The 122,006-nt window shown below is 44.8% G+C and overlaps 5 protein-coding genes and 3 long non-coding RNA genes across 15 annotated transcripts in view; 4 read left to right on the top strand and 4 right to left on the bottom strand.

Moving 5' to 3' along the window:
• Window positions 1–9,103: 9,103 nt before the first annotated feature.
• LOC115252331 (uncharacterized) lies at window positions 9,104–28,429 on the top strand. The gene is made up of 4 exons (XR_003890756.1): window positions 9,104–9,291; window positions 17,024–17,093; window positions 27,586–27,811; window positions 28,301–28,429. It is a non-coding gene; the product is annotated as an uncharacterized lncRNA (long non-coding RNA).
• LOC115252332 (uncharacterized) lies at window positions 22,599–23,725 on the bottom strand. Its single transcript, XR_003890757.1, has 2 exons — window positions 23,286–23,725; window positions 22,599–22,971 (listed from the first exon to the last, which is right to left on the bottom strand). It is a non-coding gene; the product is annotated as an uncharacterized lncRNA (long non-coding RNA).
• Window positions 28,430–29,512: 1,083 nt separating the features above from the next.
• Window positions 29,513–102,326, bottom strand: LOC115252330 (uncharacterized). 5 transcript variants are annotated; one of them, XR_003890753.1, is made up of 4 exons: window positions 102,002–102,326; window positions 86,087–86,126; window positions 42,533–42,601; window positions 29,513–35,090 (listed from the first exon to the last, which is right to left on the bottom strand). It is a non-coding gene; the product is annotated as an uncharacterized lncRNA (long non-coding RNA). The 5 variants fall into 5 exon arrangements; XR_003890751.1 differs by lacking the exon at window positions 102,002–102,326 and adding an exon at window positions 90,834–91,229; XR_003890754.1 differs by lacking the exon at window positions 102,002–102,326 and adding an exon at window positions 90,657–90,826.
• Window positions 45,833–50,027, bottom strand: zic6 (zic family member 6). The gene is made up of 2 exons (XM_003970162.3): window positions 48,187–50,027; window positions 45,833–46,823 (listed from the first exon to the last, which is right to left on the bottom strand). Exons 1-2 carry the CDS (start codon window positions 49,142–49,144, stop codon window positions 46,213–46,215), a joined length of 1,569 nt encoding a protein of 522 aa, XP_003970211.1. The 5' UTR covers window positions 49,145–50,027; the 3' UTR covers window positions 45,833–46,212.
• Window positions 55,344–58,462, top strand: zic3 (zic family member 3 heterotaxy 1 (odd-paired homolog, Drosophila)). Its single transcript, XM_003978867.3, has 3 exons — window positions 55,344–56,620; window positions 57,284–57,447; window positions 57,750–58,462. The coding sequence occupies exons 1-3, from the start codon at window positions 55,630–55,632 to the stop codon at window positions 57,930–57,932; spliced, it is 1,338 nt and encodes a 445-aa protein (XP_003978916.1). The 5' UTR covers window positions 55,344–55,629; the 3' UTR covers window positions 57,933–58,462.
• Window positions 102,327–108,162: 5,836 nt separating the features above from the next.
• gpr101 (G protein-coupled receptor 101) lies at window positions 108,163–110,538 on the top strand. The gene has a single exon (XM_011610476.2). The coding sequence runs from the start codon at window positions 109,079–109,081 to the stop codon at window positions 110,375–110,377; it is 1,299 nt and encodes a 432-aa protein (XP_011608778.2). The 5' UTR covers window positions 108,163–109,078; the 3' UTR covers window positions 110,378–110,538.
• Window positions 110,539–111,616: 1,078 nt separating this feature from the next.
• On the bottom strand, window positions 111,617–120,861 carry tm9sf5 (transmembrane 9 superfamily protein member 5). 2 transcript variants are annotated; one of them, XM_003970161.3, is made up of 18 exons: window positions 120,574–120,861; window positions 120,193–120,260; window positions 120,011–120,104; window positions 119,767–119,894; window positions 119,485–119,614; window positions 119,254–119,381; window positions 118,903–119,011; window positions 117,857–117,936; window positions 117,647–117,752; window positions 117,304–117,354; window positions 116,838–116,970; window positions 116,519–116,638; window positions 116,382–116,439; window positions 115,627–115,786; window positions 115,384–115,535; window positions 115,191–115,302; window positions 114,483–114,654; window positions 111,617–112,543 (listed from the first exon to the last, which is right to left on the bottom strand). In XM_003970161.3, the coding sequence occupies exons 1-18, from the start codon at window positions 120,709–120,711 to the stop codon at window positions 112,476–112,478; spliced, it is 2,007 nt and encodes a 668-aa protein (XP_003970210.1). In that variant the 5' UTR covers window positions 120,712–120,861; the 3' UTR covers window positions 111,617–112,475. The 2 variants fall into 2 exon arrangements, with proteins under 2 accessions (XP_003970210.1, XP_011608746.1); XM_011610444.2 differs by lacking the exon at window positions 117,304–117,354.
• A 647-nt stretch (window positions 120,862–121,508) lies between these two features.
• rbmx (RNA binding motif protein X-linked) overlaps window positions 121,509–122,006 on the top strand; it is a 4,454-nt gene continuing 3,956 nt past the window's right edge. For 2 of the 3 annotated variants that reach the window (XM_029847009.1, XM_029847008.1), the window contains exons 1-2: window positions 121,561–121,850; window positions 121,964–122,006. The exon at window positions 121,964–122,006 is cut by the window's right edge and continues 67 nt beyond it. In XM_029847009.1, coding sequence (XP_029702869.1) covers window positions 121,965–122,006 — 42 coding nt within the window. In that variant the 5' untranslated portion in view covers window positions 121,561–121,850; window position 121,964. Of the gene's footprint in view, window positions 121,851–121,963 lie in introns of all 3 variants that reach the window. The other variant, XM_003970159.3, reaches the window with a different exon arrangement.

Below are 122,006 nucleotides of genomic sequence, written 5' to 3'. Positions count from 1 at the left end.
CTCCATCCCGCTCCTGTGGGTTACAGCGCTGTTTCATGGTCATTTCTTTTTGGGAAGGGAAAAAATTGTGGTGAGAAAATTAAAAAAACATTTTATTGTTGTTGTTCTTATTCACCAACACAGGCTAGGTTCTACCTACTGTGTAAGAACATATGTTATAAACAGATGTTACTATAGGCATAAAACTGCTATTAATAAAGTGGAGTTTCTTACGCCCCCCCTTCCCCAAAAACAAAGCAAGGGTCGGCGAATGGTGAACTTCTTAAACGGGCCTAAAGAGAGGCGTAGTCATCACCTCCCAACATTTGCAAATAACCTCTTAAATGAGGGAAAAGTCAAACGGAGATTCTAATCACTTGCCTTCACCTCCTGTTTTGTTGAGAGATAAAAAAAGAAGAGAACACGAGTTGAACCCAGGCCAAAGGCAGGGGAGGCACTTGAAGTATTGTTGGATGATCTCCACTCAGTGGAGGCAGGGGCTAAAAAGAGCGCTGTTTTGTTAGTCGGTGTGTAATGAACATCTTTCACAAGCCAGTTGGTCAATGGGAATCACAATGTTCCATTCTTCCCCTCTTAGAAATTCACATTGAAGATGGTTGGCACATAAGTGACTTTAAGCCTTAAAACAAATAACAAATGAATTAGTACTCACAGTATGATAAACAATTCATTTTCATCTTTATAGCTGTCGCATACTGGTCACCAGAGACCCGAGCTACGTCTTTCATGTAAGCTGGTTAAAAGGAAGTCAGCGTGGAGGCGTACAGGGCTAAAAATGCTGCCTCTGATTGGTAATCTTTCTCTCTCTATCTTTTCATATGACCAGACCTTTCATTCCATCCTTTTCACCACAAAAGGAAAAGAAAAAAAAGTTTGTCAGACCTCTGTTTCTTTTGTTGTGTGCTTTCTTCTCTGTGCTCTTTCTACTTTTATCCTAATCCCAGCCATGCATGAGCGATCAGTTGTGTCCTGTTGTTTCACTGTTCTGCTAGTTTTCAGTCAGTAGGGTTCCTCCTTTGTTCCTCTTCCTTGCCGAACACAGAAAAAGGTAAGGAGAGGAACAAGAAATGAAATCTCTTCTCTAGACCCAGGCTTTTGTGTCCTTCATCAGGATTTTTGGATGTAGCTCTGGCCATAATTAAAGGGGAGACATGAAAACAGACACGATGCTGTTTTCTGCTCCCTTTCCTGCTGCTCTACCAAGGGTGCTGCTTCAATACTAATATCTGGAGCCCAACGTTTGAATGTTTTAATGTGTGAAGCCAGTTGAGAAGATCTCCAGACGTCGTAACTGATGACAAACCAAAATTTGGACATCGGTGACAGCAAAAAAGAGCTGAAAAGGCTTCGTCCAATCTTTGTCGGACGAAATTTTAAACACTACTCTGGGCCAACAGTGCAGTAAAATATACTTCAAAGTACTAACAAAGTAAATCGAGAGACTTTTTCAAAATATTTTTTGTAATTTTCGCATTTACACGCAGTCAGACAACCAGACCTACAGAAGATGGGCTCCAGCGTGGAGACTACTGCTGTGTGCTATTACGGAGTTGATCATTATTAGCGTGATCATGGCGCTACGCTCTCCATATGGGCTCAGTTGGGACAGAGGCTGAGGCCCGTTCAAAGGGACGGTCATTGTTACAGGCTGATCTCTAATCTCTTTGGTTGTCTGTCCTAATTAAAAGTCTTGTGGGTGCGTAGTGCGGCTGGGCCTCTGTGCTGCAGGAAATTATGATCGCAAACGTCTTCCTGTCGAGTCCTGCCCTTGGCACTACAAAGTGACACGGGCCGCCGTTACCTGAATGGGCTGGAATCAGAGCAGACAGCCGCATCATCCCAGCTCTTAGTCTATCAGGCCGTGCACAAGTGGCCATTGTTGACGCCAAAAACGGGATTAAGGAGGGTCTTCAAGGGAATTGATTTTCATGTGAGAACAATGGTGGGGCGCAGAACACTGGGGCCTGGGTCTGAATCACACGGCCAAAGAGCTTTATGAAAAGGGGTGCGCCGCAAGCACTGAGATTAAAGCAATCAGGTTCTTTACCCCCACTCTTTTTTGGATAGCCCCCCCCCCCCCCCCCCCGCCTTGTCCCCATCCGCCGGGCACAGTAATTTAAGTCCAAATAATGACGCAGATAAAAGACCAAAGAGGGGAGAAAAGGGACACAAGTTGTTTACTTTTCCGCACGTTTCCTTTTCCACTTTGGTCTCACAAGTTTTGAAGAGCGGTCAATGGTTGTAGAGGTGTGTAAATCAGCACGTCGTGGCAGATCCCGTCCGGCACCGTTTACAGCCAGAGCGAGGGCTCATCTGTGTACAGAGAAAAGCTGAAGGGATTGGATATCTGTGGGGCGACATGGCTCTTTGGCGGGGGAGCAGTGTTGGTGTGAACATGACGTGTCATTGAGAGGAGATCAGGGGTTAAGGATGAAAGGGACGGCCGCCTTGTCCTCTGTCTTTGGCCGACTGCGTGCAGCTGTGGGCGCCATTGTGGACACGCTCATTTGCATACGTTTGGCAGGAGCTCTGGGAGGCAGTGCAGGCCAAGAGGAGTAGCCCCGTTTAAAACTGAGGCAAAAGGGCGGGCAAGTAGACACCCATTCTATGCAGATACATACCCATACATTATTTGAACTACCGTACACATTAGCCACCAGAGAAAGAGGCTTGTTAGTCCAGTGTCAACATGTAAATATAAACAGTGTGGCGCAGGAGTGCGAGTTGGATTTCAGCGGGTGATAAGGCCAGGTCAACCCTGATGTCATAATGACAGAGCGAGCGGCTGGAGGAGTGTGCTGTGTGGGGCTCTTGGCTGGTGGTGAAGGGGTGTGTCCTACCCTGACTAGAGACAGGTTTATTGGGCCTGATGAGTGCTAAGCTCCTGTGCCTAGCCACAATGGAGCCTGTGATCTCCCTTTGTGGCTCATTGGGAAGCACTGGTGCGCTCGGCAGCCCCCGCTCTGTCATTAGACAGATTGTGAACAGGCTGCACAGGGCCCAGCCAGGGATGACGGAGCCACCAGCCACTTCATTAGGGGCATTATGAAGAGGACTGAAGCTTTCTTCTCTCTGTCTGTGTCCAGAATTCACAGGTCTGTTTAATCACATAATTCTCCTCAAGTGCCCCAAGGAGGCCGCAGCACAGCAAGAGCCCTTTAGACCCATGACAACTTGGAGAGATTAATTATATTCATCTTTTTTGAGTATCAGCAGAAAAAGAGGGAATTTGATATTGGTTCACTTTTATTATTTTTTTCCTGTCTTTTTTTTCCTCTTGTCTTATTCCAACCAGCTCTTTGAAGTCCTCCTGTTATTGTTGGGAGACGTCTGTGCGACACTCTGCTGCCGGAGCTTTGATACGCTCCAGCAGGGGTTAAGGGTTGGCGTCCAAAGGTCCGGGGCCAGGACGGTCTAACTTCTGTCTTGGAGAAGGCTGACCTCTGGACCTGTGGGATGGTCATAGAGACTCCAAACGCAGCCTTCCTTTGATGCTCACTCTTTCACAGCACTTAATTAGCCGGGGTGGCTAAACGTTTAGCCTGGGCATGAAAGAGTCTGGGGATCGCATGTGTGTCCAAGACATTGCCTGCTTTTTTTGTGTGTGTCACAAGGTCTTTTGAAACAATGTGCTTCTTGTACAGCTTGTGTGCATAGGATAGTGGGTGAATGCTGCAGCCTTTTCACGAGAGTCCATTCAGTGATTTGAGGAGGCCATTCTGGTAATTAAGAGAAGTCCTTGACATTTCACTCGTTTCCTCCAATCAACAACACCATTTCCGTCCCATTCTGAGTCTTTGTTTGCTTTTTTTCCACTCAAAAAGAGAAAAAAATCCCCTCCAGTCCTGCAAGTAGATTTTACAGCGACGTGTTTCCCCCCAAATTCACATATATATCTTGAGGACATTAATTAGTGTCTGGTGTTTCCTGCAGCATCTTACTAAAGTTTATATGGAGGGAATCATTTCAGAACGACTGCGCTTATTGACTTCCAAAGTGGTTGGAACTCATGTTTCTAGTCATATAATGGGATAAAGCAGAAAAGTAATAGACCTCATCAAGACGCAGGGATGCATGTGATAAACACATCAGCTATCCCTACGTGCTACCTGGAAATACAATAGGTCATTAAGCACTGTTGGCATTTTTAAGTTTTATTTTCCTACCAAATCCTGTTCAGCCCTGGGCAACTTTCAATCATTGCCCACCGAGCAACATCAAATGAGATTTTATTTCATGTCGTTTGTGCTGCTGAGAGTCGGAGGCGGGAGGAACATTGGCTGAGGTTGATATTGTAGAGGTATTGATCTGCCATCGATTTCACACATGTGTCCAGACAGTTGCCCCTCTAGAGATCCAAACACTCAATCTACCCTCATTTTAACTTCAGATCCACCTTGAAGTCAAACACTCTCGTGTCTTCCACATTGCATCCGCGTTTTGTGCTGCAGCACCTTATACCGAGCCAAATTTGTCAGTGCAAACTGCAGTATGATCTTTAAAAGACACGTTTCCAGAGAGGAACATGTTCTCTTAACAAGCATGAAAGGATTTTAGGAGATTTTCACTCGACTTGTGATTTAAACATCAAGGCTTAACCCATTTCTTTATGGAAAACGGAGTTGCCAGGAATGAGCTTGCTCCTACTGTACAACCTGATGATTCAAGCACAGAAATAGACTCATTTTCTAATACCTACTTGTGTCATGTTGGTGATCAGTCACACTGTTTCTTTGCAGCACCACCTTTCATTCACACATTAACAAAGGCAATAGTGTTTTTGACACAGATCATCATCCATTACCTTTAAAATGAAATTCCCAGCATCTTGAAGATTATTTTGTGATTTAAAATGGTCAAATTGGAACTCGTCCTTTTAAGGATGATAACAGACACATCAATTCTCATGCACCCCTACGTCGTCCTTGCGCTGTCCGCTTGCTTAGTAGTCAGGACGGGTTGGTGAGTGCTGAGCGATCTTCTCCAGCTCTGCCACCTGCAGCTGGGGATCGATCGGCTCTTGGCGCCAGGCGACCAATTTGCTCCCACCTCCTCCACAACTCCACCCTAACACACTCGCTCTACAAGACTGCCTATAAAAAATACTTATGCATATGTGGATGGATGGTGTTTGGCAGTTTTCATATAGCAACACCACGTTTCGCACACTGAATATGTAACCATACTGTTCATCCACATTCAACTTTAGGGGGCAGACGGGCTTGGTGACAGCAGTGTTCTACGAGACAATTATGGCAGAGCATTCACTCATAGACAAGGATATTTGGATGGAGGCTTTATGGAAGCCTTCTCATCTTAGAACCCTCGCACCTCATCGGTCCTCATCTGGTCTGGTGGAGCTATTTGGATTAGACCAGACCAATGGTAAAACCAGAGGAAGCTTTTCCCTTTTTTTTAGAAGTCCAATCCCTGAAAGTAAACAACACAAACAAGTGTTTAATATTTTATGGACCACCTACAGGTGTGCAGGGAATAACAGCGGTTCTGTAGGTGGGTCTGATTAATCGCAGACTGTCCCTGCTAAAACCGGCCACATTTTCTGTGTGTATATGTGTGTGTGTGTGTGTTTACAGTACAGCCTGGTACATATTTGCTGTCTCAGTCCTTTTCTCTCCTCCCTCCTCTCTTGCATCTTCTCTCGGTGGTGATATATGCACCATATGGGAAATTATTGTGGGGTTGTAAAGAGCCGTTGACTTCAGTAGACATGCAATAAATTAAGCTGTTTGCGCAGGGGAGGGAAAAATACAAGCTCTTTAGAAACACTTGGTACAAATTTCCCGTACAGCCCCGACTATTTTTCTGGGTTTCTGCCTCTTGTCCATACTTACTCCTCCTCCTGCCCTCCAGCCCTCACTCTCTTCCTGACTCACTCTCGTCTATTGTAACATAGGCCACAGCACAATCTCATTCTAGGCTCCTAGTTGGTGGTAACACAGTGGGGTATATTCACACAAATTACACACATAAAACTCGTAAAGCCTGGAAAATATTTTAATAGTTTCCGCACCCCCTTAGTGGCAACAAGCTACATGTGCAGAGCTGGAGAGCACAAGCAAGATTATTGGTGCAATTAAATGTGAAACTCAGGAGAGGAACACAGGGGAGTAGGAGCCCAGAAAAGAGGCTGTAAACAAGGAAAATGACACTTGACAAGTTGTAAATTATGGAGGGTTTTTTTTCAAAGGGAAGAGACTCACCATTCCTGCACTGGAAGAGGAGGAAGATTGAGGAACAAGGATCCAGGAATTACTGTAACTGTGCACAGAGAGTTAGTGCATCAAAGTCAGAGAGAGACAGAAAAATGGGAAGAGAGAGCTGTGACTTCAAAGCCTGGAGAGTAATGCACAGAAAGGGAAAAGGAGGAGAGAGAGTATCAGGAAATGTGTGTCAGTGAGAGAGAGAGAGAGAGATTTGAAGGGTGATTATACCCAAAGCAAACAGATGATGGTGAGAGAAAAGCCCATAGAAACCAGCAGACACAAAGACACACACACACACACACACACACACACACACACACACACACACACACACACATGAAAAAGCCTTGACTAATGTAGGCAAAATAAAACTTGAGCACATTTTTCTGCATTAACATGATGAACGGATAGACACACCAATTTATGCTGTCAAGATGCGCGAAACAAATGGGTGGATTCAATTTGTTTGTTCCATAAATGTTATTAGATCATCGCGCGATAAACATCCCCAAAGCTGCTGCGTTTGAATCAATTTGCCTCGACATTTAAGGTTTATACCACAGAAGAAAAGAGTTCCTAAAAATTCACCCATCAGCCAATTTTCATCTACCTTCTTCATTATGATTGGGGCCCTTCTCCGGAGCGGCACTCAACCCAATTATTTTACCAGCCTCTGGTTTCCTGTCAGCTTTTTAAGAATTACATTTTTTTTTTAAAAAAAGAGTGAAGAAAAGGAATCTTGTGTATGAGGAGCACATCAAAGTTGTTAAACCTGCTAAAGGCACCGAGCAGTGGAAACTGTAAAAGTGTCTGAGTAAAATGCAGCCACGTCTCTCCAACCTGATCCGACACCCACCAAATTCCAAGGATGGATGATGATGGGCAGAGCATCTAAAATGTATTTAATGCAATTATGGGAGCTCTCTTGCCACATAAACTGCAGCAAAATATTTTGATAGCCTGTATTTGTCAATGACAAGATGCTCATCTGAGGTTCCCGCTTACCTCATCTACTCAGCCGGATGGGGGGGGGGAGAAGGGGAGCATTCCACAGGCACACAGAGAAACCTCTGTATTAAAATACTTCCATTTACTGGAAAAATAAATATCCAAAGTGTCTTTATTTAGGCTTAAATGTGAGATATGCCGTTGCTATGGTGATATGGTGGCTGGAGCCCTCCTCCCAGCTGTTAGTGGGGTTTTTTTGTGAGTGAGAGAGAAAAAGAAAGAGTGAGGCTGCATGAGTGCGTGTGTTTGCGTGCGTGCACGTTTGCATTGATGCTGCCTCTGTGCTGTGTTCCCCCTTTCAGTCTACAGAATAGTGTCTCTACTAATCCGTGAAAGTTGCGGCGCTCTGAACCAGCGGCCAAGCCTTTTCCCACTGAACCGGAGCCTGGGGTCTGCGCTCCGCTTTACACTTGATTGGTCCCTCCCGTGGCAGGACTCCCCTCCCTGCTGGGCGTGGGCCCGCCCCCCTCGCTGGGCCGCTCAGCACGGCCTAATCGCCTTCTCTCTACCATAATTACCAGCGCTGAGCCTCAGACTCACTAACACAACATTAAAGTCTGGCCGGCCAGTCCTCACCAACCCTCACATGTCTGTGCACTATGCACAGGCCCACGTGTAGGCCTTAAACCATTATCAGGCACCTGTTCCTGCCTGGGATGCCCCCCAACACTGTGGCGTTGGATTGCATTGCCAATGGTCAGGAAAACGAGCTGGGAGGGTGTGTGTGTGTGTGTGTGGCAGCTGTGGTGTTGTCCTCCTCTCCCTGCAGTGTAGGTGATGTGTTTATTTGGGTTGGGATGCTGCCGCGAGAGGCTGTGTGAAGTAACTATCTTCTTGTTGTGCTGTGCAGACGACCAGAGAATCCACCCTGCAGAGACAGGGCCTTTGATATGCGACCACTTCAAACCCCCACATACAATGAAAGCAGTCCGTTGTGGAAATAGCCATGGTGGATGTTGTGTGGGCAACGTGAGACAGATTTGTTTTACTCCAAACTAACACTGCGCTCAAATTTCCAAGCCCACCTTTCCTTTTTCCCACTACATATACAAGCAACATGCAAAATCAGTCATCGGCACAGTTTTGGGCGGCCCAAAAGAATTTAAATTTCAGACTATTGCTCCAGTGGAGCGAGCATATGGGACAGGCCAGGTGAAATGCAGTGACCTGGCAAAGAGTCCAAAGACTGATGAGAGCCGGGTACACGTCAGAAGGCGCTGGGTGTGCTGGCACTGGCAGTGCCCAGAATGAGGATCAGACGGACACCCAGCACTCGTTAGCTTATTACTCTCTTATTAGGAACATTTTTGCCTTGCATGGATTGGCAGAGTCCCACTAACCACCCTCTTCTCATGGCCCAGGCTCTGTCAGAGCTGATCAAAAGACATTTCTTCACATCTCCAGACGCCAGGAAAAAAAGGAGAAGAAAAGAGAGAGAGAAGAAAAGAGCCAGAAGGGGGCATACTGCTCTCTCTTTACCATGGTCTTTTGGTGAATAAGGACTTTTCACAATGCCCTCTCCTCTTTCTTTATCCTTTCATTCTTCTGCTGGTGGAAAAAGAAAAGAGAAAGGAGGGAAAGAACTGTATTTCCTCTCACGTTTTGTCAAATTGTTTTTGCCATATCAAAAACAATTGTCTTCAGGTGAAGAAAGCCCCTGCTGAATTACAACCATTCCAGCAGGAGAGAGGTCTTCCCAAATCTGAGTGGCTTCCAGGCAGCCAAGACCCCCTCGAAGTGGTAATGAAAAGTGTAACTTTAGCCTCCCAGCTGTACGTCTCAATCCATAATCCTTCCCCAAAAACCTCACCATAGTGCCGCCTACCACTCCCATGGCGTTCCCAGCCTGTGCCGGGCTGGGCCTGCACTGATTTATGTAGCCGGATTTGCTCTCTTATATTTACTAGGGTCGTCAGGGCAACTCTCTGAAAACACAGAAAGTCCCGTCTCAGGGCCTCACTCTCAAACAGTCCGTTTTACCCCTCTGTGCCAGTAACGTGGACGCTTCGGACCTCTCTGTACTCATGGAAGACGGTGGCCTGTTTCAGCGGCAAGCGAGGTGAGTGACGGGTGGGCGTGTGGATCTATGAGGGCATAGAAGCTGGGTCATATTGTTTGGTAGTGGCGGCTCGACCTTTAAACGGGAGAGGATGCTGCCCAGCATTACACTTCCTTCTGCAGTTTCTTTGTCATTTTCACACACTCACAATGATTAATGCCCGGTTTTCATCCCGGTGACCTCTAATTCTGGTTCTGGAAAGTGTTGGGCCACAGTGGTTCACCAGGATCTCCTGGTAGCCCACGTCATCCTCTACTGTGAAGTGCTGGATTAAAAATGGATTCAGTTGCGGTGAATTATTCTGGCACAGTTGCAAAAGGAAGATATTAATTGTAAATAAAAAAAATCTATGACTAATTAATGATTTGCGCTTAAATTACAGATTTTCAAAGAGTTTGAATGAGGGCTCTTCTGGACTCTTCTGTCCATCAGGGTTTCTTTCCTATGGGGCACCAGACTAAGATTAGAAAAAAGTGCTGCCCACCAAGATAGACTGGATAAGAGTTAAAAGCTTATTGATAAGTGAGCTGCTGTGGATAACGGTGTTCCGCTGTGCTTCCAATGCAGCCCAGTAAAATGCCAAGGTGACCTCCAGGTAGCAGGTTTATACATCCTGTGGTTGGTTGTCTACATAGTGTAGTGGTGAGAACAGTAGGTGGTGGATGCACACTCAAAGGAAGGGATCAGCTCATCCTATTTTGTGTGTGTGTGTGTGTGTGTGTGTGCGTGTGTGTGCATGTGTGTGGGTGTGTGGGTGGATGGGTGCGTGCGCATGAATGTTCATTTGTGATTGAGCAGAAAATGAAAGCATTACTTCTCTGAACATGTAGAATCGTACCTCTTATAGGTTCTTGGTTAAAGGTAAAATTTAAGGGATCTGAGAGACCCAGAATGTCCCGAAGTCAGTCAGACGTCTTCGCTGCCAGTTGGACAGAATTTCAAAAGGGGCTCGGGAAAGAATCGGACCAATGCAAATGCTGACAAAATGGCGGCTGTTGCTAAGCTAACTGGGAGAGAGGAAGATGGAGCTCATGCTGTTTGAGTGCCGTTTAAAAGAAGCAGCGATGATAAAGAAAAGAATAGAGAATCATTTAATCCTTCATTTTGTGAATTTCTATTTTGTAAATTACCTTTATAACACGTCCAATGTGCCTCACGATCTGTTCTCTCCAAGGTTTACTGACATCAGAGGTGCAGACAGGCTTTTAAAAATGTTCGAGTTTGTTTTCTCGACGCGACTTTATTTGCAGTTTACATGTTTTACGAGGTGGAAAAAGGGGGTAAATAAAAAAGCGGCGCAAACTTCAACAGAATCCGCCATGAAAATGACTCCGTAAATATTTTCATCCAGATTTTGGGGCTGTGAGCTGAGGAAAATGTGACAGGTTCATAGGATAGTCTGTTTGAGACTTGCACTTGAAAGCGTTATGTGATACAAGGAAAAACTTCAATTTTTTAAACGCTTTATCCCCCCTCCCCCACCACCAGCCCCCCTCCCCCAGCGTTAACTCTGGGAAATCATGTGAGAAATAGAAAAGACTGATAACTTTTTTTCTAACAACACTTTTCTACTGATGTCGTGTTTTTAGGAAGTGAATAGATTCCGGAGGATTTACAGCGCGTTCAAAAATAAAGTTTTTATTTTGTGATGGTTTGTTGTGCCAGAAAAGATACTATATTGGAAATGTAAAGACATGATATCAGTTCCAGCCAGTTCTACAGCAATTTTGGGGAAATAATTTGCTGTAATATCGCAGGACGGAAGTTTGTTGAATCTAAAACAATTGATATGAGTAAAATCTGTGATCCAAATGAAATACAAAAGATTTATTGGAATAGATGATAATTGTTGGGGGAAGTGTAAGAAGAAGGGAATCTGCTGACAGGAAAAATTTCCTACATGAATGCACAGAAACAGATGGTGGCCTCTCAGGCTGCAAACTGAGGGAAGTTTCACCTTCCAGTGGAAAGAAAAGCATCTAATCTAACAGAGTTTTTGATCAGAAACGCTGCTTCTTATTTATTACTATTACAGAGTCTCCAGATCCAGACAATGGCCCTTGAAGTAATGAAAAGACGAGAAATAAAAGAATCTTCTGGCCATTAGAAAACATCTTGAAACAGAGAACTAATGATTTTTTTTTTTTATCTTTTGATGCGATGCACAAAGTTTTATGGCTGTGAAAACAATTAAAAAAGGATTACAAAAGAATCTTATCAGACAGATGGCTCCTGCCACAAACAGCAAAAAGAAAACAATGTGAATAATCACTTCCAATTGTTGTTTGTCTGACAAAAGCTGGAAAAGTTGAAGAATTCCCAACTTTTTGTTCCTCCATCTGCTCATTTCATTTAAACTGAAGTTTACATTCACCACTGACTCTCTCACAGTTTTACAAATAATTCCTAGAAAAATAAACAGTTAACAATCTTACAAATAAATTATCTTTATCTTTATACAGCATGCAGCAAAACAATTGTGTTGCAATTTTATTTCTATTTACAAAGGCTAGAAGAGCAAATCGCAGTTTTTATCCTGTAACATTATGCATACAGAAAAATAATAAATTAAATTCAAAAGAAGGTAAATATGTTCCTTTTTAAATAAATTGTAGGAATCTATTATAATGAACCAGAATTAAATTGAATAAATAACTAAAAGGATTTTAAAATGATCATAGCTAAAAAATTGTATTTTTATGATGCGTCACACAAAAAAATAAAATGATAAAATCAAAACTTTATCAGCTTTGTTTACGATCGCAAGATAACATAATAAATCATCGCGTAGCTTCTGTGGCGTTTGACGGTTAATGTCGAAATTTATTTTTTAAAGTTTCACCTCAAATTATTTTCCATTTCACGCACTTTAACTGCGACCATATTTTAGTTTTCACTTATTTAAAAAAAATACACAATAAAAAGAAGCAGTTTAGAAGCAGCTTTAAGGGTGTTGAACTTGTAAACCTTTACTTTTGAGATAAATTCATGGTTAGAACCTGAGTTAGCAATGATGATGATGATGGTGATGATGATGGTGAAGGGATGATTGTGAGTGTTCACTGAGGGTTGTTGGAGGCCTGCTCACATCACGGAGGCCCCGCGTTTAATTTGCTGAGTTAAATGCTTCACCTGAAGCTTCTGGTCACACATTTGTTAAAATGGGCCTCAAATGAGCTCAAACATGCTTCCACGTGCATAAAGGGAAGCAGTCAGAGCCACAGCACTGGTGAGAAATAAATAGAGAGCAGATTTATGTGGAAGTTCTTCAAAGGCTCTTCGATTTCACACTGTCAAATTAAAACACCCATGCATTTTAATTCCATTTATTTTCTTATTCCCGCTAGTTGGTCTTCATGCTTATTTTTAACACACACTTTATAATTTAGGTAAGCCAAGACATCAGAGTTAAGAGTGGAATTCATCCCAAAGAATTTTCCAAACTGTAAATAATTTATTTTACAGTTTGGAGGTTGTCATTTTTGATGGATTGATAGTTTTCGATACTTTCCCCTCAGGCTTGGTGCCGCTTTATGAATTTGTAATATTATGGCTATATTTGGCTTATTTTGGGTATCTATTCTGACTAACAGTGTGTTTTTCCTATCTGTTGTGTTACCTGTCCTGTCATGGTGACACGTGCCATCAGTAAGCAGAGTGATGCCACGCTGCACGTTCACTTCCTCGAATATCTGCTGAGTGTCACTCAGTATTTCCAAAACTGACAAACAAGATAACATGTAACTTGCACTTATATTAAACTGAAGGTTACTAGAAGAACTCTGACTTGCCAAATCTGGAGATTTAGCACGTTTCAAAATGAATAAAGTGATTTAAAAAAAAAAAAAACAGGTTGCAAAAATATTAAATAAATGATGGAGTGTTGCTGCAAACTTTTCGTGAGTGTGGTAAACATATCTGACAAGGAATTGCTCTCCACCCCCAGTAAATAAAAATAGGTCAGCGTTATATAACCAGAAAGTTGACTGCCAACATCCTGCAGCTTGTTTATGGTGACATCTCACTGCCTGGTCGGCAGGGTCCTACCACTGTGCATCTTTATTAGTAGCCCTGGTGGCGTGGGCACCGCAGCAGTAGCAGCAGTGACAGCCCTCATCCCTCCGCTCTGCCCCACCTCACAACTAAGCTGTGGATTTGACAGACAGGCGGCTCAGGACAAGTTCACAACAGCCGCACCAAAAGCAAAATATGTAACGGTGCACAGCCACAAAGAAGCGTGTCTTCCTTGGAGAACAAATACAGTTACACAGCTTTACACAGAAATAAAGAAGTTTTAGGGTGAACATGAGAGGAAAGTTATCCTTTAAAGTAATTGACTTGTGAAGCAACATCCCAGCATAGCTTGACTTTATGTTTTATTTACTTACGAATGAGGCCGATGGTGAAAAGTATAGATATTAAATTCTGTGGGTTGGATTTTTTTTTTAAATTTTAAAATAGGGGGGAAATCCTCCTGAGGAGCACCAGGAGGTGCTGTAAAGCAGTTAGCCTTTGATAGCACAGCACCGGCAAAAACAAACATGGCTGATGAGAAAGGGGAGGTGGGGGGTATTTGACGCACTATTGCGATCGGAGGAGGTTTACGGACCTGGAACATCAATATTACCAAAGATCCCTCTCGCACATGCCCCCTACCTGGAGGAGAGGCACCCTGCCATGATGTCAATGTCAAAAAAAAAAAGAGGTCTTGTTAGCATTGATAGCATCGAAGCATTCAGCACCCACAACATGCTGTAATCACTGTGGAAATGTGATTTTATCCAGTAAAACATGGCCCGCCTGTGCTGTTTAATTGTTGCTTTTTCTCCTGGTACTTGACCAGGGTTGTAGTGTGAGGCCATTTCCGTATCGACCACTGTGTGCAGCTGTTAGCTAGTGATGGTAAAATTGGATTTAAGTAGATCATTTGATTGCTTGTTGTCACGTCTCAGATCAAGACTCAGAGAAAGTGATAAACAGAAAGTCAAGGCGAGGTGACCCGGTCCTCCGTCCTCCTCGTCTGAGGTGCTAAACCCCACTCTAACTCAGTACCACTGAACCTTGTGAGTCACAACTGCGAAGAAGTAATGTTATTTAAGTGCAATCTGTCACCAAATGGCCTGAAAGGAAAGTGCTTGCCAAGTGAACAAGTCTAACAGCAGCGTATATGGGACACGCGCGCACGTTAACGCGCACACATACACCTCCGCAGCTCACTGTCATAACACCAACAGGATGGCCAATTAATCAAAAGGGAATCCACGGAATTGTCATTAACGCCATGTCTGTCAAAGGTCAGATGTCAGGAAGCAAGTCTCAGCCAAATGAAGAGATTAGTTTTCCAGAAATACCAGGTCAATTGAGGCGGCAGTAAAAAAAAAAAAAAAAAAAAATACGAAAAAGTGTAAATATCATTTCGCTAAACTCTTGAGCTCTGGCTGTTGCTTCAGCTTGTGATCCGCCTTTAAGGAAAAGGAGAAATGTTGTTAAATTTGACAGCTCGGTTCACGAGATCCCAACCCTTAACAAGTCTGCCGCCGTCTGCAGCGGTACTGGTGACAGACAAGGAGCTCTGGTGCGATGGGGCGCTGATGGTGCCCAGGTGGTGCTGCCACACATCCATTATGGATGCATGAATGTTTGCACCTTCAGGCCGGGAAAGTTGAGTGACGCAAAATAACTGTGCAGGGACACTACAAACTGTATCCATTCCATGTTGTGAAGGGTCTAAAGAGGCTCCGCAACGGAGGGAAAAAAGAATATGCACAAGCATTCATGTTGGAAAAGTTCTGATCCAGTCACTCAGGAGGTTCCCGTGTTTGTTCCGATGACATCACTCATCACAATAATATCTAGTTTGCGCAGACGACAAAAATGACGCAATTATTCTCATCTTTCAAGAAAACATTAGTGGGATCCAAGAAAATGTCCCTTTAACCTCTAATATTTCAGCTTTTTTCCATTTATTTTCTCCCAATAACGATTTTAGCGCAATCTTGCACAGTTTGATGGAATTTCCTTTTCCCCGATGACCCCCGAACTAATATTCCTGACGATTACTTACACGTTTTGATAAATGCAGCAAATAGTTTGCTGACAAATTACAGTATAACATTTGTTGTTAGGAAGTTCAGGACACCCAGCGATACTATTCCTCCGGGATGGTGTTCTGGGATGGTGAACCCTAAAGCTGCTCCCCTGATTTGACTTTGTCTTTATGAAAGTCGAAGGATTCCGGTGAATTGCTTTGCGACCGTTTGCCTGAGTCAGCGGCTCTGTGGGATAATAGGACGGACTAACCTGCGTTCACTTCCCGGCCGTCATTTCTCTATATGAATTCAAACTGCTTCGCCAAGCGTTCTGCGTAACCCCCCCCCAGAACATTACCAATATGGCTGCTGGTCTCCGGGGGATAATAATAACCATCGTTTGAAAGAATAAATTATATATTGCCAAAATGAAGCTGGCATATAATGCAGACTGTGCATGTGGCGTTGGGCCTCTGTATAAAGACATGTGCTGATTGTTCAGTTTGGGGGGGCCTGGCAGTGAAGCGCGGAAAAGATCGAGACCACACGATGGAAAGGAGGCAGCCGCTGGAGAAAAGAAGACGTTAAGAAGGTTAACCCACTGAGAAGGCGGAGGGACGATATCAGGCCCCAAAAAACAGCCCGTGCTGGGCTACGACCTGCCTCGAGCACCAAAGAACAGGCTCAAAGGTTCTATTTGAGCCTATATGTTGCTGCAGCGTAGGGATACGTCGCCTCCGCAGCGCAGAGCCGGCTGCTGGTGACACACCTGCGTGCATCACTGCACGACACTGTGTCCGCGCCCACTGTGACAGGTGGAAAACACAGACCTGCTTCAGGTGGTCCATGTGATCGTAGAGAGGCTCCCAGGGGAGACGCCGGCGCGGCGCTGCGTGGCAGAAAGTCCAGAACCTTCCGCCTGACACCCGCAGCTTCTTGCCAGCGCTATTAGGTATGGTGTTGAATCAGCGCTGTAAACGGCGCCTCTGTGCTGGTGCTCATCAACACCGCCATGCAAATATGTCTCGGTGTGGAGTTCTCACCCAAGAATTGGGTTCAAAGAGCAGGTTTAATGGAATTTCCAAGGAAAATCGGTGCAACCATGAGTTACTGCAACCTGGCTTATCTGGGCTATTTTTTTTGGGAGCAACTGTACTCAAGGTTGTCTAAGAGGTGTGTCCATATATTTCTCTGGCCGAGCAGTTGACGGATCCAGAGAGAACAGGATGGAGGATGGAGTGGGGAGAGTGAACTATATGCTGTTTTATCTTTTGTCTTTTATCACATGTCCATAAATATTGGCTGCTACAGCCCCTCCTCAGTGGGCTTCAGGTACTTTTGTTCAGCGAGAGCGCTCATTACGACTGTTATTTTGAGAGCTGGCACTCTGGAAAAAGCTTTTAATTTGTTCATGGGCGAGTCTGAGTCTTTTGTTTTATCAGGAGATCACCAGACCAACAGAGTTGGGGACTCATTCATTTCGGCTTATTGCCTAAAATGTGCTCGGCTTCATGACGGCGAGACGTGTTTGCCTTGAGCTCATGTTTCATCGGGACTTCTGAGGGCATCTGGTTCTGCCTCAGTCGAGCCATATGTGTCTCTCTGATCATGTTGAGCCAGAGCATCCTCGGAGTGTTTTTCCTGCGCCTCCTCTCTTCTCCTGACCTCTCACCCAGGATCTCTCTCTCTGCTTTGTTGTGCAGGTCAGAGTCCCCGCACCCGCGCCTGCCGAGCCGTGCGGTCACATTTTGGTATGCAGATGCGCAGGCGCAGGTAAGGAGTTTCCAGGTGCACCCCACGGTGATGCTGACCCGCTCTGATTCCCCTCGCAGGGCTCGGGTCAGGCTCGGGGCCCAGCAGGCTCCCAGCACAGGTCACAGAGGGCGTCAACATCCCAAAGATGAGACTCCAGACTGGCATGAAGAGTAGCGTTTGATGTAGTCCTGAGCTGAGCTGCTTTTTCATGTTACTATGACTTTAATTAGCTCCAGCAGCTGCCGCTTTCCTGTTGACAGACCCTGGCAAACTTCGCTGTGTGTAATCTCTCACAGGTGACTGTCAGCTGCATGTCAACGCGCCGTATAGCAACGAGCTGCGTGTTCTCCTGTAAGTCCTGTCTTAGGGAGCGACGATGCTAATTAACTGTGACGCGACAAGATCCGATGGAAACAAAGCTCACGGCGTCTCAATGGCCGCCGCGTTTTGCCAGATATATGCAAATACACCCCACAGCACCAACGCTCTGCCCCTTGTTGTTCATTTATTTATTTCTTTTTTACAAGTTTCCTGTTTGTTCTCTCAGGATGCAATCAGAAATAAAGACACAACAAAGTTCTCTCGATGGCAATAAAGAGGCGCGAGGCGTTCTTTATCAGGATTCCCGGCTCGAACAAAGACATCTTAACCCCTGGAAATTGCCCTCTGAGGACTAACAGCTAGGAATTGATTTCAGATTAGCCGACTGCACCTCGCTCCACACTCTCCTTTGTTTCTCCCAAGTTGGTGGATTTCTCCTCAAAACTATACCAGAGATGAAAAAAGGGGAGACTTCACAGCTGGCTATGGCATACTAATACCCTGGACTCATTAAATTAATGGGGGGCAGATTCCCCTTACTGCATGTGCACTGATGCCCTTTGAGTTCACCGTGGCTAGAGGGTGTGCAGCACTTTGAAAGCCCTGACCGGCATATTGAACGTGTTTTATTAGAACTCTTTTGAGACTCTTGGCAGGATGCACACTAACTCCTCGCCTTTAAGTTCCTTGCACCTCTCCTTGTGATCTCATCAGATAGCCACTCTATCCTCGGATTCAGGCGCGGAGCGGGGGAGGGCGCGATGCACGCTAAATGAGGCCAGAGGTGTCCGCATCTCAGCAGAGGCCATTCTTTCCTGGAGATGTGGATCTTTGAGACGTGGTGCGCTGCGAGCTTTGATGTTGGAAAGGTGGTCGGCGTTGGAGTGAAACAGGCGGCTCACAGGCAGACATTCACAGGGATTCCCTTCAGGGAGGAGAGTCTGGCCTCTCCTTGGACAGCAGTCCATACAGTGTTGATTTAATTAATCTATTCAGCTATTCAGGAAGCCACTGAACCTGCACTATAAAACACATTCAGCCCTACAGACGGCCATTATGGGCGCCGCTGCCCATTTAATGTGAAGACACCACTGCAAATCACCGCATAATATAGGCAGGCCGCAGGAACGAGAGGTTCTCATCGGCCCTTTCAAAGGTAGCGGGAGCGGAATTTCAAGAGCTAAAGGACAAAGAAAAATATTGTTTTTTTATAAAAATATTGAATAACTCTTAAAATAATGGGGAGGGGGTTGAATATTAATATATGCTTTTTGCATATTTGCCCAACAGCAGCACAGGCAGGGTGATGAGAACGGGGGGGGGGGAAAGAATCTTTTAATGCTCCTAATCACCCTTAAGGTTAGTTGAACTACTGTAGATGATAAGAAGTACATATTGTCTATAGGCTGTAGCTCAAAGCCAATTTGATCCTCTCCTTTTGTCATCATCATCATTAGTTTTTCTGTGTAGTCATCTAGGCTGATGAGATTACACACAGTCAGCCATGAGCGAGCGGGACCCATCTGGGTGGGCCGAAACACCCAGTATACGCAGCTCAGTAAGAACCAGGAGCGTCTACGCTGGTTCAATGCAGCCCTGATGAGGCAGCCATTGTTGAAAGTGCAACTTCAGAGAGTAAAACGAAACCCCCTCGTAGTAAAAATGGCTGACTCAGTGTGGGGGTTCTTGGCTACTTCCTCTATTTGGCTTCGGCTTTGCACGTGGCGAAGTACGCAAATCCGCGTCGGGCAATCAGTTCATTTGTCGTGGCTTGTTTTGACAGCAGCGATTTTGCGAAGCCTTTGATTTCAGCTCGATTGCTGTGGCTTCGACATCGCTGGGCACGGCACCTCATTAGCGATTCCATAAGAAGAGAGCCATGTTCTGCTGTAAGCGGCCGGTATAGCGCCGTGATGCTACTCCAAAGTGTGCTGGGTAATTTATTCCCTCTGCGGTGCCCATCATCCTGATGCAACTCACACTGTGACAAGGCTCCATCTCTGGTACCTGGCAACAAAGTCGGTGGGGGTGGCGAAGGGGAGGGGATGGCGTATATTTTGTGATCGAAATCCGAAGGGTTGCGGGGCAGGTTTTCGACGGCCCGATAGCATATTACAGCAGCTCTTTCACCATTGAAATGAAAGATGGGGAAAAAGACAATTCAGAAAAATCTCATCCTATGCGATCCATTTTCTGCTGATAGTAGCGCCATTCTGCTCTTTTCTCAGAGCATGGCTTAAGCACTTCAAAGTTAGGCGCTAATGGAGAGTATGATTCATTTGGCAGCTCATATTGTCCCGCTTCAAAAAGCTAAAGCTAGCCAAAGACACACTGTGGGCTGTTTCCAGCTTCAGAGGAGAGAAAGAATTTGGCTTGAGCTTAGGCCGCCCATCCCCATCCAGAGATGGGCTCTTTTTCATCTTATCGTGGTCTTAGCGTGTTGGTGCCGCGACTATGTGCTTCACAGGTGGGAGTCTGCCTCTGTCAAATAAGCCAGTTCACTAAGGACGGGATTTGCCGCTGTTATTTTTCTATTAGAGAAGAATTATGCTAAGCCCTTAGAGGCCATCTTTGTGTTGCTATGGCAGCCCATATTTCCTACCGGGTTGAGACCTTGAATGACTACAGTGCAAAGCCAAGTAGCCCCAAAAACCCTTTGAGGATTAGACCCGGGGTCTCATAGTTATGCAAAACACCTCTGATATGATTCAACCTTGAATCGTCAAAGTTTATTACGAACGGTTGTCTTTCCATCAAATCATTGTCATTTTATTCATTTCAAAACCTTTAAAACCTTATCCTTCCATCTATCACGTGCATGAAAACAGCCATGCTTCGGTGCTAATGTGAATGTATGATATCAGCGTGTATGTTTTATTTAAAACAATCAATGCATTTCTTATTTTTGATGAGTTTGTACGTAGCCCAGTGAATTAGAGGTGTTACCCATGGAGTTCTACACAGCGTAAATCTTCTGGTCATGCATGAGTAAACTCACAGTCAGGGAGTGTCCTGCATATAACATCCACTGCATCTTTCAGCCTAACCAAGTGATGTTTCTGCGTTGTTTTATCCATCAAACGCAGCCCAGGCTCATGAAAGCCATTTTCACAAAACTCGGGTCAAATTCTACGCATAACCAAGTCGATAGAAATACTTCCCATCGCCTCCATCTCTAGGTGCAATACTCCAAAACTGTTTCCATGGGAGCCCTCAAAGCGGAGGGATGTATAGACAGCTCCTCAAAGCTGACACCCAGATCAGGCTTTCAATGTGCAAGACTGACACTGTTGTGGCCACAAAGCACAACAGGAAACTACTTTGAGGAGCCGAGGGCTTTGAGTGTCCGATTTCACAATCGAAATGGTGGCCGGAGATCCCCAGTAACAGATGAATGAGTCCACGTTGGACGACACATGTGCAACACGAGTGACGCCCAGTAACTTTGCTGCCGTAAAAGTTTTAAAAGCATCAGCTGAACGCCATAATTTGAAATCTGCGGCACACTTCTGTGTCCTGGGATGCTGCAGGCCTGTGCTGCAAACACAAAGTTGACAATATATCTAAACAGATCCAAACCAACTGTACTTGTTTTTTTTGTGTGTTTTTTTTTTTTTTAACTTCACAGAAAGCCACTATCAGAGCTATATCTCGCTGGCATTCTGGGAATTGATCAGCCTCGATCCCAAGCTGCATCCTTGTCAGCTGGCGCGTCTGCCGAAGATGACATGTTTTGTGACAGTGCCTCGTCAGTGACTGCTCTTGAGTGAAATCCCCAGCCATGTTCGCTGGTGCCAGCGTCACGTCCATCATCGCATTTTTGACAAATTCGTCACACCCATCTCTCAATCTAATTGGTCTTTGAAGCCCCTGTAAGACAAAGGCTGCTAATCTCGGTAGCGCCTGTTTGAACATCTCCTGCTTCTCGAAGTCTTTGAGTTTTTTGAGAAAAAAATAAAAAAATAAAAATACATGACAGTCACAGTTTAGGTGCTGTGATGTCACACCCTCTTTTCTGCCTTAAAAAGTTCACTTGATATAAGATTTGGTGTTCTTTCATGTGAGGACTGCAGTGATGTGATGTTAGCATGCGGTGTGCTGCTGCTGTTCTCTGTCACCTGCTCCTGCACAGACTGACATGAGAGCTACGCTTTTTATTCCGGTGACTACAAATTAAAGATCCTGGGGAAGCTAAATTCAAGCAACACACTGAGAAGCTGTGAGATGAGTGCATGCAAAAAAAATAAAAAAAATAAAAAAATTCCCTTATGAGAAGAGTTTAAAGTCAAGGGTCAAAATGCAGATTCCAGACATTTAATTTCTGATCGTTTTATTCAGAAAACGCGCTTGTTATGCAAGAATGTGAACGTCAGATGATGCAGTTGGGGTTCTGTGACGTATGAAAACGCGCTATCATCGGGATCTGGTAATCTGGTTTAATGCTTCTGACGGCGAGAGCAGATCCTCCGCCCCCCCCCCCCCCCCCCCCCCCCCCCGCGTCGCCGTGCTCACCTGCACGGGGCTGCAGACGGCTCCTCCGCCGCCGCCGCCGCCGCCGTGTCATGACAGCTGGGATTTAGGCGGGATTAAAGCAGAATAATTCAATTTAGCGCTGGAATTCACCTTGCTGCGCCGAGCGTGATTAAATACTGCTGCCGAACAAAATGCAATTATGGGCAGAGTTAAATCTACATCCAGACGCGAATCCTGTATCTGGAATGACAGAAACTCGAAAGTCGCGGCAACCACGATTGGATTTAGCCGGAAAGACAAAATATGAAGAGCGGAAGCGAATGTTGGAGATAATAAACACATGAGAATTCGTTTAGGCAAATTTTTAAATGGGTGAATTTAACCAGTAGTTCGGTGAATGTATGATATCAGCGTGAGAAATATCTAATTTATTTTAAATCACATAATAGTTAGGCTTTATTGGTTAATTTTCGACGCTCTGTACATAAGGAGGCCCAAACTATACTCTTTCCAGGACACAACACTGTATGTAAGGTTCTTCCTATTGTTTTTTTTTGTTGGTTTGTTGTTTTTTTTTAAATTTTCATTTCTTTCCCCCGGTTAATGCATTTGTGACACCAACTCCGTTAATGCGTTAAAATACTAAGTCTAAATAAAGCCTAAGAAATGTGGTAAAATACATTTTGCGTATTGGAGACTGGCAATTAAATCGTATTTTAACCAAATGACACATTTCCAATCATTTTATTAGTAATCGGTTCCGTTCAAAAACAGCAATACTGAAACATTTGGATGCGTCTTTAAAATGAAATATTCCCTCCTTTTAAGTCCTTCTTGCCAGTCCATTTCTGTTTTGTTGCGGGTTTTACAAATGTCCGCTTTAGTGTAATTGCCCTCGGACAGAGGCAGATTCGCGGGTGGTTGCCCGGGACGCAGGCAGGACCAGCCTGAGGCCCATTGTGGATGTCCCGGGTAAACTGGTCTTTGTAGAAACTGGCTGGAGCAGCCTCTGCTTTTGTCGGGCGTGCTGTTTACACTTGGACCGAAGTGGAGGAAGCCTCGGAGCGGAGCCTTGCTCTGAGATCCGCTTCTGTTTCAGGGACTAAAAATATGACAGGAAGAGTTGCTGCATGAATCCGATCATTTAACACAAAAATATTCGATTCTTTGTCCAAAAAATATTTACTGATCTTGATTGATCTCTCTCTGTCAATCAGTCTAATCAAGCTCTATATTGTAATTATAAACATCCCCACACATTGATAATAATAATAGTAATAATAATAATAGTAATAATAATAATTCTAGTTTAGGGTTGATTAAACCGCCTAATTTTGAATCGTTAGTTGCTGGTTGATTAAGTTCCCAAACAGATTTCAAACATATTTCGAAGAGGAAAATGCGGCTGGAGCTCACCTGGCAGGTGCGGGTTTCTTTCCTCTTGTTCTAAACTCTTTAGACTCTTCCTGTGTGGACACAGTTGATCCTTTTTCAAGCACTTTACATCTTCGGTGTGTCTACGTCTGAGTCAGCAAGTTTGATTTGGCGCTTTGAAAGTTTGGCGTGGTGTGTTGAGCAGACCTGAGAAAGTTCACGTCATCGTATTATTCAGATCAAATTCTGACGATTCCCCCACTTTCCTGCCTTTAATTAAAGCTGATTAGGTTGAAATAATATTGAAGTTCATTAAAGTGGCCATGAAAGGCCCTCGGGCCCTCGGCTTTTCCCCATTTCGCACCTGTAGCGTCGAAACCTTTGATTTATTTGGATCTTTTGCTTTATGCTTTCGTTCCAGTTATATGATCGATGTGTTGTTTACTGTACGTTAACAACAGATATCGTTTAGAAAATGCTTATCCTAAATTTCCATATCATTATTAATTAGGTTTCTTTGTGCAGGATCGTCATATATTAAAACAATCAAATATTTAATTTTTTTCTGGCGCCGTCTAAACTTTCTTTTTTGTAAACAACGTGATAACATACGTATATTCAACCACCATGAATCAGATTTTAGAATCAAATATCTGTGTATTTAGTATTATTGTGCACTTTTATTTGTGTTGTAGCTGTGATTTGTGTGTTTTCGTGTCAAAGTTGAAATAACTGCATCTCTTCTGTGTGTGTGTATGTGTGTATGTGTGTATGTATGTGTGTGTGTGTGTGTGTGCGTGTGTGTGTGTGTGTGTGCGTGTGTGTGTGTGTGATTTAATCCTTTTCTGCATATCAGAAGTCTAATCATTAATTTATCTTTTATTAAGTGCGATTTTGGTCAATGTTAATAGGAGGAGTTGCTGTGTTTACAAAGTGAAAGCAGCTGTTTAGCTGTTGGGAACCTTTTCTGATGATGATAAAGGTCAGTGTTTGTCTCCTTATAGGTTCTGTTCTGCAGTACAGCAGTGGGCTAATTAATGATGTTGTGGATTCAACAGTTGATGGCTAACGAAGGCTTGCCACATGTTCTCAGCAGAAGTATACTCCAGCAGTATCATGTCTTCCACCGTGCCTTCCATCTGAATCGCTTCTTTAAAATGAGAGCAGATCATTTCATTCATTGGCGTGGAGAATGGGTATTTTTACATGCCTAATTTTACAGCATGTCTGTGGAGTTAATTGTGCTTAATTGTGTGTCATGGAATGTGTGTTCATCTGTGCCTCCATGTGCTCGTGTGCCAGCGGGACCGTGTGCCCATATGTAGTGGTACGAAAGCTCCGCTGTTACTCTGGGCCATTGTCTCTGCCCATGTATATTGGCTGCAGTCTATTAGTGGAGTTCAACCCCCGTGTTCAGGGAGTCACATCCCCTATACGCCACTCTCCATTCTCAGAGCAGCACGTTAACATTTACTCTCTTCCCTCCCCACCCACCCCTTCACTTTTGTCCTAAGAGGGCAATTAAGGAAACAAACGTTTTCCCTAAGATAAGCTGGCTGCCAGCTTTGCATACTAATGCAATGCCAAGTGGTTACAAATAGTGAGTGCTCTAATTACCGGCACTGTTTTCAATCAGAAATTGCTCAATTTCCCAGGATGAGGTCTCCATTGCTGCAGGAAAAAACACACACAACTTGACAGATGCAGATGACAATCATCTCTGTGTGGAATGCGGCTGATTCCGTCCATGTGTGTCTGCGCACGTCGGTGTAAAAAGGGGGTGAGCTGCGGTAAACATGGCGGAACCCTCTCAGACAGGAAATGGATCCCGTCAGCCTGCGCTCCATTTGGCACCACAATTATCCCTTTTGCAGCTTCATTAATGTAAGTCACACCAGACAGTGCTCGTCGCTAACTGATGAGCACGATGTGGCGCAACGACTCCGGGAGCGCAATTTGATGCAATTGTGTAGCCGTGTGATCATCAGTGCAAATCAGGACCCACTCACTTATTAAGTAATTTCAGTTGAAGAAAATTAGAAGGCACGTCGTAATATGCTTAAAAGCAATAATAAAGCCTACTGCGGCTAGCATCAACAACAAGACGAAGTTACTTTTCAGTGTCGACCCGGGGAGGGACGCACAATACTGGGTGGCGGTTGCAGTGACAATGTCTGATTCCCCGCCTGGAAGAATGAGTCACTCTACAGGATGTGTGTGCAGGATCCATCCGTTGCCCTTAGCTAACCTTTAGCTCTGGTGGCGGCTAATGGAGGCCTGGCCCTCGATCAATGCGCTCGGTGGCTGTGCTCCCCATTCCTGCCCTTTCACCAGGCCAAGAAGGGAGGGGATGTTGCCAGAACCCACGGCGCGGAGTCATCGACCTCTCCACTTTGCCGTCCTGTGGGTGACAGCTGCAGTGCCAGCGAGCCTCGGGACAGCATGCTGTCCCCATCATGCAGGAAGGACAGCCAGCAAGTCCATTCTTACAGTGATATAAGAGAATGTCACCAAAGTTCCTCTGCACGGATGTCACATTCGTCTATATGACATATCGGTGTATAAAGAGACACTTGTTTACCATCATCCTCAATCAGCTCCTGTATTATTCAGGGAAAATAGGAGTTGGTATTGCAGACCACATTGAATAGCTTGTCAAGACACGTGTAAATACCGCTGGACTAAAAACAGGAAATCATATCTTTTTTATTAAAATAATAATATAATGAGAAGCCTTTCAATCATGAATCTGTTGTTCTCTGCAGATGATGTTGAGCTTGGTAGTGGACCCAAGCGGTGCAGCGTTCTACACCTTTTTACACCTTTTCTCCGTTGGTCAAAAGAAAAAAATGATCACTCAAAGGCTCAAACAACATTTACAATGCGTTTTAATTGCGCTGGCTTCAGTTGGAGCTTGGAAAGCCCTTAACGAACAACAGCAGATTAAACATTTATTCCATACGAGGCGAGAAGCAAACACGTACAAGAGGTTTAGAGCGGATTGTTCTTTTTATTATCATTAACAGTAATGTGATTCCAAGGCCCCCTGTGACCTCAGCACAGCGGTACCAGATCTCAGAAGTCATTCATTAGAACAACCACGCAACGCAGCGGCTGTCAAATAGACGGGGGAAAAAAGAGCTTTAAATAAATGAGATTGTTCATATAAGCCAGATGAAGATGCTGAGAGAACCCAGCAAATTCAAAGCGTAGCTGCTCCAGCAGCGTCGACTGAAGACGGCACAAAGAATCCCGTGATCCAGTTGTTGGTCTCGCACTATGTTTGTAATGACGCTCATGGCCCAGTTTGGATCGTAAAGGGTTTGAGCGCCGTGTGTTTGGACTGATACTGATGCAGCGTTCCCACGGACCGACTCAGGCTGGGCTGAAACGAATCTAAAAGCTCCTTAGGTCTTCCTTCCCAAATATAAATGGATTGAACCATTTTCCCCCTTGATTTAACCCAGATTTACTGAATAAGATTTTGTACAGTCAACACACAGCCAAGGCTGCATCTCTCAATTATGCCCCCCCAACATAAGAGCAGTCGAGCAGTGTTTCTTCATACCCGCGCCCCCTGGTGCTTCTTGTCTTAGCGGCCCTGCGAAAGCCCAAATCATCCACCTCCATACGTGCTAACGTGCGAACGTATACATACGTGCGCAGAAACACGATACGGGGTGGTCAGGGGCTCGCTCGGCCTGAGTGACAGAGGAGGAATTTGCTCCAGGAGGGGTTGTTATTGCGGTGGGGTGGAGGGGGTGGGCAGCCGTGTGGATCCTTGGAGTGGTGTGACAGACTCCCCAGCCTCCTGGTAGGATTTGTTGGAATGTGAGAGAGGAGGATTTTAGCACCAGGCGAACCACGCCAGAGTGCCGCAGACTTCATGCCATCTGTCTCAGCCTCCATCCTCCCTCTGCCAAACTCATCAGACCTTTATTTCCTCTCCCTCCATCTCCTTCTCATCCCTGTTCACAAGAGTAGCAGACATACTGAGATCCGCTAATGTACCGGAGGGAGGGGCGGGGGGATCCTGGGATTATTAAGCAGATTCAAAAAACAAAAAACTCCAATTGATGAACATGCATTTTGGATCTATGGCTAAAATGGGTTTGATCAGCAGAATAAGAGTGATTCTTACGGTTGTGAGTCTCCTGATGAGTTAATACAGACACAGGTTACCAATTAGAGCCAGCGAGCTCATTTAATTATCACGCCACTATGAAAAAGCTATTACTTTAATTAAATCACAAGTATTTGTTGATAGATGTACTGAAAACTGATTTATCATATAGCTGGTGTGATAGAGTGCGTTGCTGAGGACTCCCCTCTGTCCTTTCAGGGTAGAACACTGGCTGACAGGAAGTGGGTGAAGGTCTTTTGAAGCTGACCCCCGGTCCCGGCACAAGGTCGGCCTCAGCCGTTCGATCCAGCTAGAGCAGAGCCAGCAGCCTATGCGGGGCCTCCGGGTCCCCGTAGCAGAGGATGGGACCAGTTCAACTGCCAAAGGAGGAGTTTCCAGCTGACACCAGTTTGGTTCATGAAGCGCCAGATAAAACAATAACAAGGTTAAAAGCCTTTGCTGGTTTGACTCATCTATCCAGTTAGTAAATGCTTCAGTATCAGCAGGTTAAACCTTTCACTGCAGCAACAACTGATGCTATATGTGGGAGTATCAGGCTAGCATCCTGTCATCGGTAGTTCTCGGCAATAAGCAGATTTATTGGTTCTTAGAAAAAGGGGAACAACGTTTGGAAGTGGACAGACATCAGGATGTTGATGGTGTTACTGTAACCAAAAGCTGTGGAGAACAGGGGGAATTCATCATCCACACAAGGTTTTACGTGTCTATAAATCAGGTATCCCAGTTACGAGGTACCTGAAATATAAGAAGGCAGCATCTGTATTTTGCTCCATGTTTAACAGCTCATCCCCCCATATCTTGGAGATATTTACCAGGTAACAAGGCAGGCAAACACACAGGAGCAAACCAGTAAAATAGTAACTCTAATCCTGCCCCTCTCCCTCTCTCATCTATTCCCCGTTTCCCTCCTCAGGCGTGGAAATGAAAGCTGGCCACTTGCGGAGGATGACTGCATGAAATGAAGACGTGTCTGATTTGCACAGCAACCAATGATGATGCGGCGCTCCGCGCTCCCTGCTCTCTGATAGGCCTTTGTCACTCTCTTCATCTCGAGACTCGTGTCATTCCCCCCGGACCCCCATCCTTCCCCCCAACCACCCCGACAGCCCCGCCCCAACCCGACCCTCCAAAAACACAAACGGGCCAATCGAGAGACGAGGCTCAGGGGCTGGAGAGGGTTGGAGGAGCTCGGGCAAGGGAAGGGAGCGAGTGATGGGGCTCAGGAGGAGAGAAAAGGAGCACCAGAAGCTGATGTTGGTGAGGGCGCCAGCTGTGTTATTATTAATAAAGCATTAAAAAAAAAGTGTGCACATCAAAGCATACAGGGGCTATGCTATCATACATGAAAGTAATGCACTATGGCCTAATGTTTCCTAAGGCGTGTCATGGTGACGCCGCTTTGATTTGAAATGCATTGTGTGGAAAATGGATTTACAGGAGTGCGGCGAAAAAAGTCGGGCATGGGCGCAGACAATCATTTCTAACTTGACCTCGTGGGCTCTTCAAAGTCTCTGCCGGTGTGGATAGTTAGGACGGATGGGTGAGACACCCACACATGGAAAGACACACTGAATGGACGCGTAGATCCGTCCAAAAGTGGAATCAGCAACCGCCCCAACAGGAGAAATCAGAAAAGCAGGTTTTCACGTTTTGATCATTATAACAACGGGTGCTGCACCTGATTATATTGCACTTCTCCCGTGGAAGTGCGCAGGAAGACACCTTTCTCATCATTCCCCCTGTGGCCAGGTAATTATCCTAATCTACCTTCTTCCTGGGCTCCAGCTCCTGTTCTCAGACCACCTCTGTGGCTTCATTATCAGCGCTGGAGCTCTCTAATGGCTTGATGGCTTCACTGTGCAGGCAGGCTGGCAGAGACAGGCTGGGAGGAAGACTGACAAAAAAAAGGGAGAAGGAGGAGGAGGAGGAGTGCCAATATTAATCATTAAAAAACAAAATGTGCCCTGAAGGTTAACGTCTTCATCATAACAACGCTCTTGATTCTAACAAGGTTAGCGCCTTAAAATTAATAACTGTTCATCAGCAGAGGACGAGGCACTGGAGCCCAGCACTGTCAACAGTGTTGGAATGGAACAAAGTGCACCTATTCAAGCCTTCGCCTTTCAAGTAAAATTAGGATTTTTTGATTTTTTTGTTTTATTCTTTTATTCTGAATCTTGGTTTCTCTCAGACACAGTGGCAGACAAACTGTAGTCCTAATTGACAGAAAGTATTTAAAGCTTCATTAAACATCAGATACAAAATGATGCAGGTGTATGTAGGAGGAGATTGGCCACACGAGAAGGCTTTCTCTAGGATTTGGGATTTTTTATCCCCCGAAATGTCTTTGAAAATGTGAAAAAGAAAGAGTGCCTGAGAATTTGGATTTAGGTTTTAGCCAGCGGATCTTACAAAATAGTGCCAGTTTCGAACCAGGATCACGGATGATGGAGTCTATCCAAGCAGCAGGCGAGAGGAGGGAGCACACGCCGAAAATGTCAGCGGTGTTGGAAAGTCACCAGAATCTCCTTCCTAATTATGTTTCTATGAGTGAACGTGACAAAGTGCTAAAGATTGGCTCCTCCTGGTGCGCGCTACAGTGATCAACCCCTGCACGTCGTACGTCTAGCTATTCACTTTTAAAATGAACTTTTCATCGCCTTGTTTATACGTCTTACCGTCAGTAACTGAGCTAAACTAGGGCCATGAAGAAAAAGTCTTGTAGTTAACAGGTCGCCACGTCCACGTGTGTTTCCTGCACGCCCCCAACTTGCATGTTTCTAACCTCCCAACATACAGAAGGACTGGGGGTGGAGAGTCACTTTCAGCTTTTTTTTCTTTTTTTTTTCTGACAAATGACACCCTGACAGTTGGAATAAATGTTGGGGCCCCTGAACAGATTTCGCAGTCACAAAAATAAAATGTGTTGGATTAGACAAAGACAGACATTTACATTCTACTTTTGAACCCCAATGAGCGCGGTGACAAATGCCACCCCACCCCCACTCCGTCTGTGCCACGATTGTGTGTTTTCTTTTTTTTCTTTCCCTCTACTGAAACGTCATACACTCTAGGTGACAAATCTATATGGCAACTAGACAGAAGTTTATTCCAAGTGTACATCGCATATAGACTGACACAGATTGAGACGCTGTAATGTGTCTCTGTGTGCCTCTAAATAGCCCTACAGGATGAATCTATTATTTTTCTGCCGATTCCTTCAAAAACGGAGGAACTGGAATTAAATTAAATCCAAGTGTGAGCGAGAAAAAAGTCTTCAGAGCTGAAAGATAATGCACACCTCATAGATGTGTGAGAAATCTAGAGGGTTCGTATGTTTGTGGGGTAGATTCTTAGCAGAAATGAGCAAAACTGCTAGGAATTTGCAGCCTCCAGATCATATGCCGCGGAGCAAGCCCGAATGGCGTTTTCAGTAAATCAACAGGTGTTTTTATACTTCACGTTAATTTGATGCTGTCTGTGATGTAAATAAAAGGCATCAAGGTTAAACTCAAGGTGAAGGTGCCACTGCGGCGGCTGGCACCTGTGAGGAGTCTGTCAGCGCGTGATGTGTCTTTTAATGAACATCAGCCCTCCAATGAGGAAAAAAAATCTAATCCACAATATGAAGGAATAAGCAGACAAGATGCACGTATTCAACCAAGTGCTGAAATATCAGGAGGAACGTTTTCAAATTTCTAAGACGCTGCCTTTTGCTCCGCACGTGCAAATACTGTATCCTTATGCAATTGTCGACCTCCATTATTTAAATACAGATTTGCATTTGAAGGTATCAGCAAGGGAAACGTGCACAGCAACCATCGCGATCCAAACACAGCGCATTTCCCTTTGCAGGGCGATAAACCGGTCTAAAACGCAAAGCCCTCTGCAGGCGATATAAGTGTCCCCCCAAAATGAGGCCTTGCATGGAAGCCCACTGCGAGTAAGCTGCAGTAAGCATATAAACGGATGCATTAAGGTGACAGTAAATAAGCGCGCTCAGGGCGCAGGAGGATATTAATACACTCTCAGCTGCATCGTTGTTGTCAGATTCAGATGGCGCGTGCAGCTATCAGAGGGGTATCACTCTGCATGGGGTTCGGGGAGACAAGCACGGAGACATGCTCTCTGTTTTGTCAGGGGTAATGCGATGATACTTGACACCACGAATCAGAAACAAGCTATAAATGAATATGCTAAAATGGGGTCCAATGGGTTTTGGGGAGAAAAATACTTGTTGAAATGTGTTTTTTCTTTGTCTTTGTCTTTTTCTCAGAAAAAAAATGCAATTTGGCGGTGGTGGTGTTTACGGCAGCAGGGAGAAAAAAGAAATTCTATATTTGTCTTTCCAGGGGCACAAAGCTGCCTAAAAGGTGAGGGTCTGGGTGTCAGGGAAGGTCTCTGTAGTTCAGATCACAACCGTGTGTTTTCTCTGCTGCAGTGACTGCGTTCCATCCTGCTTCGGGTTAATGCTGAGCAATATAGCGTGAGCATCGCGAGCAAATGAAGCCGAGATGTGCACGGCAAACGCAAAGCAGGAAGCAGGCAGAGCTGGAATCTTTTTCTTTCCCCCCCCCCTCCTAGTATAACAACCTCGCCATGAAAGGATCACAAAAGAATGTAAAAACCTGCTTTTCTGCAGCTTTGCTTTGACATACCAAAATAACTGGGGCGCGTGAGCCTCACAAACAAGCCTCGGCTGCAGATGAAATGCGGGATTTCTGCTCTCCAAAGGCGGCTGACACAAATAGTGCACATGCGGAACAGAGTTATACAAAACACTGTCATTTAAGGTGTTATTTTGCACCATTGGGATTAATTGCTGTGCATATGTTTACACGCACCTTTACTGGAATATGATGGCGGCATTAAATTGAGGCTGACATTTTGCAGCAACAAGGAGGCAGCGGTGGTGTAAATGAGGGGAACACTACGCTCAAAGTAAAAATAAACAAAGCATTGAGAACCCTTTCCTGTGTTTTGGAGGTTTCATTAATTATATCCTACTTCAAGGTCAAAGTAACAGCTTTTCATGTGGCGTTTACAGGTATCAGCGCTCCGACGCCACACACCGATTATATCATTTCGTCTGTTTGGTATAATTAAGATGCGATGTAAATGGATGGGTGATCTATTTACTGACACCTCTGCACCACAAGTATGCAGGAAAATCAAATAGCGTCCCGCTGAATTTAACACATTCTCTCCTTTTTCTGCCTCTTTACATAGAACATCTATATTTTATATGTTTGCAGCAGCCCTGTGGGTCCTACATGCAGCTTCAATCCTCACTATTAAGGTCTTTTATATCATCTAAACCATCATCAGCAAATGTTTGCTGTGAAAGATAACTAACCGCCATAGCTGTGTTTGTCCTGCACTACCAGGCTGTTGCCGGGTTTATTTTAACATGTGATAGCAAGTTATTTACCTCAGGCGGTCGTACCTCAGGTTTTTACCTTTGACATGAGACTCTTTGCTGCTTCTCCTGCTGCTCATTGAACACAAAATAGTAATGAAGTTGCGTCAAATCAGAGCCAGTGCCCACGAGAGGCATAATCCGTGCATAACTTTTATGTAATCATTTTCCTTTTTATGCATTTTTCCCTATCTGATCCTTTCATGTGTGGGCCATGACTGCACTGGAATGGAACAGCTAATGGAAGATTCACAGCAACACTCGGCATTTCTTATCATAACGCTGATCTAATGCTACACTGTCTGTGTTTATCTCTTCAAGCAGGTGAGTAAATAAGCACCAAAAGAAAACTTGATTACTTTAGCTCATTGCTTCTGCAGGGGGACGTAGAGAGCAGGCAGGTGTGGTTTTAGCATAAGAGTAAAGTATGTTAGCCAGACAATGGGAGAGCATTAAAAGATGCCAATAGAGCATTATTAGTCAACAGCCCGAGTCGATACACCCCACTGGGCTGCATGTCTCCCTACAAACACAAGCAATTGCTGCAGAAGGCCTCAGCACCAGATAGAAACATCAATTACAGTAAATTACACCAAAACAGTGTGTAATTTGTTAGATATCCTGTGCTTTCTGAGCGCTTGGAGATGAAAGTGTAGAGCACTGCAGCAAGATAACGTTCAATAGCCTTAAGATACAGTGTCCCAGCCATCCACACTGGGTTGAAAACAACAATTATATAAGATATTTTTTGAATGCGCATATAAAATTAGCACCCAAATATCCAAATACCCCCAAAAAGAGAGCTACGCTGAGTTTTTCAGAGCTTCTAAAGAGTCAAAGTCTCTGTGTGTTGTGTTTATTTCCATCACTGAGACAAATCTAACGCATTCGGTACTGAGACAATTAGAGAAGAAGATGCAACACAAGCTTGTGCAAATGCAAAGAAAGCACAAAGACCCTGTTAAGGGTGGCAGCTCCACTACAAACCCCCCCCCACACACACACACCCACACCCCTTGAAAAAAAAAATGTCCCAACTTGGTCCTGATTGCTCCGGCGACTTCCCTTCGCTCCGCCTGATTATCCACCAGGGGTGTTGTTGGCGTCTGGGGACAGATGAAGATTTGGCTGTTTCTGGGGAACATTTGGGCGGAGGGGAGGAGGTGGCGGGGCCGGAGTAAATGAAAGACAAACGCCAGTAGTGCCCACTCAGCTATTTTCCCAGTCAAGTTCAAAGGCAAGCCTGACCAGCCGCTCCACGGGAAACTTGCGATGGCTCCTGCCTTTGTTTGCTGTTGCTAGGAGACTTGCAGAGGGCTGAAAGTGTTTGCAGTGGGGTACAACATCAAAACCATTTCCAATATAAATTTTTTAGACAGGCAAGCATTTGTGTCCTGGCCTTTACAGAGAACACTGAAAACACTAGCAAATAATGACTCACGTCTTTGTTAGTGAGCCGATGAATTCTCGCTGTTTGTTTTAAGTCTTTGCTCTAAAAACAATGAAAAAAAAAACCCTAGCCATGTGAGTCTGTACAGCATCAGTGCTGTGATTGTATATGAGCATTTTCATGCACTAACTTAACAGGCATAAGCTCCGGTTTGGCTTCCCAATGAAGCTAATTATGATGCTGTTATCTGTTAATGGGCCCCATGATAGAAGGGTGGCTAGACATGTGTCACAGAGAGCTCATTACATATCATTAGTTCAGCACTCCAATAATGTCTACACCTGCTGAGGAGAAGATAATGACTTGGCCCCCGATATTTGCAGGACTATTGTCTTCACGGGCGAAGCACCACCAGGAGGATAGGTCCACAGGAAGTAGAGCTGCGTGGAAACCAATAACGCTACAGTATATAACAGATAAAGCTGCAGCGGTCTGGAAGCTCACATCAAGAAGAGCTTCTGGAAGACAAAAAGAGAGAAGAAATAGGGAAAAATAGCCAATATGTAATTTCTGCTGCTATCGCTGGTTTTCATTTACGGCCAGCTCACTCGATAATATAGAAAATGTGCCTGAATACACTAAGAATATGGATTTTGTCTGGTGATTGAGGGGCCTCGGCGACCGCTGTGTCTGTGATAATAAGAACAGGATCGTTTCTGTAGCTGCCTTGTGTTTTCACCACTCCAGCCAGCAGGCACGGACGCGGCAACGACACAGGGTATAAAAAAAGACAAACCACAGCAACGGACATCACCAAAGTCCACGCTGCTCCCGCTAGGCGCTTTCCATCCGGCCCGGCAGCCTCCTCATCCGAGTTTGGAAACTCCGCAGCGTCTGAAAAGAAGAAACACAGATGTTATTCCCAACCTCTCCTTGACTGACAGGAACAGAACTTGACCTGCATATGTGCAGGAAGTGGAAGCAAGGTCAGGCTTCGCTCGATAAATGTGAAATCACTGTGCACAGGCGGGAGCAAAAAAGAAAGAAAGAACGAAAGAAAGAAAGAACGAAAGAAAGAAAGAAAGAAAGAAAGAAAGAAAGAAAGAAAGAAAGAAAGAAAGAAAGAAAGAAAGAAAGAAAGAAAGAAAGAAAGAAAGAAAGAAAGAAAATAATAAATGCAAACTTTTTGCTATTTCCCACTGTTCATTCATTGTCCGTCTCTCACCGTCATAAATAAAGCATCAAGGAATGAATTCATGAACAATGTAAACTTCATCAGACATTTGCATTTATAATATATTGATGAATAAGATGAAAATACAGTAGCCGAGCACTGAGGCGCCAACATGAAGAGAGTTACAGTTGCAGGACTCTGATTTGGTGCAGTTAAAAGCTCCCTTCAGATGGGATACTGAGGTTGCTCTCTCCATTGATTGAATATTATCTCTTCACTGAGGGCTACAAGCCTTGTAATTTATTCCCCCTTCAGTGGAAAATTCTCTTCCTGTGAACTTGAAAATCATCTATTTTTACAACCGAACGTCCACTTTCTGAGTGTTTTTCCCTTTTAAACTCCTGACAGCTCTAAATGATAAGTTAAGCAGAGTAACTGCTGCTCTTTCCCAAACGCCTCACCTCTGTTTGGAGGATGACTGCTGCCTGAACTCTGTACCCCCACTGTGACAATAAAACGGCTGGATGACTATCGGACAAGCAGAAAGGCTGACAGTTTATAATTCAACAGGGGGAAAGCTGTATACAGCCTGGGAGAAGATAAAGATTCACTAACAGTAAGACTTTGGAATTCTTTCAGCTCCAGGTCAAAGGGCCAAAGTTACCTTTTCCAAATTCCCTGAGGGTGTATGAAGAGGCCCTGGACAGAGGCCGGGGTGCACAGTTACAAAGTTACATCCCTTCAGCTACAGACAAAAGGAATTGTCTCAGTGGATCAGAGTTTGCATCATTCCAGGCAATACTTGCTAACTGGGTTTGAAAAAGGAATGTAGTATTTCAACTGGGAAGACGCTTATAGCTGGTTTTACAATGTAATAAAACGAGCCCCGGTGATGGGAATTAAAGAATAGCTCAGATCAATCATCATTAAAGTCCAAGTAAAGCTCAGTTTGGAGCTCTCAAACTGAATGCCTGACGTGACATTAAACTATCACTAGGTCAGAGATTGCACTTAAAAACATATTCCAAATTTTAAGTGATTCATTTTAGTTTTTTTTCACTGTATTTTGTGACTTATTAACAATAACAGCAATTTTTAAAAAAAACAACAACATATATTTAGAAGTATTTAAAAAAAACTTACAAAAAGTAATGATTAATAGCCACAAATTCATTTAGTTATCAGTCTGATAAAAAACTGAGACCTTTCAGAATTGAACATTTGTAGTTCTTTATATCAACAATTAGATTGTAAAATGTTGTAAATGCTCTTTAACCATTAAAGAGGTCAGCAGAAAGTCTTCACTTCTGTTTTTTTTTTTTTTGTTTAAAGCTGTAAACTTTGTCTGAAGCGAGCAAACTTTGAATCAACAGTCACTGGTACATCATGATACGAGAACGCTTTAAAAGTCTTGATCTTTTCACACTGGAAGAAAGAAGTGTTTTCGGAGAGGATTTGCAGTGAGATTCCCCTTTCAGTCTAACGGCATTAAAAAGCGTAAAGACCAGAAGACAGAGGAGAGAGGCTGACGTCACAGCCCAAGAGTCACCCGCCGTGTGTTCGGCGTCTCCGAGTAAAGACTTATCTGCAAAGAGGTTTGGGCGGACAATGAGGGCGGACAGGGCGTGAAACTACTATCATCATCACTTCTGAATGAAAAAAGAAAACATATCATCCACAAAAAGGAGGCTCATTCCAATTCAGCAGCGTTGTTAGGACAACGAGAACCATCCCTCAGATGATTAGTTCCACTTCAAAAGAATTTACTTTCCGCAGTGGAAACGTCCCCCTTTTGTGTCCTTACACAGGGTTTTCTCAGCCCAAAAGAAGAATCGTATGTTTAGTCAGCCTGTTTATTATTCCTTCTGTTCACACTACAATTGTATTAAATAAATAGACTACTGCTTACAAAGGCCTATTAGCCCATAAACATGTCCTGCTACAACCAAAAAAGGCTAAATCACAGCCAGTGCAGAAGAATTAAGATCCTACAAATGCTGTAAGCGCCAAGATTCTTAGTATATGTGTCAACTCAGAATGTCTGTTTCTGACATCATGAAAGATGCATGTTAAGTTGCACATATTGGGGATTTGCTCTGTGGCTTCAATTCAATTTTGAGGAACCCTTGAACATAAAGAAGTTGGTGCAATTCTCGGAGAGCATAGATGAAAGTCATTTTAGGAGTTTACTTGTGTTCTCATTATTGCCTGTCAATACATGGCAAATTAAACGTTTTGTGGTGGTATTTTAAGCCTCGAGGGTCTTTAAAGACTGTGCAGTTTGGAAGTTTCAGGTCCTGCCGAGCCCATGATGATCACACATGTGGTCGCTTTTTAGAAAAATGTGGTAGAAACTTAGCTTGACGACTCAGCTGACTACTAAGAGATGTTTAAGAGTGAATAATAATATTTTATTTAAAAAAAAACTGGTTAGGCCAACAGACAAAATGCCTAAATTACCATCCCAGCAGGCTGCCTGCGACAGGAAGCGGCAACCCGGTTGTGTTTTTTTTTTTTTCCAGTAGCTACTCTGTAACACAAATATGTTTGCAGGCCTGAAGGAAAATGTCCCTGGAATACATCAGCCCACTTTATTCCTGCATCGGGTCTCTTCAACTCGCACTACTTCAATAATTTCCAGTGGCCCACCGCTGCCGTGTCTTTGATGACTGCATCTATATGAATATTGAACACTGGAATCCTGCCAGTGTGACTGAGAAGTATCTAACATTCCCTTCACCAGCAGTGATGAGCCACCTTGTGACCTCTAGCATATTAAAATGCTCAGCAGAAAGAAGCCTCTCGGTCCAGGATACACCAGCGGTAGCCCTTTAATGTTAGCAACCGTCAAATCTTTGATTTCGGCGCAATCATGGAACCCCACCGCTGGTCGCCTGGACCCGCTTCTCCAGAGCAGCCGTTGCGCTTTACAGAGCAGATCTGCCTCTGTGACCGCAATGAAAACAGCATTTCAAATGAGAGAAACAGATATTTCAATTGGATATTAAAATAAATTGCATTTCCATTGCAGCGTTTCCCACTTTTTCGGTTATAATGAGCAGAACTTTACCCACGTGCAGCTAATTGCTTCTTTCTTCCATCCACTGGAAAACAAATTTTGAATTCTCGAGTTTCTTTTTTTGGATTCTTACTCTCCATTAAGTGCCACCCGTCTCTAATCACCATCCTGGAATGTGCAAATTACATATTAATCAGCAGTGGCGGATGAATTGGTATTTACACTTCTCATTTTCTGCCCCCTCTGGTGCCGAACGCACAGCAACTTGGCCTAATTGACCACGGTGGACGTGTTGGCAAATAGAGGCGCAAACTGCCAACATTTTCAGTCTATAGTCACTCAGGTGTGTGTGTGTAAGGGTGTGAGGAGGTTGTTAAAATGATGCTGGGGATCAATGGGACGCTGTTGTTAGCGAGAGACCGAGAGACCTTTAAAGAGAAACATCAGTGAGGTGGCATCACAAGTTGTCATGTGTGATGTTTACCAAATGTATAAGGAGTCAGCGGCGGCTCCTACCGCCTCTCCTCCCCCCCCCCCTTTCAGCTTGGATGCATGAGGTAATCTTGCCCCTACCCAAACGACACAGCGATGCCTTCGCTCGGGTAAATTTCGCAACGCACAGCAGCATCTAGAAGGAGGGAAGGCACCTCAAACGGGACTAATAATAGAGCCTCCGTTCCCCGAACATGGGATCCATATTACACGCTTCAAAAAAATGAGACCAACTATATGGGTCAGTGGGATTTCGGTGGGAGGAAAGAAAAAAAAAATAGAAGGGAGCAGCCCAAAGAAAATATGCTCAGCTGACAACAGATCTAAGGAATGCAGTGGCTAATAAGAATTTCTGTTGGGCAGAGTGTGGGCTCAGAACTTTAATTACAGAGCTGGTCTTAACTGATTGAAAGGGAATACATGTCCATACTTTATGCGCGCGCCTAATTATTTTCAAGCCCTTGATTGTCTAAATAGGCTTTATAAATAAAAGCAGAGTGGCATGAAATGTTCAAAGGAAATTATTTTAGAAATGAAAATGATCAAAGAGCGGCCTTTCGGAACTTCTGTGATCTGCGTGCAGGGATACGCGGGGACTGGAGTCCTCCACGCCGCCAAGGCTGGGGTTCCATTTTAACTTTTGGGAAGGGGGCACGCTCATTCTGCCCAAACAGCTGGCTTCCTCCTGGGACAAAGTGAGACATTAACCCCCACCTTTGCTCCTGCTGGCCGCAAATTAGCCAGAACTGATAATCAGAATTCAACGGCTTCGAATATCAGCCGGCGATCTGATCAGCGTGATCTGATCACAGCCCGGGTAATAACACAAGGGGCAATAAGAGCAAACATGCTGGTACTGGTGCCTCCGGCATCAGGGCCACATCTGAATTATAGCTGTTCTACTGTCTCTCCATGGAATTCTTTGCTTTTTCTATTAATTATGAACTGGCAATAATTTTCCAATAGAGAACCAGAATCTGAGTTTTCTACTTACTGCAGAGTCAGGCGGCAGCGAGCGGGGGGATGGGGACGCTCCATCGACGTGATCTCACTCGCATTCTGATTTATGTTACTGTGCAGGGAATAGTTACTGATGTGTTTGATCAGGTAATAACAAAAATCAAATATTCTTTAATAGTTGTACAGTTTTAAACAGGAGGGCTGCTGTTTTCCTTAATGAGCTAAATTCAGTTGTTTTTTCATCAGAATCTGCATTAATGCTGCATTTATATGTGGAGTAAACCAAGGTTATAAATAGTTATATAGCTTTTATTACCGATGATGTTTGAGTAGTTGTGCCTCAAGTAACTGATATAAAGTCAGATTTTCTGTTATGAGACTTGACAAGATGTAATTTTTTGATCAAATTAAAACGTGTGCTCTGATGTTGTTGAAGTAAATATCTGATGGATAGTTGCATTAGTAATGATTCTGAAGTATAAACCCAAACCAGCCATTAAAACGTCACCTTCAGAATAGCTCAACCTTCAGAGTTGTGCGCATTAATACCCGTCTTGATCCTGATCACAGCAAATGTTTATGACATAAAACATCTAAAAGACATAAATGCACAGATATCCTATTACCATATCAGAGAATGTTTCCAGTGTGCGGTTAGGCTGCTGTATTGATTGCATACAAAGAGAACGGGACTCTTCATCCCTCTACCTGAGCTCCTCAAAGCCACTTTGGTGGCTAATTACTCCCTCCCATGATCCCTGAGCTTCCTTTAGCCTGTGGCTAATGATAAACTTCTCTATCAATAACCCGTTAACTTCAAGAGGAGCTGTAATCGCACTGTAAATAAAGACTCGCCGCGTTCCGCTGCGTTTCCTTCTCTCGCCGCCACCCTACGAGCCCGCTCTTTAGGGTCAGTGTCACGCAAAATCTCATTTGTCCCCTCCATTAATGTCACAGCCTTAAAGTAACATATCATGGTGGTGTGGAGCTGGGCCTAACTGTAATTGAAAAGGCCCAAGGGGAATTCCTGGGTTGCATGTGGGCCCCCAGACTCCCGCCACACTGCACATCCATCATTGTAGAGTTAGGCCCTGGGGTGGGCTCTCAACGATGAAGGCTAACAGCCAGATCGGCGTGCAACCAGCATCTCTTGAGTGTGATGCAACAGACAGCCGTACGTGTCGAGCATCAGGTCAGTATACATTTATTTAATGTCGGCGCAATGAGGAGAGCGAAGTGTGTCCGCACGTCCGTGATACAGCCACTTCAGTAAGGACCTGATCAGAACCACAGTCCTCCCTTCAGATGTGGAGTTCACAGGCTTGATTACACAGTCGCCGGCGCTGCGACAGATAATATTAAACACTCACAACTGCTTTGAAACACCCTTGACCGCGATCAATGTGATCCCTGTTTTTTTTTTTTATTTAAAGCTCAACCTCAAACGACAGGGATTCACCAAAACATATAAGAAGCTTTCAGATACGGTATGTCGCAGCACAACGGAAGGGTTGCGAAGGACATTATTTTGAAACGGAGCACAAACAAGCATGTTGTGTCGGTGGGGGGGTTGGTAAAAATCTGTGGCATTGTACTCTTTCAGCGCGATCAAAGTCGTTTTGACACTTTCCTAACAAACGCTTCAAATGCATTCTGTAAAATGGAAATCGCTCAGCAAAGAGGGCTCTGAAGAGAAACGGATCATTTACAGCAGGACTGTTCATCGTAGTCTAGATGAAGGCGTCCGCTTCTGTTCAAACATGCAGATTTAGGCATTTTCTTCAGCCACCCCACGTACATGAAAGCTAGCAGCTGCCCTTGCCAGCGAACGGAGGACATTAAGGCTCAGCCCGGTTGATCTCTGATGACAAGGGTCTGGAGGAGGGATTAGAGGTGAGGGGACCGAAGTTATGGTCATTGCCTTAAAAGGATGGTGTTGCATGTCATAGGCCCCGAGCGTGGAGGGGTTGAAAGATCTTCAAAGGTCTGCTCACCTCACACAACCTACTATAATTCCCCAAAACTTGTAAGCGTGAATTCTAAAAGATGTGGACTGTAAATATTACTTAGTTTGTCCGTACATTGCAACAGGCTGCTCGACCACACTGCAGGCAGTATCTTAACATTTTGATGTGTTTTTTTTTGGTGGGGGGGGAGTTGTTCTGATTTAGAAGATGTGATATAAACAGTCTTGGCTAGCGGCTCATTATAAACTAAGAAAACGTTGACAATTAGGAGTTAAAATGGAGATCTGAAGGTAGCCAGAGCCTTTATCCTGCTTCATAATCAGTTTTTGGTGAATCCGACAACAATGCTCGGAAAAACCAGACATCCGAGGGGCTCCTGGTGGCGTACGTTGACAGAAGCGAGAGCTAGGGATTGAATAGAAGATTGGCCTAATGAGATCTGCTAGACAGTGGGTTGGCACTGCTAATCAGAAAGCTGTAGTGCAAATGAGGACAAGAGCGAGTCTCACTTGTCAGCCTGGTAAACTCATACGAGCGACGTGCTTATAAGCACAGTAAATGTGTCTGATTACCAAGACAAGGGTCGAGCAGTCAGAGCAGGAAAAGGGGGAAATGAATCATTAATGACCTCGTTTTCCTGAATTGTCACAGAAGTTTTGATGCTAGGCAATTTTCCATGTTACACAATACTGGTAAAAGGTGCACGTGGGGGCTACATGCTTACCGTGGGACTACATTAGCGGGAATTATGGGTCCTCATGAAGGAGTCGTAGAGGGTGAAGATAGCCAGGAGCTGCAAAGATAAAGACAGATGAGGTGGAGGAACAAGAGGACCTGGCTTTTTTTTTTGGGGGGGGGGGGGGGGGTTCAATAAAAGGGGAGGTGTGTTTACGTGTGTGTGTGGGGGGGGTTAGGGATGGATGAATTTGAGGAGCGCCGGCATCACTGGCTTAACCTGGGGAGGACGAGGGGAAAAGGCAGTGATCCAATTAAAATCACACTTGGTTGGTCAGAGTCAAGGCTGACACGGGCCACGTTGAGGGCTCAGAGAGGACTCGGGGAGAGTATAGAAGTGGCACAGAGCGAGTTACGCAAGATGTCATACGCGGTTATGATGATGCATAAAAACTAAAGGCCTGGTGTGACAAAGCAGCCCACCTCCTGGTACACAGCTGGGGCTCAACCTAAGTATGGCATAATACCCACACGGGGGGCAAAGATAGCAATTCAAAGGATCCCAAGGTGAATGCTTTTATTTACATTAAATTGGTGTTTACCCTGTGTATCCTGTCCAAAATGGCGCCCGTGCTTGTTGCTAGGCAGAGAGTGCAGGAGTAAAGATGGCGGCGGACAACTGGGAAAGTGGGAGGCGAAGGTCTAATCAGTTGTACATGCTGGGGGGGAGGGTGTGGAAGGGTTTGATGATCATGGAATATTACCAAGTGATGGTCAGAAGTTCTAACGCAAGACTTACACGCCACATTCACATTGCGGCTCAGGCTGCGGCCCTTCGACGCGATAAAAAAAGATTTCAAATGTAAAAAAGTTCATGTTTGATCGAGTCTGATACCATTTTAGGGGGGAGATTTACTATATTTGGAAAAAGGGGAGTGAAATGTGACAGTTCATTTGGTAGTTTGAGTTTCGCTTTGAAATCGTGGGTAGCGCGGCGACACCGAAAAACATTTGATGCCAAATGTTATTGATGAGGTTGCAGTATCAGAGCGAGCGATTTTTTTTCTTAAGTTCCAGTAATCGCATCATTAAAGCACCGATCAAAGCTCACCTAGTTCACCTCAATTTACATGAAGAAAGACGCTCTTCAAAATTGCAATATTTTCTAATATCAGCCACTTTAAATGAAAGTCATTCTTCTGAGCAAAAAATATCTTCAGGAAAATTATATCTTCAACAACCCGGGTAGCATTGGGAAGTTTTCAGGTTAACATTATCAAAGCATCGAGACGATATTTTTTTTAAAAAAAAGAGAGAGAGAGAAATGAATGAAAAAGCATTTGTTAAAGGAGAATGTAGGGAATGTGTCCCAGCAGGAGTGGCTCCTGAATACCGCCTAAAGAATTAGCAGGATTAGGTAAGACATGGATGGAGTGTGAAAATGAAAATCAAGACACTGAAACTTGTGGATGTTTTCTAAAAAGAAGCCTTGTGTAGGAAGGGGGGGAATTAACCAAATTTTAACCACGGTCAGGGATTTGCAAAAAATGCATCATCAAAAATATCTGACACTCCCAGAGTATCCCCAGGAGCCCTGGGTGGAATTTTAACCAATGCTCAGAATCAGGATGTGCTGCACATCTCTGCACCATCTTAGCAACAATTACACAGTAAGCACATAAAGTGTAGATGCTTAACTCTCACGCTCACTGAGGATTAGGAGGTTTAGTTCTCATTTCAATTGTAGAAGGATGAAAAATAACAATAATAACAGTAACTTGAGGAGTCTTCCAACATTTATTTTTTCTTACAAGTAACATTTAAGCACAGCAACATTATTTGTTAAACTTTCCAAGACTTTACGGTGTTAACATGGTCAACACTGAACATCTAACAAATCTGGGTAATCCACCTATTTATACTGGAATAATGAACAGCTTCATACTGCTGTATTTCAAAGAAATGTAAAACGAATGTACTTTTGACCTGATTTCCTTCTGGATACGTGTAAAGCAAGCAGGTATGGAGAGTGTGATGACAGTCATTGTCCCCACTGAGAATGGTGTAACAAGTTCTGACATCTGTATATGAATACGTGGTGAGGGACCCAAATAAACCTGCTCACGGTGTTTCCAGTCCCTCTCTTTAACATCACTCATCATTTCAACTTATACTGGGACACTGTAAACAAAGAAGAAATGATTATTTACTCCTGAAGACTTTAAGACAGGATGCAGATTTTAAAAAGAGAGAAAAAAACACATTTTTGAATAGTTTTTGTTGAAGTTTTGTGATCCAGATGGTACCAAACAAGAGTTAAATGTTAAAGAAAAAATGAGAGCAAATGAAGTTGGACTGGAATCAGAAAAAAGGAAAAGTTCACTCCATTAACTTTTGTTTTGCAATCAGATTTCAACTTATATCACACTTTGGTCTACGTTCAAAACCAGAGTAGCCTCCGCCCGAAAGGCTTGAAATGGATGAAGAAATAAAATATTTCATTTTTAGCGATGAATTAATTAGAATTATATAATGTTTAGGATCCAATATTTTTAAAGTTTTGCATGTGAGAGTTACAAATATGTGGAGGTTATATGGTCGTTTGTAGCACGCTTATGCCGTTAAACGCTTCAAGGTGCGTGTGTCCGTGCGTGAAGGCGTGTGGCACGTGAAGCATAAACACGCATATAGCCACGTCCAATCTCCAGTTATGCTACTGTAATAAATCCTGAAAAATAAAGACTGAAATTAAATGCAGACAACGCGAGGACCTACAAACGTTTGGAAGACGGTTCGCTATTTTTAGCCAATCGGTGTGTAAATCATGATTCATCACACGCAGAAACATCGTTATTTGGTAACTTTGTGCGGGAACGGTTCCACTCGTGATGCCAGTAAAGAGCGTTTACGCGTGTTCGTGAATTTTGCGTAGGAAAAGCAAAAGTTTGCTCTCAAATATCGAGCTGCGCATGGCGCGCAGAGAATTATACAATAAGAAGAGATTAAAGTTAAATTCCATGATAAAAAAGCATTGATCGGGTTTAGGCACACATGATCAAAGAGAATATAGACACTTTAATAAAATATAGTATCCATAATTAATTGTAGCTACAACGCGCGTATGTACAGTAATACTGTATGCTAATGATTTTTCTCACATTGTTCTTAATTTGCACTGAGGTCTGAAATATATAGAATACAAACAAGAATTTGTAATGAAAAGTGGGCTAAAAGTAGAACTTAATCAAGGGGGAAAGCACTGAGCTCCGCATTATCTTAATTATAGACAAATGGTGCTTCAGGGCGCAGCGCGCTGTCCCGTTATAACCGAAAATATAACTTCAGAAAAGAGCTTTTCGATATTTATTTCCACTTGACAGGATAAATGCTTCCAGTTATACATTAGAGCTTCGATTTACATTCAACAAAGACGGGGGGCTACATACATTCACAATTCGTTTCACTTTCTGTTAATTCATGGACCACAAAAATCTCATGTCAGTGTTTCTGGAACAATTGCGTAATACGGCAAAAGAATTGAGGCGTGTACAGCTTAATATAGTTCCGTGACCCACATGTGGGCCCTACAATCCAAAACAGGCCTCACAAAAGCGAATAAAGCTCTCCCCGTATCTCTGACACAACATTCACAAAAAACAAGAGCAATAAAGTTACAGCCTGTGTACCATAACACCGAAAAACACAGCCCCAAAAGGTCCCGAAAGAAACTTAAAGAGAGGGAATGTTGTTGCACTGCTTTGACGGGAACGAGTCCACGCCGCTGTGGCATGTGTACCATCCATTAACGATACTCTTTTGAAAGGGAGAAGTGGAGGGGAAAGTCCTTGAGGTCTGCGCAAACGTGTGACCTGTCTGGCCGCAGGGGTGCTGGGAGGACTGGGACCTGTAACTGCTTCTCTGGAGCAACAAAGGGTCTAACAGGGACTGTGACCTGTGCGCGCAGTAGTCCAAACTGCTGTCAAATGTGTGATGGAAGCGTGACCTCAGGGTCGACTCGTCTTGACCCTCCGGGGACATGGGGACATCTTGAGTGGAGGCGGAGGGCTGAGGGGAGCTGATCTGGGCCGCATCCGGGACTCGGGTTGACCTGGCGTCCGCCGGGTGGCCCTCGTCGCCGCTCTGGGCGTCGTGGGCCTTGGTGCTGTGCAGCTTCATGTGCTTCCGCAGGGAGCTGGGGTGGGTGTAACACTTATCGCAGCCCCTGACCTTGCACATGTAGGGTTTATCGCTGGAGTGGACGTGCGAGTGTTTCTTTCTGTCGCTGCTGTTCGCGAACCTCCGGCTGCAGCCCTCGAACTCACATTTAAAGGGTTTTTCACCTAAACGTGCAGAGAGAGAAATGCGGCGGGTTATGACATTGCGGTAAAAGGCCGGCGCGTGCTCGCTCTGGCCATAGTCATGTGGTGGGACTCGGTGCAGCTGCCCCACACTCCAATTGTGAGACACGGAGCTTTTGTACAATGGCTTCATTATACAAATCTCCACAAATCGGTTCACTAAACTGGACTGGGTCGTTAACGCTTTTATGGGTAAACTTTTTGTGCTCCGGTCGCAACAAGTAGGCACCAATTGCGCACTAAGGCAACATGGCTGCGGTCGAGCAGACATTGAATTATCAGAAGCCTGCGACAGCAAGCGCGAAGATTTATTTTAGTCGGTGCAATAAATAAAGTATCAAAAAGCTAATGGATGCTCTTAATGGCCCTCCCACCAGACCACCGATGTAGTGTTATTGAGACTCTGGAATAAAACTTTAATTGTATTTCTTCCGCTTACTAGGTGAGTGTGACGAATTGAAAAAGGTGTCAGGAACCTTGTTCTTTATTCCTCTAGTAAATTGCGTCTGAATATTATGCAACTGCAGAGGTATCTCTAAATCGTTTACGCTCATGGTTAAAGCACCCGAGAAAGTAATAAAGGCAGCCGAAATCAACAGCCTGGATTTGTCCATGTCTCCAACGTTTGTTAATGTTTTTAATTGAATTGTCTCGTTAAAAGTAGTGGCAACTGGTTGACTTTTTTATTCTGCTGCGGAAAATAGCTCAGAGAAACGATTCTGCATCAATTCAGGGTGGCGGGGGGGAAAACAGGGGGGAATCGAGAGAATAATTGGTGTTCCTTTAATAATTTCAGTGCGTAATGATAAAACCGGCCACCACATACATACAAATTTTGAATAATTTCCTTTATATTGATAATAATTCCACGCTCGAGTTAACCTCTTAGGTCAAATTCTTCCATTTGCTAGCAGCACGCTGTGTGTGATGTGCTCTGAGCACACAGGAGATGAGTCCCTGGGAGGCAGAGAACGCGTAACGGCTACGTCACAGCTCTCCGGTGTCCCGACATTTATTTAATAATTTCACTGAATGAGGTGGGAGAGGCACCCACAGCACCAGGCCTACAGACTGTGCTCGTTTCTAACCGGCTTACTACTGTTTATCTGGAGGTTCCTGCTGTTCTCCAAATCCAGGAAATTACACACACGGCGAGAAATAGCCGGAGATTATTTACATGACGCCGTTTACGTGTGTTGATTTAAACAGCACACATAATAATCCTCCAGGTTACAAGTATATTTCAAGTAAGACAAATACTCGACTACATAAATAAACGAGCCTGTAATAATAATAATAATAATAATAATAATAATAATAATAATAATAATAATAATAAACTGACCTGTGTGAGTCCTCTTGTGGATTTTCAGATTTTCTGATCTCGCAAAAACTTTCTCGCAGCCGTGAAAGGGGCAGGGGAAGGGCTTTTCCCCCGTGTGGACTCTGACGTGGTTCACCAGCTTGTATTTGGCTTTGAACGGCTTCTTGTCCCTTGCGCAGTTCTCCCAGTGGCAGACATAGTCGGAGTGTTCTGGTCCTCCGACATGCTCCACCGTCACATGGGTGACGAGTTCATACATGGTCCCGAAGGCTCTGGAGCAGGGCAGCTTCCCAGCCCCCTCTTGCTCGTCACTCCACTTGCACACCAGCTCGTGCTTCACAGTTTGCTTGGAGCACCTGAGGAAAGCGTCGCCACCTCCACGCTGAATTGCCATGTTAAGAGGTTTGTACAGACCCAGAAACTGCGTGACAAGCTGCTGGCTGTTTCCCTTGGGGTTGACAGCTTGGCCGTAAGGGTGACTCCGAGCTAGGAGGTCGCCGGGTATCCCCAACATCATGTGGCTGCCGAGATCTCGGGACGCGTCGGTTGAGGCGTGGGCCTGCTCCTGGTAACCTGTGAAAAAAGCGTGGCTTCTGTTGTCTCTGCAGCCAGAGAAGTCACGGTACCTTCCAATCCCGCCATGTTGGTTAGCTCTTGATGCCAGTTGATCAGTGATAGGTGGCATGCCGGCTCCAGAAAGATTGGCTCCAATGATAAAGCCCCTGGGGCTGTGCTCTAACCGGTGGCTGGGGTATCCAGAGTCTGAAAAACTGGGAACCGAGTGGTCAACATATGCACTGGACCTCGTCTCTGGGTAGTCTCGCAAATTGTGCGAGGGGCAGAGTTTTAAGGAACTGCCAGTGGGGTGTCCCATGTGCTCTCCTGCCAAAGGTGGCAGCACCACGCTGGGTTCAGCACTGCTCTCCCCGGGGTTGACGCAAGAGAGAGGGCAGCCACTATACCTCGAGAGGCTTGACATGTTTGGTTGGGAGTTTGGCTTTGAGTTTTGCAAAATCAAACCGAATCAGCACTCAGGACACACCAAGAAATTCAGTTTCCATTTCCCTTGTTTGTATATCATCTGCATGTAAAATTCTTGGCCGTGAACTTCGCAGAAGTAGGAACCAGATTCAGTTTCTTTAAAGTTGGTGTGAGTCCCATGCCGCTCACTTTGCCCTCTTGATTTGTGGCAATAACCGTGGTAGTAAAAATGCTTCGAAACAGGCCATGGTGCAATATAAAAGCACAGCAGGAAAACCCGCTTTTAAAAAGGCAGCTTTGGGATTGGTTGGAATGCGCCGTGATTGACAGGCGCTGGGTTTGTTTTAAAAGGGACACGCAGGCGTTCGCTGCACGACTCCGTTTTCAAATATCGCAGAGAAAATGCTTTGAAACGTGCCGCGATAGTCGCTAATATTGCTGCCTCTTTAACTTCAGGCGCCTTCTAAACTCATTTCTCCAAATCTCCCCGCACAAAAAGAATATTGCGTAACGGCGCATATCGTCGAAACGGTGATTAAAATCAACCACGCAGCAGAAGCACAAGTTCTGCTCACGATCCCGTTCCACCGTCTTTTGTTCGGCTGGAAATGTTGCCAAAGGAAAAGTCCCAGCCTGTCCTGCAGCAGGAGAAAGGAGCCCGGCTCTTGCGTGCCCAGTCTAATTATTTTCAAGACCTGCGTTTAGACTGGTGTGCCATATTTGAAAACACTGAATGGGGGCTGATGAGAAACTAATTATTGCAGAAGATTTATTTGGAATCCCCCAACAGACGCGACTCTTCGGTCCTGACTCACTTTAGGAATAATATTATTCATGTGATTTTTTGATTTGTTTATTTTCTGAACGGCGCGCCCGTGGGGGTGCGTTTGCGTTGCGCTTTATTCTACAGTAACTCACCTGCGCAGCTCTACCTGTCCACGGAAACTAAACCGTTCTGGAAAATCTGAGTCCATACACATTCCTGACTGCGCCTCTAGGGAACCCTGCAAAACACCATGTACAGTTTTACCTTTGAGCTCCGTGTGAACCATTTCTATGCGCGGATCTTCTCTCGTTGGGCCGAAATAAATTAATAATTGCGAGGGGCGCGCACTGCCTCTTGCAGGCAGATGCGGAGTGGTTACGTAAAATGTAAATCTAAAAAACGTGACAAACAGCAGCGGACCCGCTGTTCCCGAGAAACTCGGATAAACTTACTTTGGGGTGCTGTGAGGACAGCAGCTGTATGCGCTCCCCTCTGCTCTCCTTGCAGCATATTTTCCTGCACATTCCACACTTTTCCCCACTTCTTTACCTGCACTAGTCTCGCCTATTTCTGTCATGGACAATCTGTTGCTTTGATTTAAAGCGTTTTATTCCGCCTTCAGGTTATCCCTTTCAAAAAAATACATTTATTTCCACATTTTTCTTTTTATTTCGACATTGTCGTCGCTGACGTCACATGGAGAGACTAAATATTGGTTATTAAATGCACCAAAGCAGGCTAAAAAAAAGACCTACCTCCATTCCTGTTGTTGGTCAAACTTTAACCTTTCCGAAATTAAAAAAAAAAAGAGCTCAGTTTTCAATTTGTCAATGAACGGACGGACCTTCCTCTCAAGAATCTTGCGCTACTACATGTAAAAGGTGAGAGCAGGACAACAAGGCCAAAGGACACATCGAGATTTCAAAGAAAAAGCAGCCATTTTAGTGATTCAATATAATGCTTCCTACATTTGGGCTCCTACTCTTAATATTATATTCATGTAGGTTATATTGCTATTAGGGAGATTATCTGATTATCTACAATCTTATGACACGTGCTTAATTTTAAATAAATAATCATAATATGCTAAAAGCCTAATCCAATCACCTTTGCAAAACTAAAACAGTATAAAGGCCGCTTAATGAAAAGATGAGCGATAAGGAAATTTATCAATTTGTGTCTAATTTATTGGATGTAGATTTAAAGTATTTAACAAATCATGAGAACAGAAGATGATTCAGATTTTTCTTGCAGTCATGGTGAGGCCGACTGCACTCGGTTGTGTCACTGTAGCATCCAGTCAACAATGAAACCAGAGGTCAAAGTTTTCTTCTCTCTTTTATTTTAGGAATGCCCAAAAACCCACTTTCACACAGCCGGTCAGTTCTGTGGGCTGCTTGACAGAGCAGACAACATTTTAGCGACTGCTGCACAGGAAATATCACTTCCAACAATCAAAACATTCATGTCAGGGAATGAACTCTGAAATGTCAACAGCCTCGCTATTGTTACAGGGAATATGGACCACTGGGATGACAAGGCACATCTGACAGATGAATTTAAACAGAAAAATATTTTAATAGCTGTTGCTGGTTCAACGCTGCTCTGCAGACATGAGAAGAATTACATTTTCTGATTTTATGTGAGGAGACTCTTTTTAATGAGGGTAACAATAACTCAGAGGTGTTTAATTTTAATGGAGGAGGGATGTATCTTTTTATCTTATTCTATTTTATTTATTTGTTTATTTATTTTAGAAAAAAAAGCAATAGACCAATCTATTGACAGAGCTGAAATAAATGCAGCTTAGGTCATCCCGCCATGTCCATTCTCCATTTACCACATTTTGATAATAATAATAATAATAATAATAATTACAGAAAAAAATCAATCAGTTAATAAACAAATTAATTATTTAAGCCAAACACCATTTGACAAACACAAATACTATATGTGGAACTGTGATTTGTGTGTTTTCGTGTCAAAGTTGAAATAACTGCATCTCTTCTCTGTGTGTGTGTGTGTGTGTGTGTGTGTGTGTGTGTGTGTGTGTGTGTGTGTGTGTGTGTGTGTGTGTGTCTTCAGGACTTTATGAAATTCAGATGAAGGAACAGGTCTGAGCCGATTTGCAGACAGATGCTCCAGTAAATCACAGTGAGCAGTCAGCTGCTCCCCAGCAGCCATACGGAGGCAAACACGCAGCACTGTAACAGTCACTCAGGGCCAGGCTGACCACACAATCTACGAAACAAAGATCAGTTGTGCATGTGTCATAAACAGACGTGTATGCAGAATATCCCCAAAGCAAAACAGCACAAAACATGGGAGACATCGACAAACATTGAACCTTTGCAGGTGTGGTTGATACCCAGGATATGAAGCTAAGTGAGAGCCTATCAGTGCTGCACACTGACACACAGACACTAAAATACCAGCCATTTCTCCTGCTTTGTAGTTTACACGATATAACATGTGATTTAACAAAAAGACGTGCAGATGAAATCGTTGGAAAATTCATCTCATTGCAATTTCTCAATCCAGGAACCTGCAGCATTTGTACCAAATCAGCCGAATTCAACCTGTGTGTTAATGACGATTCAAGAGAATCCCCACAGGGAAAGGAATCAGGGCCCGAAGACTTTTGTAAAATGTGATTCAAAGGTTGCAGTTTTGAAGAATGCTAAGAATTTAAAGAACAACAAAAAAAAGTCTGTTAAGGTTTTATAGCTGTAATTATCGCACTGGTGAACATTCTGCCTGTGGAAAATGTAAAAACAGATCATGGCTACCGTGTTACAAGAATACTGAGCACTTTTTCCTGGCAGTGCTTTTTTTAAAGGTGAAAAAAAAAATTCCCTTTGGTCTGGCCATTACTGAGTTAATTTTAAGTCCACAAACCTGTCTGTAGCACCAGGCCTGAGCCAGCAAAGTATAGTGAGGCTACAGGCCAGACAATACGGACTGAAAACATGCTTAGCTGTGAGGAAAAATGAGCAAGACTGTGTTGTTGCTGCAGGCCTGTGTTTGTATAATAGAACCACGATGGCGCTTGCTATGTCAATGTCTGCACTGAATTAACGTATAAACGTGAGCTGTTTAGCATTAAAGCGGACGGTTATTGTCTGCACTTTTCCAGCAGCACTCTCACAAAGGTAAGCACCCCACAATACTGTGATATTTTAAGGTAACGCGCATGCTCAGTCGGGAGAAGATTATGTTATAACCAATGGGCCATCCCAACGCCCAATGAGGTAATCCCAACAGAGAAGACGGAATATTTGAATTATACATGTTCCTGCAGAATTCTCCCCTATAAAATGTGCAGGGATACACATTAATATGATTCATTAAATCAGAGTTATTCCAGCCAAAGACATCAAACACCTAAAATGCAACTTGTCCCCAAATACAAATGTGCAATTACATTTGAATTCCCCTGCACAATCTACAGCCTCAGGTTTAGGTAAAAGAGAGGAGGAGAGGAGAACATAAAATGAAGCTAATAAAGGTGCAGGGCTAAAAACACATGCGTGTAATTACATTTAGCTATAAGATCTGTCTCAATCCGCAAAGGAAGCAACAGCATCACGTCCTTGTCCTTTAGAAGGCGCTGAAACGTGAAGTAAACGAAATTCCACTTTGCTACAGCCCCTCGTTCAGAGTTGTAATATGCAGCATTAATTGCGTGATAAACACCAGAAGAAACCCGCAAATGAAACGCTCAAGCAACAGTTGCTTTACATTACAGGCCGAGCTGAAAGCAGCTCTTTTTTTCTCAGCAAGGGCTCTGTGGCTCTGTGGCACAAACATTTGTGACTCATCTAAACTCATAATTATTTAACATAGTGATCATATGGCCGCGGTGCGTGACCTTCAGTAGCGCGTGGGGGCGTTTTCTTCCCACAAACCCTTAAAATATAAAGGGAATTGTGGAAAAAGTCATAATAGGGAGACGGTTGAAAAATGTCACCATAAATGTCATATGGAAAAACTATTGAGGGATCTCTTTTTCTTTCTCTCCCAGTCCCCCTCTCTCTTTCTTTCCCTCTCTCTCTCTGTCTCTCTCTCATGCACGCATGTTTCTGTGTGAGAAAACGAGCGTGATGTGAGAGAGGGAGGAAAAGAGGGGGAGAGGGAGAAATAGAAAGACTCTGAGGGGAGAGGGAGGGAGAGACAGACCGAGTGGGAGAGGCGATGGAGTGATTTGTCGTTTTAAAATAAGCTGTCGAGGTTATGTAAAAAAAGTGTCGCAACAATGTGCCACAACGGTCATAAAACTGAAGGGCGCAGCTCCCCGCGTCTATTAAATTGGCATCAGAGGTTAACAGACCCAAATCCTGAGCAGGATGAGCAGAGCACACAGCCCCTACAAGCTCCATCTACAGAACTGCAGATTTGCGCACCGCCGTGGCGCACGATCCGCACAAACACACACAGTCTGCGTAAAAGTTCGGAAACTCACCTACATCTGTGTTCTGGGATGAATGTGATAGGATGTGGGCGAAAGCAGAATGAAGCACTGATTTGAAGATTTTTTTTAAGGCGGCGGTGTCTGGTGTGTGTGTGTGTGTGTGTGTGTTGGGGGGGGGGGCGGTGGGGGGGTCATGCAGATCCCCGAAAATAAAGAATGTGTGCTCCTTCCTGGGACAGATCGAGGGGGAAAGGGTGTGAAAGGCTCGGAGTTAAAAAGCGCCGCTTGAAGCATTCAGCGCGTCTCTGAACTTGATCAGATTTTATGTGTCCTGCAGCGAGTCAGCGGCAGCCCTGTGAAACTGGGCTCAATGGCACGAATTTTTGGCTAAGCGAGGGGGGGAAAAAATCTCAGGATATTATAATTACTGCCATCTTTCTTTCCGTCCTTTATTCGTTCGTCTTACACCCTATAGAGCTTTTGCAAAAGAGAGAGAGAGAAAAGTGAAGGGAGAAGAAACCCTCCCCTTTCAAGCGGCTTCAAGAAAGGCACATTTTGGAGCAGCGCCAAGTACATTCAAGTTTCCAGTTAATAAGAGAAAACCTCGTCATCTAAGACAAATTTATAGATAAAAACATAGATGTTCACGGACTTTAAAACTTTATTGCAGCATGTGCTCCTCTAAAAGTTGTCACACGCATGAAGTGTCGCATTGAGGGCTGAATTCGCTTGCAAAAGTCTCGTGGAGTTTCTCCAACTGAAAAATCGCGAAAAGCTGCACGCGACGTGCGCGACACGCACGCAGGATGCGCGAGAGCTTCGCTCTACCTGCAAAATAATGCCTGCGAGAGCCAATCACACGAACCCAATTGAGACGAGCTGCCATCTCCAATACCAAACGGTGCCAATCACCGCGGAGCCGACCAACCAGAGGCTGCCTGCGCGGTCACGTGATCGCCGGGTAGCTGGGCGCTGATTGGCTGTCGTAACACTGCCTCCCGAGTTCATTTATGTTCTGGGAGTGAGTGATTGACTTTATCAGTCCAAGGACATCATTCGCCTGGAAAGGGGGGGAAGTTTGATCCTCTTTCTCACGGATCGCAGTCAACGGGAGTCGTTTTCTCCCAACTCTTTACGCATCTAGGATTTTTCCCCTCTCTGGCTCGGTGTGGTTTTTTTTTTTTTAGGATTTTCTTTTTTCTTGCAGAACGTTGCAGCGCGGTGTCTTCATCTTGCGCTCCCCGCTAAACTGGATTTTATTTTTAATTTCTGTTTTCTTCCCCTCTCCTAAGTTCGCTGCAAGCTCATGACGATGCTTCTTGATAGCGGTCCGCAATTTGCATCGTTAGGAGTGGGGGGCTTCGGGACACCACGGCACCACGATATTGGGAGCAGAGACTCGGGTTTGGGACTGAATCCCTTCGCCGATTCCTCCCACTCCGCAGCTTTCAAAATCAGTCCAGTGGCGCACGATATCGCCTCCAGTCAGGCGTCAGCTTTCACCCCGCAAGCCACTGGATATGCAGCTGCCCTGGGACACTCGCATGGCGGGCAGGTGGGTTCGTACGGCGGCGGAGCGTTCAATTCAACACGGGACTTTCTCTTTCGGAACCGGGGTGTTGGAGAAACCCCGGCACCGAGCGCCCAGCATGGGATCTTTGCAGCTTCCGCGGGGAGCCTTCACGGGCCGCCCGGGATCGCCGATAACCCCGGACATCTGTTGTTTCCAGGACTTCACGACCAAGGGGTGAGCCACACTTCGCCGAGTGGACATGTGGTTAACAGCCAAATGCATCTTGGCTTACGCGGGGATATTTTCGGAAGACCTGATCCGTATCGCCCGGTCGCAAGCCCCCGGACAGACCCCTACGGGGCACAGCTCCACAACTACAGCCATCCTATCAACATGAACATGGGAATGAATGTGCCGACACACCACGGCCCGGGGGCCTTCTTTAGATACATGAGGCAGCCCATCAAACAAGAATTGTCCTGCAAATGGATAGACCAGAACCAGATGAACAGAGCCAAAAAGACTTGTGACAGGACTTTCAGCACCATGCACGAAATGGTCACTCATGTGTCCATGGACCACGTCGGCGGCCCCGAGCAAACTAACCACATTTGCTACTGGGAGGACTGTCCGAGAGAAGGGAAATCTTTTAAGGCCAAGTACAAACTAGTCAACCACATCCGTGTGCACACAGGCGAAAAACCATTCCCGTGCCCGTTCCCTGGATGTGGAAAGATATTCGCCAGGTCGGAAAATCTGAAAATTCACAAAAGAACGCATACAGGTAGGAACCCACACCATCGAGGCACTGCGTGCGTAAAACAACTCTTATAAACGGGGGTCATTTACAGGAGAAACCTTCTCTATTCGTCGTCTTACAGTGGGAAAAATGAGTAAATGGTTTTTTTCTGTGTCACCCTTGTTCAGCACCTTCCAACCTGTGGTCCTTGTAGTTTTAAAAGTGAGAAATGTGCTTAATTCTGGTTGGAAAACTGCACCCAAACAACAAATCGTGAACTCATTACTTTCGTGCCACAAGTTGTGAGCGATCTTATAGAAGTTAGGGCGCGTTGTGGGGAGGGCTGCTGTGCGTTCTGGGCGCATTGAGACGTCTTTCTTATTGTTCCCAAATCTCAACCTTGGTGCTAGCAGAGTTCCTCAGCAAAAAAATGCCCTGTTGATCCAGTGTTTACTACGTGCAGACGCACAGAGCAGACCAGTAGTAGCAGCATACAGGCCTCCTGAATAAATAAAGCCTGACAGAGCAATGTGGCGCGGTAGTAAACTGCATTCATGTCGCCCTCGAAATGTAGGTTACTCTGTTATATAACAGGCTGCAGACAATTTGCATCCCCGAGCTCCGACTTTACAGGTGCTGCTACAATGGCGGTTTGTTTGTGCGGGCTATTGGGGGCAATTCACGACGTGTGTGTGTTTAATTCTGCAGGTGAGAAGCCGTTTAAGTGCGAATTTGATGGCTGTGACAGACGCTTCGCCAACAGCAGCGACAGGAAAAAGCACATGCATGTGCACACGTCAGACAAGCCATACATCTGCAAAGTGTGCGACAAGTCCTACACACACCCCAGCTCTCTCAGGAAACATATGAAGGTAATTAATGTCTTCATTACTCCTTAAACACATTAACGCACGCGTTCTCTTTGTCAAACACGCACACCCACACACAGGTCTAAGCACACGCCTCCCTCTAGCACAGACACTGCCACAACTTTCTAACACCAACAAACGCAGAATTAGCAATTTAATTAATTTCTTTTTCATTTGTGAAGATTTCGAGTACAGTAAAACAAAAAAAGGAAATGATTTATTTATTAAATTCATTTACGACTATAATAGGGATTTCGAGTCTGTCTGCGGGTTTAACAGTTTTCTATTGTTGTTTTATTTTCTAGGTTCACGAGTCTCAAGGATCCGAATCCTCTCCAGCCGCCAGCTCTGGATACGAGTCGTCCACGCCGCCAGTGATGGTCTCAGCCAACACAGAAGATCCGACAAAAACGCCGCCGCTGGCCGTGCAAAACACGTCCGGACACAGCGAAGGACTGGCCCCCAACTTTAATGAATGGTACGTTTGAAGACAGAAGAATAATTTTAAAAAAAGAACATTCAAAATGTGGACCGCAGGGTTGAGGAAACATGTGGATAAACAGACCATAAAAACTATTCCTGTTCACTTACAACACGCGCGCGCACAGACACACACACACACGAAAACACACACACACAAGTTTGGGACAACAACTGGAGATGAGAGCAAACGCGAGCACCAAGCAGGCCACGTCCGTTCTCAGGAACACGAAATTGGACTTTTACTCCGCAGTTTCGAGGAAATCAAATACATCACGAATAAAATAAAACACAATACTTTCTCAGTATAAATAAATGTTTTTTTATCTTTTAGTTTACAGATTTCAGAAAAAAAATTGTTTTATTTTTCATTTTATGTATTTTCTCAAAATTTTATTTAAAAAAATAATAAAAAGGACGATTATTTCACGCTGTTTTATATAAAGGCGACGTCTGTTGTCGCCTTTTTCAATTGATTGTTGGAACTTCAAACAGTCTTAAGAAACGTGCCAAAGTCTTTGTCATGAACTTGAACACAGAAAAAAAAAATCCTAAATAAATATTATACTCGTGAATGTATTTCCTTGTTTGATGGGTTCGAATCTATTGTCAACGTCCGTTTTCAGGTGGAGAAATGTGGTATTAGGTTACGATTGTTACCGTTGAATAACGTTGCCTTTTGTTAATACCGTTGTAAATACATATCCATGATGCCATATTTATCAATTTGTAATTTAATTATGGGTATAAGTTCTGAAACTAAATGATATTTATGGAAATGTTTTCTAACAAGAACTGTACAGTTTTTGGTCATAACCAGCTTAACATTGAACAAATGATAAACTCTAAAGCTCCAACATCGCGATTGTATCCTTCTGTTTTGTTTCTTTTTAACCAATAGGCCTACATGTGTCTTATTTGGATCGAAGAAATCGTATATGAATATTATGGATTTGTCTATATATAAATATATATAAAATGCAGATATTTCCGACACTTTTTTTGTTTATGGGACCATTGACATGTAAAACAGTGACTCTTCAGAAGGGAGTTCAGTTGAGCTGAGAAGATATTAAATGCTTTTTTTCCTTTTTCGTTGATTTTAATCTTTGTGTATTTTACTTTGATAGGCTCAGATATAGATGTCAATTCGTAGCATAAACTGGAGGAAAAAAGAGAATAAACCCATCAGCTTATATTGCACTCGTATACAGAGTCTTAGAGTGTGCGAAGTTCATGATTTTTCCAAATGGAAGTGTCAGCATTTTTAGTATTTCAAAGTCGGGGTCAAACACCCAAATATATGCGCCAGTCAGGCACTCTTTATAGTTCCGGCAATGTCTTTGTGCAAGTATGTTTAAATGTGTGCATCGGCAACAATGGAACTGTCACAATACAGTATCTTCAAAAATAAAAAAAAAAGTTTTTTGTCTGTCAGCTTGCATTGTTTTAAATGTAATTCTGTGAAACTAAGTGTTATCTGTTGTGGTGTTGCGTGTAGAGGAGTTTGATTACACATTTGCTCGTTTTGTGTGAATAACTTGTCAGTATGACATTTTCTTTTTTGTGTTGAACTAAATTCAGTGGAAGAAATTTTAGATCTACTATGTGGGTTGTGGGCAAAAAGAGTTACAGCATTGCATTGTAACTTAATTCTCAAGAATTAAATATTATGCATACGCAAAGTATATTGTACTCATAAGAAAACAATTTCAGACCACCAGCACTACTTTTAAAATAAAACGTAGAAAAAAAGGTACCTCGTGACAGTGATATATGAAATGATTTTATTTAAATAATTTAAGGAATATATGTTTTATATGCTATTTTCTATACCTTAATTTAAATGAAATACCTTTTCTTATTCCACCACCTTTCTGCCCCACGTCCAGAGGTCAAAGAAGAAAAAAATTTGATGTATAAACACAGCTAGAATGTGATGTTGTAACACTTTCTGGGAGAAATGGTTCACCCCAAGTTATTCCTGAACAGCAAAAATGTTTTACTGATGAACTGTGTCACTGTGCCTCATGGAAGGCGAACCATGTTACAGCAGCAGGCCTATGCCTTAGCCTATATTTAGCTACGATAGAGGCGAAGGTCACTTGTACTTTTTAGGCTACTGTATGTTGGTTGATTTGTTTTACCAACTATTTATGATGAAATGTGAACGGAACATTTTGATTGAAATTAAAAAAAAACACATTCTGAAAAGTGGCTTTCGGACTGAGGAGTTGATTGTCATCACGGTGCCCCCACTCCCCCCAAACACACACACACACACACACACACACACCTCCTCTTCCCCCTGTTTTGCCATATCAGAAAAGTAAGAGTCACTTGAACTTGACACTGATTAGGGCGCCATCTTGGTTGTTTGTATGAGTGAGTGTGAGGAGCGGAGGGGAGGGAGTCAGGGAAACACTCCGTTGCAGAGAGTTCAGAGGAGGAGGGGGGGGAGTGTAGATGAAGATGCGGGTCATCTTCCTCCGCCGCGCCGGTCGTGTTAAGTTTGGATTTGGATTTATCGGGCGAGAAGAGGCAGTGGTGGTGGTGGTGGTGGTGAGGCAGACGAGTAGATGGCAACTGAGGACACTGTGTGACTGCGAATGTGGAGCGGGAGATGCTGCCAAAAGCGGCGCTGCCTCCGCGTCTTTACGGCACAAACGAGCGGGACCGCCTTATAAAAACAATCAAAGGAGATTCCACACATCTGCGGACCAAAAGGGGATCGCTTTCAATGGCTGGAAGGCGCGCGCTGTCCTGATATGTTTAAAATGAGCTTTAATGACGTGTCTTAATTACAATTCTTTGGGCAACATAACCAAGAGACAGCACAGCTAACGCAAGTTTTTTTTTTAGCTGTTTTTTCCCCTCCCCTTTTGGAGTCTGGAGCAAAGAAAGATTTTAACACCAACCCCCACACAGGGTCTCCCCCAAGCATCCCTCAACTATAAACAGATTTAGGAATACTGATTCAGATTCTTCTTCTGACTTTTGCGCAAGCGCACCCCGTGCGTTCCGTTTGATTTAATTTCTTTTCTCCCTCTCCTCCTCTATTTCTCTCCTCCCCCACCTCCCCATCCCACCCGCTCCCCCTCCGTCTCGTCGCACATTTCAAGCCCCCCCTCCCCCCTCCTCCCCTCTCTTCTCAGACACGGTGACGTAAAACAAACGGGACTCGGCTCTCTCTGAAACCCGGCGCGGGCTCTCACAGACTGCGTGCATCTGGGCTGTTTTATAAGGATGTTAACTATAAACGACACGGTGGCTTGATCGTTGTGGAAGTTCCAATAATCCTACACCGATATAAATAAACCTTTAACATTTAATACCGACGCGCTCCGGCTAACTGGCCAGATTACAAATGAAACTGCTAATAAAACAGCGGGTTTTCCCCCTTTCAGGTCTGCGCGTTATTGCCCATGAGCAGCTTTATTCTGATGCCCATTTCGACACGTCGTTTCCACAGTCTATAAGGAACCAGAGCGGGCGATTCAATCCAGAAGGAGGAAAAAAGAACATGAAAGGTTCCTTTCTGGTGGATTCTCAATGGATTAGAAAGCGGCGGCAGTCACGTGGACGCCGTGGTGTAAAGACTGGCGGCTGCGCCACAACAATGCCCCCCCCCCCCCCCCCCACTGGCTCTGAATTACGTTCGCGCTCATTCATCTCAAATTGTCTTTATGGATCGCCATACTTGGCCGAGGATGACTGTTGGCAGTGCGCACAGCACTAATCTCGAGGTTTGCTCGAGGTATCCGAGGGAGAGGGGGGTGGGGGGGAGTTGTACTTGTGGCTGAAGTTTTATATCGGATTGATTGGTCAGCCACCTCCCTTCTATCTTCCCCCTGTTTAGTCGCAGAGTATTTGCTGGCTGGAGCGCGCTCTAAGAGGATAAACCGACACAAGCAGGTCCACAAAGCCCTTTGTCACGCAAGGGAGGCTTTGATCTTAATAAACTCAAAGCTAATTTGTCATTTATCAGTGGTCATGTTCAGACGCAACATTGCGCACACGTCTTTCCATTCCTACAAAAGTGTACATGTGCGGAGCTCTGGCTCTATTGGCTCAGCTTAGGCTTGGTGGCGAAAGAGGCTGCGCAGAGTACAAGGTCTTGCCCAAGGGCGCTTCAGCCGGGCACTTGGCCTTTGAACTGAATCTGAGACTTTTTGGACAAGGCGCGGCGCCTGGAAGTGAACACATGGCCGAACTGCGCCGCTGTTTGCACAACACCAGGATACACGCCATCTCCCTCCGTCACTGCAAGTCATCTGAGGAATGTGTGTTAAACGCGGGCTTTACTTTCACGCAGCACAAGTTAAGAGGGATTAATTAGAGTCATTTCTTCAATCAAGATAATAAAGCGGCGACAGGAATGTGTGTCACCAAACGCGCCGCGATAATTAAACTGAATTGCGACTAATTTGTTTCTGCATTAAACGTAATAAAAATTAGTTATACAATAAATAAACTCCGTGCGCAAAATAATGATAGCACAAGTGTTAGCGTGCACTCAACAACAGCTTAACGCAAAGGCTTTAATTTCCAGGAAAGTTGATGTGTGCATGCCAATTATCGATGCTTATTCACCTCCAGCAGGGTTTTGAATATTCATTCACGAAGTACCTTAATCCACCACATGCCTTTATACCTTTTATGATGCAAACTGATAACACAATGGCTTTGTCTTCTGGTTCAATTATTCCTCAACTGATTCCTGAAAGACATTTACATAGTCCATCATAGGGCGAAGCACTGTAGCCTGCAGGCAGTGCTGATGAGGACATGAGTGAAAGTGCACGGCCAATTGTGGAGTATTACAATTTAAAGCGACTTCCTGAAGCGTTTCCATTCAGATTTATAGTCATTTTATAGATTTACGGCGCCGCTGTGGAATTATAATTCTATTACGCATGTTCTGAAAGATAAACGGAGGATGTCCAACAGGAGACAGCTCTAATTCTCCAACATCTGGCGACGTGTCAGACACTTGATGAATTCCTTATCAGTGCGGGCGCAGAAATGAACTGTAATAGGTCCCGAGTGAAGACTCCGGGAATAAGCGCGCATTCAGCGGAGCAGATGTTCGCCAATTGTGCTGTCGTGATTGTCTTCTGACAGATGTGTTTTTTCCCAACACTTTTGAGGAGTTGCAAACGAGCAATTGACATCGTTTTAATGGCTCGTTGATCTTTGGTGAATGTTGCGGCAGCCTTGCTTCCCTTCTGAAACTGGTGAAATAACAAGCAGTCTCCCCGAGGAGCGAGGCATTAATCACCGAAGGCGGCACCGTCAAAATTCCCACCATCTAATTAGTCCTTGAACTACACAACTGCTCGACTATTTTCATCTCTTGCAAAAGTCAACAAAAAGTCGATTTATTTAATAGACGTTGAGATACGTCACTTTCAACCGACCTTTCACCTGAGATGCGCCCCCAGTTTGCAGCTCACGGGGCGGGTTACCCCCCTGGAGGGAGTGGGGGGATAGAAGCTCTCACATATTCATCAGCCTCTCTAAATAAAGAGGACAATACCCGCTAATATCCCCCACTTTGAGGAGACAATAAGTAAGAATCGGAGAGTGCTTTCGTCATCATTAAAGGCTCCATTCATCCCCCTCTCTCGCAATGATTTCCCGCGCTTGGGCAGTGCTCTGATTGGAGGAGCATCTCACAGGAAGCGCTGTCGCACGCGCGTTTGCTGCAGGTGAAGCGCGGAGAGATGAACGAGCGGGTGGATTGGCCATGAAATGAATCAATTAAAGGAACGTCTGGCAGTCTCACAACAAGAAAACATCCGCCTCGATAAAGATCTGTGTCCCAGAAATGCCAATCAGCGGGGGGGAGGGGGGCAAGATCTTTAATCCGTTATGGATATGCATGAGGAAGGGATAGCACCATGGAGAAAAATTGTGCTGATTATATCACAGCCTCAGCACACGAACGCCTGCGCGAGTTTCCTGCTGTCATATAGAGCCTACTGAGATAGAACCATACTCATAAAAACAGTTTAATGGAATTAGCATCATCTCCCATGAAAAGTCTTTATTAAGTAATCACGGAGCATCGTAATTATCATTATGTGTAATTAATTTAACGTTTGACACGCAAACTTGGATTATTTCTTTATTTATTTTTTCATTCTTTTGAGCAGCCTCGTCTCTGAGAGCAGACCTGGCTACCATGGTGACCAAGGGCTCCTCATCAACTTTACCGAGTGCTGCGGAGCATTTGTTGCTGACACACTCCTGCACAGCATGGCCACCGCTCATCAGAACAGAAATATATTCTGATGCTTTTTCACTTCTTTGGGGTGAAAAGGGGAGCAGAAATAATGAGCAGTGTATGTTCCAGCAGCTTTTACCTTGCAGAGGTCACCGGTGTTTAAGGCATTTATGGATCTCTGATTAAAACTGGGCCGTATGAAGAATAACAGTGATGCAACACTTTCAACGGTTTTGTTTTTGATGCATTTCTTTAGGGATATTTTGCGTGTTTTTGTCGAATCGGAACCCCCCGGGGACATTTTTGCTAACATCCGTGTGTCTCCGCGGGACGACTGAGAAGCAGAGCCGAGGAATCTGGTTCCATTTTGACCCAGATTTTCGGCATTTCCCAGATCCGTCCTGTGGATTCAGAGATTCGGGTGACCTTTCTCTGTTTTGGATAGCTAGGTCTTACCAGGGGAAGAGAAGGTTTGAGGGTGAGGGGGGTTCTCCAGCTGGAGGGGGGTGATTTTCAACAGCTCTGTTCTACAGGTTTTCAACAGCCACAGTAAAAAGTGTTAGACATAGCACCACTTATTTTCATGCCGCTTTGCCAGTAATCTAAAGTCCCCTTTCTCACTGTGCCTTTTGGCTCCAGCATTACACATCAGGTTCAAACTTTCACAGCATTAGTCATAATGTTAGTCTGGAGCCGTTCACAGGTCTAAATAAATCAGCGGTGCCAAAGTCAGAGGCGTTTCTCCCCTTGAAGTATCAACAATCAGTTCCAGTTTGATGGAAAACATTGCATGATTGCACACCTTCAACTTTGCGACTCTGGACCGAACAGATTGCTTTGTATTTTTTCACCCCCCCTCCTTCTGTTAATGGTCAGCATCCTGGGACATTAAGAGGTGGGTATGGGGAGGTAGGAGGCAAAAAAGGAGCCAGGTAGGAGGGCCTAGAGGAAGGGAGGGGGATGGTAAAGCCAGGTGTTGGTGGAAATTGGCAGGCGATTGCCAAAGCGACCTCATGCCAGGATAATGCATGGGGCCATAGGTGTCCCCCAATCCCAACCCTCATGCTGATAGCTTTTCAATGCCTGTGGGACAATCTCTCCAATAATTGCTTTTCCTGTGTCAATTCTGGTCTGTGGGCCGCTAACAAAAGAGAAGGGACTTTGTTTCTCACAATCACTGCAAAACTGCTGCATTGTATCCACAGCTTTTTGTGCCCACTTTGTTTATTTATCCATGGAAAAGCGCCACCAATGCTGGTCCTCTGTTTTAAAGAAATAATAGCAGGACGGCACCTTCTGCAAGTGTCCAGAGGCAGCTGTGTGATTGGCAGGCCGCTGCTTCACACACGGCCCCTTTTCTCTGAGAAGCGCTGTGGAAGTTGTAACCAATCTCCTGTTTTTAAAAAGTCAAAGAGGCAAATATTTTCATTTACATATCTGAAGCAGCCTTTTCATCCTCTGTTATGATGACCGATGACATATTTCTCTCCTCATGGAGCCAGCAGAGTTCAGCAAGCTTGGTGAAACCCAAAACCCCTCTCCACAGCCCCCCCGAGTTAACGGAAAGTTGGAGTTGTGCTCACAACAACATTCTTTTTTTTTAAGTTTTAGTTAAATCTCTAAACATCTTTATATATATCTAACAACTTTATTTAAAAACTTGATGTAATCCATAAAATAAATTAGAGTTTACCACAAACCCTCTCTGTTAAGAACAACAGTCACAATAATAAAATAATAATAATAATAAAATTACAGGCAACGTCTATAAATCCTGATGATGTCAAGTTAAAATGATTCAACCCTAAATTTGTTAATAAATAAAATATTTCTTTCATTTTGACGCACTGACCAACGTCCACAACTCAAAATAATCTCAAAATAAAATGTGCACACTGGCCACCCGGAACTAAAGGGAACTCACGCCGTTGAAAGGAGTTCAGAGGCAAAAAAGTTCTTTCTTTCTTTCTTTCTTTCTTTCTTTCTTTCTTTCTTTCTTTGCAGTGATAAAACAGTCTTTTATTACAAAGAACTGGGGGAATAATAATTAAACACACACCGTTTTTGCGTCGGCAAAAGCGAGAATGTCTTTATATATATATATTGATATATATTTAAATGAATTTGATATCTGAGGTAATTTACTGTTTTTATATTTTTTTTTTCCTCCCCAGATAAATTCCTCCAGCAAAGCAAACGTACGCACGCACACACCCAGCGCGACAGCAAAACTGTGGCTGTGCGTCAGGACACAGACGCGTCAACACGTCAAGCAGTTTGTTTCCACGTCTCCCCGAATGAATAATATATAACATGTCCTTTCCGTCGATGCCGTCGTTCATGCATTAGAAATGATGCTGGTGGAGCTGCGGCGAAGGCTGATCTCATAAGACGCGACAATGGCTCAAAGTTCACACCTATGAACTAGAACGTGAATAAATGAAGGATTAACTCACTCGGCAGAACCTTTGAGGGGAGACGATTTTAGAACGGGTCGATTTCAGTAGTAAAACTAAAATTAGCCGCTTAATGAAGTGGAGTAAAAGCTGTGTGGAGCTCAATTTCAGTTCCAGTGTTTTATAGCCAACATTATGTGCTACTCTGGTATTTGTTATTCTGTTCAAACCAGTGTGCCAGTCCAGAAGCCAGTTTAATTTACCTTGTCTTGGGAATGATTTGTCCGTATTATCTAAATAAGGTGAAATCTGGGACATGCAGACTCTGTGCTGCTTGTCGGAATCAGTGGACTGTGAAATTGCAACACCAGACAGCAAGGATAATAGCTCAGAAGGGGGCTAATGTCCCTGCTACATTCACAGAACATTTTTATAATGACTGAATTAAACGGAAAAAATATAGATTCAAGCTATATTCAGCGTTCCCCCCCCTTATAGTTGTTTTGATCTGTGGTTTAGCTTTCACCCGTGCATTTCTCCAGTTAAACATTTAAAACAGATTTATCTCTTCTTTAAGAGAGACATGTCATATCAAGTCAGGCCTTTTCTTGTCCTCATTTTCCCCTTTTAGGACAATTGTCTCTCTTACTTCCTACAGTGCTGCACTGAGTTGAGCTCTGTCTCTGCTCATCACACACCTTTTACTGCACAGAAGCACATATGGCATCCATATACTTATAAAGTTTTTATAACGCACGCAAATGTGGGCAACCAGACACACATGATGGGGGTTGGGGGTGGGGGGGATTATTGAGACATGGTTCTGTCCTGTAAGGGATGTCCGCAACGCCTGATTTGTCAGGCTTTACTATACCCAAATTCAGCTGGTAATACGCCTGCTTTTAGATCATTCCAAAAAGCCCCCCCCCCCAAATCCCTGCGACTCACCCTTTAACACTCCGACTGGTGCTAAAACTAATCTTTCATCTGACTGGGGTCACCATACTGGTGGTCTGAGCTTTCCAGCCACCGGTCCAACTCCGACCGACTCAGTCCACACCCATCGTGAAAGCCGTGTTCTTATTGCACATGTTTACGAAGTAGCATGAATAGCTCAGAGTTTTCATCTTAAACATAAAGCATAAGAAGAGGTGCTGGAAGACTCCTGTGTTAGGAGTTAGGTTTACTTAATTTAACGCCGGACAGTTCGTTAAAAAGTTGTGCTACTTCTGGGTAAACAGCACCTAATGGAGTTTTCAAGAAGGTTCCTGTGATGTCGACATGATCACGATAATCCCAGCTGGTTCTCAGACTGAGAACATGAAATCTGTTTAAATAAGCATGTTTTCATGTACTCAAGCCTGTAAACCAAAGCCAGCCCTCTTCATTAGGAAGATATAGTGTTTTTAGATTGTTTTGATGTGGTCAGGGAGCAGACGGACCACTGGCTAAGCATTGGAAAGAGCAGACAGACAGACAGTCCAAGCGGTTTAGCCTTGTTTAAAATTATTAATCCACTTCTAATTCCAGCTGGCCCCCTGGCAGCATAGGACCCTATCAAAAAAATCAGCGCCTCCATTGTGAGGCCTGGCAGAAGGGGACTGGGCGTATTTTTGCTGGTCCAATCATTTTCTAGAGGTTGGGCGATTAAAAAAGAATCCCCGACCCCCCTCCTTCCTCGCACAGCAGGGGAATAACGGAATCATTAATTCCCCATTAATTTTATAAAAAAACTAAATGTCTCGACTTGACGCGGCCCCTTACGGCGGTGACAGAGGAGCGACAAGTGCTTTGGTAGAGTTGGAACATTCCACAATGTTCCACTTGAAGTTCTATTAAAGTGTAATTAAATATGTCAGTGATGGATGTATACCAACGTGATTGCAAGATATATATGTTATTTGGGGGGGGGGGGGGGCGTAATACATTTTTAAGTATTTTTCTGTCAAGTTAGCTCGTTTGATATTCAAAGTATCACAGTTTGACAAAACTGTCCAAATCCTTAATTGAAATTTGATCTAAATTAGTGTTTAAGTGTATACAGATGATCGAAGCGATCTGTCCACACTTTGAAGTCTTGATGATGCTAATGAGCTGCTCCGTTAGCCAGCTGCTAACGTGATAGATGCTGGGACAATTCACCTGAAAGGACACGCTGCAATTACGTTATTTTAATAGTTGGTCAGTCATCTGTGATGTTATTTTTTACAGCTTCTACACAAGCTGTTCATTTAAATACAAGCATGTTCCGTGCTTCTACTCACACGCTCAGCCTGGTGGCAGGCGGGGGGGGGGACATGTGCACCGTGTATGTGTGTGTGTGTTGGGGGGATGTCAAACCTCTGAGGGCACAAAGAGGAGGTGCTGCTCCATCCCTCCCAATGTAAACACCATACTGCAAGCACACTGATGCGCGAGCACTAAGCAAGCGATGGGTCTTGATGAGGAAGCACGGCCAAGTGCAGGCCCCTATCATCACCCTAGCATGAACACACACATACAGTACACACACTTACACACACTCTCTCAGGGCCATTATAGCTGTCTCTGCACAGAGTGACAGCCTTTCATATTTGTCTTAATGCCAAGTGGTTATCATGTATGCACCCAGCCATTAGGAAATGTCACAAACACACAAGTGGAGAGACACAAGTGCGTGTACAGACACACACACACACACATATATTTCTTTCCTCAGGAAATGAGGTCCAATTAGATATAATCAATGACAGATAAGTAAAATGCATTTCCAGAAATTCAATGCTTTTAATTTTTTTTAAATTGATTTTTCCACTAATTTCTCTCCCTCGCTCATTTGTTCTGCCCCCAGTCTCTCCCTCTGTCTCTCGGGGTGACTTTTGAGAGATTGACAGAACAAAAGGAGATTGTTGTGGAGATACTAATTATTTAATGAATTCTTTATTTATTTTAAAAGTTCCCTGGGTGGCAATGTGCCTGGGCTTTTACAGTAGATGGAAAATTACAAGCTAGGAGACAGTGAGTGACACATGAACAGAGGAAGAGGGGCAGGGGGTGGGCCGTGCCATCCAAACATGCCCATGCCCTTAAAAGCCATGGCAACATCCCCCCACCCAGCACCACCGCTACCACCCACAGTCCCTGTCAGCCCCCTTCCACCTCACATTCCATTTCCAAACCTGCCTTATTAATCATGTGCGCTCACTTCATCGCAGCTCACAATCAAAGTTCCGCTTATTCAGAAATAAATAAAAAAAACTGCAATAACTAATCGGGACTTGAACTTAACGAGGGGCTTTGTGCACGTCGCAATGACCCTGCATCTCCAAAATATCAAAATAATGTCCCCCTCTCCCCCAAAACCAATAAGTAGGGCATGGGGAGAGTAGGCCAGTAAAGACCGGGTCATTATTGATTTGACAAGCGAGTGAATAATTCATCTCTAGTGGCAGGCATCAGCTGGGCCAAGCGTTTACAACTACTACTGTATCCCAAATTTGACCTTTCCTCCAGCTCTCCCACTGCTCTGATGCGGCGCAGCTCATCCTGCGCTCCTCTGTCAGCAGTCATCACTTACGGCGACTCTTACGGTCTGTCCTAATCCTTCCGAACGGCCTTTTCAATCCCAGATTTTGTACTACTTCCTCCGCCAAGTGCTGCTTAATTTATGATCATTTCCAGCTTCCCCGCAGCTCTTGGCGAGCGGGACACAGGCGCAGCTTTATGCACGGGTGTAATTCACACACTTATTGGCAGCGGCCCCGGCAACACAGAAATCCTGATGTACGTATTACCTGGGGAAGATATTTGAAAACAACTTTGGCTGGCGGAGTCGGGCCAGGAACTGCCGCCTTATAAACCTGCGCTAAACGCTGCTGCTCAGCTGTTGATGTGAATCAGGCTGCAGCAGCTAGCAGCGAGCCAGGCTGTGGTTACACCAGGCAGAAGAGCAAATCCCCTACTAGACAATCTTGTTAGTACTAACAAAAACACTCCGGACATGAAAAACAGCCCTGGCGGTGGTAACCTCACCGAGAGGTCGTCAGCTGATTCCAGGATTTAACCCATTAATGCCCGGTGGCTGTCTGAGACGGCCCAGACGTGACATCAGCTGTCCCTCTGGCTCCTTTCCGGGTCCCTGGTTTATCGGAAATCCACAAATTTGGGGCGAAGGAGCAGCTCGATCCTGACGTGTTGCTATCAGCAATCAAACCGGGGATGGGACTAATCAGGGAAAGCACACACAACAATGTTGAACCTTCCTGCAATGAGGCAACGGCGTTAACGGCGGTACCACTGTGCCACCCCCGTCAACAGTCGTGCTCCTGAATAGAAGAGTTACTTTCGCTCTGTAATTGGACAACCTGCTGAGTTACCAGATCCTCAGGAGGGTGTGAACTGAAGCAGACTGCTCCTCTGACTCAGGCCGCCTGCCACCACCTCCGCACGGTTCATGAATAATACTGTGAAGGCTCCGCGTTCGGACCGGAACGCCAAGATGTGTTCTGATTACCTGGGAGACGTTCGGGCCTTCGCACCGGCGGCCGCTGCTTGGAAAGTCTGTTTCGACGAAGGTTTGGCTACATTATCGACTAAAAGAAAAACACTTGTGCGGCGCACAAACAGTCTTTCAACTAGAAGCCGAATGTGTGTGACCTTTGACCTTTGTCCATGGGATATCACTGAGACCTGCTGGTTGGCCCAGTCCCTGTCCAGCCTGCGTGTCAGTCGCCATCTGCTTTCAGGCTGCTTCTGTCTATAGTTCTCCAGTCACTACGTTTTTTCACACACACACGCACACACACACACACACACACACCCATCACAGGGCCTAGAGGGAGCTCCAAGTTTCCATTCACGCTTCTCATTATCGGGGCATGTTGGTATTTTATGAGGCCATGTAAACTGCTGAATTACTGCACTTTAAAATGCGTCCCGACACCGTTACGTGACCGCGTTGATGGATGGGCTTTTCACTGCCGGACCGGGGGCCGAAAAAGTTGGACGACAAAAGAGCATGACTCGTTAATTATTTTTAACTGCCGGATAAAAATGGTTATGAAGTAAAGCAGGATACACAAACGGACAAGCCTGGATCATAAAGTGCCCTCCTGTGTATGAATAAAACTGTTTTTTTTCTCTCTGTCTGATCGTCTTTTGCAGAGTTTACGTCTTTTTTGATAAGAGGGCATAAAAGGGAGAAAATAAATCTTATAAATGAAAAGGATCTACATAAACACTCATGTGGCGAGGATGAATATCTGACACAGAATTATTTATTCCTTTCCTTTGCACTTCAGTGGACAAGAATTAAATGAGATTGCTCTCATGCAGACAGTGTTTCTAAAATGTGTGTCCATGCCAGAAATATTAACTGTGACCATTTTATTGCCTCATTAAAAATTCAGATAGTCATTTGCATCACTTTAACGTAGTAATCGCTCGCTATCAGTGTGAAGTGCTAAAGATTTGCAAAGATGTATCCCCTGCATTCAATATTGCCAACATATTTGTCACTTATTAAGAGTAGTACATCACAAACAAATAATTAGAGGTGATACGCCGATGGGACTTCTTTTGTTTCCCCTGGTGATGTCGTCGAGGTTTCAAGGCGGATTCGCCTGTTTTTCAGACACTCCTTCCGGTGCCGTCGCGCTTTATTTGACCGGTGTTATCTTCAAAGCCGATCCTGATCTTTCCAATCTCATCAGCGCGCCCCGAGGGCCTCGGAGCCGGGGCAGGAGCAAGCTGTCGGCCGGCAGAGCTAGCGACAATAAAAGGTGGCAGATCAGTCAAAACAAGCCCGTTCTTCCAAGCCGGGCCAAAGCGCTGCTGAAGAGGTTCTTTTGAGGCGCCCTTAATGTGGTAAAGTGATCTCCTCTACAATTGGGACACTCCAAGAGGCCATCCCTAACGACCAAAGCAAACTCCCTCCCCTCTCCCTCGGCCCTGTCAGTTTTCATCTAACCCTCTTGGCCTGGATCCTGTGAGTAGATATCCCACAACACAGGGGAACCATATTAAAACACCATTACACCTTTTTTTCCCTCTCTAACTTCGGCCCTTTGATTGGGCTTTGATCAACACAGTAAAGGGGATCCACACAGCTAAATCAACCTGTACTTTTCTCTCACCTAGATTTCCTGTACTATTTATTCCATGTGGTGTGGATGTGGCCTAGGTTGTGAAAACAAGCCAGACAGAGCTCCAAACACGACAGCAGAGTGCAGTTGGCCTCCTGACAATTTGGCCAACAATATCAGCAGACTTAGCACTCACTTTTTTTTTCTTTTCTTTTCTTTTTTCTTACGAGGGCCGCCTCAAATTGCTTCTCTCTCTCTCACAAAAGAGAGTGGCAAATTGAAATTGAACTTTATTGGACGCTACGAGCAGACGCAGTCCATAATAGGTATGGCCGCCCTGATCCAAATAAATAATCAGCATCAAAGGGAAGTGAAACACGGATTTGACCGTGCTGGCGATCCCTCCGTAGAACTGAAAGCAAGTGAAATGGAACTTTGGGTAGCTGAAATGAAAAGGGGCTTTCTTTTCTTCTTCACACTCTATTCTAACTCTTCCTCCTTTCTACTTCTTCTTCTTCTTGTCTGTTGAAACATGTGGTCAGCTGTTATGCTTCCATGTGGTCAGATGATCAAAGCTGGGGAGCAGCAGTAATTGTCCCCCGCTGAAGCCCTGCCCCGGCTGGGATCAGGATCCCAGCAGGTGGGGGGGACAGCCATGAGAACCAAGGGAAAGGGTGGAGGAACGCAAGAGGCCCTGCCTGGCAGAAATAAAGACTTCCTAAGGGCTGCTCACTGACAACAGAGCCCCAAAGGGAGAGTGAAAAATGAAGCCTCCACACATTTGGAGGGGTTTTCACTCGGGGAAAGGGGCCGCCATTGGGGTGAACATTAGGGAGAGAGGGCAAGAAGGAACGCATAAGAGAATGGGATTATAATATTTGCTCAGAGTGAGAAAGAACAATTGTGCGTCCATTTCACAGCTTCCTTAGAGCCCAGTCTGTGTCGAATTCGGGGAAAAAGGTTTATTTTTCGACGCTTCATGAAATATGGATGCTGTTTATTTCACCTGCTAACCCCCCCCGACTCCTCTGGCCAAACGACGTCCGACGGCAAATGGTGCCACTGGCAGAAAAAAAAGAATAAAAATAGAGGAATAAACTTGGCAGCGCTGTGGTGGAACACAGACGCGCAGCCAAGTAAGCTGGATTTTAAACTTCGCTGCTTGCGCCGAATAATACCATGCACAAACAGAAATGCACGCACCCTGTGGGGGGGGGGGGGGGCGCATACCTCAGCTGCTCACTGTTTACCTGAAAACCAGGGGGAGCTGTGAAAGCTCGCAACTTGGGCTACTTTGCATGTACATGGGAGACCGCAAAACACTTCTCACTGCTGTCCATCATTTTGATTGCCCAGCACGACTCCTCCGCCCTAAACCCCCGCCTCACCCCCCGGCCAGATGGCTTTTTTTTTTTTTTTTTTTTAACTGTCTGAGGGCTCTTGCACCTCTGCTATTCCACACTAAATCCCTGAGATGGCTGGCTGGAGTGAGGAGTCGTGGAGGACAAATGGTTCGGAGGTAACAGAGCAAATAAAACGGATTAGGAGGAGTCTTTTCACAGATGCTTCAAAACTATTCTGGGTGCCGAGCTTCAAAACCCGTTTGTCCCCTCCAACACACAAGCGCCGGGACGTTTCCGAGCATGTAGACATGCATGTGCTGCATCACTTATAGATGAAGTCTGATAGAAAGAGATTTCCTCTAAATTACACATGTATAAGTAGTTCAGACACTTACTGTTACATGAGTCAGTCCAGCATTGTTTAAGTTATACACTTACTGACTACCTGGTGATTCTTTGCAGGCTGAAATATTTAGAAATGAGGCAACTGCGAACACTTAAACCATTTCTATGCCAGAGTATGACTGACGCACAGCCATACATTACAGGAACATTACCATAATGGCGTCTGACATTGATTAAGTGCTTTCAGTGTGTTTCCAGGAGCCTAAACTGCCTCGCCTCACTTTAAAGCACACATTATGCCATTTGAACTGCAGAGTGCAACACAACCACAGTCAGAATGCGGCGAATCAATAAAGGCTGATATGAAGGAAATCCAAATGTCACCTCTTGGCTCCATCCAGCCAAAGGTTAGATTCTTGACTCCCCGCTGTCTCCCATCATTAGGTTGCTTGGCAACGGCCTGCAAGCTATAATTAGCCAAGCAAAATTAAGATTTCCATTTTGTTAACGGAAAATCACTTATCTGAAAAGTGTCACATGTTCGCTGGAAGACATTCTAAATGTGTGCGTTAAAACTTGAGGCTTTTTATCTCATATTTTATTTGACGTTTTCTTGGCGCTCTGGCTGTCTTCGGTTGAGATGCGCAGCTGTCAGAAACCACTTTGGTGCACAGCTGTTACCGTTATTCTCATATGTTTGCGGCAGACTAATTATGAAGCGGTCTCTTATTTCTTTTTATCATCGTCATGATGCCTGTATACCTGCAGCAACAAAAGACCCCTCAGGAACAATAAGCCATTTATTTCTCTCTAGAATTCCTGAGTGCATCTGCCCACACTTTTATCATCAGGTCACAGGCATAACATTTCAGACATCCGTTCCATGTTCCGTTTTTCATTTTGCACCCCAGCCATCGCCCAGTACCGCCAGCACACCCTGAAGCCTCCGCCGGCACAGCTTTCGACATGTAGTTACGCCTAAAAGCTGAAGGGAGAGACACCGGCTCCCGCTGACGTGTTACCAGGCGGCAACGTCAGGGTCACGAGGATCACTCAATTAGTAGGGGTGACAAAAAGCCCAGCAGGATCCGTCCCAGCATCCCCCCTAAACCGTGACACAACATCAGCCGCCACAAACCGGAGCTCCCCCAGCAGCGCCAACCTGCGTCTTTGTGTTTTTAGTCCTAATAAATAGAACTGAAAATGATCACGTTGCTCCTGAGGTTAAAGAATGGCAATAATGTTGACATTCATGCAAAAAAAGGTCTCCCAGCTTATAAATAAGGTAGGACCAACAGGCTTATTTGTTTAATCCGACTGTCAGACATGATGCTACCATACAATAAACACAATATTAATTGTACCATATTTATTGGATTCTGGCTTGTTATTGAAAAAGGAGTTAGAGGGAGACTGTGGTCGGGAGATAATAGCAGATTATATTTTGAGTCCCAAGTTTAATGCTGGTTATTTCCAGTTTTGAGTGCATATGTAAACATATGTAAATCAGACATTTACTTGCAGCCACAGCCCCTAAACCTGCATGAAGAATTAACCCTAATATTGAATGACCTGAAATAAATATTTTTATTTTTATTTACTGTTTTCACTAAGTAAAATGCAGCTGCAAAATTAAAAACCAAATTTTTAAATTTTTTTAAATAATAATCTGTTTTTTTCTTCTCATCTTAAATGAGATGTAGCCCAACAGGGTGAGTTCTTCAGTTTACACAGGCGATAGAACCCAAAGAAGGAATTCTCTTTAGGCTAACATACAAACAAATTTACACATTCGGGAAGGTGGTGACAGCACATATTTGGGATTTTGGCATTCTGGCTGACAAAAATAAATTCCCAGAAGCGATGCAAAGAGGCAAACACCTTATGCAGGCGATCCCGATCGTGACCCAGAACATTATACCAGGATGTCGGTGAAAGGAAAGACGACGTTCTTGAGGGGGCGCAGATGTGCTCACACATACGTGCAGATACGGAGGCGCATACATCCTGTATATACTGTACACGTCTTTGTGTCGATTTTATCGTTAGTCTACTTTTTTCCTTCATCCTCTGTCTGTCAGTCTGTCAGGCCATCTGTGTGTATTTCCCCTTCATGGCAACCTGCCTGCTCCCCCCCCTCCTTCGATGCTATTTACAGAAATGACTCCTGTTTGAAAATTCTTCACCCTGTTTTGTGCGTTCCAGGTTTTATTGGATGTTTTTTAATGGGGGGGGGGGGGATGCTTCAAGCTGAAAAGAGATATAAATGTCAGAGAGAATGGCAGCTGGTTTAATGAGAAAATGAGAACAATATCCTTGATTGGTCCGCAGCAGGTCGGTGGTGAGATAAACTACTTGCATGAGGACTGTTGCATGAGGATTGTTTTAAAGGTGCATGAGGCCTAAATATTGTTAACTGTTAACAACTGTGAGAGGACAGCACAGCCTCGGTGGATGTGGCAGGAGCAGAGGGGGCGACCCTGTAAATAAGAGAACACAGATGGAACGCTGGGAGACAGGAGCTGTTTCCACAAGATAACAGCGCACATAAAATAAAAACAAGCCTTTTTATTTTGCCTGTGATCTGGGATGACCAAAATGTGCGACAATCGGCAGGTCGAGGCCGCACGGCAGCTGGCACCACGTTCCAAGCAAACTTTCACAGCTGCTCTTATTCAGCGTAGAACTAGGGGTTAGGGGTTGGGGTGAGAACCGGTCGCATAAACATGGTGCAATAATAAAGAGAGCTGCGTTTCCAGTTCACATGTGCTGCAGTTTAAATGTAAGAGTGTCTCCGTGCATCAGGATGATGCGGCCAGGCGAAACTTTGCTAATGGTTTCCTTTTGGTGGTCGTTAATTGGCCAATGATTATCTTAACACCCTGCAAACGGTCCCTTGTGTCAGCACCAAACTGACAACTGGCCGATAACGACCCGGTTCTACGGGCAATCCTGGTTTATTTAAAATGGAGGGGGGAGGGAACAGAAGCAGGAGCTCGGGAGTCCAGTCGCCCTCGACTGAAGCAGATATCTGCCGTGACCTGTGCGCGTGTGTGTGAGACACCTCTGTCTGTTGACAGTCCCCTATGTCATATTTAATCAGCATTAATCCAAATTGAGGAAGGTTACTTCCTGTCAGGGAGGTGCAAAGGGTCGAAATAAATCTCTTATAACACTAAGAAGCAGTAAAGATGCGTTCTGCAGCCTAGAGGAGCAGCAAAGCCCAGATCTTTGTGACACGCTGAGCCCTGGGCCACTCCTCAGGTGTGACCTGACCTCCAGCGCGCAGCCCTTTCTTTGTCAGAACTATGAAAGCCTTTTCCATCATTAAGAGAGAGAAGAGGGAAAGTGACAGATTGAGAAGAACATAAAGGGATCAGAGCGAAGGCAGTTTTGTTCATCTTCTCTCGTATGTTCTGGTTCTTCTGGTGGGGAAAAATGCTGTTGTTTTCAAGTGTGGTCAAAGGGCGTGGCTATCGTGTGTTTCTAGAACCTCAGCTGAGTGTTAATAGGCTGTTAGGACAGTGATGTCCGTCTTTCATCATGTTTCATAAAGCAGCCCTCAGCCAAAGGTGTCAGCTTGTAAAGACTCTCTCCAAAGCTCATCCAGAAAGCCTCAAATCTCCATCCATGCCAACAATGCTGCATGAAAAAAAGACATTCGGTACATCCATGGATTTGAACAATTGGTCTGTTGGGAACAACAGTTGGTTCATGCAGAAGGCACGGGCGTCTCTGTGGAAGATTAAACCTGAGTGGCTGACACAGACTGATTGGAACATGGATGAAAACCATGGCAACAGACTATTTAGTAAACAGTTTATGGAAGCCCATTCAGAAACCCAGCATTTGGGTAAAGAGAGCCTTGTGCTAATCAGCGCATACCAACACCTCCAGCGACCAAAATTTCTCAGGAACAGATGTGTCAAGCCAGCCTGCCCCTGCCTCTGCCTCGCTCGGAGAGAACAATCGCATAAATTATCAGCCGTTGTGGTTTTATAGGCTTCGGTGGATTAAAGGAGTCACATCAGAACCCAAAGTTATTCTCCATAAGCACGTCCAGTACAGCCTATTCAGCCCGCAACACTAGCAAACTTCGCCTGCGTCTTGGCACACAAAGGTCAGCGTGGTTGGTTCAGCATTCAGACCACAGAAAGAGCCCATTAAATGTTCCATCCCTGCACTGACTTCCACATTAGCCAGCATCTCTTCCCAAGAAGAGCAAATGATCAGCAAATGTGAGAGACGCACAAAACTGCAAGTTAAAAGAACAGAAATGTAAGAAGAAAGGGTCTTGACCTGTCTGCCTATAGCCGAGTCATTACACATGTTCTGATCAGGCAGGAGCAGAAAGGACGACTGAGTCACACAGTAGCTTTACTGCAACACGCAACTCATCTCATCATCTTCAAAGTTCTGCAGCCCAAAATCAGCCCTCAGAATCAAAGGCCAGCTCCCCGGACCAGCAGCAGACAGGCGCGCCGCTGCAAATGTGCAACCACGCGCACGTGCAACATTGCACGCGTGGCGGTTTAGGCAGCAATGGCGTCACGGCCTGTGTGAAAATGAAGTCATTTGTCGTTATCATTTTTGGGAAATACTTGCCCACGGCGATAGATCGCGCTTCCGAGGTCACGAGGACTCCTCGTTTGGTGGGCTCAAAGGCGGCATCGTGAGGCAAACCACAAGCATAATGCTGAGGTGGCCATGGCGACCGTGGCCAGGAAAAAGGAGAGTTGGCTGTTGGGGGCAGGGGGCTGCCAGTGCAGATGCCCGCAAACAGACCGCCTTGCCTTGAGAGCCACGAGAGCTGCCGGAACTGCAGACAGCTCCCTCCATCACCCCATCCAACTCGCCCTCCCTTTCCATTGCCATCTGTGAAACACACACACACACTATACACACACATACGGAAGGACGGCACCCAGTAAGAGCAAGAAACAGAGGGACACTTTGCCACTTTAGCAGCCTTATAGAGACCGCTGTGCAGGATAACTGCTGACATGCTTTAAAAAGACTAAGAGAGAGAGAGAGAGTGAGAGTTAGCGGGGAAGGCGGGAGAGGAGCTGCTAAGCCAGATGGTTGGTCTAAGCTAAGCTAAGCTAAGCACTGAAGAAGATTGAGAGCCCAGCCAGGTGAATTTTCCTCTTGATTCCTTTTTGACAGGTGGGCAGAGGAGAACCGTCTGGGGTTAACATAACTGCCACATTTCTAATAATCAGTCCTCTGTGAGGGTGTGTGTGTATGTGTGTGTGTGTGTGTGTGCGCGTGCACACGTGCGGGTGTGCATGTGTGTGTGCTGCCGTATGGCATGTGGCATCATGCTGATGGTGCAACTGTTTTTGAATGTGAATATGTAATTTGTCTGTCTCTGTGTGTCATATGGGCAGCGTGAGGATGGGAATGGTCCTGTTTTGTTTATTTCTTTTAAAGTTGTGTGTGTGCCTGCGTGTCTGCGTATGTGTCTGTGTAAGCCATGGCGGTTTAGCTCTGCAATCGTATATCAATTACAGTGGCTGGTGCTGACACGCGTAATGACAGGTCTTGGAGCCCTAATAGGCCAGATCCTGCCACAGACAAGAGCACAGGCTACTGTTTTCAGCCGCTTCGTGTCATGCCTTTCTTTCCCCTGTGTACTGTTCTTGTGCTCCCTCTCATCTTTTTCACTCTGTAGGTTCCATTTTTCCCCTCTCCTCTCCTCTGTTGATGGGTTGAAGAGGTCACTGTGGGCGTGAACAGCGGGGGTGCGGCAACTTATGCCTTCGCCGCATAACTCGCGCGTTGCTTTCAGAGAGGAATTTCATTTTTATTTGTGGCACAAAGAGAAAGGAAACGTGAGCGGTTCAGCAGTTGGAAATGAAGCAACACAATCCCATCCAATCCAAATGTTGAAGGGAAGCAGCAGCGCTTGAGTTTACTGTCACTCATTTCCGGCCATCTAATGTTTTAGTGGAACACCTCACCACGGCGTCATCCTTGATCCCTTGTTTCGGGATCAGAACCCCTTCCTGATTTAACATTCTTCACCATCTGTCTGAAAAAGGGTTAAAGTCAACTGACACGGTCATTCGGGATTAGGGTTAATGAACACCTGCCCTTAGAATTTCCATTCTTTGAATGTTGGTTTTATCTTGTCTTACATGCACCAACCTGGCATCAACAAGGCAGTGTTGAAGGATTCCCACACAGCCAGACCAGATGTCCATTAAGCTGCCTCGGTGCTGGGGAAAGATCTGGCAGTGGCCACTTCTCATTTTGCCATTTTTAAATATCTTTTTTTCTTTTTCAAATCCAACTGCATCCACCAGCGATCGAGGGGCTCCAGAACGACATGGAGGTGGTGATTGTGGAACAAATGAAAGACCCTCAGCGATATCTTTGTTCCTGCTTTTTCATATTTATTCAAAATAAACACACCTCACTTCATCGCCAGGAAACCCTGCTTTTGTGGATAAAGCTCAAAACGGGACACTGACCCCTTCGATCACACTCAATTCTGAGCTCTTTTTCCTCACATGAGCTCACAATCCCAGAGACAAATGATTCAGTAATTATGTACACATTTACTCAATAAATTCTCATATTGTGGTGGCTTGAAAATGAATCTAAAGACCATGTTGATGGCCTAACGATGGGTAGCCACCACATCGATCTGCCAAGTCTAATCTCCCGTTAATAATTAATGATTAGTCTGGGAGAGGCAAATGCATTTCGTGATCATCTCGGTGAACAGAGACAGTGCAGATTTGTTCATCGGGGATAAAAGTGCCCTTGCACAGATGAGCTGTGTAGACACACAAGCGCGTGCACGGATAGACACACACACACCCGATCTGTAATGCATCCACTGTGCAGCACTCTGGGAGGCAACGCTGCACGCAGAAACCTGCACGCCACCTTCCCCTCTGTGTGTTTATGCTCATTTTTGTTGTTTGTTGTACTCTGCTGTTTGATTTCATAGTTTATGTTCGATGAGCATTTCCTCGTCTCTGTCTGCAGCCTGATCAGTCCGGCCTTGTGCCGTCATTGCTCGTGTGATCTGTGAAGCACTGGGAGTTGCCTTTGGGTATGAAATGTGCCATATAAATAAATTTGTCAGCCATCCATCGTCCATCCTGTCTGGTTCCTGTGCCAGTGGGCCCATCGGTTGCCCCAGTTGACGCTCCCACTCCCCACCCTACTCCAACCTTCCCCCCAAAGTACTGTACAGTAAAGAGGCACGCAGGTCAATCCAGCTGTGATTCACGGACATAATCCAAGTTGTCCGTTTGGTACAGTATGTAATCCAAGGTGGCGTCTGCGTGTGTGTTTGAAAAAGACAATCTTCCGTCAGAGAAAAGAGAGCGACAGCGCATCAGTGATCACCATTGTCCAAAACAAAAGGGGAAGTGAGGACTGAAAAGGCTCTCCGTGAGATCACAGAACAATGGACACAAAAGTAAGAACAAGTGAGACAGTAAAAGGGGGAGAGAAAACGTGACTGAGCGCTACTGCAAAGAAGGTGCTCATTGAATCATTCTCACACACAGTGCCTTGGCCCAGATCAGCCAAAGAGATAAAACAAGAGGATTAGACTCTGGATGAAAGACTTGGAAGTCTCCTCTGACTCTTTGCCACTTCGACAAAGTCACCTCTGACAATGGAGCAATCTGCTCGTAGATCAAAACCGCACTGTGGAAGTACACTGCGGTGACGTGAAGACCATTCAAACGGCCCAAATCCAAAAACAAAGCTGTGCAGGTTACGTAACAGGCAGAGAGAGGAGTGGCGCCTGCGGGGGTTTGTCAAGCATACCCAAAGAGAAGAGGGGCAGCGAAAACACCCGTTAACGGTCTCACCAGAACTCAGCGGCGCTGCAGCTTTAAAGTTCAGCGTAGTCCAGAAGGTGAACGTGTCGATCAGTGAAGCTAGCTGTTTGGCTTAGAGATTAAAAGCAACTGAAACCGCCCAGGGTTGCTTTTATTTACAGATTGGAAACTTATTTTTAGTTTAGTTTGGATTCCAGCGAAAGAGAGCGAGAGATTTGGGACTGTCGTTTCTGGATAGTTCTTCGTAAGCTCGGCAGGGATTGTGCATTTATGTGTGGGTGCTTCTTCTGTATGCAGCTAAGCTCACATTGTACCGAGATCTATTGTGCACGTTTCTGATTGTGTGGCGACAGTCCTGCAACCTCTAGATTACTCTGCTCAAGACATAAACACGCAAGCGCGCCGCTGTTACTTAAACATTTTGGCTGTAGGGACGTTGGTTCTTGAGTAACTTGGTTTCGCAACTTTCACGGATTCCTGCCGTTTTCGAGCTGAGAGCGCACCTTCAATAGTTTGGATTTCCTGCAGTTTGATTTCAATGAAATCCATTTCTTTGAATCAGATTCAGAACGAAACAAAGAACCCCTTCATCCTTTTAGGGGTGTTTTCCTCATAAATATCCACACTGTCACCCCCATATTTAATATTTAATGGTAAAAAGACACATGAATGCCTGGAAATAATCCATTTTCTAACATAAAATGCTAAATCATATTAAATATCCTTCCACTGAGGTGGCAGTGAGAGTTATTTTTTGACTGTAATAGGTGGATGGCAGTGATGCCGCTTTCTGTTAACCTTAAAATGCTCATTGATTTCTCTAAAAAGCAGAAAAGACAGACTCTGGGGTTTTCTTCCCCTGCCCACCTCCTTTTCTATTCCCCCTGCTTCCAATTGACTAGAATTGCCAGGGTCAGGTTTATTGTGGGTTAAGAAAAAGCTGTTTACTCACTCTGCCTTCGGCTGAAAATAAAAACAAGAATGTTGTTCCTGTGTGTATTTGTTGTGTGTTAAAGTTCAGGCTTGACGGTGGGCCTGGAGTTACCCACCAGAGTAAAGACAATGTGGGTTGCCATGTCCTTGTGGGCCACCTTCTCAACCAAAACTGCAGCTCCGTTTAACAAAGCCGTTGACCTCAGCTCCCATCTGCGGCTCTTCCTCCCCAACTTCCACCAGGAGACCTCAGACGACAGCTCCTTTCTTCAGCTAGAAACTTGTGAGATTAATTCAAATTTCACATGTCAATTAAATGACTGTTGCTGGAGCGATTAGCAGATCCCACTAATTGCGCCCCCCTCCTCCTCTTTCCTCTGCACAACCCCCCTTCCTGCTCTCCTGCCATTTTCCACATGGAGGAGCAGAGAATGGGGCTTTGTGCTGTCGGGCCCCGTGTCAAAGATGGCTCCTCAGCCTCTTCCACAGGCACGCCACTCCTTGACTCCTACAACCCCCTTCCTCAATGTGGGACGCAAGGGGTTGTTGTTGGGGATTATTAGAGGTTTTGTATCTTTGTATATATTTCCATTTTTACTTCGTATATACTGCGATACAAAAAAATCTGTGCATCATTCGTACAAACTTGACTTTCCTCAGACTTTTACACTCCAACAAGCGACTCTTATGTTTAAGACGTGTCTATATGAAACTAAGGGCCCGTAAACTCCCCCTGATGTGACAGAACCGTCATGGAGCCACGCCTGCATGCGCATGGAGCGTACATATAGATCACCCATGCGTGACGGAACATGCAGGCTCGTGCATCCATTTCAGCAGGACAGCATGCTGGGAAACATCCAGCATTGAAATCCTCTGTGCATGTCCAAGTGCACGCTCGCTGAGACGCACACACCCACATGTGCCCTCTGGAAGATGATTACGCCAGCAGCCTCTGGTGTGCAACGCACCCAGGTGACTCCCCAGCGCCACCTTGGAGCAGGGATACGTCTAACATGGTCCTGCACGAAAGCCGCGTGTTGACATGCGTGTGACGACAGTGAATTGGTGTATTTAGGAGCACTGTGGGATGGGGGGGGCGGGGGTTGAAATCCTTGAATGCAAACAAGTGAGAAAACCTCTCCTCTGGTCTTAACCAGACACCTAATCATCCATCATTAAAGACAGCAGCTCCACACACCACGTTGCCTTGTGTCACACAACTGTGTGAATGGCCGCTGTCCCGAGCAGCCCCCAGCCCATCACCTAATGTTCAACACTAGCCAAGCATCACACAGACCTACATTCACACTCACAATGGAAAACAGTGCAGCAGGCCAGTGCGGCCCAGACGGTTTCGTTTGCACTTTATCAGAGAACACAAAACAGCAACGCCTCATTGAGCCACAATTTGCTGCTAGTTTCCTACAAGAAGCCAAACAAAGAATGGGGCGGCCTGCTCTTCCTTTATTTGTGCCAAAGCAGCGGACCAGAGAGAACACACACACACACACACACACCCACACACACACACATACACACACACACACACAGATAAATAGACATAATAGGGGAAATATAGACAACACACTCCACATCATGGCTTTTTCACAAGTAAATGACTGAGGTGCCGATTTTACTGCGACAGACAGACAGATAAATAGATAGATAGATAGATAGATAGATAGATAGATAGATAGATAGATAGATAGATAGATAGATAGATAGATAGATAGATAGATAGATAGATAGATAGATAGATAGATAGATAGATAGATAGATAGATAGATAGATAGATAGATAGATAGAGCGTGTCCTAAAGACTGGGTCAGAGACAATGGCGAGCATTTAAGAAGCGTTTAAGGATGAAATGCTGGAGCGATTGCTGTCATTTCGCCCTCAGTCGACGGCCCTCTCCTCCTCTTGTTGTCTCTCTTATTTTCCTCGGCTTTTACTACCGCGATAATTCCCGAGTGAGTAAGCAATTGCTCTTAGCGTGCATGAGCCAGCCGAGGCTGAAAAAATCCTGTGTGTACATTTGTGTCGTCATGAGTGTGCGAATGACTGTGTTGCTTGCGGATGAGCGCCACTGCGACGAGAGTGCTGAGGAAGACAGAAGTCCGCAGAGCGGAGGGGGAGCTTACAGGCAGGCTATGAAACTGGAGAAAAAACCCCTCACAGATAAGAGTTTGGCTGCGTGCACGCTGCAAGCACAACACAAATGAAAAGGAACCTTGCGACCAAGTCCTCTTTTGAAATGAGGGTAATGCAAATGACACAACGCCGTCTGAAAAATAAAGGCTTCGTGTGAAATCATCTAAATAAACAAAGGCGAGGCGTTGATTTACAATGCACACATAAGAGAAGATTCATTAGCATGCAAACTGAGATCAAAAGACTTTCTCAAGTTCAGTACATCATAGCCTTCTCTTCAAAGAATGCCTTATCACGCCATCATCGCCCCTTCTTCCTCACCACCACCAACATTATAGTGCAATTGGAAACAGAAAACAACAGCCCCTCTGGAGAGGAAAATTACATCACCATGACAACACAGAAGAAGTTCAACTACCAACAAGAAGGTGCAGATGCTGTGCTGATTGTGTGTCGCGGTGTGTGCTCGCGGGCTTCGTCGACTCATCTCTGCGGCGCCCTCGTCTAGCTAGCGTCTGTTGGTCATGGTAAAGCATGGGAGGATGTTTTGTCTGCTTATGTGTGGATACATAAAACATGAGAGGGCCGGAGCTTCAGGGCTGGGATGTAGTTTGGCCCACTGCAGATTTTCCGCGCTCTCAACAGTGTTCAAAGGGGTCCTGGACGACCGCTAATTGGAAGTGGCGAGGTGATCTGATGAGGCCGCGGGTACACTCTGGTTTGTCACAACGAGTAACCGCTGACATTTTCGGGGGGGATGGGGGTTCTGGCTGCTGTTAAAATTAACAAGAATTTTGCCCTACGAATTCTATACGTTCCACATCAAACCCCGCAGTATATAATGTCAGCGCAGACATCTCAAGCAGACGGGCTCGTAATGTTGCCGTCTTACCTCAGTCGGGTGGAAGGGAGCGCCGCATTCTGCTGCACAACTGTAGAAGAGAAGGGTAGAAAAAAAGAACAGAAGCTCAAAGCATCAGTCAGGAAATAGTGATTCCATATGTAATTGATTTTCATGGTATCTCGACTCTCTATTGCACATATGATACTGCTTCAGCAAGTCTTTACACGCATGAAGACATTTGATCCATGGCACCAAGCAGTAGGCCGGTGCTCAAATATGCGCCTGCGTTCCTCTAAAGTGAAGCACATTAAAACCTGATAATGCCTCATATATAAGCCACTCTTTATTACTCATTTCATCTGTCTCCTGATATGTGCACTTACATTTTTTCCACTTTCTGGCAATAAAACAGCAGAAGACAAACCATGAATTCAAAGCTCAAACACTGAGGGAGTGACAGGAGCATTCATTTACTCAACTATTGGGAATAAAATAGTGAAATAGGGTTTAAAGGTGTATTTTTAAATAAATAATTCAACTTTCTTCATGCAACTCTGGCATCAACCGTGCCCCCAGACCACCTTTGGTGTTTTCCCAAGAAGATGAAGAGCGTTAGAAACCAATTTACATTGTAAACACACCATGCAAATCTTGTTTACTGTACTGGGGGTCGGCAGGCATGGTGGTTGATTTCTCCCAAGACCACCACACGTTCACAGTTAAAGACACACAAAGCACCCCCCTGCACCCACTTACTGCCTGCTCCCCTGGGGAGAGTGCCCACCTCCTGACCTCCTCCGACAGGGGGGTCAAAGGGAATTTAACACAAGGGTTCTACATTCCTCCAAGGTGATAATTGATGTCATTGCTGGCAGGGGGTCACCAGGCGCCTGGGTAAACAAGCAATGACTCACTATGCACGTTCACTTGTCGCTAAAGAGCGTGCAGTAGGGCTGCAGAGCGGGTAAATCATGCCACCGACCCTGGCATGACAGCCTGTCACCCCTCACTCTGGACGGTGTGTGTCAGAGCCCCGAGGTGTTTCTCTTAACTGTAACTAAACCGTCAGGCAGACAGGCCGCTTAACACGTGCTTTGGAAAGCAAGCAAGAAACAGTTAGCAGCATTTAAAAAGAATAAACTACGCCCGGGTTAAACACATCACAAGCCCTTCGTAATGGCTCTTCGAACCAGCAGACGTCTGCTTCAAGTTACACTGTTGATGAATTGTTTTTTATCACATCGCAGGGTGTTTCTGTGCACGTCAGGTGTGGTGTAGTTAGCTTCATATTGTTATAATTATCACTTATATTATCATGTACCAACAATTGTCCTTAGCACCAAATTATAAATATGCTAATGCTTTGTTACTGGTAGTTAGTTTAGATTGGGGGAGGGCTTGAGAGTGTTGTTATTTCCTGGTCTCGTCCCACATGTGGTTCCCCCCAGCTACCACACTAAAGGCTTGCAGAGGTTATAAAAGCTGAGTGGGTGATTAAGAAGCAGGAATAATGGCCCCCACAAAACTAGGAATGTGTTTAACTGTTACAGCAGCTCCAGATTTGCAGTGAATCAGACTGCCATCATTAAAATTGCAATTCCCCTCCCGCCGCCAGTCTTGCACGGGGAACAGAAGAGAAGTTTAACCATGACTTTCAAAGGATCTTGAGAAAACATGAGCAGCCGCGGCAGAATGCACCCTAGGTTTATGATTTGTGTTTGAGCGTAACCCCAGAGGATTTATTTTAGGTATGTCTAGAGCCTTGCTGACCTACAAACCAGTTCTGCATTGTTGCATTCGGTCGATCTTTCTAAATCCCGGATTTGAGACGTAAAATATACAAACACCTCCACCTCTGCTCCACCATTCTCAAACACAGGAACACCAGAGCAGTGAGAGGTAGAAAGAGTTGGCTTTTGCCTCTCTGCTAAGCATGCCCAAACCCATACCTCATCACTTTCCTCATTACTGCAGCTTCATGGCTTTTTAAGGCTCTGTGCTTTATCTGGGATTTCACATTTCCCAGCCTGCCACTTGACATGGCTCACCCAGCTGCCAGCAATCATAAAGCAGAGGGCAGCAGCATGGCTGGCTGGGTCTTCAGGCTGCACCTTGATTTGAGGATTGCACATTATAGCCGCTGGCTCTTGAAAGATTAGGTAATCATTGGGCACGTAGGCCATCCTATACCTAAAAACACACCCGGCGCATCACACCGTACTGATGGACATAATGGGTGGGAGGAAAGAAGTGTACGCGTGAGTTGACATGGTCACGGGTTAATTGAGGATGTGAATCTACGCTTCAGAAACCAGAAAATGCGTGACCCTTGCGGAAAAAGAAGCATCCACGTGGCCCCGTAAAGCTTTTACACCGTACAGAACACTCTCAATTTGTTTTTCTTGCATATCTGCATGCATGCACACTTTGTACATGTGTGAGTCTAAATGAGAGGTAAGCAAAAAAAAGTTGCCTTTAAACTTGCCAATAAATATCCTGCCAGTAATGTTAAACACCTGCCCATAAATCCCTGAGGAATGCTAAATGAAACCAAGTTGCAGAGCCTGTCTCCTGTCTGGGGTCTCACGTCAAGACAGGAGGATTTGTAATGGCTGTATCCTGGATTACTGAGTTCAAGCAGAAAAGCCAGGAGGCTGCAAAGAAACCAAACATGACAGGGTGGACGGCACCGCGTTTCCTCCGCTGCTGTACATTTATGTGCGGAATAAAATCTGAATCAACTACAATGTCTGCCATCAAAACGTGCTACGACATGACATGACAAGCTTGTTTTTTTATCACCATCATTACAGCCGAGTGATCAAAGCCCCTCACAGACCGTCGTGTAATAACGGCGGACACATGGATCTAAACAGTGTCTACAAAGTGTCCCTAATGTTCTCTGTGCAAACGTGAGCAAGACGAAGCAAGACAGATGATTATAGCGACTCAAAACACGGGCCACTGATCTGCTCACCCCTGCTTTGTGCGCGTCCCCCTAAACCACCCTAAATCACCCCAAACGCGTAATAGAAGACAGCCGTGCACACACACTGTATGCACATATATTCACGCATGAATAATGTCAGGGCAAAAAGAGTCTTTTGGTCTATGATGTGGAGCTTCCAGGGGTGAAATTGTACATTTGACCCCAGAAGTCAGAGACGCGCTGCCGTTTGGCCTCGTCTCTGGTTTCGATTCCCTAAACTCCTGACGCCTTCCTCTCAGTGCACCTGTCGAGTGCCACTAGGCCCCCTGCCCGGACCCTTTCACCACAGAGAATATATGACCCTCCTTCCTTGTCCAGTGCAGCTAATTGCTACTGAAGCTATGACAAGACCGGGGCGTTTAGCCGCCCTGAGTCCCGGCCCAACAGCACCCCCCCCACCCCCAACTCCTCAGTGAGTGCAAGATAAGGCTGACCGAGCACAAGCATTTACTCCTGGAGTCGGAGGCTGCCCCATTCAGTGCAGAGATTAAGCACTGCTGTCTACACGCAACCATGAATAATGAAGCTATCACTTCAGACAGGCAGGCAACAGCACTGTGAGCCATACACACCCGTAATCCCATAGGCTGCCGCGCACGTGCAAAATGTTGACGGCGGCAACAGAAGCGTATAGACCTGGCTCATGCATTATTTCTCACTGCAGAAGATTCACTCGGAGCTAATTAAATCTTCAATGGTCACTGGTTCTTCCACAAGAGCTTCGATTTAGCTTTTCTAATAGGCCCGTCTCACAATGGGATGATGTGAAAGGCCAGGGGGGCCCTGGTTGCAAAGAAGTGTTAACATGGCTCCACTCGGCATTAATTTCACACAAGTGCCTGTAGAAACTACTCAAGTGACTGTAAGATACACACTCATAGACCAGGCAAACAGATCGGTCACCACAAAGCAAAAGCTGCAAATATATTGGATTAAACAAATAATCCCTGCACAGTAAAACAGGCACATCATTTCCAATTTTACTATAATTTATTAAAACAAGACTTTTGCGTGCAAAAGTGTCGCAATCTGAAGTGGAAAATAGTGTCCATGCACTTCGCAATGCCATGGAAACCAGTTTATACATAATTTAAGTTCCAGGGCTGACATTTTGATAAAGAATAAATAGAATAATGGTTATGTAATATTATGTAACAGTCGCTGATCAAACATTTACATGACTGAGAATGGGTGAAATATGTAGAATGACAGGAAGTGCTGATTTGGCAAATATCTTGGCAAACACAACCGGACAGCAGAACCAGACTTTAGCGAGGACGAGAGCGAGCAGACCCCACGTGACTGCCGTCTGCGTCTGGACGCACGGCAGGTCCGTCGGCGCTTCCCTGGTGAGCGCGGCGCGCACACGCTCTGGGCTGATAAAAATAGACGCCATTCATGTGTTGACAGGGCTTAAGGCGCCGCACGAAACCCGCCCGACATGTTACACGTCACCGCACCCACTTTCTTTTCTGTTGTTTTTTTTTTGGTTTTTAATAAAGTGGCATCTTACACAATTTATCTTCCTTAAATGCGCAAGGGCGCACGGTTAGCCGAGCACGGTGTCCCCGCCTCCCACCTGTCGTTCAGTAAACACGGTGTTGCTTTCGGCTCTGTCGCAGCACAAACCTCAGCCCCGTCTCATCAGAGCGACAACGACGCAGTTCGTTCATTCCCACCACCGTCCTACAGCCTCTTCTAGGTGCTGCGTCACCGGCTACCGACAGGGGCAAAGTATGGCACCGAATCTGAACTTGCATGAATGGAAGTGACGGAATGAAAGCACTCAGTCAGCAGGAGACTCACTCAGCTTCCAACAACGTCTGTGCGTCTCGCCAGTGCGGCGCTCTCCCGCATCCGTCACTGAGCATCACTGGTGGGGGGAGAGCGCGCAACGCGTCCTCCTGTACAAACACCGGGTCCTGGACATCCCAGACATCCCGTCCTGCGACATATTTTTTAGTTTGGACTCGTTGATGTCACTTCCTGCCTGGGTAATAGCCTGTACAAAGGAACACATGTGGATTTGAAGGGGTGCTCGGGGAGCCGTGAAGAGGGAGTCAAGTTCAGAAGGTCATCCAGAGGCGAAATATCCAGACGCCGACATGAAGCCGACACGCTCTTTAAAATAAAAGCCATCAAGCGACCTGCTTCACTCGTCCCGTGACCTATACTTTACATAACCAGCCACGTCCACTTTATTCTACCCCCCCGACGCTCCAACGAGTTTCCTTTCCTGGTGCACAGTGCGCATTTACGGCCACGATTATGCAATCGTGAGGCGGCATCATCGCAGATTCTGCCTTCTGCGTGCGTGCTTACACATGATCAGCGCGTACGTGCCCGATATTCCAACCTGTTGACACCTGTTGATGTTTTAAAGAGAATTATTGTCTGGTTCTTTTTGATGTGATATCATTCGGTTTAAGGGTCCTATGACACATTCAAGACAACTTATAAGACGCATTATGAGAAATGTAAACTTTTTCTTCTGCTTCCCTGAGGGAGACTCCCCTCTGATGAACGGTCACCATGTCACCATGATGGCTGATGGTTTGAGAATTGACTCCAGTTTACCTTTGAACCTGGGCCCAGCAGCCCACCTCTGATGTACAGAGGATCTCCTCTTACCCGTACCCCCCTCACTGGTCTCTGTGATAGGCAACCAGAGCATGTCAGCCCCACACAATATTTCAATTTCCTGTTGGCGGAAAGAGGAATTTTAAGGCTTGAGTGAAGTTCAGAGGCACAGTGTGGTTCATGTCACAACTAGAAGATTCAAAGGTTGTAGTGAGGATAATGAAGAAAGCAGATCTTCTCTACGTCAATAAAATACGCCTGGCCTGATGGTAGCGGAGGACAATGAGGAGCCTTATTTTATTGAAACCAGCATCAAAACAGTTTTCTTGCTTTATACAGCCAAAAATCAGAGTAAAAGCACCTTAAATTCAAATTATTCACAAAATAGCTGTCTAGCGACATCAATAATAAGATAATAAGAGAAATTATAATATATTTATCCACAAAAATCACAAATACTACTCTTTTTGTGTGGCCAAGAATACATATAAATATTGTCTTAGACACAATGATAATTTCATGCTTTTGTTATGTGGATGAGTTATATTTATGTTTCTCGGTGATTCAAACAGGATTAAGTGCATTTTACCAGCGTGTGTTAACAGGCAGACGTGCAGTCTGAGGAGGTGCACGAATGTATGTTTTTTTGATAGGACGATGCGCTCATATAGCTCTCCTGCAGAGGTCTGTGATTGGCGGGATTAGTCAGGGGGTTGTGACCAGCTGGAGAAGCTGTGAGGCAGGCAGTGCAACCTAGTGGTGGAAGAAGGGTGTGTGCGTGTGTGTGTGTGTGTGTGTGTGTGCGTGTGTGTGTGAGTGTGTGTGTGTGTGAGTGTGTGTGTGTGTGTGTGTGCTGCAGAATGAAGAGCACAGCTGTGAAGCAAACAAATACACATTTTCTCTATCGCTCATGGCAAAAGAAAATCAGTGTTGATAATTCAGTTTATTACATTTATCTCCCTGAAACACGCGCTCTTAACCTCTAACCCACGTGTTTGATCCTTTGACTTTAATACCACATACGCTATTCCAAGTTTAAAAATAATAGATAAATCCTTACAGCCCACCCACATCATGACTTCACGCTCTCCAAACAGGTTTGTGTGTTTATAAGTACCCTCCTAATCCTGCCTTTTCACAACCTCGTGTTACTCCTCAACCAAATGGCAACAGAGGTCGGCGACCAGTGACTATGTCAAAATGTGTCTTTCCTTCCTAATTTGGAATTTCGGAGATGCGCCAGCGGCCTGAGCACTCCTGTCCACGTCTTTGCCAGAGTGAGACTTATGTTTGGTTTAAGGAGATTGATCACAATTTGTTTCTGTAAAACTGATCCCCCCGCCCACCCAAACAGATTACCACACCCTTCCAGATGTGATTTTCCGCAGAGATTGAGCAAACAGCAGGAGGAGTTTTAATTGAAGGGGGCTGGGTATCGTGGAGTGGGCAGAGCTGGCCACCAGTTTTTGGAGAAAAAGAAATACAGATAGACAAATAAAGTCCCTAAACCGGGGTTTAGTAGGGCCCCAGCTCTACCAGAGCGGCCCATTTTTCCTTCAAGGGGATTAATAATGAATTACGGCACTCCCACCCCCCATCTAAAAAGATATTCATGCATGCTAATGCATCCATTATTTATAGTGTGCACAGAGGCTGGCTAGCTGCGGCCCCTCGCAAGTAGGAGGGATGTAGGGATGAACGAAGGAGGTGGGGGGGTGTCTCTTCCCCCCGAATGAAGCTTCGGGGCTCTGGAAGCAACATCCGCCCATTGTGACCAGGCTGGAGCTGGATCTGGGTGGGGATGGGACAGGGACTGGATGTGGACAAGCAGGAAGGGGTGGGGGGGATGAGAGTGTGTGTGTGGGGAGGGGGGGGGTCTATGCTGCCAGACAGGCAGCTCGTGCAGTGACAGAGGGCCGCCAAGTGTTGTTGGGGGAGGGGTGGATTAAAGAAATAAATACATGATAAGAAATAATCATGCCAGGGAGGGAGGGTGTGATGGAGACAAAGAGGCTAAGAGGGACAAGGCAGGGAGGTTAGTTAAGTCAGACAGGATTTACTGTCTGCACGAACAGATTTTTGGCCAAAAATTACTACGAAATGCCCAAAAACTTTGTGTGTGTGTGTATATATATATATATATGTACTGTGTGTATATATATACACTGTATATATATACACACACACACTGTATATATATATATATATATATATATATATATATATATATATATATATATATATATATATATATATACAGTATGTGTGTGTGTGTGTGTGTGTGTGCGTGTGTGTGTGTGTGTGTGTGTATATACACTGTATATATATATATACACACACACTGTATATATATATACACTATATATATATGTGTGTGTGTGTGTATATACAGTGTGTATACATACATACATACATACATACATACATACATACATACATACATACATACATACATACATACATACATGCATACATACTGTGGGAAACAAACACACATCATTTTTCCAAATCAATTTTAGAATTACTGATTTCTCCTTATATGGAGAAAACCCAAGGATCCAATCGAGCCTTTTTAGGATAATTTTCAAGTGCAATTAGACAGCAGCTGCTGCTCATATTGAAGAAAAAGGCTTGAGAGGAGCCTCTGTGCCTTTCACGTGCACTGATGAGGACATGGCGAAGAAGTGCAGGAAGAAACAGCAGACTGAAGAGATAAGATAAAGCAAGAATCACAAGCCAGATGAGCCCATATTAGCATAGATACAGTCACCAGGATTGCAGGGATACGGGTTTTCCAAGGTGACAGCGAGGCCGCGACACCTCAACTCATCTCCATAGATATCGCCGGGGCCACGCCGTTAAATCACACGGCAGTCTTATCTACGACATGTCTGTAGAGCCTGTCATTCTGCCAACAAGCTGACACTTTAAGTTTCAGTAATCCTTGTAAGTGATACAGTTCTAATACTGCTTTATTCCCCCCCGCCCCCTTCAAAAAAACTGCCAAAGTTCTCCTTTAAAATTCAAGATCGTCAGAGTGATTGTTTCTAAAAAGTTGCTCTCCCAACAGATAAGGCGATGATTCAAGCAGCATAATTCAGAGATAATCCCTGGAGGGCAACTTAGAGTTCAGCATCGATGGCCTTGTTCCTTACCCGCATGAATTCACATCTGGTGGAGATGTGGTCCGATTTGGGGTAAGAGGTTATCAGTGGCTTTGCAAAAACCTGTTTCAGAGGGATTGCCCTCCCCATTTAAAGTGCTGGGTTGGCATTATACCCCAACATGCTGGTAAAGCAAATCCCCTGGTATGATGGAGTCATGAATTGTTGCAGTATAAAAGGATCACACATAGTTACATGAACTGTATGATTCAGGCATAATGCAGGTAACAACCAGTCATCCATTAATGGCTGACATGCAATTTGGCTCTCGCTACACCCCAGACCTCCCAGAAGTGACAAACTGCAGCACTTTGTGCAAACATTGCAACCATTGTTGCCTCGACGAGCGCAAGGTGAGGCCGCGTTTAATATCGAAACCTCAAGCGCACACAGGAAATCCATAAACATTGGAGTAATGTCAAAACAGCATTTTGAGGTCCGACTGGTTAAATTTTCCACTGTTCAAAGTAAAAAAAAAAAAATTGCCCCTGCAACATTTCCTGCACCCCAGTGTTTTTTATGACAAATACAACAGCGGCCTAATTATACATGCCACCACACAAAGCCTTAACTACCTTCTTGTTACCGCAGATACGACCTGCCTTAAAAGTGCCGGGGTCGCCTTTATAAATTGTTTCACCCAGTGCCTGTCTGTTGTGGGTGAACTGGCACCATTTGGGGAACTATAAAATGTGTAAACGTGTCAGGAACAAGACAGAAGCTGAGGAAAGTAACTTAAATTTCTGTGAAGTGAACTAACAGTTCGGTATGATATTGGTGTTTTATAATAGTGAATGTTAAAGATACACACTGTAAAGGTAATTGAATGTTTGCGATGGTACATTCATGCTGATTTTCAGAGACAATGGTGGCATATATATACGTAATGTTATTTTGACAAGGAGACTGCGAAGGAAATTGTTGTGAGGTGTGCAATTAAGATTTCAAAAGCAGCTTGATAATACGAGGGTTGCTGCATCCAAACAGATTATAGATAAAAGGAGGGAACACGGGCAGATTCAAAACTGTCGTAATGAAATATAACCAACGATATAACGGCATTCCGAGGATGAAACAGAACCGGAGCCTGATTATTCCAAACGTTTCAGGAATAGCAAAAGGAAGGAGGATGGATTCTGTTGTCCCCGAACCTCCCCAGCGTGTCCAAGAAGAACGTTTTGGGGCGAACTTTCAACCTCTCCCTGTAGATACTCTGGTTACGTTTCAAAGGTTTCCTGGTTTTGCATTACTAGCCAAACACGCTGCAGCTATACACAAAGTGACCACTCAGTGGAGGCGGAGGGGGATCGGACGCCCCGTGCCGTGGCCAAACATTCCAGTTACGAGCAGCTTGAACAGAAGAGATACCATTGATGTTATTGCTTGCTTAAACAAGTCCATGTTCACTTGAGGCAAGTGTGATATTACAGTCAGTTAAAGCCTGGTGGTCTCTGTAGAGGATTTCAAAGTTTGCAGCTGTCACAGCGCAGAAGACTTATTTGTTCTTTAATCTAATCTGAGTTATCCATATGGGCTTGATTGCGTGTGTCAATCTCTTGAGTGATAGAATAAAAACCCGTGGCACACCCCCACTAAAGGCAATAGCATCAAGCACCATTCTCTCACAGATGCATGGCCCTATGTTAGGCAAATGGGCAGAGAAATGGTGGCCCGCTGAATCAATTATTACTCCTCCCATGTCCTTTGTCTTAACTTCTGCCTTATGTCCTTACAGACGCGTTAAGAGAAAGAAGTTCTCTGCCTTGGAATGAGCTAACTCAATTATCATAGCAACTGGCAGTGCTCTTTAACACGTCAATGGGACTTGTCCTGCATGCATAATTTTTGCTGTGTTATTGTGGTGGCCTCTGTGTTTCTCACTGACAAAAACCCAAACCACAGGCACAGGGGGGCTATTGTCATGAGCGCATCCATCTGGATCAAGGCCATTAGAGGATATTTGCACTTCCTCTGTGGCTTCTGGCTCTTTTTGACATGCAGCAAGCACAGAAAGCAACACCCACAAAAACAGGGGCCAATTGAGGTGCAGATTGACCAGAAGGACAGTGAAGAAGGGCAGTCAGCAGGGCAGCACTGCTGTCAAATGCTCCTGTCAGACCCAGTGATGGACACCCATGAAGGGACTGCTGGTTGGACCATATAGGCAGGCCCCTCACTCTCTTTCTTTTGTCCCCAGGGATGTCGGAGGGAGTATCGCAATGTCATAGGGTCTTGACTACAGCACACTTCTGATGTCACACGTTTGAAGATATACAACTACCCTGCCATGGATGCCCACACAAAAAATGAGATATTCAAGTGGTGTGCAGAGAATAGACAAAAGCAGGTAATTTCCTCTTTCGTATCCCATCTTAATCCATGAATAAAACATCAGTGTATGGAACCTACCGTATATGTTGCCAACACCGATTACATGAAAGTAGCCACAAATTATGGGAACAAAATATATAAATGACGCCTTTGAAGCAGCGCAAACATGCTGGTGAGACACTCAGATAGGCCTGATGTGGTTAACGCCGCATTTACAGTGACCCCGGACGGCCCTTTCCTACATGTGCATTCAGCGTATGCAGTGGTGCTTGTGGGCACAGGTGAAGTGACAATTATCAGCACCAGCACAAATCTCTGCACACCCGCAGGGAGACATTCTGCGCACGTGCACAAAGGAGGACCAGCTCAAGTCGCGAGGCGTGCAGCAAAAGCCTCAGCTCTCGACGCATACCCCCCATGCGCAGCTAATATTTGCGTTGCAGCCGCTGCGAAGCTGCGTTGGAATGCGCGCGGTAGATTTGGATCTTGATTTGATTAAGAGCCAGAGTCGAAGGTCCAACCGCTGGAGCCAATATCAATAGGGGCGGGTGGTTGAGGGAACTGTTGCGACGGAGGTGAGGTGGAGGGGCAAAGCGTGATGGCGGGGCGGGGTGGTGGTGGGGGACTTGGTTACCTGTGGCCCTGGCTCCAACTGGGAGTAATTTGGAACAGACTGCTCCAAATGTGTTCATTAGGTTGTGATTGGACCGAGCGCAGGTGGGGAGGGCCTGCCCTGCCTGATGCTGAATAGTCCTGATTGTGCCCAGCATAGAACACCATCTGTTTCAATGAGATGGGGAGAGAGCGAGAGAGGCAAGGAGAGGAGAGGAGGAGGGAGCTACCGGCAAAAAGTCAGGTTTTATGATGTCTGGACAAATTTGTGTACTAACAAGATGATAAAAATGTAAAGGCAGGAAAAAGTAAAGCCCGGCGGTAATTGCCGCTGTCTCGGTTGTCTGAAATTCTCATCTCGGGTTTCCTTCAGTGCTCTAAAGACCATAAAGTACATTCATGAGAATTATTAATAGTTGGTTGTTTTTTTTAATCACAAGCGGGCCAAGTGTGACATTGTTTTCGACACGAGGTGAAAATGGCATCCATTTTCAGTGTCCTCAGACAGGGGATTGACGTTGGGGCAAGAGGGTTTATTTATGGGCTGCCCGATTCAAAGCCGGGGTGTTTCTGGTTAATCCTGTACTCGTACCAAAAGCAGACATACAAATGTTAATCAAGCCTTTTAGATTCACTCCTGCCTTTCCGAGGTGCTATTACCTAAAAAATTACATTTCGGTCTCACGCGGGTAAAAACACCAAAGACGAAAATATCTTTTGACTTGGTCAGGTTCTCTTTATGTTTTTCTTTCTTTCTCTCTCTCGCTGTGCTCGGCCCTGGGAAGAAAAAGTGAAGAGCAGAAGAGAAGAAGGCTACTGTTCGCCGCTCGACTTTTGAAGCGTCTTTATCGGGCTTGGCAGCGTGGTCCTGCGTGTCCAAGCCTCATCGCGCTTTTCTTCCTTTGTGCTGTCCAAGGTGTGTCCAATGCACTGGGGCTTTGTGTGGCGAGGGAGACGACACATCGCATTCTGTCTTCTGTCCAGAGTTGGGGGATGGGGGATTGAGGATTGGGGGTACAACAGAAGTAATGGCAGCAGGAGGGGGGGGACCAAAAGCAAACTTTGAGTGGGCCACGGCTCTTCAAAGCTGCTATACACAAAGGCTTATTAAGCGTAACTTCATGTAGAGTTGTGCCAGATGTAATTGCGGGGTTCCTGAAGATAGGGGATGAGGCGCCAAGCTCCACTCCACCCCTGACGCCACGAGAGGCCTGCGCTGCTTTGACTGCGTCGGGTGGGCAGAAAAGTGAGCTTCACAGTGGTAAACATGCAAATAAAGGAGTGATCATAAATATTCTACAGGCTTGTGGTATCAGAAAGGATAATTTCACGCGTCGAGATTGAGGATTGGTTGCCCTCATTAGAAAAAAAGAAATCGCAGGAGATGACAAGCGATGCCCCCCCTCTTCCTTTTACAGCTTCATGGTAAAGACTCTTTCAAGTCTGAACACTTCTTTCCATAGAAAATTATATTTATTTATTGTCTGCCAGCCCCGAGGTTGTCGGTAGAGTTAGACTATACTTTTGTGATCAACCTGACTGGTCCCCTTCTGTTTCCTGCGGCCTCCTGCTGAGACGGCACAGGTGCTGAGCGAGCATTGTTCCAGGGGCACTAACGACACAGTCAGGTAAATTTGCACAGCCGCTTCCCCGTTCAGCGCACGCTCCCGCCTCAGTGACAGCGAATGGTGGTGGAGGAAAGGGCGGTGCCATCACTTTAGGCCCGCAGATGGGGTTCCCATAGGAGGGACACGCCCCGAATGTTTCCAGACAGCGTCGAGGGCAAATGCGGCGGCAGATCCAGCTTTGCATCGCAAAGATTCCGCAGCCACTTTAGATAATCGGAGAACAGAAGGTTCCTGTCGTCTCTTCGTGCGTCAGGTCCAAAGGCCTCCCGCTAGCGGAGGAGAAACCGCAGCGCCCGTATCTCCAAGGTCAAGGCTTAGATCTCTCACAAAGATTTTCCTCAGTGGGCTTGTTTTCTGTATAACAGAAAATTCGACCATTGAGCTTCATCAAGGTGACATAGTGAGAGTACAATAATGGCATATAAATGCACCTCCGTGGCTCTCATCTTCAGAACGCGATTTCATCAGGCACCCGTGTTTGTTTTACAGACTTATTCCTTGCTACTGCGGTTGACTTAAGTTTACTTTTTGTCTTTGCTGCGGCAAATGGGTCTATATTTGTTCTATAGTGGCAGAATTACCATGGCTGCTCATGGAGGAGTGAAATCTTTGCCATGATTAGAGGGGAAATGAAGGATCTTGTGTATATCCAAGTGATATTAAATGGTAGAGGCATTAAAGCCCGGTCCAGCTCTCCTTTGCATATCAATAAGAAGCTCCTGTGAAATGGAATAATTCAACCACGCGTATATGTGGCGACATGAGCGATTTTGAACGAAGGAATCACAAATCTGCAGAGCAAATAAGCATAAAGGAAAGAAAATGCGTTTGAATGACGTAAAATCTTGTTTCGGAATGGCTGGAGCTGATAAGAAATATTGAGGATATCATAGAGTGATAAATATCTGACACGTTTGGCTCGTCAATGACTTCACCGTAGGCCGTGTCCACATATAATCCGGATTGGTTGTAAAATGGCCCGTACCACTCCACCTATATGCAGTATTTGCAGGTCACAGAACAAAGCGCCGGGGCCAGTGAACGGGTGTCAGGGGTCAGAACATCCCAAGGGCACCCTCGGTCTCGTCCAAAAACCTCTAACATATTTCAAAGCCCTCCTGCTGCCAGGAAACCTCATCAGTGTGCCCCCTCCGTGGCCCCGCGCCGCTAACTGCTACCCACTGCCCTCTGCAGCGGGTGAAGAGGGAACCTGAGTGCATCACCTGGAGATCCTAGCATGAGACAAACAGACTCAACTTGTCCGAACCCAGGCCCCGACTTGGTAGGGGGGCAGAAATAATGCAGAGGGAGCAGAAATACATACAGGGAGCGGACTTCATTTTCCATATAGTTCACAAAGCTCCTTATTTGACTCAAACATTAGCTGGAAAGGTTTTCACCCCATGAGAGATAATTACTCAGAACCCACCCAACGGTTTCGTAGTCCCATATGGACAAGGGCAGTTGAGCACTGTGAAGTTTTGATAGAAGTTTTGATCATGGACTTTTTAAAAAAAATTTGCAATGTCTACACCAACCTGCACATTTAATTCTTTATACCCTTGAAAGCCAGCCTATACTGTACTCATACTTCTCAAACAGAACCTTCCAATTTACAAATAACAGAATAATTAAATTTGTTACTAACAGCCATCCTCTTTTCTGAGAAAAGGAACAAAGGCTGATTATAACGGGGAAAAAAGGAATTTTACTTGTAATCCTGAATTAATTTGTTAATTCTGTGTGAGCGTGGCCATGATAGAGTGATGGTATTAAAACCTCCCATCCCTCTGTTTACCCAGGCCCCCCATCAACAAAACCTGTCCTCTTCAAGGCAACAACGCCGTCCTCGCCTTGCCTCACATCGCGCATCTCTCAGCTTTGGGAAGCTGAGAGAAATTAAGGTATTCTATCTCCTACCAGATTATACTTTATCCAAGATGAAGGCTTGGGGAGAAAAAAAAAGCCCTGTGCAGTTCAGTCAAACTAGCTAAACGGGTGAGAATTAAGATGTTGTAGTGTGGGATGAGGCAGTTATGCATACATAACATGTTGAAGCTGGGACCCCCTACTGGGAAGAGGCACGACAAAGCCTCTCAAACACCAATACCTCTGGGACAGCTAATGATTAATTAGCTTGTGTCATTAAGTGAGGCAAATGTCACCCGAGCTTCCTGGGGAAGCTGTCACACCATGTGTAGACGACTCACAAGTTTCCCCCTCAGGTGTTGGCGTTGGGTGGGGTGGCGGGGGTAGTGCACTGTTACTAGGCAAATCCTGACATCTAGTGGCCAAACTAAAGCCTGCAGCTGCCGAATTTTTTTTTTTTTTTTAAAAACGAACTAATAGTCATGGCCCGATTTTCTTGGGCACAATATAAAGAAACAAAAAAAAAGATAAACAATTCTACAAATAACTATGCGTATTTAACTGTGGAGTTGATCCCTGGCCTCTATATATAGGAAGGTCACCTTTGAACTTTAAATGTCCTTGACCTCAATGACTGTGGCACTGAGGTCAAGATTGATAGGACCTCTCCCTAAAACCCAAGCGTCTGAGGCGGCGTGAGTTGCCAGATAAGACAGGAATACTTTAATACGGAGAATTACAATATGAAAAACCTACATAAAACACAAAAGCAGAATTAAAAGATTCTTACCAAATGTCCTGCTGCAGGCTGGAGTATTCTGACCTAGATCCAGATGGAAGACCCCTCTGAGAGAGTAGGGAGGACTGTAATTGCTTTTTCTTCATTATCCACCCCTTTTTTTAATGCACGTATGCTGACGTTCCTTCTCTCTCGCCATCTCAGAATCAGTGAGACTGAGACTAATGAGGGTCAGTGCTGAATCCTGGCCTGCTGGAAGCCCAGACCAAGGCAAAGTGAGTAGGCCCCTCGCGTCACCAGGGAGTGGCACCGGATCATGGGGAAGCTAAACCCGTTCTTGAACACACACACAGCTCTTGGTTGTGTTCAGTCACATCCCCAAGCACACACACACACACACACACACACAGAGGCAAACACAAGCAGCCTCACCCTCACATAGACTTGTGCATACAAAAGCACACCTGTCAGGGCCTTTCCACTGTGTGAGCAAAAGCAAAGAAGTGTACCCCCCCCAGTTTCTCTGTATGTGGTATTCCATGTCTGTTATATTAAAGCAAATCCATTCAGTCCCCTACCTCTCATCTGAAATAATGGCATGAGCAATTTTCACATTTAGGCAGGCAAGGACACATGCAGTCTCTCGCTCTCCCTCGCCATCTCTTTCTCTCTGCTTAATGAATGGAATCAGATCCGAGCCCCCGTGGTTCCGCTCTAATCTGCCTTTGAAGATTTGTACAAATTACCAATATATATTAAAAAAAAAGGCCCAATCCTCCTCGTGCAGCTGCACGTGTTTGCAAAATATACCAGCACATAAAATATCTGCTCCGATTTTAACTACATGTTTAGCAGTTAATATGATTTCTGTTTTGTGCCCCTGCAGAAAGGGCCCGGGGCTCCGCCAGGAGCCTCCCAATTGTGCCGGTCTACTGATGTGTGACGTCCATTCGAGGGAGGAATCTCTCCAATAGAACGACTGAATTAAAGTGCACTTTGGTCCCGAGTGCTCTCACTTTGCCACTTTGCACCATAACATGTCTTGTCCTAAAATAATTAGACTGAGGCCTTGGGTGGTGGAGTGGACGGATCCTCAATGGTCAAAAGAAGGAATGGCCTCGCTCTGAATAGAAGCTTCGCATCTTAAAAAACACTTTATTTCTTTACACTTGGGGTTTGTTGTCTTTTGTGACTATTATCCCCATTCGCCGTTTGCTTTCATGCAGCTGTTCGCCTCTTAAAAAAGTCTTTGTGCCAGCACCATGAATACAGGGAATGTGGCAGGTAGCCCTTATTGCAAGTTAATCTCCTGAAAGAGCCTCATAGAAGTACTTTTAAATTTCCCAAAGCCACAGAGGGCTCATCATCAATCGAGCACTTCTCCCCTTTGTGCCGCTGATGAGTGTGGTGCCCAGCCGGTGACAATGGCTGCCAAGTGTGGCAAAGTAATCACCTTTTGGGGAAAACACTAGTAATTACTTCTAAACTGTTTGGGCTTCGGAGACAACTGCCATTGTGCAGCAAAATGAAAGGCTTCTTTTAGAGAGCAATGCCGTGATGGTCGCTCCCGATCTTTTTGTCATCTGTTTGTTTACAGAGCTTTTTCATTGCGGCTACACGCTGCAGCCATTGTTCACCATGGTCTGTGTGTGTGTGTGTGTGTGCGTGTGTGTGCGTGTGTGCGTGTGTGCGTGTGTATGTGTGTGTGTGTGTGCGTGTTCTTGTACTTTCTATATACTGAGTACCAAAATCTGTATTCTAATAGCACAGTGAGGACACTTTTTGGGATGTGCTGACATGTTGGTTGGTCCTCACAAGTTCAAACACCTGTTCGATGAGTGAGAAATGTTTTGAGGTTACCGGGTTTAGGTTATAGTTACTAGGTTAGATGGGTTAAGGTTAGATTTAAGGTTAGGGCCTGAGGAAGGTATTATGCTTGTAAAAGTCCTCTTAGGACAAGGGTGGACAAGGGTGTGTGTGTGTGTGTGTGTCTACTGTCTATATCTTTACAGACATGCCTACATTTCGGGTCCATAAATGCATATTGGATATTGACGTATGATGATTTCTTGACTTGTCCACAGTCTCCATACTCCACATCCTTCTGCGGCGGCAGGGCAGCGCCGAGCACTTTCTACTCGCAAAGTTTGAAAATTAGCATTTCATTCATGGATTAAGATTAGGCTGTTCTCTTCTCAGAAGTTTATTCTGATGTGGGCTGACACTTTTACACCGCGTTAAGCTGCTGCCGTCATATCAGCCGTTTCTCATGGTCTGAGTAATGATATTCTGTGACATTTAAAGTTAAAAGTATCTGATTACAGTGCTGACTTTAATGTAAATTGTTGACCTTTTCTGTGAATGCCGTGGATGAGTTCTTCGCCACAAAATGATCTGATTTCCTGCTAATCAGGCATCTGTTCATCACATAAGAGGGGAAATCGCTGGTAGAATTCGAAGCCACTGAGACAGAATCTTCTGTTTTTAATTATTATTATTTCTGAAGTCACGTGAAAACAGGAAAATGGGTCTAATTTAGCTAATCATTCATTTTCCTTTGCCGTGTCTTTAATAGCAAATATCAAACGGCTTTCACTTCAAACGCTACAGCGTGTCCACGTTATGTCTTTGTGTGGGAAATACAGATATGATCAATTATTACAGGCAAAAAACATGACATTTCAAACATGATCAAGGAGGCAGGTTTTACTTCGCTGTTGAGACAATATCCAGAAACTTTAGAAAAGTCTCATCTCACCGGTACATTAGCTGTAAAAAGAGACTTAGACTGTCCTTCTGAAGGTGACAAATGGCCTGGTGCTAAATGGGAACTGTGGGAACTCTGGTTCTATCTTGGTTCTGTTGGACCTGAGTCCAGCCTGAAGTAATGTATGAACCAAGGTGTTTCATACATTTAAAACGGATCCTTCAGAATCAATATTGGAGCCTACTCCTCAGAAATCTGCCATCATGTCTTCAGGAGTTCCTCACGGGTCGATTATAGGACCGCTACTTTTTTCTCTGTACATGCCCCCTCTGGGCCAGATTATTCAGAAACATACTATCAAATTTCATTTCTCTGCCGATGATAAATTTTCTCGGGCTCGATCAAAAGTCCCAAGTAGCTACAAGACTCTACAGTGTTACATAAAATAATTAATCCCTGAAGTCAAAAAGCTGCATGCTGCCAGCTGGAGAGAGGGCGAGAGAGACGAGCTCTTTATACCAGCTTTTAACCACTTTGGGCAAATGGCCAGGTATGCCCAGAGGTACACTAAACTCCACCCACCTGGACATACAGGAAAAACATGCACACAGGCACGCACACAGAATCCACAGGTAGGACCTGACAGCAGTAGAGGGCCATCACAATATTCCCTTTACTGCATCCTAGATACACAGAATGGGATGGCGCACAGCTTCTTATAAAGAGAAGTGAACATCTGAGGGCAAACCTGGGTAACATAGCTCCTTTCACTAAAACACAGATTAAACATTTTGGACTTTTGTCTGGTGCCGCACTAAAATTTGGTAAATGCTGTCGTGAAGGAAAGCTTTTTGTGGGTCGGAACCCTTGCTAATTTTTTAATGTAGTTAAAACTCGCTATTTTTAATGGAATCAGACTTTGAGAAAGTTATAAATGTTATAAATTTGGTACAAATGGAGGTCTGGGTGGAGGTCTACTCCTCCTTTTACTGTATCATAAATACATTTTAATTACTTACTAACCAAATAAAAAATATTCACTTTCTTGGATCTTTTCCTATTTTGCTTGTTTTTAAATTGAGTCCTCGTGATTTTTAACTAAAAAGCCTAAAGAAGAATGAACACAAAGAAAAGAGGTTAGCCAACATTCCCCAGAGTTTAATTTAATCCAGTGTTAAAAATGCGGCACACAAACGAGTGAGGCTGCAAAGACAAACACAACTTCCCTGAAGTCAAAGCTTCATGGGAGAGTGATGAATTTCCACCCGAGTTCAGCCAAATAAACGTGGGATATTCCAGAATCAACCGGGGAACGGGCAGAACGGCGACCTTCAGCCCTCCAAACAGAGCGTCCGAGCGGCAGCAGCAGTGCTGGAAGGCACCACGGAGGGTGACGGCCACTCCAGCCACTCAGCCTCATCCAGCCTGCAGGAACTGTGACATTATGTTCTGTTAGAAAACAACAAACAGGAAGCTGAGCAGGAACCTCGTTTGTCCTGGATCACTTTCCATCAAAAGTCAGATGTCAACCCAGTAATCTTGGACTGGGCTGTTCCTGTTGTGTTCATGTTGGGATGTTTTGTCACCTCCAGGCCTCATCGGGAGACACATTTCAGTCCGTTTGGCAAATCAAAGTTAACATTTGTTGCGTTTTATTGTCTCCTCAATGCGTCCTCAATCTGCAACAGCTCCTCCCCCCCGTGGAGTTGAAGATCCTTATTTTTTATATTCTTTTGATTCCAGGAATTGATTTCACATTCATCACGAGGTCTTCTCTTGCTATTTCTTTTTTGATTTCATGTATGTATTTAACCGCTCTCATTCCAGGTGGAATGTAAAGGGTGCTTTCCAACATTTGCCACCTCTCTTCACATTGCAATGCTGCTTTTGCTACACACAAAAACACATTTTTGCAGGAAATAATCACCACCTCAGTTTTGTTTACCAAATCCACCCAGTTCAGTCTTTCTAGGTATCTGCTCCCTGAAATAGGGTGAGAAGGCTGAAGGAACTTTTTTGGCCTGAAAATATCTTTTTCACCAAATTTGGAATTTTAAAGCATGTTAACGTGACTTAAGTAGGGAAAACAAGAGATTTCGCTCATGCTGGCTCATGCTTCAGTTTCTAGACCCCTACAGTAGGTGTCAGTGATTGACAGTGAATGAGAGATGGGCTACAGACAGAGGAGGCGGGGGAGGGGGTTGAGGACGACCTCTGTGCTGCATGAGCAGGCTAAATAACCCACAAGGCATGCAGCAGGCTCCTCTTCTGCCTTTGAACCACAGTCTATTTAACACAAGAACACGGGGACGTCTCTCACCAGCCTTTGCCGTCGCCTCCATTTCGCTTGCGATCTAAATCTGAAACACAGGGCGCTCAAGAGTCACATCAAAGGCTTTTTTGATAGCTCAGATAGAGGAAAGACTTGAAATAAAATGACTAATTACAAGAGTTGATTAGTAGGCCATGTAAGCTACAGCCTAATTGGATTGCACAATGTAGTGCAGCTTTTGTTTTCGTTGCATATTAATCGAGTCTCTTCTTTTTTTTCTGCTTTAAAGGCCGCGCTGAAGGATGGGATGTGTATTTCCATCAGGAAAAAAGAGAAAAGGGAAGAAAAGGTGGCTTATATAAATGTGTAGATTTTCCCAGCAGGCTTTGGAATTGAACCAGGGAGATCAACGTCCTTATTTGTCCAGTCGTGTGATATTTCTCTGAAGCGCTGTGTTTAAAGTGAATCTGCATTATTCAGCCAGAGGCTAAACAATAAAACAGCTGTCGTTGGGGAGCAGATGCAGCACATTCATCTCTCCCTGCATCCAACAGAAATATCATATTGTGAACAGAATTCTGCTTAATATTTACATTTCTAGTCTTCTGTTGACTCTTGGCTTTTTCCTGACGAGGTCTCCTCAGGTGTGCTTTACCCAAAGGTCACAAAGATCCTGATTTGTACCTCCGCACCGGCACGGGGAGAACATGCAGACCTCCACACAGTGCTCTTTGCCCAGAACTCAAATACCCACTAAACTTTGGGGCATGAACTTCCTGTGAGCAATAAAGCAGGTTGAACTGTTATAAAACCAATAAATGCAAAATGAAAAGCTCAAGAAGGAAACACCTGACAGAGGTCCATGAGCATGGCTATACTCCACATTGTTTGCAGGCAAAGAATGTCAGGGTACTGTGCAATGACAATAAACACGTCTTCACTTCTCCTTACTTTAACATCCACTAAGGAGATACACACTATATTCAGAGACCCTTTATCAGGTGATCTTACCCTAATAGATCCATCCTCTCCATCAGACCTTGTCGAATAAATGGAAAATAAAACTGTTCTGGGAGCCATAACTACTCTATTGAATAACTAATGTTCATAATAAAGAAGATATAAATAATTGAATTGAATCGTTTCCACTGTAAAGTGGAAATGAGCGTTGGGAATTGGACTGAGCCACGTGTTGCAGAGACTAACAGATGGTAATTTATGCTCAACCCCGTATCTGAGATGTCCTGTCAAGAAAATAACCCAGTGATTTGTGTCTCCGAATTGCTTCCTGCGTGGTTACACAAAGTGTCAGGTCGGATTGTGAAGCGCACTTGCGCATCCACGGTGAGGAGGATGGAAACGGGTGGGAGGGGGTTCGGTGACAGGCTCCAGCGGCGGGGGAGATTTCAGCGCAGGTGTCCCTTTTCCCCCCTCTCCTCGGAGACAAGAGCCATCGCCTTAAGTCTGTTGAGGAGGAATCAGAGCTGATAAAATAATAAATGTCTGATCTGCCGTGCGAGCGGCGTTGGGAGAGACGCGGGCGTGCGGATGAGAGACCCCCGCTGGGTGAAGACACGCAGCGTATGTTAGCTGAGCCGTGAAAGCCTGCTGCCATTGACTGGATCTGAGGCTAAAATGGGAGCAAAACGATGGAAAGCGAGCGGAGGAAAGCGATCGTCCTCAAGCGGCGCCGCGCATCGCTGACGATCCGAAGGCGCGCGACGGTTCCAGCTTTGGCGGCGTTTGCCCGCGTCTGGACATTTTCAGTCGACGTTTAAACGAGGCAGCGGCACTGACAACGTAGGCAATTTACATCTTCATCCCACAGATGGGGGCTGCACGGAGAACTGGGCCTGTAGATGAGACAGGTGAGACGTTCAGGGACTGATCACAATGGACGGTTCCGAGCGTTTTTCTCAGAATGACCGACGCAGGTGCCTTAAATGAGCGACTGGAGGAAAAATATTAACTCTGACACGCAGGTTGATGGTTCCCAGTGAAACAGCAACAATGGCTGCAGAAGGGTGCCGCGCTCCGTGGAGAAAATAGCGGCCGGGTCATCTCTCCAGCCGTTCCGCTCATGACCTGACTTCAGGGAGGCCTTGTGCAGGATGTGAGGTCACCTACACGATCTGGTGTCTGACCAACAATGGCAACCACGCAGCCGCCTTACACCGGCACAAACGACACCGGCGGTGCCTGGGTGCGCTCCTCCATGGCCGACAGCGTGGTGAAGATGGTGCTCATCGCGTTCATTCTTTGCGTGTCCTTGTTTGGGAACGTGGTGGTTCTGCTGGTGTTCCAGAGGAAGCCTCAGCTCCTTCACGTGGCCAACCGCTTCGTCCTTAACCTCCTCCTGGCGGACCTGCTCCAGACCGTTTTAGTCATGCCCTTTGCCCTCGCGGCCACGGTGCCGGCCGTGTGGCCCCTGGATGCCCGGCTGTGCCAGGCCCTGGTGGTGCTCATGCACCTCTTTGCGTTCGCTGGAGTCAACACGATCATAGTCGTCTCTGTGGATCGCTACCTGGCCATCATCCACCCGCTGTCCTATCCCACCCGTATGACCCCTCACCTGGGCACCAACCTGATCATCTGCACCTGGGTTCTCAGTTTACTGCAGAGCACGCCCCCCCTCTACGGCTGGGGCACCATCGGCTTTGATCGCCATTACAACATGTGCTCGGTGGTGTGGTCGTCAAGCCTGTCCTACTCCATCATGGTGTCCACCTTCTCCTTTTGGCTGCCTGTAATAATCATGCTGGGATGTTACTGGATGGTTTTCCGAGCAGCCCGGAGGCAGAACGCTCTGGTGCACCCGATACAGGCACAATCCTACTCCCAGCCCGCCCCACAGGAGTTCCAGGGCCCGAGCGTCGCACAGCCTCAGCAGGCCAGTTCACCCGATGGCCCTTACTCGGCCACGGGGTACCCGGTCAGAGTTCGGCACAGACGTTTCCACTACCACTGCAAGGCAGCACGTGTAGTGTTTGTCATCATGGCATCGTACATTCTCAGCATGGGGCCTTACAGCATCCTGAATACTGTATCTATGAGCGCCAGGACGGCTGTTCCACCCTGGCTGTCCTCCCTGGCTCTTGTGCTCTTCTTCATGCAGTGCTGCCTCCACCCTTATATCTACGGTTACATGCATCGGAGCGTGAGGAAGGAGTTCCTGGCTTTACTCTGCAGCTTATTCTGCAAACAAGGTCACCCCAGCCAGAGCTCGGCGGTGGAGAGCTGCTTCACGAAGACGGAGGGGCGCCCGGGCGCCCACTCCCACCTGCCCAGCACCGCTGCTCGAGTCTTCCCCCTGCGGACCTGGGAGGAGTGCACCACGTCCTCCTCTCCCACCTGCGAGAGGAAGTCGAGGGACAGCCGCAAGGAGACCACGTCCACCAGCATCAGCTCTGAGAGGGAGATCACGGTGCACAGCAAACAGAGCACATGACCGCGGCGGGGGCGCCTTGATCTGATGGAGTGATGTTACCTTTCTGATCACGTATCTCAAGTGTCAAAAAGTTGTCCTCAGTCTGAAAATACATATATAATACATATATGGTGTTGCTCTCTCTCTATATATATATATGATTTGCAGTCAGTGTACAGAAATTAAGGACAGTATGTAAAGTCAGACAGGCCTTTAAAGCTGCCGTTAGCATTATAATGTATGCAACTGTTGCATTAGCTAGTGTTGTGTAAAAAGAACACAAAGGGGTCAGAGTTGGGATCACTGCTGGAATCTACAAACTCTATATGTAATTTTGTTGTGTTGCATTTGACCCGCCCCCACCCGGGGGAGGGAGATGTACAGTACAGCCCTCTCGTGGGCAGGTGAACTTTACCGTGCAGCCTTTGAACTCAGGATACGCTCTCGAAGGGGACAAAAGTAGTGCCGAAGTATTCCTGTAGACTGTTTCTTGTTGGTCTGGTCTCAAAGCATGAAGATGGTTTAAAAAAAAAAAAGACAGTTCAAGCAAGCTTGGGCTTCGTTCCTCTCTTGAAATGTATATTCAGTATTTGTTGACTAGTGTCAGACCGAGTAAGCACAGTATGACTAAAATAAATTGTTGAGTCTATTAGTCTTGCATAACTTGCACCATGTTTTATGTAAGATGCCTACAGTGAAAAAGCAGCTCATCATAAATGTATGGAGAATTGTACAAAAGAAAGTGAATATTAGCAGGAGAAACTGCTCTTTTAAGCCGTTCAGGGATGCAGATTACGTGATTTATCCAAGTGAGGACCAATTCAATTAAGTGGGTATTTCTTGATACCGTTGCCACATTGTGTGCATCATTTAAAAAGTGAGCATCGTCACTGTGCGATATCAGGAAGCGCCTGAAGGAACAAAATAGACCAGAGTTTGGACAAAGGGTCAGATGGGTCGTACTAGATTCGAGAAGACAATCAAACGTGTGTGTTTGTGCACTGTGGAGGACAGAGAGGCGCACAGGTGAAGAAATGTGCGACCGAGACCGCTGAAGTGATGGCCCGAACTGTTCGACGACGCATTTTATATTATTTCTCCTCAATTGTTACAGGTTGTCCGTTCAATAAAATGTTGTAATAACCGTGTTCAGCAAATTTGTCTTTTAAAAACAATTTAAAAAAGGAGGCCGTCGCCGCGGTATCCGAGGGAGAAATGGCGGCTCGGCCCGAGTGGTGGCAGAAATAGAAGCCCCTCGCGTAGAATTAACAACATTTATTTGAAAAAAGTGTTATCACCTTGGGCGATGACTCCACACTGCTTTAGGCACAACGCAGCAGTGTTTAATGTAGTCAGCAACAACTGAGAGTTATGATATATGAGGAAACACATTTTTAAGAAGAAAGATCACAGACTGTAAAGATAGAACATACATCAATCATCAGACGGGTCATCCTTCATGTGCAACATACTGCACTCCTCTTCACTGGCGGGTGCTTCTCTCTCCCATGGATGCTAATTTTTAATCTAACTATGGAATATAAAAGCATAGAAGAACCGGCAACTAGCGCTTCAGCTACTTCCTGAACTACAATACAGGTGACATCTATGGGTTGATATAACCGATTGTAATCTTGGAGGGTAAATTAAGCGACCTACGGCATCTTTCATAATTATGACAGCCTTCACGTTGCGCTCTCTCACTCATGCTCCTTTACATATTATGTACACACATTTTCTCCCCGTCGTTAAATGATGAAAAAAACCCATAAATGATTACAAAAGCAAAATACATAACATTTTACCCTCTTAAGGAAAAAAGAACCGCAAACATTTGAGGCCTTACTAGCTCACCAAAAACTGCTTACTACGGTACCCATATAATTGAACCCCATGCTGATTCAGAAAACTGGTCACTGATGAACAGAGAATCATTGTATTTTTTTTTAAGGAAAACAAAACAAAACAGCAAGGTAGGTTTAAAGCATACGAGAGGACGGGCTCTGCTCTTCGGCTCTTTCAATGCCAGGGAATGGCTACAGTTCAGACCTGTTAATCTCTCACCAGCACTGAGGAAGTCAGTACTGCTTCAGCAACGAGTCAGTCTTTCCACGGGCCTCTAGTCCACCTTCACCACACTGTAGATTTTATTTACAAACCAGAAGCAGGCGAAAAATCCAATTGTTCCTAGAAAAAGAAGCAAGATTAGTGAGAAACTGACGTGAGGGAGGAGCGCAGACAGTTGCAGACAGTAGCAAAACACTCCTACAACTAACGACTTGGATATAGACTTTTTGACAACATAAACCAAGCCTGCGGTTTATCACAGGATATTATTCTCCACTGCTAAAAAGCCAGATTGGTCAAAATCCTGGATGAGTTCAGCCGGATCTTATCGAAGCGCTTCACTGAGGTCACGGAGCCAAATCCTGAATTAAACCGAGATAAAAAAGTGGCGATGAAATGAAAAAGACGGGAAATGGAGTACATAAAATGGTGGATGAGAGAGATTAGGATTATTTAGATCACCACTGGAAGCAAGGAGGGAAACTGATCATCTCCTCCTTGAATCCCTGGATTATCTTTATCATTTCCTGGCTACTGACAGCCCTGACTTAAGATAGTGTCAAGCAGTGCTGCAGGCTAACTTTTATCTGGCCTAAGAGCGTCATAACAGCAGGGAAAATGTCACCAACTGACATCATGGTGAGAAGTAGAACTCCTGGGCGACATAAGAACTAGCCTGCTAGCATATGTTGTACATTATCCTTTTTCCTCCACACTCCTCTAGCCTGAGTGGGTGTGCAGCAGCGCACAAGACACGAGTGCTGTTACCATGCCGACATGTGTCAGTCTCTTAACAGAGACAAAAGAGGCACTGCAAGGTTTTTCTCATCGGAGCACGGTGATAAAGTGCGGTGGACTTGGTCATCCATCGCCGCACGCAGCTAAATAATAAAACTAGAGAAAATGCCCAGAACACACACAGGCTAATTTATTAAGGGCTTTAAATAATAAAATCTATTTTATCATGATTTTTTAGGGCTATGTTCTGTTTTACATTGGGCCAAACCATTGCTCTTTATAAAACATAACCCTAAAAGAAAAGATCAAACAGACACTTAAGGCCAAAGAACCTGTATGAACAGCTTTTGATTTAAATGTTTTGTGCAATCACGCCAAAATAAGGAGCGCCGTAATCAAATGCCAGTGTTAAAGTGGTTTGCTTTGCTTTGGTGTTGCCCTTGGCTACGGAGCGGCCGGCCTCCTGGCCTCGTTCAGGATACTCTCTCTTTAGGTGATTGAACAGGTCTGTTCAGTTCTTCAATGAAGATGATGACGAACTATCACAGTCAACAGCCGTAATCACTATCATATAATAATACAACTAATAAAATATATCACACAATGTTGTTGACCAATAAAAATGAGACAGCAATATAAGTTCGTTGACGACGGTATTTCATCCTGATTTTTGCTGATGAAAGCAACACTGGATGTGTTGCCGTCCGGAGTGTGAAATGCGTCTGTGCAAATGTTGCGAATGACCATCTTAAGTGCTTTGTTGTTTGGGGAAAAGCCCAACCAATTCCCTACAATTCAGGTAGAGTCTGCTGCGGGAAGGTTGCCAAGACATCCACGGAACTGCCCGTAATTCCCTATGATTGGTTGCTTAAGCACACATGAACCCACATGAACTAGAACTACAACATATAGAACTGACCCTATAGGCGATTCTATGATGTCTCCGCTTTGTCAGATCACCAACACGTTCTAATTATTTACAGTCTGATACCGTCATGTTTCATTAGAGTTCCACAAAGGAACATTGTGAGTAGAAGCTCTACAACTGCATCTGACTGATCTGTGCTTTCAGTCATTAAATGTCAGCTTGAGGTCAACTTTTTTTTCTTGCCACTGTCAACAGGAACAGGATTGAATTCCTGAATGAATAATGACAGTTGTGATCTTGCACTACAGACAATGAGAACAGCAAATATCACCGTACACACCCTGGTGTGTTCACACACCTCATGCTGTGTAGAAATAACACACAGGCTCTCCTGGACAGAAAAGAGGCGAGAAATGGTTCTATATTTTTGAAAAGAGTCCCAAAATAGCTCACCTGTGAACAGGAAAAAGATGAGGACCATAATCATAGTGTAGCCAAAGTAGAGGATGGTGCTAGCAGCTCCCACGATTTGTAGCTTAGAGAAGAAGTAATGCACGCCGTAGATGAACAGATAGACTGCTGTGAAGCCGCTGGTCAGGAAGGAACGCCACCACCAGTGATAATCCTGGAGGCAGATTAAAACCTGTTAGAATCTATGTATGCACACTGAAACTGGGGAAATAAACACATATCACAATTAGGGGTGTGCCAAAATTCTTGACCAAATCTAGTTTAACGGCAGAGAGAGAAGGAAGGTAAGCACACACCCAACCAGAGGCAGCTCAACACAACTTGTTGGTCAAGAATACTAACAGAGCCAGTTCACGCCTATACAACAACAGAGACAGGTAAATATAACATACGGGTAACCTGGGCACTTCCAGACTTGTTTGTCCACATATTTGAACTGAGATGTAGAGATACATCATATACCGCCACCAGGGTCTTAACAACAAGGTACATTCACAGAAAGTCCCATTACAACGTGTATAAGAGCTGTGTCATCACAACATCCTGTTTCAGCCACGTTGTTTCCATGATAAAGGCCAGAAAATAAAGGCTTTGGGTGGCTACCTTTTCTTTACTTTCTTTTACTCAAGGAAGAACAATCAGAGAAAGCAAATTCATTTTGGAATGTGCATGGGAAGAACAATAAAATACCTCTGCACACAAGTGGAAGTAGCAGAGCAGAATTGTTGCCTCCGAGCAGGTGATGACCAAAATAATGAAAACCAAAAAGAGGAAGCCGAACATGTAGTACATCTGGTGAGACCTGCAATACGAAGGGCAAAACGTGAGAGGCGCACACAGAAACGTGACTTACAGACTGTTCAAGAAAGACAATTTTCCTTACCAGATACTGTTGAGAATAAAGAAGAGCTGGATGAAGATACAGCCAAAAGGCAAAATTCCACCCATAACAATTCCAGGAATAGGCTTTGTGAAGAAAGACTGCTCAGGAATCTGGCGAGGGATCTGGTTTGTCCTCACTGGTTGTTCAATCGCCTACAAATAAGCCAAAAGTGCATAGATGTTAACCCGCTACATAGTTAGCTTCAGTTTTTCATGGGGGAAAACAGTGGGAGGCATGACTTACAGCTTTTTTGAATCCAAAATAGGCACCGACAAAGGTGAGTGGCACAGAGATTCCAAACCACAGAGCTAAAATGGCCACCAGAGTGCCAAAGGGGATAGCTGCAGATGAACCCTCGACCCAGAGTATCAGGTTCATCAGGAAGAAATCAGCAAAAACGATACTAAGGCACAAAGCAGGAAGTAACAATACATGTCAGATGGATAAATGCTGGGAGGAAATAAAAGCATATGTGCATCATGGGTTACTCCTGGGAAACACGGTGGGCAGATTATATTAGCTCTGGTAACATATCCTGAGAAAGACACTGCTTTTCTTTAGTCATCGGAGACAGTCAGGAATTTTAATTTGTTACACTACCCACAGGGGAAGAGCACTTCCCATAATTCCAAATTAAGCCTAGTTGTTCCCCAGAAACCCTTTCAAAATAAGACTTTTTTAAATTAACAACAGCATTTGAGAGAAAACACAAATACAAGCCAAGATTACCTAGTATTTATTCAACCCACACAGTCTCATTCATTCATTTAACTATGGTTCATTTAAACAGCTTTAAAAGTGAATTGCCTTTAACTGTCAACGCTTCACACAGTCTATAAATATTTGTGCAAGTACGCAGCAGCTTGTGACAGTCGAAACTGTTTAGCTTGCAACGACAGGTGCTGACTGGATACCGGATGACTACTACCCAATAAAAACGAGAACATGCACAGATGATCACTTCTCACCCAGGGTGTTAAGACAGGAAGCTAACTCACCCAGGGCAGAGCAGAGCTGTCAGCAACACGTTGGTCTTCCACTTTTCACCCCCGAAAGCTGACGAGAATCACAAACACTGTCAACAACAACTCCTAACACCGCCGAAAATGAAATACATTTCTATAATATGGCTCACTTTTGTACAGGCGAGCGGAGACGTAGCCGGCGGGCGTGCCCAGCAGGACCCAGAGGACCACAGCACAAGTCATGAGAGCCCCTCTGTTGGCCGGGGACAGGAAACCCAGGCAGGCCAGGACTATAGTAGAAAGATTATCAATGCATTTATTCACACAGATGGCATTCCATTACACAGCTACTGTAAACATGCAAATTACAGGACTCCTTTCAGCAGGCTGAAGACATAAACCCCCCCTTGACAGTGTTGAAATTCTACTAGAATTTTTCTATCGTGGGCTGTCCCGACAGAAGACCAATGAATGTGAAAACGCGCTCACAGAGTGTGATGAATGTCATGATGAAGATCTGCGTGCCCTGTCCCAGGAACACTGACAGCAACATGCCCTTCCTGGGGGGTCGGAACACATCACCGTGCACTTGCTTCCATCCCGACTCTTCCTGTGCATCCTCCTGGGGAGGAGCAAACCCAAGAAAAGATCAACACCACTAAAGATGCGCTCTGTGCTACAGAGGTTAAGGTGAACCAACCACCAGCCACAAACAGTCACGTCAAGCTTCGCAGGAAAGAAAAATATGGTGAAGACCTGCGCACAGGCAGCAAAATATAGAGCGAGTCTCCTGATTGGAAGAAATATTAAAACGTCTTGAAAGATTCACATTAATAAAACAACTGCACCAGATTTTTCTCTTCTTTTCCAATGTGATTCTCTGCTGAAATTAAACACCCAAACACCCCGTTTAATCATCATAAAAGTTCTTGGAAATGGCTTTCACCAAGCTTACATAGGGTAGAAAGGATTTTCTCTCATCCGATGAAAACTTTATCAAGTCTGCCTGTGAAATGTAACAAAATATTTATAATTTTGAGTGGTTGCTGGCCCAATGTTGGAGGTTGCTATCACACTATATAATCATTCTACACTTTTGCCAGTTCCAATCTACTACAATCAGGCAAAACCCCTAATTTAATAAGTTACTGTCAGGCATTCAGCTGAAATCCAATAATTTCATCATCATATTGGGATAAGAAAAAAATTTGTGTCAAGTCACAAAAACAAAAGAGTCATTTTGAAAGATGAAGGGAAAAATAGATCAATAGTTTATTGACAGATGATAAAACCCATACCTGGTCCACCTGGTTGTATCTGGCGATGTCCTTGTGTAAGGTTCTCAGCATGATCATCGCAACCATCCCAGACAGGAAGAGAACGATGACTAAGGAGTTCATGATGCTGCACAGAACACGCAGGTGCCATAGTATCAGTCAGCAACATCAACACCAGTGTGACAACTCCAACAACTGTTCATGTTATGGAGAAATAAAATCACTCCATACCTAAACCACTGAATGTTGGTGTGAGGCATGGAGACGAGGATGTAGTCCCATCTAGAGGCCCACTTGATGGAATTGTCCTCCTGCAAAGGAAAAAGGTGTCTGAGAGGATGACGTACATATAAACTGTTCTTTTAATGATGAGGCTGGGACAGAACATACAAGCAGCTCTATATAAAATTATTAGCACTATATGGACAAAAGTATCTGGACACCTAACCATTATCCCAACGGGGACTCTTGTACTTTAGTATTTCTGTGAGAACTTGTACCCGGTCATTCTGAAAGCAGTGATGAGGTCAGACACTGATGTTGGCCTTGAAGACCTGGCATATTATCTCTATTAGTACACCCCAAAGGTAATCACTGGGGTTAAGGACAAAGTTCTGTGCAAGCCAGACAAGTTTTTCCACACCAAACTCCTCCACACACTTCTTTCCTTAACTGAACAGTTGTTTTTGGTATGTGGGGTAGGGCATTACCAGTCCGCCAATGAAAAACAACCCAGTAACTTCAGCCCTCCTCTAAACCGCACAATCACCTGAATGCAGTCGGACACATAATCTTCACCACGTTCAGACTGACTAACAGATAAGAAGAGTGATTCCTCAGTACCCACAGCATGTTGCCCTGCTCCACAGTCTGGCGCCTGACGTCAGACTCCACGATATAAAGCTCGCTTGCAGCTGTTCGGCCATGCAGATTTGTTCTGCGGCAGGCATTAAAGCTAGTGGAAGTTTGGAACACTTCAGCTATGGAATCAGAAGGTTTTTTACATGGTTTTTTACTTTGGTGGAGGTTTTTGTTCTTAGGTGCTTCTACTTTCTATTATCACTTACAGTTGACCAGGGAACTTCCTATAGCAGAGGAAGCATCATATTTCAGGCTAAACTCTTTTTCATCGCAAAAAATTTGCAAATGAAGATTTGCATGAATTCATACATCTGTGGCAAGTGGTCAGAATAAAAGAATGAAAAGTAAATTGCAGGACTGGCGTAATGCTTTTGCCCAAATAGTGGATATTACATTATAATTGTTTGGAGTCTTACCGAAAATGTGACAGAGTAGGTGTAAAGTATGGACACATCATTATCAAAATCGACAGGGACCTCCATCGGTGGACCTTCACAGGTTGGGTTGGTTTGATCTGTATTGATGCTATTGTATCAAACAAAAAGTACAGATTATTCATTGATCTATACATGATTTTTGGCTGTTGCAGCCAAACTCCCCATATAACTCTGAGTATTGTTACCGTGTGAGCCCGGGCTTACGGCTTCACCTCACAGATCCAACTGTGTTCCCATATTTAAATAGAAATGTAACTCTTTATTTATACAGGGGTTAATTTCCCTTGCGCGAACATTGTCGGTTTGTGTCAACATAGCAACCACGTTTACCTTTTCGGCTCCAGAGTTGCAGCAACTAGCCGAGCTCCTCTCCACCCTTCTGCTGCTCCACTGTGATAAGTGATCTTGATATCGACGTGGTTGAACACATAGAATGTGTTCTTCTTGTTGAACTCAGACTGTGAACAAGAGGGTGTCAATTAGCCTCACTAAGAGTTCTGCAGTCATCAGCAAAAGCAAACTGAACAAATAAAAATAGAAATGATTTAAATTGCAACTGACATTGATGACACAAGCATCTTTAGCTCTGCCATCCATGGTAACAAGACAGCCGATGGGAAAACCGGGGTTACAGTATTTCTGACCGTCTTCCACATCATAGCACCAAGTCACAGGCATATTGTCAATGATCCTAAAAAACAAAAGATAATTGACTTACTCAATGAACGAACACATTAGGCCTCATTGATTACTGTTTTTAATCTTTAAAACAAAGCATCCAATATTTACAATATTGCAAAATGTAACAACTAATTCTATTTAGGCTGATAACTTGATACTGACCAGTGGTGCTGGTAATTCAGCTGCATTCCCATCTTGAGAAAGTCCAGCTTGGCCATGTCCTGCCTGGCACCCTTTTTGTAGGTTTTTGTGCATACTTTCTTGCATTTGAAATCTTCATTGAATTTGAACTGTAAGACAAAAAAAAATGAATCACAATAAGCAAAGAAGTTACGTTGTATATGGATTTAAGGCGAGAAGGCAGCATAAATACTAGACAGAGATGGCTTTTTATTGGTTGCCCAACCTTGTAAGGTGAAGACTCAATACGTTCGCCGAACAGCACCTGACCAAGGTTTTCAGAAGGCCTTCTTTCCTTAGTGTCTTGGCAAAAGTCAAACCTGAAACATACATAGTTGTGATCGCAGGTGGAAGAGACACCGAAACACGAAGCGTATAACTGGACTGCGAATACTAAATATGACTTACACATCGTATTCATAAGGCAGGACTGACTCCACGGAATCCAGCCGGTTGACAAACAGCTCTATCTCCGACTACAAATAGAAGAGTTTTAATCTCCAAACGCTCGACTGCGCAGCAGTGAGACTATGAATGTCAATTAATGCATATCATTTAAAAATTGTGAGTAGAAAGCTACATAGTCTATAACAGTAGATGTAATAGAACGCTATTAACAGTCTATCAAAATCTTGTGCCAGTGCTAGTGCTCCAGGTAATAGCCGGCGCCGAAGGGAAAGCTAGCTAGCAAGCTTTGGGAAGGCTATGAATTTAAATCCGTATGCCACTTCCAAAAATCTGATTTAACGTGGCGGCTGAAACCTTTTTGGATATTTGATTTATTCTCACCTGGCAATCTTCTCCAGCGCTGCTTTCATCGCAAAAACTCACTGGGGCCAAACCCGGAAGATAAAACGCTGTACACGAATGGAAATACGAGACTAACGAATAAAAACACACAAAACTGATGTGTATCCGCCTCTTCATTTTAACACTAATGGGTTCTAAGAAAACCTAATATTCCACCTAAACGATGATAACTTTAATTTTATGCCCACTGTACACAGACCCTTCCTCTTCAGGACGCGGTGGCTTAGCTAAACAGACTGACGTTGTGCTGTCAGGCAAATGCGGAAACAATAAACCTGACACCGGAAACCATTCATTTTTACCATCAAAATAAATTACCGTGTCAATTATTTCATGTGATTTCTTGTAGCTATGTGATAATATTGCATGGAGATACATAAATACAACTTTTATAGAAAATATTTGTATCCAATTTATTACAAATATTGCACTTTTAATAATAAAATAACATATACTTTTATGTTGAAAGAACAAGAAAACCGAAAACGTCATTCTTATGGCTGGTTCTACGACGGTGAGAGAAACGCTCATTTAAAGTAAGCTTATTCTTCACAATTAACTTTTGTGTTGGATATGTTCAAATGTCTGATTTACAAACTATGATGAAGAGATGTGCGGAATTGAGATAAAAAGATGAAGACAATTATGCTACGTCAGATCAAAAAATGTCTGCTTAGAAAAACAAGTACACAGCCTGCTGTTTGGGAGTAGTACTGCAAACAACTGTCACAAATTCCAAAACCTTAATACAAAGTTGACCAAAGTCTGACCCACGTTAATATTGTTGTTTTCGTGGCATAGCTTAGTCGTGATCGAGACAAAGACTAAACTGTTTAAGATTTTTCTCGTCCGCTGAAAGAATATTGGCGATTTTACTGACTGTTCTGAGATCTGAATGAGAAGTGTAGAGCGATTCACAGTCTGAACACCAGGTGGCAGTGTTACAATTTTGGACAACCTTTCTAACCGGATATAGACAAGGAAGAAGGCGACCAGCAGCAAAAAACAGTAAGCGTTGTTCAAACGGCGCTGCTGTTAGCTTACGCAAATCTTGGCTACATTCATCGTGGTAACTGTCTGCTTTCGTTTCTCATCATAATCATAACTGTCTCGACTTATGTGTTGTTTTTTGAAAGAAAGTTCTTATCACCTACTAGTTGCACGAGCATTGTCTAGCGAGCTAGCAAGCTACACCCATTGGCAAATTTATCGCCATTTTGCTCCTTGAACGGCGCGAATCCTTCTTCAACTGCAAGGTAAAACCAAGGGTGATTTGGTGTTAAATTGCGATATTAATTTGGCAGTTAATGTCTAACAAAGGCAAAAGACCTTTTTATTGCAGTTTGTGACGTAGTTATTTTTGTTTTAGCATGGCAGAGGCAGACCGACCAGGGAAGCTCTTCATTGGTGGG

The sequence above is a fragment of the Takifugu rubripes genome, chromosome 14 (genome assembly GCF_901000725.2).
Source record: "Takifugu rubripes chromosome 14, fTakRub1.2, whole genome shotgun sequence".
NCBI classification, from domain to species: Eukaryota; Metazoa; Chordata; class Actinopteri; order Tetraodontiformes; family Tetraodontidae; genus Takifugu; species Takifugu rubripes.
This window is presented reverse-complemented; position numbering and strand designations above follow the sequence as displayed.

Coding starts and splice junctions, on each gene's coding strand:
- zic6 (XM_003970162.3), bottom strand. CDS start 49,144: ATGTCAAGCCTCTCGAGGTATAGTGGCTGCCCTCTCTCTTGCGTCAAC. Junction 46,824..48,186: donor CCACAAGAGGACTCACACAG/GTCAGTTTATTA, acceptor CTGCACGTTTAG/GTGAAAAACCCTTTAAATGT.
- gpr101 (XM_011610476.2), top strand. CDS start 109,079: ATGGCAACCACGCAGCCGCCTTACACCGGCACAAACGACACCGGCGGT.
- zic3 (XM_003978867.3), top strand. CDS start 55,630: ATGACGATGCTTCTTGATAGCGGTCCGCAATTTGCATCGTTAGGAGTG. Junction 56,621..57,283: donor TCACAAAAGAACGCATACAG/GTAGGAACCCAC, acceptor TTAATTCTGCAG/GTGAGAAGCCGTTTAAGTGC. Junction 57,448..57,749: donor CTCTCAGGAAACATATGAAG/GTAATTAATGTC, acceptor TTTATTTTCTAG/GTTCACGAGTCTCAAGGATC.
- tm9sf5 (XM_003970161.3), bottom strand. CDS start 120,711: ATGAAGAGGCGGATACACATCAGTTTTGTGTGTTTTTATTCGTTAGTC. Junction 117,753..117,856: donor ACCAACATTCAGTGGTTTAG/GTATGGAGTGAT, acceptor TGTTCTGTGCAG/CATCATGAACTCCTTAGTCA. Junction 117,355..117,646: donor GATACAACCAGGTGGACCAG/GTATGGGTTTTA, acceptor TACATTTCACAG/GCAGACTTGATAAAGTTTTC.